The sequence below is a fragment of the Plodia interpunctella genome, chromosome 15 (genome assembly GCF_027563975.2).
Source record: "Plodia interpunctella isolate USDA-ARS_2022_Savannah chromosome 15, ilPloInte3.2, whole genome shotgun sequence".
NCBI lineage: Eukaryota > Metazoa > Arthropoda > Insecta > Lepidoptera > Pyralidae > Plodia > Plodia interpunctella.
In genome coordinates, this window is record NC_071308.1 from 2,208,342 (window position 1) to 2,309,801 (window position 101,460).

Genomic DNA, 101,460 nt, shown 5'->3' on the forward strand with positions numbered 1-101,460 from the left:
GTGAAAAAAAATAATAGTAACGATGTTTAACAAGTAGCTCACTTAGATTATCATAAATTAAATCGGAAAAGGTAGGATATACGTACGAAAATAATTAAAAAATGAAATGTGAAACTGAATAAAAATATTACTTCTTTGCTAATCGTACAAAGCTTTTAATTTTGCAACAATTCTGTTTTTAACACTGGCTATAAAAAGAAAAATACAGCTACAAATTCCTATTTCAAAGATATGGCAATTATTATGTTTCAAAAAAAGAATAAATGTCTCAAATCTTTCCGTATGGCCAGTTCAGAAATCTACTAGAATAATCTTCGATCGTCGATAATCCCCAGTAGCCTTAGATACCCTTACTTACCCTGCTGTCCCTTGTCCATCGTCCCCTTTTCGGCCCCTAAGGATTCTCACGGACGTCGTATAATTTGACTATAAATAAAATTAAACTGTAAATCTTCGAATATAGATTTCCCGAATTGATGTAAAATATTATTATTGCATTTTACAGTTGTAAATAAATACATAAATATTACATTTTGTGTGATTAGATTTACATATAATAATAGCAATTTTTATTTAAGTACTTAAACTTAGATATTATTGTATTCTGAGTTGATAAAGCACTAGATACTATTTTGTTGCTTTTTATTATTTCTTGTATGCCAGTTTTTTCTTTGATATAAAGTGACATTTATGTAAGTATTAAATGTCAGCCAGTACGCCATTCAAAAATAGAACATTTTGAGTGCAAACACATAGTCGGTTCAAACAAAAAAATCTATGGAACACCCCACTAATCCACGATATAAAAACCAACGGCCAGCATTTACATGTGTGGCAATAAAAAAATCACCGTATCACTAGTTCGGTAAATCCTTGGGCGTGAATATGGCATATTTTAGTTCGGAGATAGAGGCAAGCTTATGTGGATAAATGGATAACCCTTTGCGGGTGCGATTTGCAAAGGAGTGCGTATTTCCATTGCCATTTTGCATCTGTCTATAGAACTTTATTAAGTTTGTTTTTATCTCAATATACTCGTACACGTATTCTATATTCAATTAAATTTAATACATTCATACAATCCTATGGGGAAATTGAGATTTAATGGACTAATTAAAGTAGGTACATGATATCGTTCTAATAAAAACAAATTAATAAAAAAAATATATTTATAGGTATTTACAAAAATGCCAGTCCCTGCAATTCGTTACCTTGAATTGGTGTGCCCAGAAGGCTGACTAACTACGTTCTTTATAACGAAAACCACAATTTTTCGTGCTCAGCCAGCCAATGATATAAAAATGTAAAACAAGTATTGAAAATTTGAAAATAGTTTGCGTGTCGTAGACTAGAGTCCGATTTTCTACTTTTTCACATTCACTGCCCACGGTCTTCGGTATCCTTAACTGTCAGACTATTGATTGGCACGCCACATATCATCCTTTCTACTTCTTTTCGAGTCGAAATGAACAAATTGTATTAATTTAGACCAGTACGTAGCCACAGCATTGGCCCATGTCCTCTATAGAACAAGAGGAGACTGTTTGGGCTTTGGGCATGAGCTATGTATGAAACCGCTCCACAGTCACATACATTGCAACTGAGCCGAGAGGTCTCGGGTTCGATCCCCGGTCTGGTCATGATATTTTTCTGAATTACCCGGGTTTTTGATGTTTATCTATATATGTATTTGTTTTAAAATATAGTATCGTTGAGTTAGTATCCCATAACACAAGTCTTGACGACAACTCCCTGACGACACACGACAGAACAGTGGACACAGTGTCTGACAGATTCGGTCGCCCTCCTCGCTCGTAAAATTTTATCGTCTATCTGCAAGTGAGTTGGTACCCCCTTAATAGTGCGGCTTACTGCTGAATATGGAATTCTTACTTGAAACTTAACAAGTCACTTTGAACTGCTTGAAGAAAGAAAGAATAAAACAATTATTCTTTATAGACACTTCACTAAATAGTATAAAACAAAGTCGCTTCCCGATGTCTCTTTATGTATGTTTAGATCTTTAAAACTACGCAACGCATTATAAATGTTTTTTTTTATTCCTGAGGAAGGTTTAGGAGTATAATTTATAATGGTTTTACTCGAGCGAAGCCGGGGCGGGCCGCTAGTACATAAATTCTACTGACAACGTAAACAGCGCCTACCATCAACTATTACGGAACGATTCAAATGAAGCGCAGTTCAATTTTGAAACCTGTAATGAATCGAATTAGTATTAAGGAATAACTTGATGATACGCATTTGCGTTGCAGATCTGTTTAGGTCGTGAACTGGATCGTATTAAGCGATGACAGTAAGCCCCCAGCTCAGGCTGGTGGTATGGCAATGAGCCAAAGCGCTGATATTCAGCTGGTACCAGTGAAATTATAACTAAATTGTAGCAGAATCATAGTAAATGAAACAGGTATAATAAACACAACATCGATAAACCAGCGATTGTCAATTATTAAGCCGTATAATGACCGATATAATAAAAACTAGCTGCGCCCCGGAGCTTCGCTCTCGTGGCAATTTCGAGTAAACATTGCGTAGCTAGTATGAGTGCTTTTATTTACCGCAATGAAGAACCAGCAATGTATACCGAATCCGCCAAAGTATGGCAAACTGTTCGACGACAGTGTGGACACTTCGGTCCCATTTCTTGTCATACCCAGTGATTGAAAAAATGCGGAAAATTCTTATAGATCAATAACCTGACGTTACCGCCGCAATAATCATACTATATCCAAACAAGGAGTCTCCAGGGCATAATGATTTGGGATCCATCATCGGTGATGGATCACGTCCTTTTGGTTATCCCTTTGAAGGGCCGATAAACGCGTGTGTTTAGGGAAAATCGTCTTTTTCCGAAGATTCTTATCTACAGTATGCTGTCAAATGCGAATATAAATATTATGATTATGACGTTTTATTATTACACCATAGGGTTGCTTTAGTAAACTACATTGTACGTTGTTGAAAAAAAACACACGATATTAATAAATAAATTAATGTACCAAGTGTATGAATTCAATGATATCAAGTATTTATTGAAAACATATCTTTTGACAATTCTCACAATAATCATGATAGTATCCTAGTTACGTTACCTTCCGAACGCACACGAAAGTAAACGAGTCTGCGCGCTACGTAATGAGTATATAAACTAATCAGCTCTATGTTTTTTGTCATGCAAGAAAATAAAAATATAAAATCTATCGGATCATTAACTAATTGACTAAAACTAATTAATTCTATACGTCGTCGTAACAAAGTCACATCCAAGTACGAATGTCCGAAGGTCAGTTCTGTTTGTGTTCACCTGCTTCAAATTTGAATAATAATACGATGACACTGCGCTGCGCGGACGCACGGACACTACGAGCCGTGCATGCGACAGAATAAATTATTGCGCACAAAAGACGACCCAAACGGACAAAGCACTGTTTTCTTACCATCCTATTCTATATTCAAATTTTAGGGTCACACAATTTTGAATATCGAAATTTTCACCACTGGCCAGTTCTGCAATTTGAAGGGTCGCGATTTTGAATATAGAATCATTTATTTCTCTTTTTTTCGCTAGTGGCCAGTTCTCACGGGTCAAGCGGTGACCTGCGGACAATGCGCGATAGATCATAAGTTCGCGTTTATAATTAATGTCCAGGGTTCGATGCCTTTGTGAGAAATCGCGGATAATGGCCCCGCGAATCTTTGTCACGATTTATGTGCATACATGAATTGGACTAGTTATGGAAAGTGGAATTTCTTGAATATTGATGAATGCAACCTTGAGAACGCTTGCTTTTGCTACACTTGTTCTCATTAATCTTTTGTAAAATCTTGACCTTCCGGTTTGCGATGTATTGTGAATATTATCCTCGAAACTATTCGACATCGTGATTTTTGAATAGCAAACGATAAAATTTTTAGAAGACTTTTTTGTAAAGCATCTAATGTTTTGAATTTAAAATATAAGTATTTGATTTACTTATTTGAAAAATCACAATTTTATAATGTGAGCCAATGGATAAATTATAAATAAATTAAAGGATTGGACAGGTAAAGTCGTGAACAAAAGCTCATTAGCGTTGACGACTTAAATCAAAAGCTTGTTGGAAGCGTCGTGCTCTCATAAATTCACGTCGAAGCCGGAAGAAAGCTTAAAGTTTAACAATCTCAAAATTAAATCTGTACTTAGTAATATTCAAGGTCGTCAAGTAAAAAAAATATATATAGGAAGGACATGAAGGATTTTTTCTTTGTTTAAGCTCATCATATTTAGACGTGAACAGTAGCTGGAAAATTTTAAAACTATGAACAATTTCGTTATTCAGTTACCTCCTATACCTAAAACTAATTTTTGGCAATAAATGTTCATTCATTCATTCGTTCGTTCATACCATCTTTAAAATTATTCAAATTGTCTCAAATGTTATATTATAGAAAAATAATAAATAAAAGGTTCTTATTTTTTTGCCAATAAATAACCAGTAGATACCTATAAGAACAATAAATTTGAATAAGGCAATTTATAATTGGAACGTACTGGCTGGAAACAAATAGCTATTAGCGGTGACACGAGTGTAGGAAGTCGTCCCCATTCATGACATCGGTGGATGTGGGATTCCAAATCCAAATACTGCGGTAAAACATTGCGGGGCTAGGGTTGGCTGGTTATCGATATTGACTCGATATAATTTTATTTGTAAAGAAAAGAAAATAATGATGTAATAAATTAGCGAAGTAAAACAAGGCAATTTGTGTCATTATAAATAGTTTGCATCATAGTTTAATTATTTAATTGTTTTTTTTTGAAGTGAAAACTTCTTTAGCGGCGTTGTGATGGGTAAAAAATGTTAAACTCGCGTCAGGACACGTGACCCTGATCGAAAATGCGTAAGACGTCACAAATGCACAACGTTAATATTCAAGTTTTCACTTCTGCTGGCACTCCCGGAGTGCAACCCGATTTTTTTATTTCGTAACATACCTACTTAGTCTTTACAATAAACAATGAGACTAAAATGTGAAATAAAACTTTGTAATTTTAAAGTAAGGTTTTAGAAAGAAGAAAATTATTTCAATTTTGTCAATTGGATAATTAAGATTCTGTCGATGTCGACCAATCAAAATTTATCGAGTACTTGGTCACTGCACTATTGAAAAAAGTTGCCAGGAAGATATATTTCAGAGACGATAGTGAGCATCGCGAGTATTTATGGAAATCTAAATAACACAAGACTTTTTTTAATTGCCGCCATGTTTTTTTGAACTTTTTTGTGTGGAATTTATTTATTTCCTCGCGTGAGTGATTTGTTCGATAGTAAACGTTAAAGACGGTAAATGAGCTGTCGCACAAAACGAACTGTTTCTTTCCACCTCAATTATTATTCTCCGGGGAGCGGTTTTCGAGTGAAATAGTAAATAGTTTGACGTAATGTTAATTGGAGATTATTTTTAATTTTGTAATCATTGGTTTTTGTACACTTAGAGGCGAAGTTCTATAACATTTTTTATGTCTTTTCCGTGCATTTTCTTTTAATAAAAGCTGTGTGTGTATTTCAGTTGTACATTGTATATATTAGTAGCTTTAGTATAAGATTCTCCAAGACCACCTCTAATATCTATAGTAGAAAACATCATTTGAAGTACTTAAGTAAGTAATATATTACTAGATTATAATCTATATTTTTTATTGTTCACATAAATTGATAAATTAATAAGATTTTAATTTATGATAGTGTACGTCCAAAATTGATTTACTTTGCGATATTACTTGCTGTAACTGTAACTTTAAGATTTATACTTTTTAAGGCGTGTTTCTTTGAGTTAGTTTTTGCATGCGAGTTTACTTGTTTGACTACAATCTAGAATAATCGTACACGTCAATAAAATTCAATTTTCCCATCCATCAATCACGGAGTCACAAACGGGGATTTAGCAAAACGCCCGCTGCATATTTCACGGGGATCCCTGAATTTATTCGAGATTCGTGACTGAACTTTCCCTTTTTCTCGAAAACTAAAATGTAGATATTCAAGTAATCCCGCACTCGCCTGCAATCCCACTGTGGATTTATTTCACATGCACTCGACAGGAATAAATCTGGACAGTCGGCGACTAAATTGCCATCGATTTAATGTGTGATTGATTTTCAAGTTAAAATATTTTATTCTTCTTATACCTACTTTAGCCAATTATCGTTCAACGTTCAAAATTTAAAGATATTCCAAATTTCAATATTTTAAAAATATTGAAATTTGGAATATCTTTAAATTTTAATAATTTGATCGATGATAATTGCATGCGTTACATTCTTGAGAGGCGTTGAACGGTTATTTTTTTTAAACTTTGACGACATCGGTGGCGCAGTGGTAAAGTTCTTGCCACTGAACCGAGAGGTCCCGGGTTCGATTCCCGGTCGGGTCATGATGGAAAATGATCTTTTCCTGATTGGCCCGGGACTTGGATGTTTATCTATATATGTATTTGTTATAAAATATAGTGTCGTTGAGTTAGTATCCCATAACACAAGTTTCGAACTTACTTTGGGGCTAGCTCAATCTGTGTGATTTGTCATTTGGTACATGTACTAAAATAATAAATTTAATAAATAATTATTTCCTTTAGAACCAACTGTTTTCGGTGAGTAAATAAAAAATATATGTTTTCAATATACTTGTCTACCCACCTGTACAAAACGGTAGCAGACGCGCACCAAGAATAGCCGATCTCGTCCCACTCTAACGTTTTCTTTAACTTCTTTATCTGAGAAGGACGCCACGTGCCTCCGTCCCGACGCCATTGGCTAACCTATAACCCCACCCAGAACAAAAAATATCACCCATTAAATGAAAGAGATCAGTTTCAGCTTCAGATACTGGCAGTTATAGCCGTTAATGCGTTTATCTCCCGCTCGAAAGAGAATAGTTTTAAAAATGGAACGCGTAACGTTCCTTTTTCAAATCTAATCTTTTCAGATAAACGTGAAATTGTAATGCTGTATTAAATTTTCTCCGAAATACACGAATTGAAATATGAGTTTCACCAGTCAACTATGAAGTTAACTTTAAACTGCGCAGAAAAACGCAAAGTGTGTCATTTTGTCTAAACGTCAACGTCAAGTTGACTGGTGCTGAGTTACACCAGTCAACCAAGTTAGTAGTCAACCAAGTATAAATTAAAATGACCACCTGTCAAAAAGTAGATTCCAGAAACTAACTAGAACTTGCGAGGTTACCTCACTGTATATAAGTTATCCTACACATATGTATATAGGATAACTAATTGCAACAATTTTATTTATGATTATACAAAAATTACATTTGTAAAGTTATAAAAAGTTATGAAAAAATAAATTGTAAACATCATAAATGGCGCATTTTTTCAATTTGTAATACAATCGACCCTCATAGGCCGGACATAACGGACTATTTTTCATTAAGTTAGCACCGTGATGACATTAATTTCATTGCATTGAATTTTTACTCCGAATTGAGAAAAATGAATAGAATAATTTGACACGGACACGTTGGGGTAAAATTTCACTTTTTGCATTTAATCGTTTCGTAGAAAAATTGTGGTAAAATTTGGGAGAGCTTCAGTTTGGTTCTATGTGATGGATAGGTTATAGATGAACACTTAGGAGATTAAGTATTTTCTATCTCTCTTGAATTTCAGCACCATTTCCCTACTTGTTATTAAATCATCAAAACTGTCACAATTCACAAAAAAAACAAACCCGCGACACACTACAAATATAATTAAAAGCATAAAATTTACGAATATGTTTACAAATTTTTCATTAATGCATTAAAATAAAAAAATATATATTTGTAAGAAATAAAGAACCCTCGAATCTTGAATTCCATTTTCAATTTAAAACAAAACCACGCACACTGGCATACAATTCGAACATTGTTCCAATAAATCATGATATTTCAAAAATTGCGAACGTTCCGTCACACGCAGCACGCACTGCGTTCCGCGACATTAGTCACAAATATATTGAGCATAAAAGTCGGCGAGGCATTATTTCTGAATTTATTTTTTAATTTTTGAGCTCACTGGTTGCTAAAGATGAACTCTTAAAACTAAACAGGTATTAATACTGAGTCATGACAAAGAAGCTACCTGATAAAAACGATCATCTACGAGCAAATAATAGTTTCAGTCAATTTCTTGGTAGTTCATAAAACAGATTTGCATTTTATTAGTTTACATCATATTTGTGACTAAATACATAAAATAGGTATGTAGATCTATTACTAGCACCATTACTTCCTATAATAAAATCTGAATTTAACATACTTTTACGGATCATGAATAAAATTGGCAGTTTTGATTTCAACCCCGCAATGTACCTACTCCCTTGCAATGTGGTTACACAACCGGCACATTTTCGATGCTCCCCCTTATTGACGATTATTCGATTTCATATACATTGGCAAAACAGTTGCTGTACTAAAAAAAAAAAAACAAATTGTATAATCTTTATTCTAAAAGTTACTAAAGTCGATATTTGTACGAATTCGTTTTTTGAATTTTCAGCGCCTAAGTTGGCAGCACAGAAAGTATGGAAATATTATGGCGGGAAGTCGCCTACGAATTGTCTCGTTATAAAAAGTCTAAGGATAGAATTTGTTTAGAGCCAATGAATTTTAATGACTGTTCTTTATTTTATATGTGGGTTTGTTAAACGCTCCTTTTTATTTCAATATTTATGTTTGTTAGATAAGATTTGAGTGCACGGGAATTATGCGGTTAGGTAGAATCCGTCGTAAAACACATTTTTTTTCTTTACTAAATAATTTATGTTTGTGAAATATTTTATGTTAATTTAAAATAGTACATACCTATTCTTATGATTTTTACATACTTAATGGTCAATATTAGTAATCATTTTATATACAGCTAGTAAGTAGTAAAATTATGAAAAAACCGGTCGCCTCGAGTACTTAGGGTTCCGCAAAATTCGCTTTTTTGTTATATATTTGACATCTACAGTCTTATTGATGGTTTTTCGATTTAATATCTTTATATCTTTTGTTGGCGTTTATTATCCCACAGCTATCAGTAAAGAGACCATATTTTTACGTTTTGAGGTACAAAATGTTAAAAAACTAAAATAAATTTTAATGTAATATTTCCGAAAACAGACTACCACAGTTATTTGGTTAACCATAAGCCTTAGTGGAAGTGGTATCGAGGATGTCGCACGTGGCAGCCCTGGGTGTAGGGTTGCGGACACTTGTAAGGAAGTCCTCACTTCCTTAGTGGTCAAAGGTCGCGAGGGAGCTTCCATATCGAATGAAATATTTTGTGTAAAACTATAAAATAGTTAAGGATTATATTTATAAGTTAAGGATTTTTAGTATTATTTAGATTTCTTTTGGAATAATTTATAATAATCATTTATTTCGATAAAATAAGTAGTATTTTTTAATTTAAGTTAGAAATTTAATAATAGTAAAAAACAATTCATTAAAAATATACATACACACATAAACGTTTGCATTTACAGAAATAATAACATAAATCGTAATGTTTTCTATAATCTGTCGTCACCCACTGAACACAGATGGCCAACTTTTGGTACCCATAAATGAATATGCATGAAACTGGCAAGGTAGAAAAAATAAATTCATTAAATTTCAACCTTATTAGCACACTATAGAGTTGATAATCCTTCCAAAATATGTACAAATTCTTATCGGCGTAGAATGGCTGGATTTTTGCTCTTACATCTTTTGAAATTAGAACGATTTTCGGGAATTACGTTCCATTTCAAGCAGTACTTTTGATTTATTATTAAACTTTCTCGTACTCAGGTGTTGTAAGGAAACGGAAGATGGGTCAAATCCGCCATCAGTCTACTTCTCCCGGGTTTGTTTGCATTCCTTGATGATTTTGAAATATATACCCTGGGGTAAAGGTTGGGTAACATACTTCGCTAATGGAGTTAATGGTGAAGTTTGGCAGGATGCAATATGTGTGTGCAATGGTGTTATTTTGGAATCAACTACAAAAATTAAGGATATTTTCGGGAAATATTCAAAAATAGAACTGAACGATAGACCTGAACGGACAGAATGCAAATTACCTGTAAACGAATTATTAGGTATAATAAAATATTGATATATTAATAATTAATCAATTCGAACAGCACCGATTCGAATCTATCTTACTCTAAAACTTTCTTTCTCTTCGAATTGACAGATTTTAATCGCATCTAAAAATGATGACTGGTTTTCTAAAAGGCAATTCGATTGGCGCTGAACGACATACCTACTTATACCCAACTGAGAATATCGAGCAGGACGTATTATTGCTTAATCTGAATCTAATATCTGAGAATTGAAGCCTTATGATTACAATACTCGTAGTACGGCTATACAGTGCGGTTCATAGAAAAAGTTACATATCATTTGCTTTCCTTTGTTCACTTCCGTTTGCTTGTCAGGGTGACCAAAGCCTCGAAATTATAGAGATAGTGTAGACAAGTATAAAACTATTGATTTGAAGCGAATAAGCAACAATAGCATTCCCAAAGAGAGTTAACGTCCGGCCGGCTGTAAAATCACAGCCAAATCTTCGAAATTGTAAAAAATATTCTTTATAATGACTCTGGGCTACGCGACCTCACAACCTTTAATATAATCGAAAACATGCGAGGATAGGACATGCTTTTATTTATCTTCACAATTATCGGATAACTTTCTTTCATTTTCGCATATTCCCGTTTTCATTCCCGGATATGACGCCTCGGGAGCCCAGGTCAGACTGACTATAATGTACTTAACTGAATGTTGCTACTATATATTTTTTTTTTAATTTGGAAGACCGCGCCGCCAGCATTGATCGTTAGAACTCAATTTTTTCCACAGTACACTTAATCAGGGGTGTTCCCAAATTTTATTATTGCATATATTTATTATTGCTCTTAAGGTTTTTATCCTTTAATCGCTTTGTACGACATCCTCGGCAGGATATGGAGAGGTCCAATTCAATGAGAGTTTTCCTTCTTCTTAGCTCTTTCCTCTTATTACCCTTACAATCATGAAGACTTGGTCACCTCACGATCAGAACAACCACAGTATTACATATCGAAGCAATCCTCTTAGCACAGTACCATCGTCTTTGACCGCGACTCCTACGGCTTCCCGCGCACTTAGGGTAAAGCTTGTGTTGCGTGTGTATAGTAAAAGTTCCATTTCCTACGATATCATATCTGGGTTATTAACTATGGGAAGAACTGACCACGCAGATGCTCATAGAGATATAATAATACTTATAACACTCACATTTGTTAATTGACGTCTTAGTTTTAAATATAACTAGCTTTTCATCAGATTCCCGTGGGGATTTCAGGAAATCTCTTCTTAGTGCTCGCCTACACTATAGATTTTTGACATCGATGAGTAATATCTCTTCAGATCAACTACTGTATATCATCCCAAGTTGAATTAAGAATTTGAATTTTAAGAGTTAGGTTTTCGCCCAGTATTTTTCCACGACGAAAAGATTTGACTACAGATTGCGAATTTAAGATGCGATTACAGCACACACTTAACCAATTTTATAAATCTATAATAAGTACACTACAGCATTTCTCGAAGAATTCGAACATAACCTCAAGTCGTAAGATTAACTTATATCGCTGGACCAAAGCCAGCTATTTATAAATCATTTTAATACTAACCACGACAATACAAATCCTATAATAATCACCAGAATTACTACCGAAAAAAACTGGCCGCAAACTGTGGGTGGACGTAAATCTATTAAAAAGAAAAAAATGGCCGACCAGCTGTCAATCGGTATTGAAATGTCACACGTAACATACTTGTTCCGTCCTTCATTTCTCTTTGTATAAACCTTATCGTGTATCTTATAGAGTTCAAATTTGAACGAGTTCAACAAAATAGCGGCAAATTAATTTAAGGATGCATTCTTCATCATTGTATGGGCAAAGGCGGTGGTCATTTGGTTCATTTTGGACAATTTTACGGTAATTCCGAGCAATGTAACGCGTGTGAATGTTGAATGGACATTGCGACAATTAGTTTTATGGAGTTTTAGTGGGTGGCAATTGCCGTGGAAAAGAATACTATGAGGAAGAATGAGGGCGGGATACGCATAAAAAATATTCAGCAGATGTCTATTAGGTTAACTCCATAGTTAACAAATTTATTGATTATATTATATTTAAGTAGGTACTTGTTGATTTGACATTCACAATACAAATATGTGAAGTTTATAAAGCCATTAAGAAAAAAATTAACTTAAATAAAATAAATAAATATATTGGGACAAATCACACAGATTGAGCTAGTCCCAAAGTAAGTTCGAGACTTGTGTTATGGGATACTAACTCAACGATACTATATTTTATAATAAATACATATATAAATAAACATCCAAGACCCGGGCCAATCAGAAAAAGACCATTTTCTATCATGACCCGACCGGGGATCGAACCCGGGACCTCTCGGTTCAGTGGCAAGAACCTTACCACTGCGCCACCGAGGTTGTCAATTAGATTGTTTACATTTTTTAGATTTAAAAAGATGAAAAATTACCAATTATGAAGTTTGTACATACATAGGTATTAGGTACTTACATATCAAAATAAATTTTATAAAAAAATAGTGACACTGCGTTTATTATATATTTATCATTTACAAAATTTATTTACAATAAATTGGTTTGTTAGAACCCATAAAACTATAATCATTTTGCAAGGAGACTATGTCTCCTCGACTCATTGCCTCAAATACAGTCAGCTAAACAAGAGGAAACAGCATCAATTTAAACGCGCGACCAAGTTTAAATCCGACGAAATTAATCACGATTTCTCTGATTTATTGCACTGGAAACAAGTGACGGAGATGCTTATACTGTTTTGCTGACTCTATCGTGTCTCTCTCTTATTGTCGAGGGTCGTGGTCGTGGCAATTATGTGGAATGAAACACATGCAATGAGTTTTAGCTAGTAGTGTACCATTACCTTTAATTTTAAATAATAAAAAAATAGCAATCTGATGTAAGAACAAAACATTATCACATAAAATAATGATTATTTTTAACCAAACCGATATATTATAAATTAGCGTCCCGTCCTGGCTTCGCTTCTATAACCATAACAAAATTTACACCTAAACCTTCAGATATCCCACTATCTATTGTTGAAAGCGGTACAAAATTCCGTCCGGTAGTTTTTGAGATTATCGCTTTCATACAGGCAGACGCGACACCTCATTATATGTATGGATAAGGTCACATTTCGAAATAATAATGATAACAAAACAATTCCATACATTTTTACATTGTAATTGTCGTGATCAAAGCTTAACCGTGACTATTCTCGGGCGTAATTAAAAATGAATTAATTCCCGTCTGGAGACAATAACCCCCCTCTCCCTAACCCCCCACCCCCACCCCTCGCAGCTGCAGCTAATGCTGATAACGGACGTCACCAAATAATTTATGACTCAAGTCATATTGCACGGGGAAATATTCGAAAGGTAAGTTTTGAGAAAAATATTTACATTACGTTGAAGTTAAGAAAACTTACTTAAATATAACAAGTTTATTTGTTAGACACATTAAAAAACCGCCAACTCAATTCAACATTCATTTCGCTACAACTTTTGAACGGCTGAACCGATTTTGATCAAACATATCTTAGAAAAAAAAACTAGCAATGCTTTCTTCTTTTTATAGACGTATCAACAAGCCTTTTGCATAGGCATGGGTCGTCACCATAAAGTGCCAAGGTAAAGTTCTCCTGATCAGCCAATAACTTGCCTAGCGGCCCGTTCTGGCTTCGCTCGGGTAGAAACATAATAAATTATACACCCAAACTCAGAAATCACACTGTCTATTGGTGATAACCGCATGAAAACCTGTCCAATAGTTTTTGAGTTTATCGCGAACAACAAACAGACGCTGCTGAGGATTTAGTTTTATAAAACGTAATACCTTTATAGCTACAGTATTTCTTTCTTTTCAAGCGTGTTAATTACTAGCAATGGTGACCGATGGTGTTTAAGTCGCCTAAAGGCATCTTACATGACTTTTACTACCGCGTCTAGTGGCAAGTAATCGCATACACACTAGTGAACTTAAACTGGGAACTAATGTGTAGGTTTCTTCACGATGTTTTCATTAAACTGGAAGCAATTTGTGATCTCATACCAATCTGGTATACAAACTTATCTAGAATGAGTAAGATTTTGTTATACGACTTTATAATATTTATCTACTCTAATATCTAGTCTTCTCATTTTCTTTTTGACTTCGACGAAAATAACCGATTAGAAAATTGACAAATCAATTACAAATTCAAATAAGGAAAGCCGCAAAAGTTCGAATTTGAAATTTATAATTAGAACACGTGTGATACCGCGTCCCGTCGGATTTACCGTGGGAAGCCGTGACAGGTGCCGTCCGACCAAATGTTTCGCTAATAACGAACAAATCACGACCAGGAAGCGGGGTTGCCAGCGGAAAAAATATGGACGCATTCCCATAGACTACTAAACGTGTGGGAATTTGTTTTTGTGATTACAGTAACTAAATGAAATTAAATGAATTCAACTACTATATCAATTTTGTAGATGAGATTTCTGTTAACAGATAAAAAGTTGTTACTTGTTTTGGCATTTTGATGTACGGAACCAAAAAATCACCTGCTCGTACTATTTGTTTATTGCTCTATTAGCACAAGACCACGACCAATTAAAAAAAATAGAAGCAAGGAGTACTTATTTAAACAAGCCTATTTCAATGCCAGATGTCTTTAGGTGACTTGAAACTAGTGTTAACAGTAATGCACTCGATAAGAAACAACTCTTTTTCAATTCGCTTATTCATAATTGTATATTTTCTGCTTGACACACCAACATTTAATTAAATATTTGTACTTATTAATTACAGATTAATTAATGTACAACATAACGGTGATAATAAAATAAAACATACATATACGAAACTAAATACAAAAATACTCCTTATAATTAGAAGACATCACGAAGGAAAATTTAAAAAAAAACAGTTCTATCTCCACCAAAGTAACGAAAAGCATTTCATAACCGCATCGCAAATGCTGTAATTGAGTCTCAATATCTGCATTACAATCATGAACAATGTAATGTCCAAAAGTCAATCCTGGAGTATTCTATTGGGACATTCCAATAAGATTCCGAATTCCGATGGAGCACAAAAACACATAATTTCCTGGTTGAGCGGAACTTTCTAGTAACGGAGCCGCTCTCCCACGGGATCGAGTTCGTTCACAACATACAGGGTGTCAAAAATATTATCTCTATGTTACCGCGGCTTCGCCCGCGTATGTTTCTTACGGGAACAGTTATTTTTCCGGGTTGAAAGATACTATATGTTCTTCTCCGTACTTCAAACTACATCTATGCAAAATTTCAAGAAGATTGGTTAAGTAGATAGAGTGTGAAGGGGTAACAAACAAAATTACTTTTTCATTTATAATATTAGTTAGGATTAGAATTAGGATACCCGTAATCGGTGAAAAATTTTGCCTTAAAATAGGTTGCAACCAACTTTGACGTTAACATTAACCTACGCAGAAAAACGCGTACGCAATTTTGTCTAACGCCAGCGGCGCGCGGGTTAAAGGCAAAATTAAAACTGACTTGAACAAATCACCCTTTTAACACAAACTGTTTTTAAGTAATGTTTTTTGCAAATGAATGTAATAATAAATTTGCTATATACCTATGTAAATATTTAAAACATATTTTCAATATTGACCTGTTATTTTCTACAAATGTATAAAAATCATACCTACTTCAATTTAACCTAATTACAATTTACAACAAAAATCACAGTATGACGTTTCGTAGACACACGTTGTTAGTCAAGCGAGAAATAAATATATAATTAAATCAGAATTTCAAATGCAATCATGCTGTAGATGAGACAATATGCGACAAATCGAAAGTATGCGGAATATTCACAGGTGGTTCCGCCCCTTAGGATTCAACTTTTTCTGTTCGAATCCCTAACTCGGATCCTTGGGAATTGTTGAACTTAAAAAAAGTAAACAATTGGTAGTCCATTGCGTTGATTAGATCTAATCTATATCTAATAACATGTCAATAATGTTTGTGATTGATGTCGTCAAGTGAAATAGGCTTGTAATGTTCTGACTTTTAAGGATGCCGGAGACCGTGCGAAGTTGTGAAGAAAAGAAGGAAACGGATACTGGGAGGAAGAAACTGGGAACACGCTCAAATGAGAGAGCTCTCTCTCTCTCTCTCTCGCTCATTTGAGCGTTTTCTCTGTTTCTATGAAATGAAATTCAAATCTAAGAATCTATCTATGATATAGACAAAACAATAAGTATGTAGCAATTGCAATACCACGTAATTGAATTACCGAACCGATCCATAACAAAACATGACCCTCTTTGTCAATCGGTTAAAAGTAACCTCGAATATTACAGAAAGTAAAATATATTCAGTCGATATTTCTAAGACGCGATAAGCGAATCTCGTAGAGGGATTGTGTGAATCCCCGATCCCTGTTTCGCGGGTAATCCCGAATTAGGGAGCTTGTCTATGCAAATAGCATGTACATAGAGTTGTTAAAAAGATTTTGCGACGTGTGATTGCGCCCTAGAATAGGACCATTCCATATCCACCCGTGTATAACATACGCGGTGACTAAGGGACACATTTGGCATATACCTAGACAATAATAGCATTCTTAAGAAGAGGTGACGTCAGGCAAGCGGCTGGTTTTAAAGTCACAGCTGAATATTAAAAAAAAATAAGTTATTTTTTTCCGCTTGTCCCAGGCTCATAGTACACGGCATCATAGCGCCGAATGTAATAAGGAACACACGCGAAGAAGAGAAAGAGACGACTGTCGAAATGTTTTAATTATCCAGGGCTCATGTGTTTTGTTCTGAAATCTAAGTACATACACAAGTCTCAAAATTTTCTCTCCTAGTTCTAAAAATGATTTTTAATAGAATTCACAGGCTTTTTAAGTTACGTAAGTGTGTGAATTAAGAGTCGTTCAAGTATTGAATAGTATAATAAAAAAAAAATAATTTATAGTAAATAATTAACCAAAACCAATTTTAAAAGTTAAACGAAAACACATTCCGTAGCCCGCTACGGCGTAGCAAGCCGTAGCTTGTAGAACGACGGTCGTAGCTTCTTAGCTTAGAGTCGTTTCATTTTGAACACTGAAAAAAAAAAACCACAGCAAATCCTACATAATCTCAAAACGTAAGCAAAGCCCAACTCTCGATTCCATTCGATATCACCCCAGCAATGTGATGCGATTTTCTGCCACTTGACGATTCGATAACGAGTAATCGACAGCCCATACTGGCTGAGCTACCTCAGCTTTGGTTCGTCGTTTTGTTTGATTCAAAGGGTTCTGAAGGTGCTCATTCATTATTACGTTGATTATACTATGCTTACAAATATGTTTATTTATCACTACATAGTATAAAACAAAGTCGCTTCCCGCTATCTGTCCCTATGTACGCTTAGATCTTTGAAACTACGCAACGGATATTGATGCAGGTTTTTAAATAAATAGTGAGGTTAAGGTGTATAATTATGGTTTTACTCGAGCAAAGCCGGGACGGGCAGCTAGTTCTTACTATGTTTAAGTCAACTTTAGCATTAAAGTATATTTTAAATTCGACGCTATCAATATATTAATGTCTTTTACCGGGACCGGCTCTGATATTTACGCTCAAATTTTAAACACATACAAAAAATTGAGTTACTTTCCATAAAGATAAATCTATCTGTCAGTCAGATTTAGTAAGTAGAGGTTTTTGTCAAATTGTTCCATATTAAGCATTCAATATTTTAAAACTTAGTACCTATACAGAAAATATTATTTTGTCGTATTTTTTAATTTAAAATTATACATCTAACAGAAAAGTTGTTTAAAATCTTTCTTGACTATCTAACATTTCCAAGCTTAGTTTTTAGTAAATTTTTGACGTCAATAATTATATTTATCGATCTAATTAAAATATTTTTTTAATTTTACGAATAAACCACGCTGCAACTGCACTGCACCTTTACTAGAGGCCACGATAAACTGGCAGCTATGGTATAATATTTGTTTATACCACTCTTCACACCCCGTTAACGCGTGAGTTAAAATGTTTGCTCGCTCGGTTTAAGTATTCGAGTTGTGTTGATGGGATGAAGATTCGATAATGCTTAGTTGTGGATAATCGAGTGAATTTGTTTGTGTACAGTTTAGCTGTGTTTGTATTTTTTTTTTTGCGGCACAGATATAACTCTGTCACGATTAAAATTACTACCTACTTGACTGGTTATCCTTCACCCGCACTTTTGAAGTTGATCGACGTCAATGAAGTATTATAAAGCATACAATGTTGAATCAAATTAAGTACAAAATTTCACTAACAAAATTGAATTGCATTGTTCCTTTACACAGAATTTATTCAAGTCGCCTAAAAACGTTACTTATTACTGTTATGAGATTAAAATAATTCTTAGGAAGTCACCGAGCCTACTTGATAACGGAAAAAGTAGGGAAAGGAAAAATATATTTATTTATATATTTATATTTATTTATTCTTAGACATGTAACAAGTTTTTACATGCCTAAGCAATGAAGGAACGTTTGAAAAGAAGAAATGATATGGTAGCGACCAACACTGTTCAAATGAGTTTCTTTCGGCATTTCTTCTCAGCAGTGGTCGTTCCGAAATGCTAGTAGCTTTTGAGAAATTACTATATAATATTAAAATTTGACGTGAAAAAGTGCCTGTGAAGGTCTAACTTCTGAATAAATGTTTTTATTTTGACAAAGAGAAGGACAAATAGTGGGTACACGTATCATGAAACCAACTGAAACCTCCACACAATTGATTGAACCGAATTCAACGCTTTGTGTGTATGTGTGTGTGTGTGTATTTGTTTGTCCCAATCCACCTCACTAACCGTACGTCACTATCGAGTTCTCAATTAGCGCGTCATGCACTACACTAATTGATATACTGGGGTTAGTCGGATAACACAATGCTTCTAACGTTCAATTTGTAGTCTATGCCGAACGCTGCAACCACTATTCGCATGGACTTGTCTATAAAATTATGGTTTGGCCGTGCCACTAATTTTTAATATAAAAATTACACCTAAATCTAGATCTTGTACAATATAAATGGTGTTACAAAATACGTATTAATATTTTATATTTGTTTTATTTGCGAAGTGTTAAAATGTTATGTTATCTATATCAACTGGCAAATCTAAGTATATGTTCCTTAATTTTTTTTTAAATTAAATTAAAATCGTTTGCAAAAAGCAACACCAAACTTCACATTAAGACGGTATATTTTATTTTAATACAGGTAACGAAAAAAGTTATTTTTTGAATTACTAAAATTAATTGTCTCTCGTGTGTTTCGTTTTTATCGTATTGGTCGTAATGTATTGCATGATTTTAAACAGATTTTTAGACTGAGAAGATTGCCATTGTGCGTGCATCTTGCTCGTACTTGTAATAATTTTGAACTTAGTTCTCGTACAGTCCACAGCACATCAACCTACACAAATTCATTGCGAACTCGTCGCTATATTACCGCACCAAAGAGGTTCATGCAGGTTAACTTGATGTGCAATACAGACTGTACTTGATGTACAAAAAAAAAACAACAAAGAAAGCAAAATCGCTCCGGTTTAATGCAAAAATTTGAGAACGTGAAAGTTTATCCAGTCGTAATCATAGACAGGTTTGCTCACATGCAGCTCCCCATTGCACTCAAAACTGTTGGCGATAGCACATGTGCATAGCTAGCTTAGGTGATGTGAAGTCAGTCTACGTCTGTAGTCAAATTTTGAATAATTATTTATGTATATTTATTTAAATAATCCATATACTAATATTGTAAATGCGAAAGTCTGTCGTCTGTCTATCTGTGTGTCTGTTATGCTTTCACGGCTAAATCGCTGGACCAATTTTGATGAAATTTGGTACGCATATAATTAAAGACCCCCGTTCAAACATAGGCTATTTTTTTTCTAAAAATCAATTCCCAAATGTTGGGGACGTGAGTGTTTGTATGAAAATCGTCTGTTTGACCGCTTTCGCAGATAAATACACGCGGGTGAAACCGCGGGCAAGAGCTAGTGTGGGATAAGTCTAGCGGAACTTACTCTCTTTTTGCGAACATATTTCAATATTTGCTGTGCAAATTAAAGCAACAGCGACTACACAAACATAACCTCAGTCAGAAACAGCACTTGCGTGATTACTCGGGTTCGCTTCAAAGGCCGGGTCCACTAATGAGGCGCTTTGATGTGTGCAAACAGGGGACTGTGGACGTAAATAGTTGTTTATGAGCATTAATTAAACACGTACATAGATACAGTATCTTGTTAAGTATTAAAAAATGATGTAAATTCTTTACTAAGTACATAAGTATGAAACAAAGTCGCTTCCCGCTGTCTGTCCCTATGTAAGTATGTTTAGATCTTTAAAACTACGCAACAGATTTTGATGCGAGTTTTTTCATTAGATATTTCAATTCCTGAGGAAGGTTTAGACGTATGATTTATTATGGTTTTACTCGAGTGAATCCGGAACGACCTGCTAGTAATATTACAACCGCAAACGTCACGCTTTCATTGCGTAACTATTGGAAAAGTTTTGGTGAAATTTGGATTATCCTTCGAAATAATTTAGGTCTGAAGTTTAGATTTGGAGCGCGATTCCTTATTCACAAACTGTGTGTCGTTCAATAAAGTTTATATAAAAAAATGTTCTCACTCGTAGATGCTCACCTATCATCCTGTGAGTGGTCGTGTCTTGCGCCCTGGAGGCTGGAAATCAATACTCTCCCCGCCCCGGCAGGTCGCCCGGGTTGCGACCCGGCCCGAGGTCTGGTCACTGCTCACTGTGAGTAACACAACCATGTTGTGCCTATACTCACATGTTGGAAAAATCCACCAAAAATTTGTATAAAATACCCATTACTAATATACCATTCACAAAACAATAAAAAATATAGACGTAGTCGACGAAAATAAAATTAAATACATGTATTTGAAAATTTATAATGCAGGTTAGTCTTCGTGTCAAGAGAGCAGCTCTTGTCATTGTCAACAAGATGTAGGTAGATTAATCGTAAAGAGATTTATTTCTTCAAAGAAATCACTTCAAATGATGCCATTTGAAGTGATTTCTTTGAAGAAATCTCTTTACGATTATGTATGCACGTATTGTATGTATTCACGTATGATCTTGTAGAAATATAATGAAATATATTTATGCCATAAACAGATCTTTTTTCTCACGCTCACTAAAATAAAAAATCCATTATTACCTTACCGAACATTATAACGGAGAAGTACAATATTGACTCTGTGTGAACAAATGATCCTTTCATCATCATCATCAACCTGGGGTGCCATCTTCGAATTGAAGTTTGGAGGTCAGCATACGGAATCCCTCGCGGCTTTGGGCCGCTATTTTCAGTTGGTTGTATCTAAGTCCAGTCCAATCCTTTATGACATCAAACCACTTTCGTCGAGGGCGACCAGGATCCTTTCAGATTTCTTAAAAATTGTCATTTTCTTACATTCAATATTTTTGTAACTTAAATTGAAAATATTGACTTGAACTAAGTATTAGACTTCCTGTAAATCAATAACCGTCTTCAAAAATGTAGAAGTATTGTAACTTCAGCATGTAATATTAATTTGTTTTATTTTTCCATCGTTTATCACTTTGACAATATTTCCACGCGGTTTCAACACGCATGTACATTGTACGTGCTATATGCTTCACGTGTTTACGTAATTACCTACATTGTGACGGCTGTCATTGGCGGGGTCACGACCCCGCGGGTCGCTGCCATTGGTCGATTTACCCACCCACCGCGTTCTAAATACAAAATCGAATGGTTCGATTTAGCCTTCTTTTATTCGGCTATTTAAGAAGTACTTTCATGACTTGAGAATATTTTTTAGTTTCGTTTCTTTACTGTTGTAGTTGTAGGTACTTCGTGAATGAACTGCACAAAGAACATTCATTTTTGAGATAACATTCTTTACAAACCGAAATTCTCTGGAGGTCGATGACATTGGATGTGCAAATTGATTAGTCAATTTCAACACTAAAATGAACACGACTAAAATAAATAGGGTAATGTGTCTATGTTTTCATACCCAGTATAAGGTAGGTAAGTAGGTATACTGGAACACGATCTTACATGACATTTCTTTATACAAAACGAAAAGAAACAGTTTAATATTGGTAAGACTTTTCAATAGGTACTTAATACAATACCGTATTATAAATAGTGTTCAGTGATTTACTCATCTGATTAACACATCTAACACACAAGTAAACTTACATAATCGTGCAATTGCAATTTTTCGGTACATAAACGCCAATAGAGTAACCGCCATAGGAACTGAGTGAAATTCACTAATTTACAAACAATGCCAGACAAAATGTCGGACGAAAACAACATTATCATCCACAATACACTCTCTGTTGCTGACCTAGGGTGATGAGATACGGGGCTACAAAAGTGTATCATTTAACCTTATGCATAGGGCTAGGTTTAAAGGTTACTTATATAAAAGCAACTCTATAGCTATTCGTACACCCAGTGTTATTGAGGACCCAAGTGAGTTAGGTGTTCAAGGATTGCAGTGTGCGACGTGGAATTTGTGACATGTGACCGCCATTTTGTTGACCTGTGACGCCATGATGGATTGACCTAGTGATGTGAACGTTAACCTAGTGATGCGACATGTGTGTTAGATGAATTTGTAGGGATTCCGATATTTTTAAAGGATCCTATATATCTTAGCTATGAGTTTAGGATCAGGTGTTTCAGGTAGCATTCTCGATTGTGACACCGGAAACCGCCGTATTCGAGTCCGCATGAAAAGCCCAGTAATTATCGTCGATCGATTTACATCCTTGGAAATGCTGTTGTTAGTTAATATCTACGAGATCGACTTGACATCATGGAGATCATGGTCATTCTAGTAGGGCAGAACCATTAATATGTATCTTGAGCCCTTATTACTAATGTACCTACATTGAATAATTAAATAGGAACTTTCTAGCTTTCTTCTTGGGTAGGTACTTACGTAACAAGGTAGTTATTATTATATACTTAAGTACCTTCCTACATTTCTATATCAATCGGTAGCAATACATAATATACTTATATGCATAGGAATGCATAAAAACATTTTACTTAAGTAGGTAGGTAATAAATTCGTATTTTGATTTAGATAATTAGTTAGGTAAGTACTTACTTATTTTAGATAATTTTTGTTTTTGTAAATACACGTCTCTTATCAATTTATTAAAACGCAAAACTTATTATCTGTTCAGTTTTATTAAACGTGATTTATGTAGACATTATACGATATGTATTAATAATATTATAATTAGGTACATAAATGTACATATCAAATATGTTAGTTATAACATAAAGCTGGAAATTAAAAAAGAACCTTGATTTACCAAAGCTTAACAATCCCTAAGTCTTAAAAGTTCGGGATAAACTGAAAAATTTTAGCATACTATCGTCCCGTCCCGCTTCGCTCGGGTACTTACCTACCTAATAATACACCTATACCTCAGGAATCATACATATAGGTGAAAATCGCATGAAAATCCGTGCAGTGGTTTTTCAGTTTATCACGAACAAACATAAACAGACGCGACAGAGAATTCTTTTATACTTAGTAGGTACTTAGGTATCAGTGTACCTAATTTGTATAGTGTAGCAAAGTTTTATTTATTTAATAAATTTCATTTCATTTCAATTTGCGCACACCTAACATGTATGCAGCACGTGCACAGCAAAATTGTATGGAATTTTGACGCATCTGAGACCTGATTTTCACAATCGAAGTTAGCCTAATCAATTTTCCACGATGGTTTTATGCAAATCTATAAAAAAAAAAACTTCGATCAATCAATGCGCTCAAAATAATTCGCTCGAAATTTTATAACGGTGATTTTTGTAAATGCACCAATGACCTTCGGATTAATCGGGTAATTCCATGCAACCGTGCAGCTAAAGTGCTGCGCACGAATTCGATGTGCACGGGCCTTTATAGGTACCTTTTCTTTTATGAACATTTGCCTTTGCCTACTTAAGTACATACCAATACATATGTCATCAAGCCGAGCGGACACAGATAATATTAATAGTTGTTATAAATGCTTGCCTTGTTTATGTCTTCTCTTATCTTCTTGATAAATTGGTGCGTTGTTGAAGTTCTGAAGCAATAAATAAAATACCTAAATATGTATATTACTTTCGTCGTTCTTTCTATCGTCAGGACATCCTCCAGGACTGTCGCTTGCGCTGCTTCTACGTGGCAGAACGTACAAACTTGATGAAAGTGCTAACTTGATGTCGTCAAGAATGATATTCGATTATCTGGCATATAGTATGCTGAAGAAGGTGCGAGCGAAGTGAAGAAAACGTTGTTACCTAATTATAAAAAGGTCGACACGAATGCTATAAATCTCTTGTAGTTTTATGCCGGCTGTGCATTTTAGCCGAACTCGGAAAGAAGCCGACGAGAATGTACGAAGGTTGCTTAGTTTGTGCGAATTTTTTCATTTAGGTACTGCAATAAAAATCTAACTAAGTACCTACTTATGTACCTACCTAGTTATGTATGCCGAAGCCGCTAGAGTTCGGCGAACTGTATCGCGATAATGTAGGTACCTATTACTCAGCTGGAATTCTACTAATATTTAGAAATGCGAAAGTTTGTGTGGATGTAGTTATGTTTGTTACTGTTTCACACAAAATCTACTGGACGGATTGCTGGTACACGGTTACAATATACCTATAGGTACCTCTTATCCTGAAATTCCCACGGGTGCGAAGGCCCGAGGCGGAGCTATACCTAGAAATAAAATTGTATGTGAGTTCTTTGAAAAGCTGCTGCCAATTTAAACTTCTTTCACCGTAAATAAAACCCAAAAACAGTAAACTAAGGGAAACCGTCCCAAGGGCCTATTTCTAGCGTTATCTCATGAGATAACAGAAATGACTGCCTCAAGTGGGACGTATAAATATAGTGTGATAATAAAAAAATGGATGTGTCGAATGAGAAGTATCGTGGGTGGATATTATATATTGTTTGGAAGACAGGAAAGATTGGGAAAGATAGAGCCGTCAAATGATGTCTTCAACTTATTATTTGATTTTTAATCTATATTTACTAGGTTTCCGTGGATATTTTGAATGATTAGGTACATGAACAATATATATATATATATATATATATATATATATATATATATATTTTACTGATTAAGTACGCCACACTACGCAAAGAATTTCAGTAGGTACAACGTATTATAGTTTTCTATAATAAGTATAATTTGGTCTTAAACAGTACAGTACAGTTTAAACAGTAGACTAAACTAAAATGGCCAACTTTTTCGATTTATTCCAACTGTGACTAAGTACATTGTGTAATGGAATGGAATTCTAATAATACTTACTTGTCTTAACTATTCGTCTAGTGGGGCATAACCTGTTAAATATTTTTGTAATTTTCGCTAAGAAATAAAACTAATAGAAATGTGAGGTGACGCTTGTGTGTCGGGACATTAAGGAATCACTATTTCGATTATTGTTTGTAAATTAGAATCATGAAAAATTTTATGATATAGGTAGGTACTTACTTAAACGTGTATGTTAGCGCCATCTGTTGAAATTTCGAGAAACTATTTACATGTTTGTGCCGGCTATTTCAGTCAACAACACACTATCGCGGATCTCTAGCCGGCATAAAATTTCATTCCACATTAATACTACAAGGCCATAGACATAAGAACATGTTCTTATATCTGTATGTATACAAGGCGGTAAACTTCGATGCCGGCTATTTACATTATCAGCGACAAATGTTGGCACGAGGAATGAACGTAGGTAGGTAGGTACATTGCATAGGTTATGACAATTTTCACTGCAAGGAAAAATCGTAATCGTAATGTACGTTGAATTCGCTAAAATTCGTAACTTTTTACCGATAGTGTGTTGCGGGAAATACAGATGGTTTTCTAAATCATAAAAATATTTCTAAATTAATTTCAGATACTACTAATATTATACCTAAATGCGAAAGTTTGTGAGGATGTATGTATGTTTGTTACTCTCAAGCGAGTTCTACTGGACGGATTGTTATGAAATTTGGTACACGGGTAGAATATAATCAGTAATAACACATACGGAACTTTTTATCCAGAATCCCTACGGGAGCGATGGGGGTACAACTAGTAATTAATATAAAAAGGTTTTCAGTATTCAAAATCACAAATAATTTCCATCATTTATTTTACACGTTACATGCTACTGACTCGATACACCGAATATACAACACATAACAAAACAAACATAAAAACAACATCACCAAAAATGCAAAAAAATATCGTGAAGCGTTTATCCTCCATACAAAACAGAGTTTGCGAAAAATAACCAAAAAAGGAAGCATTTTAAAATGATTTGGTTGTATACAACTATCAAGATTAAATACAATTTGCAGAGTCCATATGAACTTCGTATATGATTTGACGGTTACAGTTCTATGTACCTATAAGTGCGGCTAGAGCTTGGTGAAGACATTCTCGTATGGTTAAACTTAGATATGCTTATCTTCAGCTAGTCGGGATGATAACGGCTAGACCTTGGTTTAACCGAAGATAACCAAACTAGATGTAACCAACCGAGACTGGCTATTCCAGTCTAGCCGCACAATGGGAACAAAACATTCGGCCCTCCCGATGTTATAAGTGAATTTACGATAACAAATTATTAAATGTTTTTCGGTTTAAATTAGATCCCACTTTAATTCTTTGTCGAGTATTATTATAACTGTATTTCCACTGCGGAACGATAGGTCTGTTTTCCCGACTACTGTAGACTGCGCATAAAGCTCAGTCCAACTAATGGTTCAACTAGTTGGACTGCCCTGCTGATAAAAATGTTATCATCATTACGGTAACCGTATTTGTTAGAGGAGCTAATTAGATTTATGTATCTCTTTCCGCGCGGAAATTTTGATACCATAACGATAAAATGGAATTGGAATAAATTAAAATGGAATTAAAATTGAAATGGAATTTTGTTACCATAACGATAGCAAGAATAAGTTGATGTGTATCTTTAGTCTAACATCCGTCTCATGAAGACAGGGAGGATTGAATGCTATTACAATATCAATTTGAACTTTTATTTTATTATAACACAGCTATGTAAGCCTCAAGACAAACTATAGTAACCAGGCTTATTAAACTTAACCTATTTGATACCTAAAGAAACCTATAGATTTCACCCTGTATGTAGAAAAAAATGCAGCGTACAATTCATAAATCTAGTGAAATACCGACATTGTAACATTTTCAAAACGATAAATTAAAAATACATATCACCGATTACATTTTTATCACTTGAAAAATAATAATTATTTTTTAATGTATTTAACAGGACAGAGCCTTTCAGATATTAGATACAACTAATACCATTGACCAACAAAGAATATTCCACAATATGGCGGCATATAGTAAACATGGAGCACAAAAGTTAATGTCATTCGACAAACTTGTCAATATCAAATCTGCTACATGTCTTGAAGCTAGTGCTGCACTCTGGCGAGATAATTTGGCAGACTCATTGCATTTTCCCAGTTACTTCCTCAGCCATAGTGTGAAGCCTATGGTCCGAAAATATCGCAGTAATATTCTCCAATGGAAGAATCTTATATCCAGCGCATTTTGACCTTAATAAGAGATATTAATTTTACAACAAAGATCTCGATTTCAACTCTGAACATAATTTCAAGAACAACATTTTACAGCCAACTACAGTAAGATTTGGCTTTAGTTGCAAATATGGAGTACATTTTTATACAACCTATCAAATATCGCAATTAACTTCAGTTGTGTATAGAAAACCAAAAAACAATCATATTTAGGTAATAAATCACCTACTAGATAAATAGAAAAAACTTTAAGTCATATTTTTTTATTATAAATTGATAATCACAACAGAAGTGTACATTGTTTTTTTTTTCAATTATTTTGATATTGTTTAACGAAATAGAAAATTAAGTGTGTGTTCGAAAAAAAAAAAACATTAAAAAATCGATACATGTTAGTCATGATCTACCAAAACGATATCTGAAAGGCTGTACGCTTACGTAGACTAAAACTAATGAGAGAATGGTCAATTTTACACAATTATATCGACAATTGAAACACTTACAATTAATATTTACAACAAACCTTATTTTAATTTGTAATAGTTTAATAGTCATCCAAAAATCTTTAGATTTAGAAAACTAATGCAATAGGTTAATGGTCCGGAGATCAACAATTCAAAAGATTTTATAAAATTATCCTTACATTATTAAATGTCAAAGGGGTTGTTACAAACTCAACACTAATGGCCTACACTATTATGAATATAAATAAATTAAGTTAAAAATTAGATACAATTTAACTTAACTTTTAATTTAACTTCATGCATTAGTGTGCGGAATGGTCGGTCACTTATTCATATTTAAACATAAATTTCGGTTTATCATTTTGCATTAATTTTAACGAGAGTACGAACGAATTTATTTCTTCAGATTCGAAACAACCCCTTTCACTCCTTATGTAATGTATTCGAATTTTTATAATTTTTTAATATTTCTAAAGACGCATTTATGATGTACATAGACTGTTATCGAATGTACACACTACAAACTATCCTAATTTGTGACTATGGTTCGTTAAATTTAGATAAATAAAAATACTGATCCAAAAATACATGATAGTGGAAATAAGCAAAAACAATAAAGACATACAAAAATAACAAAATAACGCATAATTACTTGGTAATAAATGCTTAATTATAATAAATCATTGATACAGAATTGCGAAGCAGTTAAACTAGGCGATCACTAATAAATACTTAAATTAAAAGTCTACTAGTAGGCTACATAAGTCTAGTAGTAGGCTACATTGTCTAGGTCCGCATATACTATTTTTTATTAATGGGTTGGAGCAAATTAATAACAATGACCTACCATGCAGCGGCACATTATAATATAGGATATTCGACCTAAATCGAAACCAAAGGCGGTATTTTAGGTCAAATATTGAATCATTTAGCTAAATTTCCTTCAAGTAATACAAATTAATGCACAATGTATAAAGGTAATGCGAAATAATTTTGTCAATTCAATGTTGATAGATAGCAAACAAAAAAGATATGTTTAGCACTTTAGCTGCGCAACTAATATTTGAATTAAGTTATATTATCTGTTCTATAACACCGAACGATTAAAAACTGACTATTTTGTTGATGGATAAATATATTCCTTTGTACAATTACTTCTTACATTATAATGACGACATTAACAAGTTCAAGAGCTACGTGTAATGACAATAATTGTATTGTTTGTCCACTTTACATTGATAAAAATATTTTTGTATTCCATATTAAGTATATATTTGTTTTCGGCTTATTAAAACATCCAACACTTATGTATATCAATGAGATTAAATACATTACTATATCTACATCGTATAAGTCATTGAAAAGTCTGATCGATTAAAAATACATAGTCAAAATATTTTGAAAAATACACAGATTTTTTTTACAATAATTGATGTCCCACGTGAAATCATTATGTGGTTTATATAATAAATAAATAAATATATTAGGACAAATCACACAGATTGAGCTAGCCCCAAAGTAAGTTCGAGACTTGTGTTATGGGATACTAACTCAACGATACTATATTTTATAACAAATACATATATAGATAAACATCCAAGACCCGGGACAGTCAGAAAAAGATCATTTTTGTAACTATAGAAGTAATAAATGAACATGACTTGAATTTGATTAGTTAATTAAATCATATTATATATAGTTTACAGCCAATAATTCCACATTGTCTGTTTCACCGCTTGTTGATAAAGTTTCTATTAGTCAGCATGTATTATGTCGAACATAACGTATTACAAATCGGCTAAAAAAGGCAGATTTATCTAGCATTTAATTTATCTGTCCCATCACAATATAATTTATCAATGTCTTTAAATATGCCCTTATAATGGTAAATGAATAGTGATACTTTAAAATAGTATGTACTAATATATAACAATATTATTTTGGTCATACAATTCCCAGCCATAATATCAACACATTGTTTTTTAATCAATTACAATTACAGATAATAATCAATATTTTTTGAATCAAATGTGTCATTATAACAACCGGGAAGTGTAAATTTTCATGGATGACAGAAATAATTTATTTTCTGATAAATAGATTTGTGAATACGTTATTAGGTTATTATATATCTTGATATCGACAAATTGCAGATTCTCTCATCATCTTATCAATTGTGATCACTTGACATAAATTATCATAACAGTAGCCTATTCTGTTTAAGCATCAGTCATTATTTCCATATTGTAATGTCAAATTTTCTCACATTGATTGACATTTAGAAACAGTACATTTTATGATAATTTTGAAATTAAATTAGGTACGTAAACATTATGGGGAAACAATAATACATACATACTTACAACTCGATTTGTATAAGAACAATTAGGGATTACATGTAAACATTCACATCAAATATCTCCATGAATGTATGTCTTCAGTCATGTTAGCAACTCATTCTAGATTTTCTTCATCTTTAAAATGCTATTCACAAAATACACGATTAATTATCTACCTAACTCCATTCAGCTTTTCAACAATGTTCATTAGGCTCATTTTGATTTCAGTAACTTCTAGATGCAAATAGAAAATGCAATATATAGGTAAGAATATCACTAACACTAGACACTGAATAATTCTTTGATATATAACGGTTTATATGTGTGTTTGCCAACTAAGATCTTTAACATAAGACTATACACTATTCAGACAAAATTTTTTGCCGTAATTCAAAATTAAACTCTTACGAACGTGCAAACAAACCAAACACTGTAAAAAATTGTTGAAAAGGATAAAAAATAAGTAATTTTGGCACCACCATTTTGGTGGTAAAGAAAAATAAGGGTACTGTCTTCTGTTTGCTGGCAACACTGGGTCAATCTTGACCATTATATTTGGTATTGCAATGACAAAAAATGTACTTCGTTAAAAATCAGTTTTCACCACTTTTTTTACAGACTGTAAATATGTTAGAGACAACAAAAAAATCTGCAAACAACATAAAATCATTCCTAAAATTATTATTTACTGAAATTATCTTAACATTAAAGATCTGAGTCACCAAAACTAGCATTAAATTCACTTCACTACACTAAGCGTCCTGATATCGGCGCGTCCTCAAGTGTCAATTTTCACGTATGATGAGGATCTTGTCGAAGTCCCAGGATCATTCGGGCTCCGCGTACATGAACGAGAACCGGTCGTGGCTGTTTGCGGGCAGAATCTTGGCTTCGATCAGACACTGTATCACCCAGAATGTCGAAACAAGCGGAATCATGTCTTGGTTCGCTTTGTTTTGGACTTCATGCGGGCAATCCCACTCAGTAACCAAAGCGATTGCTCCGGTTGTGTTCAGATCTTCTTCATTAACAACTCGAGTGTTGGCCCCGGCCAACGTGCACACGCGTTCCCAGAACTTCACGAAGGTGTCCTGGTCTCCGCAGAGCAGGATTGTTTTGTCTTTGAAGAATGTTGTGTTGCGTTTGCCTGATGGTGGATTCTGTAATAAAGTCGTTTGAAATTTAATTTTCATTTTATTTCTATAATTTTTTTAATTTCATTGTTATTGCAATGGCACTTGCAATGTCAGTACTTGTTTAACGTATGAATATCGTACGAGGTGACCAGGGGATACAAAAACCTAGAGAACTACAAACAATAGCATTTTCAAAGGGGTTCACATACAGAGCAGAGAAAATTCAAAATTTATAGGTTAAGCTTTTCAGATAGAGATAATTTTATAAAATAAAACACAATTATTACTGATTATTTTTAAATGGACAAAATTTATTGATGACACACTGGATTGTTTAGATTCCATAACCCTAAAATACTGACCCAGTTAATAAAGCATTGCTTGGTAATGGACCAGCCGGACGGCAGTACATAGGAGCCCAACTGCATTCTCTGGTTGTTGATGCAGCTGAAGATGACCCACGCGTGGGACACCGCCGGGATGTCGGCGGCGAGGCACTGGATGTATTTGGCGGTGAGGCACGGGCGGGGGGCGATCAGTTTGCATGATGAATACTTGTTCTTTGGCACGTCGTCGAAGTGGCTGCAATATAAAATATTAGATTGTACGATTTGAGACCAAGCATTGCTCGAAATACTTCAAGCAAACTACCCGAGGAAAACTTTTTTTTAATTTTTACTGTTTTCGTATATGTTAGTTTCTTTCCGTTTTTTTTTATTAACCATAAATAAAAGAAAACGAACACGTCATTTTGATTTAAGGAAACTTTTGGAAAAAAATTTAAGTTTTTTTATTAACTTCCAAAACTAATGGTTCCGTCACACTAAACAGAAAAGTTACGTAGGAAACAAATGTCTGGTCATGTAAACCCGAAAAATCCATCCTGGGAAAATAATTGTTCCCGTGGGAAATTTACGCGGGCGAAGCTGTGAGCAAAAGCTAGTAACATAAAAAAGATAAAAGCCAGGCAGCCTCCGATCGACTACGATCGGAGGCTGCCTGGCTAAGGAAGAAACCAGAAAAATAAGATGAGAGTGAGTGAAACCTGAAAGATTACCTGTACACCACACCCCCGCCAGCCTCCAGTTGTTCCTTCAACCGTTCCTTATTGAACGGTCGGTCACTGAACTCCAAATCTTCGGTGTCCGTGCCGGCCATAGATGTTGTCGTCTCACCGTCTTCTTCTGACGAATAGTGCCTCGTTTCTTGGCTGTGGAGCACCGCGGCCAGGTCTGATGATGACTGTTTTGATGTCTGAAATAATATAGGGTGTTGCAAAATATCGATATACTACATGTCGCAGCCATTTGGTTAAATCAGCTATGTAATTGGAAGGCTAGCCTGTTAATCAAACGCCGGTATTAAATTGAATGTGTAAAGGACAACTGGACAAGTTTTTGAATGAAACATTATGTAGCCATTTTGTTGAATGAGATATAGACGACTTCATATTGTTTGGACCCTAAAGTCTTTAATAATATATTATTTATTTCTGAAGCCGCACACTAGCGCCACCATCACAATGAAATAAATTGATAAAAATATGATGATGTGGCGCTAGTGTGCGGCTAGATATGGCCACGTATTGTATTATCCTTTACCTTATCCTGTTTCTGAGTGCCGCTAGTCCTAGGTGTTTCAGTGCAGGTCAGCAGAAAGTGTAGTCCGGAGAACAGTTTATTATCACCGGGTATAGGCCCCAGTACTGATACCGTGTCTTCATCAAATAAAGTCAGTTTTGAGTTCTTCTTGCCTATGTTTTGTTTCGCTGCTCCTTTCAGTTGTAGGGGACCGGCTGTGGAGAATAATGTTGCATTTATTATGAGACAACAACAAGGGAAGAGTTCCTGGGAAATCCAGGGACCTTGAGCGAAGTCTGCCGTATACCATCGGCGGTGCTCAGCTTCCTGAAGGAGCTGGGCTGGCTGGAATGACATTTATTTATTTAAATTCTTTATTCAGTACAATGTACAATATCCAACAACAATATAAAACCGCACCACAAAAACCTCGCAGGGTTTATCTGGGCATCGGCGAGTCGCTGTTATTATATTTAGGCAGGTAAAAAGTTTTCAACTTATTCTTAATTGTTTTACTATTCAGTTTGTACAGAGTCTGTAGTTCGACAGGTAGGTTATTTAACAACTTTGGTATTAAGTAATTATTAGTTCTTGTTCTATACAGGTTATTGCATCTAGGTAGAATATATTTGTTCAAATAAGACACTGCTCTCAAATAAGTTGGTCTTACATTTTCTTTTATACAATCTGGAATAGGAAGGGCCCAGACAAGAGGCCTAACTGCGGAAAACAGTCATCGAGGGAAGTGAGAATAAATATAATTAAATTTATCATGAGAAAATGTCGGGATAAATTAAAGTGGTAAAAGTATCTGGTCTCCGGGAAATGGGTGAAATCATTACAGAATTGGAGGACCGATCGCACGTAGCTGGTGCTTACGTTGGCGTCCGCAACCAGGAAATAATAATTATTTCTTTAACTTAACGAAATAAATTTAAAAAATAGACGGAGAGATAGCGAGTGGTATACAAACTTCGCCATATGATATGTAGCAATAGAGTAGATATTAGTATATAGGCATACCATATAAAAAATAAAAGACGATGTATGAAAGGAAATGTATGCTGTATGAAAGTACGAGAGGGATAAAAGCGAGAACTGGAATGAAAGAGAATAGAAAACACAGGCTCCAATTACGTTGGAGGTATTGAGAAGAAAAGAAAATACCTTCGGCGTGTGATAATGATCTTCTTCATAGTCGTATTCCTCATGGCTGAGGGTCGTGGTCATTACGTGGATTGAAACACATAACGACTTTCTTGGCAATATTAATTGACGACCTCGGTGGCGCAGAGGTAAAGTGCTTGCCTCTGAACCGAGCCTTTCCGGGTTCGATCTCCGATCGGGTCATGATGGAAAATGATCTTTTTCTGATAGGCCCGGGTCTTGGATATTTATCTATATATGTAGGTATATGTTATAAAATATAGTATCGTGGAGTTAGTATCCCATAACACAGGTCTAGAACTTACTTTGGGGCTAGCTCAATCTGTGTGATTTGTGCTAATATATTTATTATTTATTTATTTATTTATAGATGGAGTGGTTTGCCATTAATTGCCTACATAGTTACGACAATGCTAAGGTACCTTTAACCCCGTCAATCTTCCTGGGCGTGCGCTGCACCTCGGGCTCGACGCCGGCGACCTCCTCCAGCCGCGCGGGCGCGAGCGCGGGGTTGCTGCCCTCGCTCACTTCGCTGCTCTCGCTCGCTAGCCGCTTGCGACTCACCACCGCGCTCTTTGACGACTTCACCCCTGCGCCCACAACCGATTTTATACCGGCTATACATTTATACTAGTTCTATACTAGCGTGTTCAGTGCCACTAATGTTATAAATACCAAAGTTTGCGAGTTGGTGGCTGCGGCTGCGGTCATTACAATCCGTCAATTTTCTTGTGAAAGAAATCATTTCTAAAATTGACATTACTACGGTACCGAGTAATTAATGTAAAGTCATATAGTTAAACTCATTCTTGTCTTTGTTAAAATTTGAAAAATCGTAATGACAGCGCGTCCGCAGCGGCCGAAACGCTCTGCGAATCACCCGAGTATGTTTGTTAGTCTTTTACGCAAAATCTATTGAACGGATTGTTATGAAATAGTACATGGGTAGAATATAACCTAAAGTAAACATTGGGTTCTTTTTATCACGGAATTCCCACGGGAGCGAAGCCCCGGGGCGCAGTTAGTAATATTATAAATGCGAAAGTCTGTCTGTCCCGCTTTCACGGCTAAACCGCTGGACTGATTTTGATGATGACTGAATTTAATATCCGTGTAGTTAAAGACCCCAGTTCGAACATTTCCTTTTTTTTTTTCAAAAATCAACCTCCAAAAATCTATAATACGGATCAAAGTTTGTATGAAAATGATGTTGAAACGACGACCAAAGGTGACTAACTGGCTAATTGGCTATCACACAAAAATATTGGTCCTAGAAATCAGTAATCTGGCATGGATGAACATATTAATCACAAAAAATATAATTATGCTGTCAAATAAAGTAAAATAAAGGTAAGCTAGTCGGTTTGACGTAAACGGTATACATTGCTGGTTTTTCATTGAGGTAAATAAAAGGGCTCATACGAACTACGCATTGCTCGTGTGATTAAACATACAAGTGAAATTGGGTGTGACAGAATATCTACATTCATACGATATTTCAGACATCAAAACAGTCTTAACTTCCTTTGTCCGACCGATCGGACGACATGAACTTTATTCCTATTGGTCCGATTAATTGGACTGCTAAATTACAGAAATGTACTAAATGCCACTTCAATATAAATATCCACGAAACGGAAAGTCATCCAAGCGACATTAAGCCAGTGTGCTATGAATAGAAGTAAAAATAGATAAAAAATAAAGTCCCAAATTGAAAAAAATCTGGAATCGAGCAGGATAATTGAACCCATCAATGTATAAATGTGAGTCCCGAATTGTTACAAGTATGTTCAATCCCGCTCGAGTCCAGATGATTTTTTTTCGTCTCAATAATGTTCAAAGTGTAACGAACCCGAGGTGGAGGCCTTGGGGCTCCGGGGCGAGGCGACCCTCCTCCTGGCGCTGTTGTGGCCGGACTTGTCGCGGCTGCGGGCGCTGCGCGGGCCCTGCACACGTTATATCAAAATCAAAATAGAATCATTTATTCAGAAACCAGGCCCTCACAGGCACTTTTTCACGTCATATTCTAAATTAAATGAAATTTACTGGACGGATTGTTATTAAATTCGGTTCAGGGATATAGAATTCACCTAGAATAACACATAGGGTATTTTTTTATCGCGAATTTCCCACGTGAACAGGCACTTTTAAATTATATCATTGAGAAGCTTTTGCGGCTGTTCAAAATCTAGTAATTATTTTGTCAAATAGTTTCGTTTTTCAATTATTAGCGCCTAGTAACTAAAAAGATAACATAACATATATATTATGTGTATGTCGTGTACGTCATGTATGTCAAAATCTAGTAACTGCAACTTATTTATTTTATTAATGTATACATTAGTAATTGTTTTGTAAACTCTTCAATGCACAAAGAAAATACATAGAAAGAAAGCAGTAAAAAGATAATTAAATTAGGTACTAGATTTTGATTTCGAACAACCGATCATCAATTTAAGTTAACAAAAATTCTCAAAGCTACAAACTACCAGCCCACCTGTATAATGTTGTCGAGGTCTAGTTCCCTGTTATGTCGCCGTCGCGGAGTAGATGGCGCTCCGGGCGACCGAGGTCGAGTCGCATCCTTCAATGTCCTAGCTTGATCTTCTGTTAGATATAACTCACTTGCGGTCACCATTACTTGCGAGTCCCTGTACGTTGGTGTTCGTAAGTATATTGCTCACGTCTTATAGCTATTTCTCTAACAAAACTTGTTGGACGATACGCGGGGCTGAGGCAGACGAGTGGGGGAAGCGGTTCCGCCTTGACCCCACCCCTTTTTGAAAGTGAAATAAGCGTGCGTAAGATGCTCAAGTTGCAAGTGCTCCTATATCCGTGATTTTGCGGAACAAATGCTGGCTTGGCTACAGTCACGTGATGTGTCTATCATCGATTGAAACATCGTCAAATAAATTATTTAAAATAAAATTGTCTTCACAATAAAATATGAAAATGTATAGCTAACTTACCCATCAGTGATGCAGCGATAAGTGATAGTCCCACTATCATTTTCTTCGATCCCCATCACCAACCCCGGCTCATAATTCTGCTCCTCGTCCACCATAGCGTACACAGACTGCCCTTGCAAAGGCAATGTCTTCATATCACCGAATATAATGAAATCATCCAACAACGCCTTCGAATGCCCATCATCAAATTTGATCAAGTATTTATTTGGCTCTGTAATCTCTATAACTCTCCCTGAATAGTACCGTTTGTCAACCCATTTAGCCAAAACAACCGTATCAGCCGGATAGCCCGGATATTCTTGCTTAACTACAGGCTTTTCTACTGGAGTTGCGGGCCTTGGCGATGTAGGCCTTCGCTTCTGTTTCAATTTGCTGACAGACTTAGGTGTCGCCACTAGAGAAGACAACGGTTTCTCATCTTTAGGAGATTTAGGTGACATCTTCCCACTGTCCCCATTAGACTGCACCATTTCAGGCGAATTCATACCATGCATATATTCGGCTTCTTCCTGTTGTGTTGGTAAAATCGCGCGTTTTGTCTTCCCCGCTATATGCCGCCGACCTCTCACCCTTGACTTTTTCAGAGAACTTTTAGGAGTCGCCTTATCACACTTGCCTACTTCATCGGGACTCGCATTTCCATTGGTCTGATTTGATGAATCACTTGACAGTGAAGCTTGTATACCAACTGACACCTTTTCATCGTTCAACGAATGATTTCCGTCGTCAACTGACGTTTCACGTATATGCGAAAATATGTCTTGTAGCTTCTTCATTAAGGCTTCATACCCTTTGACTGAGGTTGAGGGATTTGACACAGATTTGCGTGGCGGCTGTGGGACCACGAAAGCGCCGTCACTGGTGCGATTGCTACTTGAAGTTGACATGGAGCTGACAGTTGAAGCAAAAGACGTTCTATTTGGTAAGTTTATCATTCCCCCACTAGTAACACTTGACGGTGAATTGCTTACAGAGACATCAGCCATGTAAGGATCGATGGTAAATCTCTTTGAAATCCTCTGATATTCTTTACACATGTCCATGCCTAAATCATTATCTGTTCGCACAACATAAAGTGATAAGAATTCGCAATCCTCATTATGACTCACGTGAATATCAAATACTGGAATTTGAGGAGTATTTATAGGCAATGAGTGGCCGTTCTGCAATGGAGAAATTGTTGACGGCGTGGTAGTGTTGCTCGCTCTAAAAGATTCGTTTTTTAATCTCTTCCCTTTATTTCCATTCAATTTTATCATATCTGGCGTACTGTCACTATCATCTGTCGACATACGTTTCGTATGACCTAATATTTCTGTAGGAGTCGAGGAGTTGCCGTTTGATAATTTAGAAATAATCTTTGAAGCTGCACTTTGAGGAATATGGTCTGGACTTTCAATGATTGAGCATACACTGTCAGTACTTTCTTGGTCGGTAGTTTTGCCTTTGTTATAATCTTTCGGTAAGGACTGAGATAAGCTATGATCAGAGTATTTGTAACCTTCGCTGTGTGTTTCTTTGATCATTCCAGGATTTAGAATTTCCACTCTATCTTTAACCACAACAGGATCACTGCTGTATTGTACTTTAGCTTTTTCATCATTGATTTGATCGTCCATATTCGGTGATAGCTCAAGATGGAAGTTTTGAGAGTCATTTAACTCTGAATTGCTCTCTTCTACTATGACTTCGGTAACCTTTGAAGGAGGTGGAATTTCTTTGACGAATTCGACACTTGGTCTCGGCGTATGTACCTTAGGTTCTTCAGTTATAGCTTCTTTCAGTTTATCAAGTTGAATTTTTCTTGGCGTTTTACGCGATTTTGTTATGTCGGCACTAGCTGGTCGGGTTCTGGGTGTTCTTGGCGTTTTTGGGGTGGAAATATCTGTGCTGTTGCTCCGTTTGGTTATTTTTCTTGGGCTGGATCCAGCGGGGGTTCTCACGCGAGATGTCGATGGTAATGGGTCCTCAAGCTTACGTTTTGAGCCGAAACTGATCTCACACACTTCTGCGTCTAAACTTTGCGATGATACGGCAAATTCGTCGGCTGCCAGTTCCAGTTTTTGTATTTTTGCACTGTTGTCTGATGGTTCGTCGCTCAACTTCCTTTTAACTTGCGCTGGTGTTGAAGCTAGAATTTTCAAAGCAAGATTATAAACATGTTCACTAGTTCGATGATCAAATTAATGAAAACAAATGTCACTTATTGATGAAAAAAATGTACTTAGAATAAAATATTATTACAAATAAAAAATTAATAAATTTAAGAATAATAAAATATTATATAATATTATATATAGTATAAATATTTGTGTATATTATAGTAAACATTATAAGTTGGACAACATAAAAAAAATATTTTAATAAGTATGTAATGCAAGTAATGCTTATTATGTAGCATGAAGGGGACAGCAAAGTACCTTTGGTTTCAATTTGTTGGTCCGCTGCCTTGTCATCAGTAGAGGAGACGACATTCTGAAATGTAAAATATATATAATGTTGATAATGTAATATTTTAAACTTGTGGCTGAAAATTGCTGGATATCCTACAAATATTATAAATGCGAAAGTTTGTGAGGATGTATGTATGTTTGTCACTCTATCACGCAAAATCTTCTTGCAAGGTTGTTTACAAACAGATGGAATAGGTGAAACTAAATAAAAGTGATTATAATTTTCAAATAACAACAGATAATCAACATTCTATGATTGATATATTTATTTATTTATTTAACACACAAAATGTTAGAATAATGTATCAAAATAAAAAAGAAAAATAAATTGTCTATTCGCAACCGGCATCTGTGTGTTTCTATTAGGTTATGGGCCCAGTCCGTACTTTTACAGTTTTTTTCATAGTAAATTCAAAATAATTTTCATATACATTTGCCTTATCTAGTACTGAGGATGAATATATGGCCATTGCAGAGGCTTGTGAAGAGGCCATGTATCTGAAAAGTCTATTGTCAGAGATATCTGATTGTAACTATACTGTTGTTATTTATAATGATAATCAGGGAGCTCAGAAGTTGACGGAAAATCCTCTATTTCATAAACGACTAAACACATAGACGTTAAGTACCATTTTGTGCGAGAAGCAGTATCTAATAAAATAGTAAAAGTTGTTTATCTGTCAACCTCAGAGATGCCTTTGGATTTATTGACAAAAAGTTTATGTGCTACAAAACACAACTATTTTGTTAATAAGTTAGGAATTAAAAATGTTGAAAAATAAGTTAGTTACTTGAGGTAATATTTTCTTTTAATGTTTAAAAATATTTACTTAGGTAATATTTTCTTTTTTGTTTTTAAATTAAAGGGATACAAAATAGTTTTAATTAGAAATATTTAGGTGGATATTAGTTTATTTTGATATTTAGGCTGTTAGAATAATGTATCAAAATAAAAAAGAAATATAAATTGTCTATTCGCAACCGGCATCTGTGTGTTTCTATTACAAAGCAGATTATAATCAAAATAACAAATATGCGAGGTAAAATAATGCTCTGTGCTAAATTATAATCCATAAAATATGTGTGCCTAATAGCATTAAACTTGAGAATTACAACAACTAAAGAGAACTTATCTTTAAATTAACGTTTATAATGATATGATCATGTATTGAATCAGTTACCTAACCAAATTCTATATAAACACAAAAATATTTAAAAGGAAAAAGAAAGCTATCAGTAGAATAGTTATGTGTGATACTGCGTACTTGTCTCCGGAACTGTGACAGACTCAAATGAAAGATATCAATTTCTCTGTTAGAGACCAGAACTTCGTTGTATTGAAATTTAGAGAAGATAGCAAATTGGTCGAGTTAAAGAAACTATGAACAATCTTGAATAGTATACTATTCAATAATAAGGTAATTACATAGCCGACGATTTTTTAAAGATATAACGTCAAAGTGCTTCAGACGCTCTTCATAAGAGGTAAGCTTACAATTCATTCCATTTCTAAAGCTGAGTATTCGTAAAAAGCGTTTCTGAACAGACTCAACTCGATCAGAGTGAATCTTGTAGAAAGGCGACTAGATCACAGAGTTATACTCGAGAATACTACATATGAGTGAGTTGTAAAGGCAGATTTAGCTTTTGGGGTTATGAAAACTCTTAGTAGACCTAGAAATGAATCCAAGCAGAGCGTTTAATTGTGGTCATAATGATTTCTAAAAGTTAGCTTGTCATTAAAGAGTACAACCAAGTCCTTGGCTATGGTATTTTGAGTAAGAATATGTCCATTAATATCATAGTTGTACATAAACTATTGTTTTTTTTTTTGTAGAGAATCGTACGACAAAGCATTTATCAATATTAAGTTGCATGAGATTGTGACCACACCAATTTGACAAATTGTTCAAATCTGCTTGCAATTTAAATGCATCAGAGCTATCACTGACTGTAGTAAATATCTTTAAGTCATCAAATACTTAGTAAATAGATAAACACAAAAAAATGTCATCTCCAACATAGGTGCGTGCATACCTCATCAGCAGGCTGCGTTTCCAGATCTTCTTCCGGCTCATACACTGGGCTCTCAGGGAAAAGTGTCTGTGACGTATCTCGGCCAGGGCCGTCTCCATCAGCAGACGGTTTAGCTGGTGACCCTGTAATTAGCGGGTACATTTCCTATAAATTACATTACATACATATGTATGTAATGTATAATATAATGTAATATGCACTAATATGTTGTACTCCCTAAAAGACGTTTTTATTCCGTTAATATTAGCAAGAAAAAGAAACAGCCTTGTTTTACTTTGCTAATTCTAAAATTAAGTAGAGACCTCAAACACATTGAAACATTAGGCCTAATCAATCTTTGAACACAACAAAATGATTCTTATCATCTAGACACTATGGACAATATTAACTTGGAGCAAACTTGTCAGTCATACATGCATGGACATGTTCACATAAAACTGGATATTTTTTATGACTCAACCAGTAACTGACAAAACAAACTGGACCTACAAATTTAATATCATGGCCAATGTTACAATCAATTTCTGGAGTCATCAATTCCGTTGCTAATATATTTAGCAATGGAATTGATGATTCCAGAATTTGTCATCACATTATTATTTTCAAGACATACAGTTGTAGTTATCATATAATAGTTTGTTGGGTTAACATTATGCAACTTCAAATTCATCAATTCAATCAGAAATATTTAAATTACAAATGGATTACTTACCATCAAAAAGAATCAGAAACTATTTATATACCAAAATAAAAGCCAAATGATTTTTTTAAATTAAATGAATATACATGCCCACTAAAGTGGCTGAAGACCATGCAAAATGGAGGAGAAAATGTAGAAAAGCGGATCCTGGGCTCTGACACTCTAAGACTGAGGAAGGAGCTGGGAAAACACTCACATGAGAGAGGTTTCTGAAATTTTGCATTAACATAAAAAAAAATACAAAGAGACAAAGTAGGTACTACACAAGAGCTAATGACTGAACATCCTACTAAAACATTAACATTCATAATAGTTGAAGTCTTAACCTAAAAACTGTAGCAAAGTGAGAAGTACTTAGGTTGAGTCTTATGTCATTGGCAGAGAGTTCAAATTGATTTGTTCATGATGACTAGAGCAAAATTTTCTGTGATGAGTTAGGTACTTCATTCAGAATTTTAAGTCTGTTTCTACAAGAAAATATAGCTAAGCAATAGATATTTAAAATACAATAGATAAAAAGAAAGTCAGTGATAAAATTGTGTAAATTTATTGATGTTTGGATTATAACCCGACTAAAGACAAATCGAATGGGAAATGAATTTTTGTTTACCAAATATTATATGATATTACCTAAAAAGAAATTAATAAATAACCAATAAAGCAATGTGATATCCTATTCATTTAGTATATTTTATTGTAAGAGATAATTCGTGAAAAAAGGCCAGTAAACAGTTAAACTGAACGGCGTACTAGATGCGCGAATCTATTGTCATTTTAGTCGGGTAATCGTGGTGTCACTCTAAGTTCCGATCTGAATTTCTAAAAGATGTATAAGGAAATTGTGTTCATGTACCTGTTCCATTAGAGGTGGAGACATCACTCGTATTAATTTCATTATAATTTTCCATTTTTCACAGGATTTACTAGGCTAATGAGCGTAAAACTGGCGCGATTTCACACTGGAACATCTGTCACTCGAAAAATGCAGAAAAATGGTGCATTTTCGTAATGAATTACTTGCCCTTCTGACACAATATAATCAATTAAAATGAGATATAAGTCGTAACAAAAAATACTACAGATTACACGGGAAATAAATATTTTCGATATCACCGAAAAAACCGACACAACCTCACCGCTTGTTGATTTCGGTAATGTTGCAATCGTAAAAAAATATTTGTATAGTTTTGACAGATATGTACAAGTGCCCCGGCACGCCACATCCATAACAGGTAAAGAGTCCGCAATGTAGTGATCCCGTGGTGTGGTCATGCAGCAGCATAAAAAACTGCAGGTAGGTACATGCATCGACTTTATTATGCTCTAGGTGTACACGTACGACGTATTAAACTTGCGCGAAAAGTTTCTTTTCGCTCAAGTGATTGCGCGCAAGTGTCTTAATAAAGTTGATGCATGTACCTACCTGCAGTTTTTTATGCTGCTGGATTTTCCATGGAATTAGCAGGTAGGTAGGTACTTTTGTCAATGTCAAGCTTAGATGTCAAGTGAAGTGAGCGAAGTTCACTTTTTGTACCATTTCGTCACTTTTTGTACCACCAAAATTGCCAACTTAGCAAATTTTTCAACCACCAAGCCAACTTAGCAACTTAACAAACTAGATCTAGTTATCTTTTGGTAAATGACAGCGACCATTTTTTGTAACTTGAAGCTAAAATTTTTAACTACTTTTACTAGCATCTTTTCAAATATCACAACTATCGATATAATTTATAATCTATCGATAAAAATGATTTAAAAATAAAAATATTACCTTCGTGGCAGGGATAGAATACATTAACAGTTTAAAAAATCACCAATATTTTCTAATGACTATCGAACAACAGATAGTATAATAGGTGGGTAAGGGTCACAGAACCCCAATAATCGACATATTCCTATTTCATAATCCCGACTTCACAAGTCGTTTGAGGTTACATAGTAATGTCTTTACTTTTTCAAAAATTTTTATCGTAACGCTCTAATAACCAAGCAATACAACTATTCTATTAACTTTTAATACATTTTGTACCTATTAAATTACATATTTTAAATGAGTATTTTTTGTAACCTAACCTAACCTAAACATTGTAACATTTAGCTACTTCTAGCTACTTTTTGGTTTTGGAAAATGTCTACCAAATGGGTACAGCTAGCAGTTGGCAACACACACATTGACAATGTAAAAAATAAATAAAATATTGTTTTGTTTACCCACCTAGGTACCTAGTGTTTGAATATGACTCAAAGTTTTGATTTTACCTATTTTATTTTAATTTGTGATTGTGACTATGTGCGGAATATCAAACGAATATGAGGAGGAACAAGATGCCATTTCTAGTCTACCTTTGGAAATGTCCTGGAAAATATTTCTGTGAGTTTACATATCTGAGCATAGGTACTAAAGTACCTACTTTTTATGTACCTACTATTTTTGTACATATGAAATATTTGGATGAGATTTATTTTTGTGTTTTGTGATTGTATTCGCCGTAGCCACCAAACCAAACGCATATATGCATATCAAACATATTCTAAACATTACCTTTTTTCGTTTACCTACTTTATGAACAATGTTTTGTAGTTGTTGCATATACATATGTATATAGCTGTAATACTAAAACTACTAAGTAAGAATAACTCTTTTATGTTTACAGTTATTTAGACGACATATCCCTGATGCGAGCAGGGGAGGCATGTAAGAGTTGGCGCAGGATAATCTTATCACACTGTATATTGAAAAAGCGTCTTGATGACATAGAATTAGTTATGGAAATGGGATTGGAGAGTTTAGAAAACAGTAGAGAAATGATGGTGTGGGCAAAATTTAGGAAAAAGTTTTTGGCTGCACGTAAAATTGCTTGTGAGTACAATTGAAGCCTCGGGAGCATAGATGCACTTTCTTCCCAAAAAATTCCATGTTAAAAAATGCTGTGCTTTTACCGATCTCTGGTTAGGAGCCATTTTTGTCCATACTAATATTATAAAGACTAAGTGTTTGTAAGTAGGGGGTAATCTGCGTGCATTTAACCACACACTCCGAAATGATGTGACCTACCAAAAACTATGTTTTGTAGATAATAATAAAACTAAATTTAAAAAAATTAATTATATTTAAACTTAAACATACCTATATATAGTAAAAAAAACATATTTCACATTGAAAAATGTGCTACAGAAGATCATAGGTACTTATATACTAAAATCAGTACTTATTATTTTCAGTAAGATCGAAATCAATGATCAACTTGAAGCGAAACGGTGATGACTTAGTTGTCTGCACAAAAAGGTGTAAGTAAGTTTAATTTGATGCAAAATAAGTTAAAATATGTATGTATATATTAATTTAAATTGTTATATTGTACCATTGAATGCCTATGGGACTACTTTGTAAATTGTGTAATATTTTATTTTTATGATATTAATATACTTATGTAACTAGTGTAAATAAATTTTGTTTGTTTGTACAGAGTTTGAACTCTTATTTTTATTACAAATATTTCTAATTAATAAATGTATATAACAGTATTTGAGTTGCATTTTTGTTTTAAATAATAATATCTACTTACTTAGATCAATGTTTGTTTCGATTTATAAATTTTAAAATAATTATTATTAATAAAATAAAATAATTATGTAATACTTGGTAGGTTAGGTTAGCTTAGAGTCTCATATTCACTCAAATTTTTAATTACAAAAAAGACCACCCAAAAGAAAATCATAGAAAAAGTATGTACCTACCTAATTTCTTATCCTGTTTATTTTCCTTAGCAAATTAGTCCTATGTGCGTTTTCGCAGATTTGCTAACAATTTTTAATAGGCGCTAAGTAGCTAAATAATAAAGAGGACCTACTACGGTAGCACAGGTGTTCCACCTATCGTCGTTGTGCACAGTAGCGCTATCTACTTTGTGAAGCGCCATTGATTATCATACGACCAAATCCTACGTGAATCGTGTACTTTCGGGGTACCTAAAGTCAATCCAAACATACTCACAAACTTTCGTCTTTGTAATATTAGCGGGAAGTGGGATATATACACTATCTACATTATCCCGTTGAATATCCCTTGGGTTTTTCTGATCTAAACTTATTCCTGTTGCATTCTCGGCTTTGACACCTTGAAGCCCTGGGACCGCTTTCAAAATGAAGGTGTGGTTTTATGACAGACCGTTATAGTTACACTTTCATGTGACTTTAGTTACAAATGATAATACGTTAAGCCTTACCTACTACCTTAAGCCATAAGTTGCAAAACTCGAAAGCCATGATTAGCTGTCGCGGTGGGGAATTGAGATTATTATACCTAGTGACAGGTTACTAGCCTATCGCCTATGGAAAGGAATTCCAATAAAGGGTTTTCCCTTAATTGACTTTTATAATCTGCGCGGGAGGAGAAGCATCTGATACAATTCATGTTTTTAAACCGCTCCCAGACCGGCATATAAATAAATAAGGAATGACAAATAGCTTTGTCTTTATTTTCCCTGGCTACCTTCATTTTCCATTGTAATTGTAAACAATCAGTTTACTATGTGCGACAATGGAATTTTCGTTTTCGGCTCAAAAATATTTCCAGAGGAGAAACGCGACGCCATTTCTCGACTGCCTTTGGAACTGTCTTGGAAAATATTCTCGTGAGTTTTTCATGTCTCGTTAAATAAGGGGACGTATATATTTTTTGTGTTTTCGCGTTTTCGGGCGGCGCGCCAGACCGCCATAGTGCACGTATCCATTTACATTAGGCAATATATAAGTATTTTGGTGCTAAGTGCGCGTTGTGTCGTTTTATGTACAGTGAAGTAGATTTTAATATTGAAAAGTGGCTTGGTGTTGAATATTTGGGCTGTAAATTATGTCAGAATTCATCAGAATAAGAAAATACAAAGTTTATTTTTTTTGAAAAAACGTATTTAGTTTAGGTACATTATTTTCTATTTTTAGAGTTGAAAGAAAACTTTGTCCTACATGTTAAAACCATCCATATAAAACAGTTAAATTATTTTGATGTCATAAAATCATTGGAATTCTTGTATATTACTATCCGGACTTCTAGTTATCAGTGATTTAACATTTACGTTCTTTTTCTTGTGTTATTAGCAATAGTCCGTAATCGTCCAAAGATTAAACGATAGTCAAAAGTTGGAAACCACACAAAAAACAGGTGGTAATTTGTGTACAGTCTGTGCCACTACATCAACATCCATAATGATGGCCTGTGGTTTACTAGAATAGAAACCACTATGTTCCATCTGGATTTCGACTAAGAGACTCATAACCTTGACAGCTGATAGGCGACAGGCGACGTTAGACAGCCAAATAAAAAATAAAAAAAAGCAACCAAATGGAAGGGGATGGGGGACCCAGCAGTGGGACAATAAGAGTTAGCAAAAAAAAAATTCCCCAAGTTTCGTGGCGACACAGACCCGAATCAAATTTCCACACATGAAGATGAGAGAGATTATGTGTTATATACTTGAATATTCCCTCGGTTTCGTTCGAAAAGGAGAAAATGTAGGAAAGCGGACCCTGGGTTCCGACGTTCTATGACAGCGGAAGTAACCGATAAAATGCCCAGATAATAATAATAATAACTTTATTTTCACAATAACTTGGCCTAGGTACAAATATATGTTTATATCTGCATTATACCTACATTGGCTAGATGGGATGCTGACCTTTGGCCACTACTCTCCGTCCTAGTATCAAACTGTATGACGGAGATGAGAGAGAGAGTCCCTTTTCCAGCTATTTAGACGACGTAGCCCTTCGAAACGCGAGCAGGGCTTACAAGAAATGGCACTGGATTATTTTCTCACACTTAGAATTGAAAAGACGGCTCAACCACTTCGAGTTTGTGATCAAACTTGGTTCAGAAAGTTTAGTCACTTTCCATAGAAGAAATAGGAGGATATTGAAGAAAGTCAGGAGACATTTTCTACCAACTAGCAGTGCTGTTTGTAAGTCTTTTAATACGTATTTTGTTTTTTAATAAGCCTGTGCAGTCCCACTGCTGGACAAAGGCCTCCTCTTGAAATATTAAATAAGTTTTTTTTACAAAAATTACATTTTCACACACAAACTTTTATTGTTGTTAGAGAGATCTGAATTTTTTGTTTGTTTTGTTGATCTGAATTCATGTTCATGCAGAAAACTGTTGAGGGCTTCCCTTGCTGGGTGCACCCTCAGGTCATGCTTATCATAATAATGCATTATCATCCAACCTTGTGTTTCCGCTCAATCGGTGTGAAGCGCTTTTCTGCTTCAGAATTGAGTTTCAAGATTCCACTCGAATATAAGTACTAACTAGGTAGTCTGTATATATATGCTTAGATCTTTGAAATATTACAAGCTTTTGACCGCGGCTTCGCCCGCATGATTTCCCACGGGAGCAGTTATTTTTCAGGGATGAATGGTACCCTATGTCTTTCTCCGTAATCATACTATATGTATGCAAAATCTCAAGAAGATTAGATTATGACTAAGGGGCTCCCATGAAACATAAAACACGTAGCACGTCTCTGCGTCCACACATTCTATGGGAATACGTGTTTGTATGTTTCGTGGTAGGCCTTCTATTTCTTATTTTTTTAGTGAAATCTACGAAAACAACCGTCAACTCAAAGCGAGGTGGAGATGAAATTGTAGTTTGTACGAAGCGATTTAAGTTATTTTAACAAATTTTTTAGGTAATAAGCACGGATTTAATATAGAAAAGGTCCGTGTGTATCAACTTGTGCAAAGCCACAATTAATGGCGCACAACAAGTGAGAAGCTAATTTAGTTTTCCGTTAGAAAGTGGTGGAGTCATAATGAAACCGATTCCCCACCCACCTGCCTCAGCCCCCAATATCTTAACACAAGTTTTGTTAGATTAAACTCAATAAGGCGTCGCCTCTTTGTTTTTTGCTTTATGGTAATAATGAAGGATTATATCAATAAATCATGATATTATTAACAATATTTTGTATTCACTCACAATGACTAAGTAATAACTTGTATTATTTTTTATATTAAAATATTGTAAACATTTTGTTTGTTATTTCAACCGCTTACAATCTGTTAGTACTTATTGTTACTTGTTTTTTCGAATAAAATATATCAAGAATGCGGTCGTAAATAATGAAAGCGGCGTTTGTTTCGTTGGATGTTTCCGCACGATATTCCACTACGCAAAACGGAACGCAGCCTCTGCATATATCACCATGTGGTTCACACATGAAATGTTTTACAGTTTACCCACCGGATGTCCGTCTAGGATTTAAATTTAGAATAGAGAATATTCGATCGATGCGTTTTCTAGCTTCCGACAAAATACAAGATTCATAATCTACTATCTTTGATTTTTTGAAATGAACCTTTATGAGATTCGTACCTACGTGCGTGATGTAACTAATTTCTCTGGGATATAAGAAAAATAAATTATTTCAGTCAACAAATTTGTACATTCAAATTGCAGTGTTTGAAACTCGATAAGTACTTATGTAATCTGATAATGATTAATTTTGTTTAAGGTAATATATTAACAAATATAGACAATAAATTGTAACTAATTATAATTAAATTAAAACTAGCAAATATAATATAAATGAAAATCATATTTTATAAAATAATTTCAAGTTACAATATATATTTATATGACGAGTACATTTAGAATATAGATATTGTACGGTTTGTTACTGTACACTATTGAATGATAGAATGATATCTGATAGATTGATAGTTAATGATAACTCCGTGTGGAAATTATAAATGTTTATTGATAGTAAAAGTTATTGCTAAAATGATAGAATGATGATACACTGTAAACTAGCCCGGAAAGTAATGATAATAAAGAGCAGAAAAACTGATAGAAAATGACAGAATGATACTGAGAACACGCCAATGTGTGAAATTACGCAAAGTTAAACGTGAACTGATTGAATTTTAGTAAAACGCGCGTCACGAACTAGGAATTTGCTGACGCTCGCGAATTGTACGGTCATTGGCCCGTACAGATATATTACATGATAATTATTTTATATAATTTCGGCGCCTACTGTATTATAACTGTACTATAGTGATGACTATAAGTGTCAAATAAGTGTCAAATATCTACTATTATTATAATACAGTAGGCGCCGAAATTCGCAATACTTACCTGTAAAAGGTGACTAGTTATAAGCACTAATTGTGTAACACTTGGTTGGCGAATAAATACATAATAAGTATATAAATATATAGATGATTATATAGGTTAATTTTGCCTCTTCCTCTTTGGATGCCAACTCTATTTGGTCATTCAAACTTGATGCGAAAATTTGTCTTGTGATAATATATGAGAATTGAATACTTTTAGATATGAAAATGAAACGCGAAGTTTTTTTTATGATTTAGTTGATTCCGACTCAGTGGTCTGTTGGTGAATTAGTCAGGTGATTTAAGTGGAATAATTCCTTGTGTGTACAAAGACCACTCTCTATATGTATGTCTATGGTTGGTTGAAGGTAATGAGAATAGACACTCTTTAGCAATTAGTGGGTTCTGTCCTAAGGTTCTGTCGAACCCTTGTCAGTTTGAAACTACGTAACTAAGCTTCATTTAGTTGATGACAAACTGCCTTATACAAAATGTCAAGTGATATCGCAAAATGTTAACTATTTTGAGTGTTCCATACTCCAAGCGTAGTACCTAAGTAATTTTGTAATTAATTTTCAGTGATTTGTGTTATAAAAATTCAGCTAATATCTACCTGCCAAAGCCTGTCACCCTTTCACGGCTAAACTGCTGAACCGATTTTGATTAAACTTGGAAGAGATATTGCAGGTTTCGTTGGGTGAGCAAGGACAAAATCAGCGACTGCGAGGTCTCCCAAAGCTGATTACACTTGAAATAAAATAAAACCATATTTTTATTAAATTACTAGACGTTTGAACCTATTTTATTAATTAAGAAGATTATCGTACTCAAATTACGACGGTGATTCGGTGAGCGCGTCTGTCGCCAAAACCAGATGGCTTTTAAGTTAATTGCTTCGATAATGATTGGTTTTGCGGTAATCGCCTGACGATTTTTCCTTCGATTTTTTTAAATGGGCGACAACAACATACAGACAGTTGACCTTAGGTCGTAAAATCTGAAGGCTTTTTTACGTGGACTTCGGGGCGTCACATTAGGAATGCAAACGAAATCACAAAGATGAGAGATAGGTTTTTATCCTCAAACCCCCATAGGAGCAAAGCAACTGAGAAGAGTCTTGTACATTACTCAAGTTTCTTTGGTGTTGTTTTAAAAAAAAAACAAATGTCTACTCGTCACCGACTTTAACTTAATTCCGATTCCACCAAAGTTTTAATTCGAAAAGTTCTAGAAAAATGTTCGTAAACATTATGGTACTTAAAAGATTTAACTGAAGGCGATACTTGCTGAATATTGTGACACAGACCGGATGTTTGAGCCGAAGTGGCCATCTATATAGGTCAAGATCTGCGAAAAAGACACCCCAAAATCCACATACTTCGACGTCTTCAGACATGGGCCACGAAATGAGCGGACGAAGCGTCAAAACAATTCAAGATTTTGTTTATTGTGTTGATCAGTAAATAGATAAAACTTTATTTATGTATTGACTGTATTATAAACTTTATGTCATTATAGAAATAGAATAGAGAAAATAAAAGTGAGAAATAGAAAAATTGCAAGGAAAACCTTGCTATATTTCATACTAGAAGCGCCCCAGGGCTTCGCTTCCGTGGGAATTTCGGAATAAAAAGTACAATATGTATTCCAGGTTATTTTCTACCCCTGTACCAAATTTCATAACAATCGGCCCAGTAGATAATGCGTGAAGTGGTAACAAATAAACAGACTTACTTTCGCATTTATAATATAGTTGGAATATAATAGATACAAAATTATTTTGTATTTCTAATATACAATGTGCATTAAAAATATCGGAAATGTACGTAAAAAAACTAGACAGACCCACAGTATTATGAATTAATTCCTGTAGACTGTAGATACCAGAAAGAAACCATACCAATATTATGACGACCTCCTTGGCATAGCGGTCCCCACACCCGCCCGCTATCTGGAAGGTCCTGAGTTCGACTCCCAGTGCGAGCAAACATTTGTACTTGTGACTAAAGATAGATGGTCTGTGAGTTGTGCTAGTTTTTGCGTTTGTTTGTCGGACTCAATAGATACAAACATAATGTGGGTCTTGGAATATTATACATTTATTTAATAACACACGCTCGTTCACTCAGTCCGATACTCGCGCAATGGCCCACACTTCCGCAGATTTCAAGATGGCACCCTCAAATTGACATATCCGGCGGCTTCTTTGAGCCGACATCAAGAAGTGCACTTACAGCCTCCTGATACCACTCGGCTAACAGCTCCCATCCTGCATTCGATACTGGCTGGTGACAAAGATTCCTTTAGACCTTTTTGAATGCTCATTTTTTTGTGCCAGTTTCAAATCAAAAAGTTTTAAGGAATCGATATTGTCTCTGTGTTCAACTTCAGGCGATGGCTGTATGGGCTTAGATCCCTTTGCCTTTCCATATGGATAAACTAAATAAAAAAATGTCATTGTGTTCTGAGGCCATCGAATCTAATTTGATTGGCTGTACACATGACTTATTTTCAAACAATGTTTACAGAAATATTTTTTTTCAATGTTTGACGAGGACGCAGTACAGACAGACAGTCTGTCAAGAAAAAGAAGAAACTGTTTTTTGACGAACTATATTTTTTTGTCATTGCAATACCGATATGATAGAATAAATAATAATATAATGATAGAATGGTTAGGATTGGTACATAAAAACGCAGTGTTGCCAGCCGATAGGAGACAGCGCCTCTGCGCCCATTCTTTTCGTTTTTTTATTTGCAGATATAGTTTGTGTAAGTATATTCAGTAAATTAACTACCTTGGCCGTAAGGATAAAGAGGTTATAGGTTGATTCAGAGGGCCTATATCAAAAAAATTAAGGCTAATGCTTATACTTGTAACTTATGATATGTACTTACCTTATGTACGGAAGAATGTCTTGTTTTTGTTATGGTAATTCTTGTAAGCAGCCAAGTCAGATTTCATAGGGGAGATAACTCGGCTTGCTAATGTAGGCGACAAATGTGAAATCTTATTCGTAAAACGTTAAAATAAACTTTAGGCGAAAATATGTTTTGTCACTATATATTATTTGAAATTAACAGAAAGAGAAAAAAATATATTTTGGCTTAAAGTAAATTTTAACTTTTTTATGAATAACGGGGTAAGTTTGTACGTTTTATAAGAAACATATTTAGGTACTTCTTTTTTTATTATGCTGAAATAAGTTGTACCTACGTAAACTAGTAGGTATAACGCAGATTAATGTACCTATTTAGACTTACTATAAAATTTTAACCTAACCACTGTAAGCGTGTCTTATTAACTAAATGTGTCGTCTGTGTATATTGGCCTGAAATATTTTTTACGAGAACACGCATCAGGTATAATCTAGTTCACCCGCGACTGGTCCACACACCATCTTCACGGGTAATTTCTGTTTAAGTACCCATACAACAAGGCAACCGTGTGAATGTGGCGGGAAAAATAGATTCCCAAAATTGTGTGCCCCACAGTGCGAAATGGCAGCGAAAAGGACAAATATGTCAACATCCGGGCACTTCCTGATTTATACGCGTGTTTCGTGTGCCGAGAAACTGTGCTATAAGAGCTAAGATTTGCATTTTTTCGTGTGACAATCATTGTTATGAACACCTAATGCTTAATACGTCCTTCATTTATTAGGCATGCACACTAATGTATGCATTATAAATTTTAATATTTATCTAATGACATATTTTTATGTCATTATTCAGGACTTGAGCAGAAATCGAACCCACCAGCCCCCAGCGGGATAGTAATCACAAAAGCAAAAAAAAAAACGCGGGAAAAAGCTAATAAAAAATAAAAATGGCGGCCAATAAAAATGGAAATTACTGCAAGACCGCGAAACGTGCGATCTACATTTTAGTGATATGAAAAATCCTACAAATGGGAAATACGGGAATCCAAAGAATTCTGTATTAGGAAAAATAGCTGTTGGATTTCAATATATTGTTGAAACGTGTTCCATTTTTCCATTCTACTTATTTAGATATGATTATAGTATAGAGGTGAAGATTTTTCGAAGTCGCCTTTCTGAAAGCACTACTGAAATATCTACTTACTGTAAAGAATATTTATTTTTAGTACTTATTAAAACAGTAACAGTAGTGTCTGTAAATGTTAAAATATCCCTAATATTTTTTGTAAATTATTCAATAATAATGTACGAAAAATATATGTAGAAATAGGTAAATTATACTTTTTACCTACCTAGACAGGAAGACCATTACCGCCACAAGACCTAACGGAAAATACTACTACTTTGCTAGACTGATTTTGATGAATTTTGGCACTGGTCTAATAAAACCTGGAAGAGCCATAATGTAAGATTTTTTATTAAAATGGTAAAAAAGTTTTCTTTTTCTTGAGGAGATTTCTATGGGAAGCACATTATGTCATTTATTTGCTAATAACCATAGGATTAAGCTAAGCTTGTCTTGTTTAGAAAAAATGCAAAACATTAAAACTAAAAATATAATGTATTCGAATTCAAAATCTGTCGGTTGAACAATAAACAAAACTGGAAACGGTGCCTGATAGCGCGTGACAGACGGACAGACACGGCGATTTTCGGCGGCACTTGCTTACACCGAATCGTATGGAATCACGGCAAATCACGCTGGTTTGTACTGGAAGTATTTTATAATCTGTCTGTTGGTAAATATTTCTCTTCGTGACACACAGTGGTGTAACTACACTGGTTGCCATCTGGATGTCTTAATTACTTACCTTCTTTTTGTCGTAAATGTCCTCTTGTGCATTGAAATTTAAAAAAAGCACAACGATATTTTAATATCTCTTCCAAGTATTTGAGCAAGTAATTTTAGGAATAACTACTGCAAAGTGTTAATTTTTTTTGTAGGAATAAATATATAATATTTAAGATTTGAACAAATAAAAACAGAAGTGTACCTGCAACATGCTCGTCAGATTTTAAAAAAATAAATGTATATGAAAATCAATACTAGGTCGTTTAATTTCAAGAATAAAATAAAGTTTTAGATTTACTTATTTAAATCTGCTCGCGAACAAATTTAATGGCATTAATAACATAGAATAATAGTTGTAACAATAGGACATCGTGTACATGATACCGGTGTAGCTGTCCCGCGAGCCGCGATAGGTTTCAAAATTGCATTTTGCCAGGTTCGCTGTCCGTTGTGGCTGCCGTTGTCCACTGCATGACGGCACCACAGATTTACAGAATGCTGAAGCCGATAAAGAAGATGCGAATTTATGGATGTCCCACAGGTAAAGGTAAAGTGACCTCCGTGATCATGTTCTGGCAGTTAGTATGTATTAGTTGTAAAAATATAAAATACTAGATGTTCCTCGAGGCTTCGCTCCCGTGGGAATTTTGAGATAAAATATATAGCCTATAGCAATCTTGGATAATGTACCTTTCTAATGGTGAAAGAATTTTTGAAATTGGTTCGGTAGTTTCGGAGATTACCCGCCTCAAACATAATATATAATATTTGATGAATTAGAGAAAAAATAGAAGTCAACGCTTATGAAGTAAATTATCTTAAAAAATAAATATTACTTGTGATCTATCCGTTATTTGCCTCACAGTACCTACCTTATGGACGATTTGTTTCTTACGGCTTCACTCGCATTTATTTCGTGCGTTTTTGTTACAATACCTCGGGTTTCTAAAGCAAAGTATCGCAATGAAACCTATTCCAGATTTTAAGTTTGACCATTCGCTATGCAAGTTTTTATGTGATGCGCGAAAAACATAGCTCACTTAAGTTTTTTATAGCTTGTTTTATGTACCTCACTGCATGACGTCATCCCTGCTTGGAAATGCTATTGAGGCATATCAGCTTTAGTCCCTTAGTTGCCTCGTATGACAATCATGGTAGAACATAATAGTGACCCTATTTTACGGCGGAACCATACACCATTCATAATCAGTATGTTATGATTCATCAGATCATTGCTTACTTTGACCACAACTTAGGAATAACTTGATGTAAATTTGATATTGCAGACTATGCTTAGTAATACCTACTTTAGACATTGTTTAAGACGCTGTCAGGTATGGGAACTTGTTTAAGTTGCCAACTTAAATTAACTCCACTATAATGGTAAAGGTAAGATGTTATCAGTAACATTCCAAATATTTTTTCCCGGCTTCGCTCTGTTGAAACCATAATAAACTATATACATAAATGTTCCTTAGGAATTACACTATAAATTTAAAAAAAACACGCATCAAAATACGTTGCGTAGTTTAAAAGATTTAAACATACATAGGGACAGACAGAATTAACGTACTTTGTTTTATACTATGTAGTGAAAGAGTACTACATAGTATAACAAATTAATATAATTTGGTAAGAGCTGCAGGCAGATGTTCAAATTATTTTAAACTATCGGCCCGTGCCGGCTTCACTACACACAAATAATAAATCATACACGGAAATCTTTCTCAGAAATCACACTATCTAATGGTGAAAACTGTTTATCGCGCACAGACAGACAGACGCGGTAAAAGACTTTGTTTTATAATATGTAAGGATAAACTCGGAGCTCGAATGCATCAAGTCACTACACAACCTTATTTCCTTGAGACCACTCCGATCCCGATACTGCTCAGGACAAACATTGTTACTCTGAACAATATTGGATGAATATTTGTTAAAGAAAACTGGTATATAGTATAAGATAAGTATAGATTTACTAATGATACTTTTCTGCGCAACCCCTAGTACTAAACGGAGGTTCACTATTTATAATTGCCAACCAATATGTCCATTAATAACCATATCTATTCAAAATTATAATTAAACATTGTCTATGATAATCATTCTAACTAATTGACGACCTCGGTGGCAAAGTGCTTGCCTCTGAACCGAGAGGTCTCGGATTCGATCCCCGGTCGGGTCATGATGGAAAATGATCTTTTTCGGGTCTTGGATATTATATATGTATTTAATCTATATATGTATTTGTTATAAAATATAGTATCGGCTGAGTTAGTATTCCATAACACAAGTCTCGAACTTACTTTTGAGGCTAGCTTTGTCCTAATTTTATTTATTTATTAATATTACAAATGCGAAAGTAAGTTTGTTACCTTTACCTACGCTTTATCTACTCAATCAATCTTGCAATTTTGCATGGCACGGGAACGTTTACTTTTCCCGGACGAAAGGTACCCTACGTTCTTCTCCGTGCTGCATGTAAAAGAAAACTGGTTAGAGCTGGATTAGTTAGGATCAGGATAGTAAGGATTACACGAACGACTGGGACAAATACTGAAAATACAGTGAACACTTACTTGCAGCTAGAATTACATGAAAAACAGTGAATTCAGATCTTCAAGAGTTTCAATATTCATTTCTTCAGATATTCAATCCGTAGGTAAACAATAGGGCAAGTCGTTGCCAGAAGTAGCAACGAAATTCAATCCGTAGGTAAAGACCTACGGATTGAATTTCGTTGCCACTCATGTTTGCTGTGCCCTTGCAGAGCGTCACTTGTGTGTGCTTATGTTTCATCTATGTAACTACTTCGAACTTGTGACTTGCACTAAATAAATCTGAATCAGGTGTGACGTCATAGGCTCTAAGTTATGGTATCGTTTGAACGTCAATAGGGTAACATAGCTCTATAAATGTTTCTGTGGATGTGTGGTGTGTAGGGAACCCCGTGAAAATAGGGCCCTAGTACCAAGACAAATTTAACTTAAAATGAATAAGCACTTCGTTCACAATATAACAGTTAATAGTTTTCAGCGAACTGGCAACATTATCACGTCGTGTGTTGCCAGTGTTTGGCACAGAACTCGTATTAACTTAGATTCTAGATCATATCGCCTGAACTTACTGCTGTGTTGAACACTATCGCTTATTTTTCACGACCTGTGCCAAGTTTTGTGTTGGCAGCGAAACTAAAAGAGATGTGTATATGTATTTAAATATTTTTACGAAGGTCAAGTGTTTTGTAGGTTTAACTAGATTAAAAACTGCTAATTTGACAAAAAAAAATATTCACTATTGCTCTACTCGATTATATATTAGGAAGCAGAATAATTATACTAACATTCATTCATTACTGGTGGCCAGTGCCGGCAACGCTCAGGTAAAAACATTTAATAAATTATACACATCAGAAGGCCTACCATCAACTTTTACAGAACGATTCCAAAGCAACTCAGTTCAATTTAGGAACCTAAAATGAATCGCATTCATACTAAAAATTAAGTCGATGGTACGAATTTGCGATGCAGCTCAGTTTAGGTCGTAAAGTGGATCGCGTTTAGATATGATGGTAACCCCCCAGGCATCACGTTTAATTTAAAAAAAAAAGGTCAGTGAAAACCACATGAAAATCCGTACGCTAGTTTTTCAATTTATCGCGAACTGACAAACAGACAAACGCGGCAAAGGACTTTGTTTTATAATATGTAATGATTAGAAATCCTGCTTTCAATGATTATTTTTGTCGAAGGCCCGATTTTTATGAAATTCGGTACACGGGTAGAATACAAAATAGCACATGAGATACTTTTATCCTGAGATTTCTACAGGAACGAAGTCTCGGTGAGTTAGTAATAGACCCGTTTTCTGGGTAACTACAATAATATTCGCTACCAGAGCAGTCAGTCTGCAATTTTAAGAGTTCCGAAGTCAGGAAGTAAATCAATCTAATCCGAGTAAGGGATTAATAAAATTAACTGAGCGGGCAATTAATTCAAATTTTATTTATCTGCGAGCAGCCTGTAGCGTCTGTTAATTGTAGATAAGTTGGGAAAAGTTTCCATTGTTGATTGTTTCTTGATGAAGTCTCGTTGATTCACTCTTTGACTTTGGAGGGTGGCGCAAACTCTGGGCTTAGAGGTGGAGATTTTTATTTAGTAACTACTTTTAAACCTTCGCGTTGCATAATAGTACTCGTATATAAATACTAAAGAATAGGTAACGCGCACATAGCTTTTTTATTCCCCAGACTTTTCGGACCTTGTTACAAAGGTCGCCCAGTGACTAAGGACCTTTTTATTAGTATACTAGCGACCCACCCCGGCTTCGCTAAGTAGTACCATAAAAATACCCTGTAACGTTTCGTCTATCTCTGTGCTAAATTTCATCAAAATCGGTCCAGTCGTTTTTTATTTTAATTTCAAAAATAAAAAAGAAACGAAAATACTAATCTTCTCTCTTTTTTAAATATTAGTATAAAGTAAATCATTGGAACGCTGATAGTATGTATTAGCTTTTGAACATTCGCGTTATATATTTACGTATTACAGCTGATATATATTGCATTTATATAATGAGCTACGGATATTGCACCGCTTTCACAAATAAATAGTTGATTACTGAGGTACGTTTAAGTGTATAATTTATTATGGTTTCACTCGAGCGAAGCCGGGACGGACCGCTAGTATCTTACAGTTTAGACCAACAACATTGAAGTAATCTTTTGGCAGCCATGTTAATTATGTGCCCGCTTTATGTACTGTTCATGATTTAATTATCCGATTATACCGGCAAAGGGATTTGCAATCCCCCTGTATAAGGTAATCCCGTCTATCACTATCAGTTTGAAACACCCTGTATCAATATGGCGGATTATGCTCGTAAGCGGTTGGTAGTATGGTGCAGAAGTAATTTTTAATTGAGTTTTTTAAGTTACTAGCTTTTGCTTCTGCCCAAAAACAGAATAATATAGTTGGGAAAGAAGCAAAACCACACCTAGATTTAAGTAGCCACTATGCGCTTTATTTGTACCGCCATTATACGCATACACCTTGACTACTGGGGTATTATTTAATCTGTGCCTTGACTGACCCGGCTGATAGCTCATTCCTCGAGATACAGACTCACGTCTAGTTCGAGGATGGGCTACAAAATGGGTCAAGATAGATAAGTTTTCTTTCACCAATGTAACTCATTACATTATACATATAATTATTTTCTACAGAAATTGTGTTGTTGGCAAATAAATAATTTATTATTATTATTATCCGCAGCTTCGCCCGCGTAGATTTTCCACGCGAACAATTGTTATTCCGGGGTGAAAGATGCATGTCCTTTTCAATATTTCTGGTCAGATCCATTGGAGTGAAGTAGATGAGGGTGAAGATGTAACAAACAAACTTAATTTCGCATTTATTATATTAGTATTATTAACAACATGACCCGATATGACATTATGAGATTCTAATTTGAAAGCGATCTCGTCATATAATATGATATAGTCCTTCATTTTTTTTTGCACTCTGTGTTTTGTGTGTTACAAAAATCTCCTTCAATAATAGATTTTTTTATACTACTGAGCATGCATGCGGCCCACCTGATGGGTGAAGGGGTGAAAGGGTCACCACAGCCTATGGTCGCCTGCAACACCAAGGGTGTCACACGCGCGTTGTCGGCCCTGAATAAATCTTGGGTTAGATGACTCACACACATATATATATAGGCATATAGGTACATATTTTCAATATTTTTTTGGCCATCCACCCTGAGCAGTTGTATCTACAAAATTACCACTTTCACGGGCCTCAAGACTTAAGCAACAGCGTCACTTGTTATGCTCATTGGAAAACTTTTACTGTATGTTATATGGAATACGCCATCTTCCATTATAAAGTGACTTTTGTCAAACGTAAATTTTCGACTTTCCATATTAAATCCGATCATCTGATCGGACAAATTATACTTACAGAACAAATATTTTTTTTATCATGTTTTGTTACAGGTTTCCTTGAATATCTGTATCTGCTGCTGAAAATTTGGCTGGCGTTTAATAAGCTATCTTGTGTAGGTAAAAAATTAGTTACACTCGACAAGAAAGTGATTGACAAAACAATTCTATGCAGGCTCGAATTTTTGTGACTGTTAGGCAGGCGCCTTCCAATTATCGGTTTTTGTCTTTACAGAAAAAAGAAAATCATTTAGATAAACAAAAAGAAGAGCTAGACTTAAGAAAAATGAGTGAAATTTTCTGTCTTCACAGCATCGTCGCAAAAGTACCTACAAAATAGAAGCAAAAATTTAAGATAGGAAAAAAGAAATACTCAAGGCGGCGAGTAGCACAGAAAAAAGGCTTTTCTATATTAGAACAAAAATTGCGGGCCCAATTTACACACAATAGTTAAAGTACAGATATAGCGACGAGTTCCGACCCTGGGCTCCGACGCTCAACGTCTGTGGAAGGGACCGGGAACACGCTTTGATGAGAAAAAGAGAAATAGTGGTGTGTTCGGTTTGTATGTAACTCCGTCCTAGAATACGACTACTCTATCCACGTAACATAGCTCATGTTGATATCGTACGAGGTGGCTAAGGGCTTTGACAGCTGACAATAACAGCATCGAGGACGGTTGAAGTCAGTATCAACACAGAGCACATATATAAATATTATGTAATGTTTTTATATCTGTGACACAGACAAATCTTCAACAATAACAACAAAGCGCGGTTGTTAAGTCAATATCAACATAGAGCACATATATAAATATTATGTAATGTTTTTATATCTGTGACACAGACAAATCTTCAACAATAACAACAAAGAGCGGTTGTTAAGTCAGTATCAACACAGAGCACATATATAAATATTATGTAATGTTTTTATATCTGTGACACAGACAAATCTTCAACAATAACAACAAAGAGCGGTTGTTAAGTCAGTATCAACACAGAGCACATATATAAATATTATGTAATGTTTTTATATCTGTGACACAGACAAATCTTCAACAATAACAACAAAGCGCGGTTGTTAAGTCAGTATCAACATAGAGCACATATATAAATATTATGTAATGTTTTTATATCTGTGACACAGACAAATCTTCAACAATAACAACAAAGAGCGGTTGTTAAGTCAGTATCAACACAGAGCACATATATAAATATTATGTAACGTTTTTATATCTGTGACACAGACAAATCTTCAACAATAAAAACGAAGCGCGGTTGTTCAGTGGTTAAAAAACGTCTGTGAACCCAAAGACCGGTTCGAATTTGTCTCGTGTTACATGAGTTTGAATACCGATCTGGCTCGACCACCACTGGTCACAAAAAACATCATTAAAGTTTGCACTCTCAGTATGTACCTTTTTATTCTATATTAACCACGAACCCTCAGCCGTGAAAAATATATCAACTGGATGATATAAGTACATCACTTATTGACGTCAAAACTGTTGCCGATTTTCAAAGAGCAGCTGAAGAAGAAGCTTAGAGGCGCAACAAACTTCAAAGACCGCGGTCTTTTACTCAAAGACGTCAATAAGCGAAAGTTTGGTTTCGGTTTCGGCTGAAAAACTTGTTTCGGTCAGAAACTAACGTAAATTAACAAAAATAAAAGAGAATATTAAAATAAGTGATTCTGCAATCATGATATTTTGTAACATTTACGTACAGAAATAAAAGTAACAGTAAAAACGAAATGGAGTGGCAAGATACCGGGCAAGTTCCCTCTGCGTAATTTTTAACGTAATTAAAACTGTTATTGCCTGGACCTTTCGCCTATTATGGCTTATTTCATTCGGGCCTGGCACAGGTTTTAGTACTTAATGTATTGGATTCTATCGAGTTTAGCTGCGTTGTGTGTATTGTTGCAGGATTTGTTTGTACGACAATCTAGAAACTTGGACACTAGGTACCTCCTTTAAATCAAACTTTAGGCCTAAGACAAAGAAAATTAACACAACGGGCCGACTTACACAAAAATGCGTCAAGTATTGTATAATCGGACACACTTAGGAAGGACAAACGATAAGCTCTGTCTCGTTCACATGTATTATAATATGCGTATCTCTTTCTTATATGAGCGACAGATAGGTATGTAAATGTCTGTAATTATCTCAGTCCACAATAAACGTATAATTTTTCACAACGAAAATTTCATCACCACGTCAGCCAAATGCTGCAATGTGGTTCCTCCTCGAAGTGATCCGTCAAACGCAGACATTTATTAATACGACCGAACCGTGTCAACAGAAATCTGTGCGAAATTATATCTTGAAACGAAAACATGTTTGTGATGTTACAAGCGAAGGGAATATTGGAAGATGACATGTTTTTTTTTATTTTATTCAAGCGGCTAGTAGACCTGTAATCGGAAGGTCCCATGTTCGAATCCACAAATATTACTCATGTCGCAATAGAAAGTTTGTTTACTAATTTGAGTCACATACTTCTAGTTGATTTTAATTTCAAATAAAAACATCCTTATTCTTACATACATATTATAAAAAAGAAGTCTCCTCGTGTCGCGTCGTCGGTCTGTCTTTCTGTATAAATGCGAAAAACTCAGAAACAATTGGACGGATTTTTATACGGTTTTCGATAATACATAATGTGGTCCCTGAGGTAGATTTAGGTGTAAAATTTATTATGGTTTTACACAAGCGAAGCCGGAACTATAATTTGTTTCATGAGATGGATATCATTGTTTAGTTGATATGGACTGTAGGATCAAGTTCATAAAAATCTGTAATCAAAAATGTAACCCTCTCAACCGATTACTATTTCTCATTAAATTCATATACAATCTCCCTATATATTATTTTGTAGTATTTGTTCAGTCCCAACAAATTCCAATATTATTGTGGAATTACGAAATTCGCAGAAAAAAATCAAAAGGCGATTTTTGTGTGTCGATTCTGCTAAAATGTATATCACTAGTAGTATAAAACAAAGTCGCTTTCCGCTGTTTGCCTCTATGTATATCGTATTAAATAATCAGGACTTAAGCGGGAATCGAAGCCGCGCTCCGCTCGAGTACTAAAATTGTACAAGCTTTTTTGAACTGGCAATTTGTAACTATGTCTCGGGTGGAATCTTGAAACTCAATTTTGAAGCAGATATATCTATATTGATTGAGCTGAAATTTGGCACACACGTTTAGTTTGGATGACAATGCATTTTATGATAAGCATGACCTGATAGTGAACTCCAGACGATGGAACTCCTCAACGGTTTACTGCACGGACATGATTATCTGTCATACATTGAATGCTTAAAGTAGGATCTCCCTGACAACAATAATAGCTTTTATCAAAAATGACATTTTTGTAAAAACTTATGTTATCTCTTTGTAATTTTCGAAATTAGAAATGTTACGTTGTTCTTGTTTACGTTAAAAATATATTATTACCTACTAACTGTTATAGGTTCGGTTTCAGTTTCGGCCTAAAATTACGATTCCTGTGTCATGTTATGTCAGTTTTGTGAAACTAAAATTAAAAACAAATAAAAGGCAATTTCCCATAGTTTCGGTCGTATACTTAATTTGATGATTGAGCTCACGATAATTATATGTCTGAGGTTAGAGCGCGCAGTGACACATCCGAATTTTATATAATCTGTGTCAAGTATTGACATTTTTGCAATAAAATTGTTTTATCGCGGCAATACTAGGGTCCAGTCGATGACAGCTGTAGGCCAGCGGCTCCGTTTTATTGGTGTAATTACAAGGATTTGGTCACCCGACCGCTCGCGATCAAATTGTTATGTTTATTTGTTTTGTGATGATTAACACACCTCGTTTTTAATTCGAAAAAGGGTTATGCGTTTTGTGTTCTGGCATTTTATTCAAATACCTATATTATATGAATACCTATTATTTAATATAAAAAAAATGCTATAAATATGGGAAAAGTCAGGCGGTACAGTGTGTAAAAACAAAGTGAAATCGTTAAAATATAGGTTCAATTTTTACGCTGAACCCGTGCTTCGCGAATTTACAGCCCCGATGAAACCGGCGATACTTACACGAACATTTTTGAACCGCATATTTACCTTACCGTGTAATACAACCCCCTATCTATTTTAAAGTCTGGTGAAACTGTGAACTTTGAAAATCAATAATAGTATGTTCGTTGTGTACAGCTGAGATCCTAAACTAACAGGTTTGGGATCAAAGCCGATCGTGTGAGCACCACCATCTATAGCACCAGTATGTTTAATGTTTGGTCATAAATATTTGTATGTGTGATGATAATTAGGTCTACTTTAAAACGGGAAATGTTTATAATCGAATTAGGCGTCATTGAAGAAAAGGCTGTGAAGTTTATTGCGCTGCTTCTTATTCACTTGCGCTTTAAAAGTCGGCAGTTGACCTCAAAATAAAGAATTTTTAATTTGAATTTACACCACAGGCAAATCTTACTTGCGTCCATGGGCTGTGGTGACCGCTTAACATCATATGAACTGTATGTCTGTTTGCTTTTTAGTTTTATAAAAATATTCCCACTAATTGAAACATAGATGAGACTAGATTAAAACTTGTAAAACAATTTCTCTCGTTGTTTCGTATCGAGTGTATTATTGCTCACACTGGTGTCAGATTTCCTTAGAGTCGCCTAAAGGCATCCGATATGACTTTTAAAACTACCAATCCCCATCTAGTGGCTTGCCACTAGAACTACTTGAGTTCTCTAGTTAGTTTAATTTTACTCATCATATTTACCTCACTTACTACACAAAATTGTTAAAAGTCTAATACATTAAGGTAATTAAACTCTAAGAAACCTATAAAATGTCACGAACTTCCACAACTTCAATATTAATTACAAAGTTTAAAGAGTCTGGTTTCATGAATATTTAACTATTTAAAAGGAGTAAATACTCGGAAAGTCTCTTTTGGAACATTATTCTTAACTTGCCCGCGGCTTCCTCCGTTCAAATTCCCCAAATGTAGCCTATGTCCTTCTCCAAACTTCAGTTAAAAGTCAGATGAACTCCAATAATGCCGTCTGCGTTGGTACGGCCACGTCTTGCATAAATTGACGAGTTACGTAGAAAACAAATGTCTGGTGACGCCGTTCCCGCCTAGACTGGCTCCTCGAATCTGCTGCAAAATTGGGCTGTAAGATTCCACCTGAAGAAGTATAATCAACTAGTAGCCCGTCTCCCGGCTTCGCTTGGGTAAAACCATAATGCCATCAAAAACATTCTGTAAAAAAAAACAATTCTCGTAGCTCAGTTTTTTACCGTAAAAAGTTGTTAGATCTTTTTAATACCAAGTCGATTAATTTATTTAGTCCCTACTTAAGGGACCTTCTGTCTTAAGTTATTACGTAATTTATTATCATATCAATATAAAAATCTTTTACGTTTTAAATAAATAGATCGACTTGGCCATCGCATGATTAGATTGTTTAGTATGTATATCACACCATACAGAACTGCGGGTCATCAACCTGGTTTCTCACCAAATTCCTTATGCCACCAGATAAACTATACACCTAAATCTTCCTCTCGAATCATTCTATCTAAATAGATAAACGGGTTTTTTTATACAAAAACTCACATTAAAATCCATTCCGTAGTTTAAACGATCTAAGGAACAGACAGAAGCGACTCTGTTTTATACTATGTAGAAGTGATAGATTGCAAGTTAAATAAAAGCTTGTAAAGTCATCATTTTAAGACAGTTGAAATAAAGCTTCCAGCGTAATATTTTCGCTACCGAATCGAACTAAAACTGCAAACGACTACTTAATGATAACATACAAGCACTGAAATTCAGAATTGCCAATAGTCGATGAGATGGTATCGAAAAACGTTTCAATAAAATACCTTATCCTGCCATCGTGAATACATATGAGTATTGTAACTGATGGGAATTAGTAAAAGGGGGGCTATTCTGAAATCGGTTCGGGGCAGTGGTCCGACTGGTGCGTCCAACATTACGATATATTCATTTTGAATCAGATTTTTTATTTATTTTTAAATATATTTTTTGATAAATAAGGCAATTAGATTTGCGGTTCATCTGAAGTGGTTAGACTATGGAAGCCTGCAATACCAGTGGTGTTATACGTGCGTTGACCTACGACCTTTTGCCACAGAACTCTGTAATCATACTGCCTTTTTTATATTTCAAGTCGGGATAAAACAATGCAAGGATTTTTGTGTTGCGTCTGGAATTAGATGAGAGTGAGAGACAACCTTTGTACCAAGGTCTACCTTAGATTAAACTTTTGTACGAATAAATAATACTCGTAAATATACTAAATATATTAGGACAAATCACACAGATTGAGCTAGCCCCAAAGTAAGTTCGAGACTTGTGTTATGGGATACTAACTCAATGATAATATATTTTATACTATATTATATAATAGATAAACATCTAAGACCCGGGCTAATCAGTAAAAGATCATTTTCCATCATGACCCGACCGAGGATCGATTCATTACTGCGCCACCGAGGTTGTGGTCGTCAGTGAGTTCCCTGAGTATGTAAACTCGTAGGTAGACGTTTTGTCCCTTTATATATTTCATACTCAGCTTCTGCTCAGTTGATAATCCTTCCTCCAGGAGCAACTATTAATAACATCGATAAGAAATCAGGAATGGTGTCAGTATCGGTGTTATTATTGATACTGGTGTCAGTCATTTTATTCAGTTTGTCTAAAGGCATCAAGCATTACTTTTACACCTACCGCCATCTGGTGGAAAGTAGTAATAAAGAGTAATAAAATGTACTTATTATAAGACTTCAAATAGCCTGCTTGACAACACAGAGCTTGGATTTTTTCTTGACAATATACTGTTTACATATTAATAGACTTCTGGAATACGGTTACAGAATAGTCACCAGAACTTCGTATCGCGAATTGTAACATGCCAGAATTAATAACATATCGGAAATAGAACACTAATTTATTCACAATGCATAGGCATTTCGAGTATGCATGCGTACTGGAAATGCCTATTTGGATTTGGATGGATATCAGATTTTTAAAATGTTCGATTAGAACAATCGTTCTATATTCAAATGTTAACGAATTTGTGATCAAATATATAGTTTAATACTACATATAATATAAGTGTCTCTACTCAGCGGGAACATCTAGACTTTTGTAAAAGGTTTTTTCGTGAAATAGATCTATATAATTAGGGCTATCTAATAGTAAGTCAACTGGAATTTGTTTTGTATTATTTAAATATATAAAATGAAAAAATCCATGCCCGAATAGTGAGGTGTATAATAATGCATTGTAATCCAAACTAAACGCATGATACAAAATTTCAGCTCAATCGGTTGAAGATATCTGCTTCAAAATTGAGTTGCAAGATCCCACCCGAACATACACACAGTGCAAGTTAAAAGCTTATAAAAGTAGTGGATTGGTGCCAAAACTCCCAGGCGCGCTCTCTTATAATCTCGACTTGACTCATATCATAGCAACTCATAGACAATAATTTAAGAGACAAACAAATACATTTGGCCATTATTATGTTATGGCGGTGCTCATTGCCAGAAAATACGATGCGTTTTAGTAACAGTCTACGGCCCATTGCGTTGACGTAGCGCGTTGCCGCTCCGTTGTTTTCCATAGGTATCATGACATTCAGGACGAAATCGGAGATCACAGGTTGAGACTCCTTATGCTTCTTCGTATCACCATGTTCTAAGGAATAAATGATCTATCTATCTATGTGATGTCCATTGGCGGATGTCAAAACAACGGATGACGACGGAGCAATGGGGTCGGGCCCACCTGGGGAGGTTCGGAGGAGGTTTTACAGGAAAAAAATCAAATTAATTTTTTTTTCTGTATATTGCCTATATTTTGCTCCTATCACTATATTACAGTACCTGAATTTAAAAAATATATAACCTATTTATTACTAGCAGCCTGTCCCGGCTTTATCATTGGAAATCAAAACCATTTCATGTCACTCAATAACACCTTATCAATACCCAAGTCTTTTACTTACAGTTTTCCCATTAAAATATTACAATTACTTCTCTTTCAACAATACAACGTAAAAAAATTGGCGCCTCGATTTTTACACAGATAATATATCGCCGATCTAATAACTTTTTTAAAGTCGAGGTAATGAATGTCAACAAAGGAATTGTCAACAAACAGTTGACAGCTGTCAGTGCAAATAATCGGTAATTTAAAAATAAGTAAGCTAATAGTAGGGAGGTACATATACAATTTTCCTATCTTGTTTGCCACATGGAGACAACGTTACCACGTTGCCACGGCGGCCCGAACCTAATTATGGCGGCTCATTTTCGCGCGAAAATGTGACAGTTCGTTAGCCAGAATGTTGGCGCCAAATACAATTTAGCCGGATAACAACTGTCTTCAAAATTGAGTTAGGCTCAGTCTGTTAATTATTACATTTTGTCAAGTCTTCGATTTCATTAATTCTATTTCTATTGAAGTCTATTCATTAGTTCATTTAGAGTTATAAATAGGTACTTCATATTCAAACAAGCTTTCACTATTTCACATTTTTATACTACCGCTTGGTAGTATAAAATATTATGTGAAATAGTGAAACAGGGTTGCGGCGAGCGATTTGATGGGAAGTGGTCACCGCAGCCTATGAACGCCTGCAACACTAGGGGTGCTGGTGTGGTGTAGCGTTGACGATTATTACAATTATCGACCGGCCTAGGTGTTGAAATGAATGCCGGCGTTTAATGACCTTGCTAGCCTTCCAATTAAATGGATGATTTGACCAGATACCTGCAACAGTTTTGAAGGCAACGCAGAGTCAAGACCAAAGGAACTTCCTTTGGTCTTGACTCTGTCTACCCGGCAAGGGATAAAGACGTCTTTGCTGATGTAATGTTCGATAATTTCCCCGAATCTCTGACCTGAGAATGGAAACCAATCAATTCAGAGAATCACATCTCGTCGTGTATTGTGATCGTTTTCACGACGGTTCCGATTGTTTTGCTCAAAAATATGGAGAGTGCAAACGGTGACTATATATTTTAATATATAGTCTATATATTTTTCGTAATATATTTTAATTATGAATAGATGAAAGGTCGCAGATTTCAATCCTACTCCTGCCACATGAGTTTGCCTTGTACGACTACCACCGCCATTTAGTAGCAAATATTACATACTAGTGTACTGAACTATCCATCAATGTACATACAGGTTTCCTCACGATATTTTCCTTCAATGGAAGCAGTTGGTGGTCGATGAAAACTACATGAGTCAGATTAATATACAAATTCATGTGGTACGAGTAGGAATCGAACCTGGAACCTTCCGATCACAGACGGACGGTCATACCCACTGCAACAACTGCTTCGCAACCTACTCTTAAAAGTTAAAATCATCGAATATTTTTCCAACACCTTAGCTATTTTGTTGAGTATACGTACCTATTCATTTCGGAAAATATTCCTATTGTTAGTTATAAAAAATCCTTTATTTATTAATACTTAGAAATTGTGTGTACTAGAATGATTTGGGATAGGGTAATAGGTTAAATCGACAATATTTCTTTGTCCATTGTGGTGGTTGTTCAGTCTTTCGATGTTTGGAAAAAACGAAAACTTTGTTTTTCTGCTATTATATTATTTTTATAACGTGACATTTTCATATATATATATATATATTATGTAATATGTAACTTATAACTCCTTTGTGAATGGTGCAAAGAGTTTATCTATCTATCTATCTATATATAAAAATATCGATTCGTCCACTAGACTGATTTTTTAATACAATTTAAAAAATCAGTCATTACAAATAATCTTCATATTTATATAATATCCAGTTACACCACGCGGTGTTATCCGCGGTTATCATTCGTTGTAATTGCAAAAAAAACTTACATTTTCATTTGTATGCATAGTAACGCCATCTACATAAAAAAATCCTAACGTAATCGCAAACTTTCGGGATTAAAATACATTACCAATACAGCTAATCATTAATAGCTGATACCAGCTACAACAATAACAAATTTCATAAAAATTGGCCCAGCCGTTAGAGCGTGAAGAAGTAACAAACATACTCACAAAGTTTCGCCTTTGTTATATTAGTGGGATGAAAGTGAAAATCGTAGAAAGATATTGTAAACATTATAGTCCATAATACAGCCTCCCAAGATACACAACATATAGGAAGTAAATAATTAAGAAAACTCCCCCTAATCGCGCTCACGCTCGGCTGATTTTCAATTTTTCCCTCCAAATTTCCAAGTTTTGCACACGGGAACCTCTGATTGCTATACTTCAAAGGTAAAGATAAAAAATTATTAATCAACGATGTTTTTCATTTTGCCGCCAGCTGAAATAAAAAAGCCTTTGTCCTGTGAACTTTTGTATATAACTGTTTGTATGTTTGTCTTGTTTTCTTTGTATTTTTTCCCGTGTTCCCTTTGGTTGACATTAATGAGATTGTCGGTCACAAGAAGGGCGTATCGGATATCAATAAGAAACTTGAAAGGTTAAATCTTAAAATAAATCGGATGAAGTTCTAAGACAAAATGTTGTACGGACCAATTAATACTAGAAAAATTCCTACCTCGGTCACATTATATTAGGGAATAGCGACTGTACACAGCTGCTGAGTCGATTCAACCTTATATCAGCCCCACACTGTCGCCGAACTCAGACACATGCCAACGCGAATGCGTGAACATTGCGTAATAATTTACCGTAATGAAAAATCAGCACTGTATGGCGAATCATTCAGTACACACATTCAATAATGAAAAGGTACTTAAAGACGATGAAGAATTACAAAAATTTAATATACTGGTGCATCAGTGATCCAAAATTTCATTAAAAAAGGAATTTACCCACAGATACATATGTAAGCATAACTTGAATGTTTATTATGTCTGTGAATTCACCATAAATGTGGCACACTTTGTGGCACTCCCTTAAAAAAGGTTGAGACTTTTTAAGTACTTGGGTCATTGGGTAACAGAGGACCTGAATGATAATAAAGACATTGAGAGGGAGCGAAGGTCGCTGTCCGGTGTAATATGTTGGCCCGTAGATTTGCTAAATGCACTGCCGAAGCTAAGATCACACTTTTCAAAGCGTACTGCCAGTCATTTTATACGTTCAGTCACGTTATATCTGTGGGTTATCTATACACAGGCGGCATACAGTGATCATCGTGTTTCTGCTGCCGCGTTTCTGCCGCGTCGATGGTTTTGCAGCCATTATGCGCAAGCGTTGCGCTTCACACCTCTGGCGTTTGCGCGACAGCCCCAACACTATCCTGCACGCTTTGTCAGACCGGTGGGACTCGCCGATGCTAGCTCGGTGGATACGACTGCACCCAGTCACGTAGACATCTGGCTGGTAGCGGTGGTGGTGAATATGTTACTAACTTTTATTCTAAGGCCAACTGTTACTAACCCCTATGGATCATGTTGTCTGAAATAAATGATTATTATTATAAAATCATGACAAAAGCTACTTTTCTTTATTTTTTAATTTTATTCATTTGAAAGTGAGAGTCATTCGAAATATAATCAAAAAGCTGATCAGTTGATTTCCTCTCTTGAATACATCATACCTGAATATTATGACACGTGTGGCTCAACAAAGCAAACACTGACAAAACAGGCGCTAGGGAAATAGTGAAAAAGCAGTATTAAATGGAGATTCGCCCTTTATGTTGATGTATGTGAAGCTCCAGTTTGCGCGGGAAAAAGAGAGATTCCCGCGGCCGCGATTACGGCGCGTGATTGATGTGATCCCGAAATGGGGGTAGTTTAAAAAATGATGTGTAGATGGCGGTAATGTCTGTCATAACTCTTGTAAACACTGTAGTTGTGAACTTCTGTTGTGCTGCGTAGTGGTGAATGATTTTTTTTTGCACCAGACTTGTCTGAGAATATTGCTTTTGTTTTTGTATTATTTTATAAGGGTGGGTTGCACTATCAACGTTCGTAAAAATACGCAAAGTACGCCATTTTGTCTAAACTTCAGCGGCACACCGGTGTATCAACGTCAAATGTGACGGTACCATACCATAGATTTAGAATAGGTCATAAAAGTGTTAAGTACTTATTTTATTTCATTTATAAACATTATACAATTTCGAAACCGACATTGTAAAGATGAAAGACAAAGTTTTCGCTTAAAACTATTATCATAGTTTAATCATAGTCATTGTACTACTATATTGCTGTACTTTTACTGTTGGCCTTCATAAAAATTATTCGCCGAGTCCACACGTTAAGCAGATACACTGTAAGATTATTTGTGACTCAAATTCATTATTATAGTTCTACGGATTTGAGGCACAAACTAAAATAATGTCACAGACATTGTTTTTATTGTTATTAAAAAGTGCAGAAGACCCAAAGAAGTCCGCTTGAAATCATAAAACTTTGCACGGGGGACAATATAAACGTCGTTTGAGAAGCATATTGTGTGGAACTGCAGAACGCTGCTTTTTTACTTCCGCCATCTTGGGGCCAATAAACCAGCTGTACACATACACACACGTTTTATAATTTCTATTAGAGAAATATTTCAGGCTATTCTGAAAGAGTAAAAAATAATTTTTCCAGCAGTTTTTCGACCGCCTGAGACGAAAAAATTGAGATTAGAATCAAAATCAAATTAAATCAAAATCAGCAAACGGCAACGACACACAGCCACGTCTCTCATAAACTGGCAAACTGGCTAGTAGTTTGTAGCTTCTGAGAAGTTACTATCCTTACATATTATGAAACAAAGTCCTCTACCAGAACGAACAGACAGGCAGACACCTGTCTGTTCGTGGTAAAGTCAAATACTAATGTACGAATTTTCATGCGGTTTTCACCTATAGATAGTGTGATTCCTGAGAAAGGTTTAGGGGTAGAATTTATTATGTTTTTACCCGAGCGAAGCCGGGACGGGCTGCTAGTTTAATATGAAATTGGACTTGATAAAGTGCCTGTGGGTCTAATTTCTGAATAAATTATTTGATTTTGAAATGGAGGAGAAAATGCTAGAAAGCGGACCTGGGCTTCGACGCTTTACAGCTAATGCCTTCTTGATCAAACCTCGCCGGTCCAGTGGCTCGCAGATTGGCGATAAAAAGCAGAATGAACGTAAAGCAACAATGTTCAGTACGGGCGCACTAAACAATATTACATGCACTGGGTAAGATACGGTAGCCGTCTTTAGTTGTTTAGTTGTAGGATCTTATGGTTTTATGATAGTTATATGATAGGTTTATATTATTCTCTAGTTTCTCTTGGTGATTGATTAGTGAATGGGCAACATCTCTTCATAGTCGTATTTCCTCATGGCTGAGGGTCGTGGAAATGAAACACACACAACAACTTTCTTGGCACTATTAATCGAGTGGTTTGCCATTGCCTTCTCCATTTCACACACAAGTTAATAATTAACCAACGTGCAGGTTTCCTCACGTCGTTTTCTGTTACCGGAAGTAAGAGGTGATCGATGAAAACTATGTGAGTCAGATTTGTATACAAACTCAGTGGGATTCGAACCTGGGACCTATCGATTCACAGGTCTTAACCGTTACACCACCACTGCTTCTAGACCACCATGGGCAAAAAACTAAGATATTTTTTTTATAAGTCGTTTTGTTTTTGTTATAATTTTTTTCTGAGATTTAAAATAAAACGTCCTCAAAATTAATTAAAGTAATTTTAATTATTTTTATGTCACTCAGTAAATACAATTGGCAACATTGTTGAATAGTTTACGGTCGACGCAACTTTGCTTTACAAGTGAAGAACGTGGTTGCATTGTGTTTGTTTTCTATTTAGAAATAATTCTTTTATGTAATAAGAAAATCGTATAATATTTTGCCTTTTTTACTACTGCGTGCAAGCTAACAGGTGGAGAAAATGATATCTGATCCAATGTTTTTTATGTAAATCCCACTAACATATCAAAGGTTATGACTATGTCTGTTACTTCTTCATAGTCTAATGGCCGGGCCGATTTTTATGAAATTTCGTAATGGGGGTAGCCGATACCAAAATCAAATAATTTATTCCGAAATTAGGCCTTCACAGATTTTTTTACGTTATTTACCAAAGTTACGAACTACTAGCATTTCAGAACGACCACAGCCGAGAAGAAATTCCGAAAGAAACTCATTCAAACAGTGTAGTGACCACTCTATCATGCCAGAAGGGCTTACCAATTTTCTCTCAATAAAAACAATGTAATGGACAAAATCCAAAGTAAATAACAATTTATTTTCTTAAGGCTATGTTAGGAACTTATTTAAATGAATCTTGGTCCAATCCCATCCACCCTTATGAAAATTGTATATTTATAAGTGAAGACAAAAAGATACACTCACTTGAACTAAAAAGCATATTCATTAGTACCGTTAGGGTAGGACACTGCTGGGCTATCAAGTTCCTAAAGTTAGACATACAGTAACATATAATATACCAAATTGCTATCATTAGTACACTTCGGGAACTATACTTTTTACTTGGTCTCAGACCAGAAAATCCATAGAGCAACGATAGTTCTCAGAAGGTTAACACATGAATAAGTCATACAGAAATTGAGTAGGGTACAGGCGCCAAATGATGGCCTCAATATCCATACTATTATTATAAATGCGAAAGTCTGTCTGTTTGTCTATTTCGTTTTTCCGGCTAAACCGTTTGACCAATTGAGATGAACATTTGGTATGCACGTAATTAAAGACTCCCGTTCAAACATAGGCATATCTTTATAAATTTTTACAAAAATCAACTACTAGTACAGTCAACAGCACATCAAGTTACCCTGCATGAACCTCTATGGCATGGTAATAGCGGCGATTTTTCAATGAATTTGTGTAGGTTGATGTGCTGTTGATAAAAATAACCCCATGTGGGGTACAATTGCCTTCGTACCTAAATTTGTGAGTAATCCAGTGCCACACATGTTTTTATACGTGTAAAGTTTGAGCTCAAGCCAGCTTGCAGCCATCAGTAGCTCATTTGGTACATTGCATTTAGCATCTCGACTTGCACCTAACCATTTATTAAAGAACTTTACGACTTTAATGGGGGACTTTATCGAATGTGGGTTAAGTGATTTTATGTTTGACGGATTTGGGATGGTTTTTATAGTTCTGTTGTGTTTGCAGTTTTGATTGGTTAAATTCATTATTTTCAATTTAGTGCATAGTAGAGATTAGAATCTGTAGAAGGAATAGTCGGAATAGCATTTGAATTGTTATGTAAAAAACGACTGGACCGATTTTGATGAAATTGCACATTTGAAGCACAGATATAGTCGAAACGTTCGGGAGTAACGTATGCTACTATTTTAAACCATGGTTTTACAAGAGTGAAACCAGGACGGGCTGATAGTTACATAAAAGTTAGATGCTTAGAGAGTACTTTCCCTATTGATACAACTATTTCAAATTATTATTATATGTGATGTCTTTCATCAAGGAGCGAAAGAAAAACATAGAACGTACAAGCTGCTTGTCTTTCAGTGCAGATTGTAAAAGATTTTTGTTAGAAAATTGAATATTTTTGTCATAAGCGATAGGCTATAAATCAATACATATAATAAAATTGAAGAAAGGCCAAATTTGTACATTGTATATATTTTTTAATTCTTCACGGAATATACTTAGTTACTGATATAGATGACGAAACTATAGTTTTGGAAATTTTTGTCTGTCCGTCTGAAAGCGCATCACTCGAAATCTACTGGACCGATTTGAATGCTTGAAATTTGGTATGTAGGTACATTATATACCGGGTTAACATCTTAGATACATTTCATCCCGGTAAATGGTCAGGTTCCCGTAGGATAATTGATAAAACTAATTATGAATCAAAAATGCCTCAGAATCCCGGGTTAACATCTTATAAACATTTAATCCCGGAAAATGAGGAGGGTGGGTGGAAAAAATTAGATAATTTCGGTAAATACGCGATAAAAAAATACTGAAATTTTGCTATGAAATTCACGCGGGCGAAGCCGCGGGCAAAAGCTAGTATTATATAATAATGAGATGAAGTCGAGCGGGAATTGAACCCGCACTCCTGTCTATCCGGCACTCTTAAGAGCACTGTCCGGACAGACATATATAATTACTAACGTTTAGTAATTATATAATTATGTGCCATGGCGTTCGAGTTTCGCAACTCTTGGCTCTGTCTATCCCGTAAGGACTGTACTTATGTATAATTTTTACATCAGGGACAGATAAAATTAACCCAGCTTACTGGCATATCAAAACGTGGAGTTATTTACGGATAAATATGTCCGAGACTATACAAAACGATATTAAATAAAACATTACAAGATTTCTCATAAAAATAATGTACTTCTACAATCCCATTTCGATTTCTTTTACGAAAACTCATTTACCTAAGCCTCTTAACCTAAACACTAAATAAATATGCACACTAGAAAAATAATAATATTTTGTAAGAATATTTATTTTCCCAAGTCTAAGAAGATAATTCTACTGTCTACTGGAAGAAATTTCTGTAGAAATAACGAAGTACTTTTGTTCTTAGTTTCCTATTTAGAAGTTTTATATTCACTGTTATTTTGTGTAAATAATAAATAATAAAATATATTATCTATCTATACTATTATTATAAGGGGTAAGCGTTTTTAAGTTTGTATATTTGGGGCGGGTAATCTCCGAAACTACCTAACCGATTTCAAAAATTACGTAATTAGAAAGGTACGTTATTCAAGATTGTTTTGGGCTATATCTCAAAATTCCCGCGGGAGCGAAGCACTGGACAACACCTAGCCTAGTAATATAATATATCCACTTGACTGCTGGACATAAAGGACTTTCTCAAAAACTTCCACAATGACCACTTGTTGCAGCTTGTGTACAGCGCCTTCTTGCAACTTTGTTGTCAGACCACCTGGTTCGTGGACTTCATGGCGTCACAGTCTAGAATGAACTTGGGAACACGCGAGAATGGGAGAAAGAACCAATCGACAACCACGGCCATCTGTTATTTCGATTCCCAGCGTGAGATAATATTTGTAGTTGTGATCACAGATGTTTTGTTTGCGGTTCTAGGTGTGTTGTACCTATATGTTACAGTGTTGCTCAGAGTGTATGTATATTATCTATCACAGATACACAGAATTCAAATCGCAAAGATATCTGTTAACAGCCGAGCATTCTACTAATTGCACAAAGTTTTCTGCTCCTCATTAAGACTTGCTGATCTTAGTAAATGACTGCAATTTAATGTTTTGATGAAGTTGAGTTGGCTTGGGATTCTATGTTATATCTCTCTCTCTCGTCTTCGCATGTTCCCGCGTGCATTCGGAGCTGTGTCGCCCCAAAACCCAGGGGTAGCGTAAAAAAGATAAATTTCACTTTTGCTGGTGGTTATTGTCGTTATTATAATAGATTTTATAGGTTATCTATTCCGAAGTAAACAGAGCCAAGAGCTGCAAAACATTTGCCAGGTGATACAGACTACCTTTGTAACAAGGCCTTTGTGTTCCTATGTAAGTTCCTTCCATTTCGTTCAGTTACGTGTTAATTACAATACTAGCCACTACCTTTACAAAAATTTCATTTTTGATACAAGCTTTTATTGTCGTCAGAAAGATTTTATTGCATTAAATGCGTGAAAAAAAATCATGTTCGCGCAGTAAACCGTTAAGGAGTTCCCTCGGCAAGAGCCGTTCCTGGGTGCACTCAGGTCATGCTTATCATAATAATGCATTGTCATCCAAACTAAATGTGTGTACAAAATTTCAGCTCAATCGGTTGGAGATATATGCTTCAAAATGTAATTATGAGATTCTACCCGAGCATACATATTACATACTTACGAGTACATAATAGTAAATAAAAGCTTAAAAAACAATTAATTTCAATGAAATTGGCGTGGAAATTTATATAAAATGCGGGGACGTTTATCTCAGAAATTTCCATGTATTAAAATTCGAGATTCTCGTAAATCGTAATCGCTGCCTAATGACCATGGAGCATAGAATAACGACGCATTTGCATTCAAAAAGAGTTCCTTTTGGGAGCGGGAAATTGTACAAAAATATCGCGGTGTGTGCTCAAGTTGCGGATATTTATGTAAAATCAAATATTTATGGGAATAATAGGCCTTTGTAGACTCTTTACTGAAGCATAAATTACAATTTTTGTATGCTATTATTTTTGTATTTAAGTATCTATTTTTCTTTCGGACGTCGGAAGAAATAGCCAAATCTATAACTCATATTAAGAATACATCTCAATATAACTAGATAGCAGATTAACTTAAAATATCGATATGACTAATATATTAATTTAAGGCTAAATAACTGTCGGACCAATAGGAATGTTAGGTTTCACTGTAGCCGACTTTTAGGGTAAATGTGACACCAAAAACAACAACCTTATGGGTAATTTCGGACTTCTTAATTGTTTTTCTACTATGCCACTTTACCATGGAGTCCATAGTCTATAGTATGGACACAATTATATAATTTCAGTACTGGATGTGTTTATGAATTGTCCTAAGAATAGGATAATATCCAAGTATCCTATTCTTAGGACAAGGCAATGGAAACGGTTTCAACGCCATGTTATCAATCAATCAATCAATTTTTTATTTATATTTCCAAATGTTACAAATCAGACTTATGTATAATATTCCTGCATGTAATTCACATTACTATCTGGTTTTCTCGTGCCAAATAAGAACGTGTTATTTAAATGAGTGGTGCGTACTGTAGTTATATGTATTTACACAATATTTATATGTGTCTCGTTTTCTATGTAAAGTAACATAGTATACCAAATAAATGGTACCTTATAGCCTTAGTTATTAGTCTCAGAAATTTTAAATAAATAATATACGAGGTTGTGGAGCAAATTGTCCGCTAGCTGGGAATCGAACCCTGAACCTCCTGACTTCTCACAGGTATGGTAACAACAAAACGGGAGAAAAACCGTGAGGAACTCACCTTCTTATCCGCAAATTCCGAGAAATAGGAAGAAATAATAAAATTATATTTATTACTATTGCGCTAGTTTATCTTTATATTCCATATCGATAATACCAGTCAGGATTGAATGCGCTTCTAGAAATCGTCCATAGAGTTATATTATACTAGATACGATATCTACCTTATCGTACCTTGCTATAAGGTTCAGGGACCATTTCTAATTATGCCTAACGATTCCGTTTCGAGTACCTACCAATATTTATTTAGTTGCCATTTAAGTAATTACTATTCACCGGGTCTTTTGGTTTTGAAGAACTATTGAAGTAAACATTCTTGTATAGATTTAATTTTATTTAAATACACATCACTAGTGACTGTTTAGTTAAAGATGGTTTAAGAAGAACATATTGATTTACTCATTTGATCACATCTCATTTGATAGCACCTGAAAAAAGAAAACATATTTTTCGGGTGCTATGCATTCTTGTGATCGGTTTTTTAGCCAGAATTATTAGATTCTGGACCGGCACGAACTATATCTGTGGCAGTGCCGGCACCAATGCTGTGTTTACTTATTCGAGAATATTCGATATCGTCGACGCAGTTAGCCAATAAGAATGTAAAAATAGTAAGTTGTGCGTTTATAATATGTACATTTTGAGAGTTGCAATTCAAAAAACGGTACCAGGTGTACCAATGTTTTGTGACGATACTCTATATCTAGCATATTATAAGTCTGTGATCTTCCGACTAAAGTGTTATTGCTTGGGGATTTTATATCTATATCGTTCATTGCATCTGCTGACGAAGCGAAATTGATATAATTCTTATATTTCAGTATTACGATAAAATATATTTCATTTAGAAAGCAGATAATTTCCGGAAATGAATAAAAATGTTGACGTTTCGTGGATAAAAATATTAATTATATTTTATCTATTACGCTATACCTATATTTTATTGACAAATTGGTAAATAACTTCATTGTTGAAATGACTCGAAATGAGATAGATTTATGAATATGCACTTTTGGTATTTATACAAATTATAATCTGTCATGATCGGTAGGATTACTTATTTTATGGGTGGTGTGGGACAGGCTACAAGCAAATAGAATAAAAATCACAGGATTTTGAAAAAAAGACAGCAAAAAAAAAAACAGTAGCCTATGTAAAAATCCAGGTTGAATTCTAAATTTGCATGACAGTAAACATCTAAAATTATTAATTTGCTTTAGGGTACAATTTGATATGATATAGTCAGCTCAAGCCTATCTAGTTATAAAAATAGCATGCACAAATTCACATACTTTCTCTTAACTTTGGGCATTTAGTTTTTGCATATTTATAAAATTAATTATGTAGTGTAGATTATAATTTTTTGTCTTCATAAAAATTGATTCTTGTAAAATGTAAACCTTACTTTATCAATACACACAGCCGATGGAAAAATCTAGTTATCGAAATTCGGACAACGTCCGTGGGTTTTCGACAGATTCAACACAAAAAGTTCACGGGTTTAAACCATTTAAACCACGATTCCACTGCGGCAGACACTGACAAAAATACTCTCTCTCCTTCTTGTTCTTCTTCCCTTTCGACCAAACAAAATTTATTTCGTTGTGAATGAAAAATAGTTTATCCATTTACGTTAGTAATCGGAACTTTGGAGGTCGGCGGTAGACTTAGATTAAATATTTTTTTGACGTCAATAAGTGATGTATATCATCCTAAATTGAATTACTTTGAATTTGAAAGTGCGTACACGTGTCATATATATAGTGCTGTATCTGTATTAGCTGCTGCCGCCGTATCCACTCTGAATAGGCTAAGAGCTAAAAAAAGTTGCTTTAGTTGGTCGGAGTGGAGACCTTGGTCCCCAATTGGATTTACCTTCTTAGAGTGGGGGTGCACGGTCAACTGTGACATTAACTTTAATTTACGCAACGCAAAGTACGGCCATTTTGTTCAAAAATCAGCGTCGCGTCGGATAAAGTCAACGTTAAATTTGACGGTGCAACTCACCCTTAATCATGCGAAGCAAGGAAATTGCTCCCGAACTGTATATTTTTTAAATGGCAAACGTTTTACCGTGTACCTCGTATGAAAGTAAAATATGGAGATACGTGATATTGTGAATAGTTTGCAGAGCCTCGCGTCAGAAGTGTTATTTTTAGACGAACTCATACCTATGTGAAGTTACGTTTCAAAAATATATAAAAATTTGGTGCAGTTTTCGAATTTACGTTTTTTTCAATTCATTGATACAATATGGATTGAAAAAAAGCGTATAATTTTTTTCCTACTGTCATAATTAAGCAACTCGAAGGTTTGAAAATAAAAGCCCTTGTCATACGACTAAATTAACTATTTCAATAATTAGGTATCATACTTAGTTCTTAAATAGCCCAAAACCTCATCAAAGTTAGTTTTAACAACATTTGCACCGTCAAATTTGACGTTGATTTTAAGGTTAGGTGCGCCGGGGATACAACATGGCGTACTTTGCGTTTTTCTGCGCACGTTAAAGTTAACGTCAAAGTTGACAGTGCAGCCCACTCATAAAGTTCCTAAAAAAACAAACGCCACAGAAAAATATTAAACCGACGTATGTAAAATCGCGGGTGATACTCATAAACTGAAAGAAGGAGACGGAACTAATCATATTTTTACAACAAGCCAAACTGTTGACACCCATAAAAACCCTTTTTACGGAACCACCGACCGACATTACCCGAACATTTATACGGGAAGAGCGTAAAACTCCAAAAATCCGAAACAGTAATCCTTCATACATACTGCGAAGAATGTGGCTGTAAAAATATTATGAAGATCGGTGGAAAAGGGTTGCCAGACTTTGAAAATTACCCCGAACTCCACAGATGTAAAAATGATTTGTAATGTTCTTGTATCTGTGCCGAACTCTCATAAATGACATTGTTTTTTTTAAATTGAAAAACCTTTTCAAGTTGGGATAATTTTCCACAAGCGTTTATTTTGTGTGTTTTTGTTTGTTTTTTTTTAACATGAAAAAATATTACATTAAAATAAATCCTCTTTGGAAATTGTAGTATCTGTCAGGTGTCAAGGTTTTTCATTATTTCGATTACTTACAATATCTTCGATCACTACTTACTTATAAGGCCTACCTGGCTGAGGGTCGTGGTTATTACGTGAATGTTAAACACACACACAACAACTTTCTTGGCATTAGTAATGGAGTGGTTTGCCATTGCCTCCATTTCACACACAAGTTAATAAATCAACCAGTGTGCAGGTTTTTTCACGATGTTTTTCCTTTGCCGGAAGCTAGTGGTGGACGATGAAAACTACTATACATGAGTCAGATTGGTATACAAACTCATGTGGCACGAGTAGGATTAGAACCTGGGACCTTTCGATCCACAGGCGGGCGTCTTAACCACCACCACCACCGCTTTCAGCCTTATGGAATAAGAATTTGTTGTCTAGAAAATTAGTTTTTATTTTCATCTATATATCTAGTCCCACTGCTGGGCAAAAGTCTCCTCTTTCTGTTTCCACCCACTTCTATCCATCTCCAATTGTTTGCATCTCTTATTAATGGCCGACAAATTGCTGAAATGTAAGATAAGTCTTCGGCTCACACTGCGATCTTTTGCTATCAATGGCAAAATTACGGGTTCTTAGTAACTTACGCAAAATTCTGGGTCTTTCTCGACCTTGTATCTGGCAACCCCACGTGAAGGGGGCATGTGTAATCGAGCGCTGGGGTGAATAAATCAACATTAATGTTAGCACCGCTGAAGATTGCACAATCGGAGCTTCACAGATATCAAATTATCTAAAGCATCGACTATTGTTCTTACTTGAACCAACTTTTATTTTTAATCCCAAATCCCAACTAATATTATATGTTTTATACTCTGAGCCCGGGCTTTGCGACTTCACTGCTCAGAAAGCATTGGAAAAATGCAAAGATGAGAGAGAAAGAGAGAGTATGTCCCTCTTCACAATAGCTTGTCCACCAACAACCATAGCCTAAAATATTTTAATATCGGTACGTCTTCTTAATGTTTTTTTTTAACAAAACAATGAGTAAATATGAAATATAATAATGTCTGAGCTTTCACCACAACACGCGTTAAAACAGCTGAAAAACTTAAATGATTACTCAAGACTTGCATAACTCATGAATACGAAAGTTTGTTTTAATTTATCCGAAGGCTGCAGTGGAGTTGTCAGGGAATATCGCCTTTGTTAACACTCGGAGTACTGTTGTTGCTTCTACATGGCTTCGCTGTAATATCTATGTATTAGATACTATAGGTATGTAAATTATAAGTAAATATAAAAATATTTGCAAACCACACAGATTGTGTTAGCTCCAAATAAAGTTTGAGACATGTGTAGTTATTAATTAACTGGTCTATAATTAGAAAAGTTGGACACAAATTCTAACAATATCTACTATTATGTCACAAAACTATTATGTCATACTATCAGTAGTTTGTAGCTTTTTGATGAAGAAATGTCAGACTAATAGGAAGGTATATTATCACTATACTTACAATAGCTCCTAGACCCTGCTTCACGGCTTTTTGATAAAATATTATATTGTAATCTGACAGATTACAATATATTATTTATCTGCTTATAAATCAGTTGGTCAGTTAGCCCTGTCTAACATTTGTGAAACACAATTTTTAACATTTAGGCTATCTAATTCTTTATCCTTAAGCGGTGAAACAGGCCCGAATTATTCAATGTTGCGATCATACAAGGCACATTTCGTATTTTATAAATGTACATTGTCGGTAACGGGAGGGACTTTGTTAAACAGGCTGAAAGTCAAACTTGAAATTGTTTCGCGGGAAGTTAACAAACGCTAAGAATTTTGATGAAGCGTACGTCTCTTAATGAGAGCGTTAAATAATATGTCGTGAAAAATTTTGTTATTAAAGCACTGTCAATATATTTTTATTTATTTTTATACAATTTATATCTACTATCATTGTGCAATGACAATCGCAGTCGCAATAGACTGCGATCCTGTTAAACAACTGATTGTGTAAGACAAATAAAAAAACTCACTTCTGGATCGGCGCCGCACGGGCGAAGATGCGGCCAAAATTAATTTGCTTTTGCTAAATAAATAAGTACCTTTCGTTAGTCATTTTTCTAATAGTAGATTATATAAAGTTAACATGCATTTTAAAAATATCGACCTACAAAAATTTGGTTGAGGGCTATTAACCGATGAAATAGAAGAGAATTGGTAATTATAAATTAATTTATAGAGCTAGCGACCACCTAATTCCCCAATATTTCATTTTTTCCGCCATAGCCCGGAGCATCTGGTCAAAATGAACATTTTCGCGAATAAACCTAACAATGAACCAATTATAAATGATAAAGGAAGCAGTTTCAGGTTTTAATTGCATTTGCTGTCGATTAATAGGAAAATGTAGCTTTATTTTAGGGTTCCGTATCCTAGCGGTCCCTAATTGTTAAAAAACTGTCAGGAATGGGACTTTTTTTAGCTGGTTTGTGTAGTCTATGGCCATTTTACTCGGGAAAGTATGACAAATTGTACGAAAAAAAAAAGACTCATTAAACGAATTCCTCTGATTCATTAAACGAATTTTCACACAAATATTGGAATTAAACTTGCTAATTGTACATCAAAGTTATTACAAACAATCTATTGAAGTAGATATTTATAGGTACATAAATACATTTTGTGATCGCCTTTTTAAACGCCTTATTCCTTTAGGCGACTTGAATAAAATCTGACACCGGTGTCAGTAATCAACATACTCGTAAGTAGATAGAGCGTCAGGAGTGAATAAACCAAATATGTTAAGTAAAACATCGTTATCTGATGAACTCAAAACCTACAGGGTACTATCCGTTGTGGTGACCATTTCCCATCAGGTACGCCTGCCTGCTAATAGTATAAAAATGTGGTGAAGTGCGGATTAGCATCACAATATCGAGTCGATTCGGTGTGTTTGTCGTCGCGTCACAAAATCAAAATCAAAATCAAATAATTTATTCAGAAATTGCGCACAATGGCGTTCTGTGATTGGTTAGCTGCGTCTCACTGTGAATCTCACGAATCGACTCGATGGTGACATGTAAATAGCAAAGACGCATTACGCACACTACGTAGTTTTATTTTATTATTCACTATGCTTGTCGGCCAGCTGAGATAGTGAGCTCAGCAACAAAGGGGAGGTCTACGGGTATTGTGTTCCTGAAACCGCAACTCACTTCAGTTTATTGAAATCTCTAGGTGATTCCGAAATGAAATACAGAGTTAAGCGGCGGAATACAATGTAACTTGCATTGTTTCTGGTTAGAATAATATACTATATACATTATAAAACAGAAAAAAGATTGAATATTAATCAGTGAGTGGCGAGGTGACTCAATGTTTCCTCCTACATATATTTTTCTCTAGACAATTATTTTTAAGTGATTTGTAACGAAAATAGGAGTACGTAAAAAATATAAGTGATTTTTTTAGAAATTGAACCATTTTCATTTTTTTTAGTCTATTTTTTGTCGGTAAATGGCATAAAAAAATATATAATATAGACAAATTGTACCGAATAATACTGAATGTTATAAATTGAGAAAGTCATCGCCTATTGTGTTTAGGTACTATTTGTTACACACATAACATTATGAGCAGTGTTAATATTTAAAGTAACAAAGAGAGTTCACAATTTATTCTGCTTTCTAAAGACTAGGTTTCTACAAAAATACAAAGTAACATGAATTCTTACGATGTACTTTATACAAATATTGGTCTTTCTACTTCAGCTTTCTCGTAAAGAACTCTTGCTAAATCTCAACATATTTCGCTTTATTAAAACACAATCCAAAGGATATTTTCCATGAACTAATCTTATTACAAAAAATATAGGAGGATGTCACAAAATGGCTACCACAGAATGGTCACAAAGAATTATAACAATCATTATTATATTTAATAAAAAGAATTTTTCTTACACAGATATATTGAATTGTAAAATATCGTTAATTTATTATTTGTAATTGTACTCCGAAGGGCTCCGACGCTCAATGGCTGCGGAAGAAACCGGAAAAACACATGATAGAACAATTGTTTGTAACTGTAAAATATGTATTTTTACTATCGAACTTTTTCAAAAACCTAATATTATGTATATGAAGCGGTAGTGGTGTAATGGTTAAGTCGACCGCCTGTGCACTTTAAGGTCCCAGGTTTGAATCCTACTCGTGCCATATAATTTTGTATAATGATTATACACGTAATAACTATAATAATAACCGAAGGTTGACTGGTAGAGAATGCTTTTAGCGTTAAGTCCGCCCATTGTACTAATTTTGGTAAATAAAGTTTGAATAAATAAATAAATAATAACTACTGGCAACCATACTACTATAATGAGAAAAGATTTGTATTTTTATTTGTAATAATAAACTCAAAAACTATGCACTGATTTCGATAAAATTTGGCACAGAAACAGACGAAACCTTATGCAGTAACATAACACTTATTTTTATTACGAATTTTTACCGAACTAAGCCGTGGCGGGCCGCTAGTTTTGTTTAAAACTTTGAAAAAGAGAGAGTTTCCATCTAGTAGATTTGTATCTTTGGGAATAGACAAAAGAATAAAGGGTCCCTCTTCTCGTCCCTTTAATGAGGGTCTTGGTCATTTTACGCTCATTTCGATGCAAATTCAAGGGTTCTATCATGTTTAGAGGGCTATGCAAATAAGACCAAAAGATTTTGATTAAAATTTATCAAGCTACGTTGGAGCAGTTTATGCCCTTCAAAATGTAGTTCCGCTAAACTATTTTGGTGTTGATTACTCTTGCCACCATTTTGTAGATTACGGTCCTATGTTGTTTTCTTAAGGTGATTGTCATTTCAAACTTTGTCACGCGCTGCAATGCAATAAGACCTCTCTGACAATAAAAAATCGGGCTGCACTGTTGAGTGCCGGCAGAAGTGAAAACTTGAATATTAACGTTATGCCTTTTTGACGTCTTACACGTGTCCTGACGCATATTTGACATTTTTTTACCCATTACAACAAGTGCACAACGCCGCTAGACAAGTTTTCACTTCAATAAAAGCTTGTGTAAAAATAATAATTTCTGTATAAATCTTAAGAGAAGAAGGAAGAGATAGCACTTCAAAATAATAGGTTTGTTATTTCTTGTTTCACATCCATCTAATATTGGGGTGTTTATTTGTTTATTGTGGGCTATAACACCGTAACAAATAAAGATGGAATTGGATCATTGCTTTGACTTATGTATTGTTTTGAGTGTGGGTGGTAAATAATAGTTTGAATAGGTAATTTAAATGTGGGTTAATAAAATACATTTCGTAAAAAGTGTAATGAAGATTTTTAGTTTGATGCGACGTAGTGAGGCCTTGATATTATAGCCTAAGATAGCCTTGACAGTTGATTGGAAATAAAAGCATTCTCAGAGAGAGAGAGAGTTGATGTCAGGCTACGCAACTATTTTCGACTGGTCGTTCATTTACCACTGTGGGACAAACAACTTCGTTATTATTGATAAATAATGCCAGTCCAGTGAATACCTAGTAAAAAATATTATGATTTGTTTTCTGAAGTTATATCTCACTGGCTTTTGGCCGCGTTAATTTTACGGGATGAAAGATACCCTATGTCCTTCTCCATACTTCAAACTAAATCTATGCAAAATTTCAAGAATATTGGTTAAGTAGATAGAGCGTGAAGAGATACCAAACAAACTTACTTTCGCATTTATAATATTAGTCAGGATTGGGATATAGTAAAATAATTTGTGACGTTGTCATTAGTATTAACACGAACGTGATTGTGCTAAGTAGACGAAATATTATTGATGATTATTGTTTTTATTTCCTTATAGCAATCACGTTCGATTGATAGGGCTGTTCCATAAGTCGCCACAACAGACGTAAAAATCTAGACGGTCCAGTTGATACCTAACCAAAGGAAATAAAAAACGTAGATTCAAAGGAAGAAAGTTAATTATTCAGGAAGATACAATTAGCACTGTTTGGTTTTGGATGCTATGAACCAAGTATGTGGACTTTTTCACTTCAAGATGATTATCTTAAAAATACTACAAGAAAAGTGCCAATTCACAAATTTCCAGTCCGATATTACCGGGCAATGAGACCACACATTTCACCGTGGATTTAGCTGTGGCGGTAATTTTGGTAAAGTCCGTCTCCGTTATATAGCGGCCCCCGGGAGGGACAGGAGATTTGGCCAGGCCACCTTGATGGATGACGGCGACACTCGGGATGTGGCGTTTGGGACTTCTGTACCATCAAGCAGATAGACAAGCAGGTCGTGGCAGAAAGGCAGACCCAAGAAGTGCTGGCTTGTTTTCGTATTATGAGTGCTGGTGGTCTGACAATTAGGGATTACGACCGTGCGAAGTGGAGACGAAAAAGTAGGAAAGCGGACTCTGGGCTCTGATGCTCAACTTACTGAAGGAACTGGGAAAAGGCTCAGAAAAGAGAGGGAGAGAGAGATAGGAGTAAACAAGCATGCGGCATACTTCATCATCACGTCAAGTGTGTTATTACTAACTCTGGTGTCAGATTTTATTCAAGTCGCCTAAAGGCATCTGACATGACTTTTGCGACTACTTACCTCCATCTAGTAGCAGGTAGTCGCATACACATTAGGGAACTAAACTGTCAACCAGTGTGCAGGTTTCCTCACGATGTTTTCCTTCACTGGAAGCAAGTGGTGGTCTATGAAAACTACTTTATATGAATTCGATTGGTATACAAAGTCATGTACGAGTAGAATACGAACCTGAGAACTTTCGATCCACAGGCGGGCATCTTAACCATTACACCACTACCGCTTCATGCGGCATACCAGATGGGAAGTGTTCACTGTAGTCTATTGAATGAAATTTATCAGGGAACACGCGCATTGCAGACTTTGTATGACCTATGGTCTTTTGCCACAAAATCCTGTAATTACTCTACTTCCCCTTCAAATCGGAACACATAGGTATGTAAGTATTATTTTTGATAGTTGTTAGATTATCTGTCTATATTGTACTTATAGATGCTAATCAATGCAATAACTTTGTATGTGTGCCAAATTAATATAAGTTCGTTTTCAACTAGAGACTGCAAAATTTATATTGGCCACACTCAAGTTTATTAAAATTTTATTTTTATTTACATGGAAATCTCGTAAATATACTACAATTATTTTTTCTTATATATGTAATTGCAAACATATCGAGTTTTCATTCTTAAGTTTTACTATGTAGGTATTTTCATGTTGTGAATAAAAACAACCGTCCGAAAAAAGTTTTGATTTGGTCGCCGTTTCGTTACACGTGTCACCAAACAGAAAGTCCGAAACACCGCTGGCCCTTTGACCACAACTTAAGGGTTTCATCAGACGTGTCCTGAATAAATATTACAGCTTTCTTTAAATAAAATATAACACACACACCCCTAAGCATAGTATATGTAATGTAGTGTAGCATGGCAACATCAGTGTTCGGCCCCAGGTACTGTCCGTGAATGTAAACAGTTAGTTTTATTACATACTAATAATATACCACACTTAGTTTACTTGTTTCTCTTTCTATCTAAAGGTTGGTTGGAAGATATTGCATTAACGATAAGTCCGCCTTTGCACTTGTGTTTGAATACGTTGTTGTAACTTATGAGTGTACCGGGCAGCGTCGACGCCGTAGCTTTTTGAGTCAGTCGCCCAGTGACCACGGAACTCTGTAACATGGTCCGAAATGTCTGAGAAATAGAAAAGGTATGTGCGCGTTAATACCTGTTGTTTAGTATATGACTTATGTCTCCTTTGTGAATGGTGCAATAAAGAGTTAATCTATCTATCACACGTAATAAAACTGGAAGAGGGGCAAATTCTGTACATTGAATATTAATTTTAAAAATACTTCTAGGGGTCTTCATACAAGTAATTGAAGTCAAAAATATATTTTTTTAATGTAGCTTGATCTGTTGACAGCACCAACTTCACGTAGTCTGTATTCGTATTCAAATTTTTTTTTTACCATTACATATCGATACTGTATACATAAATCGCGGAACATTTTTATAGGAAAGATGAAACAAACTACGCTTGTAATAACAAAATCGCGGTTACACGGGTCCAACGGGATTGTTTCGGCAAATTGGGACTGAGGAATTTAATATAAATCCAGGGTGAAAAGGGGTTGGATCTTGCCCCCTGATTACTATAGGCATACAGCATTGGCGGCTAAGGATACGCTTTGTGCGGTTTGAAAAATAATAATATGTTTTCATGTTGTTAAGTACATATGTTACGTTTTTTTTTACCCTTTTGATGTGTCCCACTGCTGGGCAAAGGGCTATCCTTCCTTTTCCCACAAATCTTTGTCGAGGGCCATCCTAAGCAGGAAACCAACAAGAAAAATACAGTACGATCCTTTTTTTAAATTTAATTTACAAATAAAACGGAAATAATGTTTATATAAATGTACCTGCTAAATTTTAACCAAATTCGGTTTTGTAGACTCGGAAAAAACTAGGTTTGTGAAGGTCGAACAACAGACAGATGAACAAAAAAGAAAATATCCACTTTTTTCTTATTTCCGTAAATAAAATAGAAAAAAAAAATTGAACGTGTGCGAATTGAAATAAGAAAAAATTCCAAGCATTCTAACTCGATCGATATTTTCGATCGAGTGGGAAAAGTATACTTTTCCTATATAAAAAGCCCCTTTTTCATAGGGGACAAGTGTATTGTTAAAAATTGAAAAATGTTGTTTTGGTTTCGGCCTATTAAGATCTTTTATGAAAGAAAGTCGACGTAAGCCTATACAAAAGTCTGTTCAGTTGTTAGTCAATGTCCCCAACTCGATAATGTCATAACGACGATGACATAATAAAGAAGAAAGTCGGAAACTTTTTCACTTCCAAGTCGCGAGCGGCATTTTAGCGGCGCATACTAAACCTTCTAAACGCGCAAAATTACAACAATTTCTTCTAGGAACTTTAGTGGCAATTCGTTTTATTTGGGACATTATTAATAAAAATAACGTTTGTGTTATTACTCCATATCCTTAACATGTAGCTTAAAAACTAAACAATGCTATTTTACACAAAACACTTCATACACTAAAACACACTGATTTCGTATGACCCATTCTCGATCACCCATAACATATATAACACAAATTATAATAGACACCAATGGTTAAGTACGATTTATTTCTATTTTTTATCCTTAGTTTTATTATAATTAAGTAATGTCAAAATTTAATTTAATCTTGGGCCCAATCACAGATGAGACTAGTTGGGCCTAATTACCCTTTCTGTTATAATTTAAGTAGCCTGACACATGAAGTAAATATACTGTACTAATACAAAAATGTACCGCGCTTATTTCATCAAATACAGACCTATGTCAAATTCGGGGATGACCTCCCGGAAGGAAGATGGACCAGCCGCCCTTTATGGTACTTCTTTTACAATGTACCTAATGTATTAACATACTTTGTTGAGTAAGGCAAATAAAGGACAATTATTATTATTATTTGTTATTATTATCCAATGAGTTGCGAGATCCATTGACCTGCATTTATAGGTATATCATGATAAGGGCTAATGAATGTATAATCCGTAGTGTTACACAAAAATAATATACAATCCTGTGGATGTAAAAATATATATTAAAAATAGAAAAAAAAATTATAAAAGGGACAATAAATAATGTGTGCTTTAAAAACGTAGTTAAAATTAGTTCAAACATTTTCCAATAGGAATTAGCGCCGTGTAGTGGGGCAAGACGCCTTGCGTGGATTTTGAAACTTGATTAGTAAAAAAGCGGGATTATTTCGTCAAACGCTGACATCATATAAAAATACGCAAATTAATATTCAGTTAATCAGTTTATTACATATTTTTAATAAAAGCAATACTTAGCTAAATTTTATTGAAAATTAACTATTATATAGATTTTGTGCCAAAGTATGGCGATGTCGTGTGTGTTTTTTTGCTTTTGACTACAAATCCAGAAAAACAGGACATAGCTATACAGCACGAGACAGTAAAATCCGGAGTAAAAAATCTGGACGTCGTCCCGCCAAAATCGCGACGTCTGGCTGTAATACACGTATACAAAACTATTACCGCGTTAATAAGCTATATCATTCATAAATAAATTAATGCGAGCCGATGCGGTAAAAGCGTCCAAAGGAATATCGATATTTTATCCCACTGTATTCGATTACGAGGTGTTTTAAAATGTCACGTTCATGAATACGAATAACGTTTTAAAAGACCGACGTATCCATTTCCGAATATCGAATATGGAGGTCTTTTAAAATGTATTGGCAGTTGACGAATATTTTAAGAATTAATTTTATGTGCCTTCTATTTTGTCCGCAGTGCACTCTTTTATGAAAACTTTACGTATTTTAGTTCGTTTATTGTCGTTTATGAATAACTAGAGGTCCACAACGGCTCGGGTAAAACTATAATGAAAAAGTTACTCCTAAAGGTTTAGTCTGTCTCTGTGCCAAATTTCATCAAAATCGGTGCAGTAGTTTTTCGGTAGTTTACTCATTTAAAACGAAAAAACTAAACCAAAATATAAAAAATGCAAAATCGTCACATCATTGCCTCCTATAACTTTTATGATCAAATATACGTCTGCAGGCGGGGCATTAATATATTTAAAACGTAGGCATCGAGTTCTAAAACTTCTCCTTTTAGAAGTTCAAACGCCATGTTTTTAATTTCCAATTGAGTGAACACGCGTTGAGTTAGTGTTTTTATAAATATAAAATAATTTGAAAGATAGAAAGCGCTCTTCTTTGCCCTGCAGTGGATTAAAATAGGCTATTAAAAAATTAAAAGACATTACGTCTGGTTTCGATATATTCGAATTTTTCAACGCTGTCTGTCATCTTTGGGTTGGCTAGAATCCCAACTAATATTATAAATGCGAAAGTAAGTTTATTTATTAACTCTCCACGCTGTATCTCCTTAACATATCTTCTTTTTTATAAATTTTGCATTTATATTTATATGTATATTTATAAGAAGAAGGGCATAGGCTACCTTTTAGTGTTGCCGAACTATCGACAGTTGCAATCGAAAAAAGCCATACTATCGATAGGCTTATCTATAGCTATAATAGTTATCGATAGGCCTATCGATAGTATGATTATTGCTCCAAAATAATTTTGTAGCAATAATATTGATAAAGAGCAAATACTATCGATAGTATACGCTGAAATATTAAATTTGCTATCGATGGTATCGATAGTATGCTCTGCGATATTAGATATGCTATAAATACCTTCGGTACTATTGCTTTTCCTCAAACTATCGATAGTCAATCGAAACGCGATCGATTGCTGACTATCGAGCCGCAACACTACTACCTTTCAACCCTGAAAAGTACTGGCCCCGCACATATTTTAACACATTTGTTTTGCCGTAACATATATAGTATTATGAGCGTTATAAATCGTATCTGTTAATACTTGACCCGGTAAGAGGATAATCCGATAACAATACGTATGATAAAACAAACTTACAATAGAGGATTCGCATTGTGTGGGTTACACGATCACCTCTATTTTAAGGTCGTCCTATGTGAGTGAAAAAATGCGATATGGCAGCGTGACGCGGCGTGGCTTCATCGTCAGCAGCCAGTTTAATGTCTGCCTAATGGAGGATGGGCCATGACCATGAGGGCTCAATGCGGATTGGTAGATATTAACGACTGCAAAAACAACCGGTACCAAAGGCTTCTTTGTTTTTCATACAAACTTGCGACCCCTATTTCACGTTTTGGATGAAATTCCACAGTTTCTACGTTCAGCGGTTTCTCTCTGCGTTGATAACTCTAAAAATCAGTCAATCAGTGTCCAATCTTATAGTATTCTTGTGCTTCATATTGTCATTGTCTTGTTTAATTAGATGATTGCATGTTCTCTCTATGTATTGATGTCAAAAATAACTTAAATAAGTATTTTTTTTTAATAAGTAATGTATATCATCCTAAATTGAATAAATCATTTTGAATTTGAATCTATAATTTGCATATACAAAAAGGAAAGTTAGTCTATATATATATGACTAAATTTCCTTTTTGTCACCACGTTATAAATAATGTAGTTTTTCAAATAAATTTTCGGTCTTTACTCGCACAGCGTCAGATCGTGTTGGGCATCATTGCTCCGGCCAACTAGGACTACGGGTAACATCGGTCGGTATTGTTTAAACGTATTGGAGATACACAATGATACACGTGTTGTGGCTTTGTATACACATATATTTGCTGATAGCTTGTCTATAAATAGCCTTGAACTAATTATGTTCATCACTGTTGCAAAATGGCTGATTTTTGTTGACACGGAGTACCTACTAATTCCATGGTTGACACAATATATTTTTTTGTTGCTAAGTTTCACTGTAACAGCTAAAAAGAGGTATAATTTTCTGTCTGAAAAAAAAACTGCATAATATTCATGCTATTTATACTTATTATTTACATATTATAAAAATAGGCCCCGTTGTTGCGTCTGTCTGTCCGTCGTTCTGTATGAACGCAATAAAGCTCAAAAACTACTAGACTTTCATCACTATAGAACATTTTGACATTTGAGTGGTTAATTAATAATTTTTGGATCATACTCACTAGTTCCACTGAAACATAACAACAAATTTAGAATTCATTTAAAAAAAGAACATCGCGAAGATTCGCTCTTTTTGCAATGAAAAGATATGAACACACGATCAAAAGCGGGCGAGATGAAACCGTCGACGAATGCTCGACGCCGCTTGCAACTGTCCTTATTTCACGTCTTCGGGCTGTATGTGTGAAGTGGCCAGTGTTTCTTGAACTCTGTTGATGTTTATTCTAATGTAGGCTATATACTATCCGCATACAGGTCGCCGAACTTTAGCAGATTCGACGTGCATTGCTGGGTTTTTCTTGCGATAATGCTCTCATACTACGCAATGTTCGAGCTTTTGCGTTGGCGTTTGAGTTTGGCGATAGTGTACATAAGAACGGAAATATATTACACTCTCCTTCTCGCATTTGTATTATGGGCTGTGGCGTTGATAACCTCAAAATATTGAAGATTCGGTTGTGATTTAAACTGGATGTCTGTCTGTCGATTCAATTTGAATGCTATTGTTGTCTATAGCTGCCAATGCTATGTGTCCCACAGTGACTCCGGAAGGATATAAAGTCCCTCTATAGCGTGGATCACACAAATATAAACTGAGCAAGGCAGGGAGGTCAGAATATAATGGAGGTTGTATAGAACGAGGCACTAAACGCGCCTGCAGCGGGCAAACCGCTTTGTCCGTGACAGAGAAACAAAAAGTGAGCGATTGTTTCGCGCTTCTTGATATGTTGTTCCTCTGTTTCTTTTTACAAGCAGGGAGGATTGTTGCCGAGATATTTTTAAACGTTACCGCTGTTTTTAATCGTATTTAAAACCACAACACCCAAGATCATATTGTTAATTGACGTTCATTGAGAAAAGGCTGCGGTGAAGTTTGTTGCGCCGCTTTTACTTCACCTGTGCTTTGGAACTCGGCGGTAGATTTAGATTTAAGTAAATTTTTGACGCCAATAAATGATGTAAGTATATCATTTTAACTTGAAAATGTATTGGATACCTTGGATTTGAATTATTAAAATAAACCTTAAAATACGTAGATAATTTACTGTTTACGCTATTTTATTATGCAAAGTGTGCTTGTCTATTTTAGTAAAAATATAAAACATGTTTATGAATTTACATGTGAAGTTACGTATTTCTTGTTTCTATTTTTAGCTCCGGATTATATAACAGGCATTGTTATAACTCTATTGTGTTTCTTTTTCCCGTGTTTTGGTCGTTTATTATCAAAATAGATCTATATGCTTAAGAGATGCTTAAAACTCCCAATATTATCCATATTTTTTAATACCCTGTGCTAACACAGGGTTATTCATAAAACATCACAAAAATAAAATTTTTTGTAAGTTCGTAATTGCCATTTTCGCCATTGCCATTTTTTTAGATGAATTTCCTTATTATTTATAATATCGTTCCATAGCATAGTTTATTTTATTATTTGTCTCAACGAGATTTATTTTATTAGTTTTAATTTCGATTGCGAAGTTTATTTTTCATCGTGAATGTGGAAATAAAAAGAAATATAATTTTTCAGCGTACCTATATGGTTTTTATATAGCTGTGCCGGTCATATTTTTAAAATAACTCGAGAATTTTCTAGAACATTTTAGAAAAATATAAGGAATGATACACATGGCGCAATACAATTCCTTCGAGGCTACTTTAATGGCACGGAGAACATACGTTCTTACACTAATGGGTTATTGTGTGTACCCCATAAATACATATTACCACAGTGGTGGGAAACTTGGAAAAAGATATTCGATGTTGCCATATTACGGGAATGGGATGTTTTAGCGTATATTCCTAATTATATTTATGAATACAAAGGTGCAGTTATTATTCACAAAAAGACATTAAAATCATTCTACTCTCTCTCGTCCTCGCATTTTCCTAATTCCATTCGCGGCTGTTACGCGCCGAACCCCTTGATCAGCGTTAAAATGAGCTTAAACTATTTTGAAGTTTCGGCTGTTATTTTATGACCGTCCGCTTGCCTCAACCCTTCTTGGGAATGCTATTGTAGCCGATCAGCTGATCAGTGACCACTAGTCGCTTTTGATATCGTCCATGCTCTTACTCTGAAATATTACAATCCTGCTAATAAAATATTTGAAGTGCGAAAATAGATATAATTTTGTAAACCCATCATGAGAAAATAATGTTCTTTGATTTAAATAAATTGGTGTACCTACTAACAATATGTTTTAAATGGCGACCTCGGTGGCGCAGTGGTAAAGTGCTTGCCTCTGAACCGAGAGGTCCCGGGTTCGATCCCCGGTCGGGTCATGATGGAAAATGATATTTTTCTGATTGGCCCCGGGTCTTGGATGTTTATCTATATATGTATTTGTTATAAAATATATTGAGTTAGTTGAGTTAGTATCCCATAACACAAGTCTCGAACTTACTTTGGGGCTAGCTCAATCTGTGTGATTTTTCCTAATATATTTTGTACCAAAATTCCTATGGAAGCAAGGAGCTAGTGCCCAGGTACTAATAATAAACTATTCACAAACTTCCTCCCATTCAATCAGTTATCTAATTAACAACCACGTAGTTTACACACTTTTAGATACTCTGTTCGAACATTTTTCATCCTAATTAAATCAACTTGAAATCGGCCGTTGCGCCCCTCCAGAAATTGTAATCAAGATAACTAACCTTTAATTAATCGGAACAAAACACTCCGGCAAATCGAATAACAGCTCCTGCTCAGAGGTATAAATTGCCAAGCTTTTTTCTTCAGTTATTTATGTGACATACCGTGTTCCGTTTAGTTTTAAATTAAGGATGGAATTTAGAGAATTACGGCTGGAGCTTAGTGGGGGACTATTCTGAAATGTCTTGTATCTTTTTAAGTTATTTGAAAATAGATGATATAATAACTAATTTGTTGTTGTCTTATCATGATTAAATAATTTAAAACAAACTTGCTTCCCGCTATCCTGTCTAATATTACTAATATTATAGAGGTTAAAGTTTGTGAGTTTCCTTATTTGTTAAGTAGAAATTGGCCAATTTTTATGCCAATAAGTATTGAGGTAGCTGATAACTTGAATTATAGCCTATAGTACTTTTTACCTCTAGTATTAATGTATTAGTATGTGATTCCCTTAGAATTTGGTCAAAAAGTTCGATAAAATCAAATTCAAAATAAAAATCAAATCATTTATTCAGAAATTAGGCCTTCACAGGCACTTTTTCACATATTCTAATATTAAATGATATTTACCAAAGCTATAAACTACTAGCATTTCGGACCGACGACACTGTTGGTCCCTATTATATATTGTGTCATTGGCTTTTATTTTATAAAAAAATGTCGTGAAGTGAACTTCGATAGCATGAGAATCGGGCCCCACGTCCCTGGGTTGTAATTGGTAGGAATCGACTCTAATCCGATAAAAGGTCGCATTAGGACAAGTTACGACACGATTTATTCTATCGACGTCGAGTGTGCAGGTGGGCCTTATTTTTTAAGGTTATGTTTTAAGGTTTTTCATAGCAGCTTCAGATAAATTTGTTTTTTCTCCGGTTCTGTACATCGAATGAAATATATATATGGTCACTTTGTTATGTGAGCCTCTAAATGTATTATTTTCTTCTAATAGAACTAAACGATAGAAGTATACGGACAGAATCTCTATATCAAACCTTTTCGTTGGAAAATTATTATGGTATAATGTCATGACTAGAAATTAAGCCAATTATTATCATAAATTTTGCACAGAACCGTAATCGCACGAGATCAACTCGAACGTAAGCGGATTCTTTTATTTTTACGTGTTCCCTGTTACATTCGGATCTGTGACGCCATGAAGCCTAAGTACAACGTAATAAATCTTAAAGATTCTGTTGTAATTCCTTGGGGATTTTTCAGCTGTCAAGGCTATGTGTCTTAGTCGCCGATGGTTTTATTCTGGGCTGGAACATGTGCCATAATTTGGGCTTTAAATTCAAATTCAAATCATTTATTCAGAAATTAGACGTTCACAGGCACTTTTTCTCGTCAATTTTTATAATGATAGTTATTTCTCACAAGCTACAAACTACTGGCATTTCGGAACGACCACTGCTGAGAAATGCCGAAAGAAACTCATTTGAACAGTGTTGGTCCCTATCATGCCAGATCGGCTTACCATTATTGTTTCTTACAATGTTTTTTTTTTCTAATAATATATAAAAGTACATAATGTCATAATCAAAAGGTATATAATATCAAAACAGGTTAGGATTGTGATCCGATCAACATCGATACAAGATATATATATATATATATATATATATATATATATATGAAAATATATGAGAAACGAGATGACCAGTACCCTCTGGCAGCACCCGTTCACGAGTTGACGCATGACTCAACCATAATAGAGGGAACCTCACGACCCGGCCCACGACGCCACCACCAGAGTGACCATTTGAGTGAGCATGACACACTCGATTCCCATGACTTCATAATTACAATTCTTATCACAAATCACGTACATGTTTTACAAATAAAATTTAAACGTCACAATATATGAATTATTATGAAAAAAATAAAAATTATGAATAAAATAATAAAAAACAGTAAAATAAAAAATTAGGAGATCATGTGTGGGGTGGCAAAGTTGTCGGGAGCTATATTATGTCTATCTACACTCTAAATAAATGATTACCAAATTTTGTCCTGGAAATTAATTTGACATTTCTCACAGTCAACACCCTGGAGATTATTAAAACCTAGTCAATTAGGCTTTAGCTTTAAGATCTCGTAAAGAAAATTAATTAATTTATTCAAATATTCTGAATAAATTATGAATGTATTATTATATTGCTTGAAATTAGGTTTAAGAAATGCGAAAAATTACTTTTATACAATAAATCAAATCATAAAATCAAATTGAAATTTTTTGATCAAATTTGATTTGATCGTTTTTATTAATACTTTATTTAATATTCATGATCCGTCCCAGCTCTGTAAGCTCTCAGCTTAAGGGACAATTTTTGGACGTGTGAATCCTAGAGCACATTATCTATAAAAAACCCTATTCATTTTGGACTGAGACAAAAGGTAAACAAAAAAGAAACGAGAAATTAACAAAAGCCAATCAATCATTTAAGCAAGCGACATGACTCCATAAAACAACAACAACAAAAAATTTAACATTAACAGAAAGTAAATTCAAAATTAACAAAGGAATAACGAGAAATAATGATTTTTTGTTCAAGGTTTGTTTACCTTTTGTCTCAGTCTAAGATGAATATATATAAAGACTTCTACAGATAAATATATAATTATTTTTATATAGGTTTCTACTAATAAATTTTTAGACGTTATGCTCTAAAGTAATATAGGTATA

The 101,460-nt window shown here is 34.9% G+C and overlaps 2 protein-coding genes and 1 long non-coding RNA gene across 3 annotated transcripts; 1 reads left to right on the forward strand and 2 right to left on the reverse strand.

Moving 5' to 3' along the window:
* Window positions 1-19,733: 19,733 nt before the first annotated feature.
* On the reverse strand, window positions 19,734-21,818 carry LOC128675897 (uncharacterized). The gene is made up of 3 exons (XR_008405337.1): window positions 21,379-21,818; window positions 20,832-20,944; window positions 19,734-20,364 (listed from the first exon to the last, which is right to left on the reverse strand). It is a non-coding gene; the product is annotated as an uncharacterized LOC128675897 (long non-coding RNA).
* Window positions 21,819-26,366: 4,548 nt separating this feature from the next.
* On the reverse strand, window positions 26,367-43,839 carry LOC128675764 (uncharacterized). Its single transcript, XM_053755423.2, has 11 exons — window positions 43,505-43,839; window positions 41,952-42,073; window positions 39,882-39,936; window positions 37,462-39,592; window positions 36,990-37,143; window positions 36,345-36,438; window positions 34,915-35,082; window positions 33,347-33,540; window positions 32,803-32,999; window positions 32,108-32,327; window positions 26,367-31,769 (listed from the first exon to the last, which is right to left on the reverse strand). The coding sequence occupies exons 1-11, from the start codon at window positions 43,557-43,559 to the stop codon at window positions 31,437-31,439; spliced, it is 3,723 nt and encodes a 1,240-aa protein (XP_053611398.1). The 5' UTR covers window positions 43,560-43,839; the 3' UTR covers window positions 26,367-31,436.
* A 3,299-nt stretch (window positions 43,840-47,138) lies between these two features.
* Window positions 47,139-49,678, forward strand: LOC128676118 (uncharacterized). The gene is made up of 3 exons (XM_053756063.1): window positions 47,139-47,285; window positions 48,397-48,608; window positions 49,243-49,678. The coding sequence occupies exons 1-3, from the start codon at window positions 47,182-47,184 to the stop codon at window positions 49,323-49,325; spliced, it is 399 nt and encodes a 132-aa protein (XP_053612038.1). The 5' UTR covers window positions 47,139-47,181; the 3' UTR covers window positions 49,326-49,678.
* Window positions 49,679-101,460: the final 51,782 nt, after the last annotated feature.

Excerpts from the sequence above, each read along its gene's own strand:
- LOC128676118 (XM_053756063.1), top strand. The coding sequence starts at position 47,182 with ATGTGCGACAATGGAATTTTCGTTTTCGGCTCAAAAATATTTCCAGAG. Across the intron at positions 47,286-48,396 it reads CTGTCTTGGAAAATATTCTC|CTATTTAGACGACGTAGCCC; the intron begins GTGAGTTTTTCA and ends TCCCTTTTCCAG. Across the intron at positions 48,609-49,242 it reads ACCAACTAGCAGTGCTGTTT|TGAAATCTACGAAAACAACC; the intron begins GTAAGTCTTTTA and ends TTATTTTTTTAG.
- LOC128675764 (XM_053755423.2), bottom strand. The coding sequence starts at position 43,559 with ATGGAAAATTATAATGAAATTAATACGAGTGATGTCTCCACCTCTAAT. Across the intron at positions 35,083-36,344 it reads CCCCAAGGCCTCCACCTCGG|GGGTGAAGTCGTCAAAGAGC; the intron begins GTTCGTTACACT and ends TTGTGGGCGCAG. Across the intron at positions 32,328-32,802 it reads GGCGGGGGTGTGGTGTACAG|CCACTTCGACGACGTGCCAA; the intron begins GTAATCTTTCAG and ends TTTATATTGCAG.